Source organism: Plecotus auritus, assembly GCF_963455305.1.
Source record: "Plecotus auritus genome assembly, chromosome: 3".
NCBI classification, from domain to species: Eukaryota; Metazoa; Chordata; class Mammalia; order Chiroptera; family Vespertilionidae; genus Plecotus; species Plecotus auritus.
In genome coordinates, this window is record NC_137772.1 from 135,835,217 (window position 1) to 135,979,395 (window position 144,179).

The 144,179-nt window shown below is 41.6% G+C and overlaps 3 protein-coding genes across 15 annotated transcripts in view; 1 reads left to right on the forward strand and 2 right to left on the reverse strand.

Annotated features, from left to right (window-relative positions):
* Positions 1-10,727, reverse strand: part of MRPL42 (mitochondrial ribosomal protein L42) — an 85,582-nt gene extending 74,855 nt beyond the window's left edge. For 3 of the 11 annotated variants that reach the window (XM_080659750.1, XM_080659746.1, XM_080659744.1), the window contains exons 1-3: positions 10,647-10,727; positions 8,747-8,893; positions 3,515-3,578 (exon numbers count right to left, since the gene is read on the reverse strand). In XM_080659750.1, coding sequence (XP_080515876.1) covers positions 3,515-3,578; positions 8,747-8,816 — 134 coding nt within the window. In that variant the 5' untranslated portion in view covers positions 8,817-8,893; positions 10,647-10,727. Of the gene's footprint in view, positions 1-3,514; positions 3,579-4,792; positions 4,924-5,240; positions 5,321-6,518; positions 6,607-8,746; positions 8,894-10,646 lie in introns of all 11 variants that reach the window. The other 8 variants (XM_080659743.1, XM_080659740.1, XM_080659742.1 and 5 more) reach the window with 6 other exon arrangements.
* Positions 10,728-40,477: 29,750 nt separating this feature from the next.
* Positions 40,478-85,047, forward strand: UBE2N (ubiquitin conjugating enzyme E2 N). Of its 2 annotated transcripts, none has more exons than XM_080659756.1 (4): positions 40,478-40,860; positions 82,770-83,016; positions 83,204-83,344; positions 84,047-85,047. In XM_080659756.1, the coding sequence occupies exons 1-4, from the start codon at positions 40,831-40,833 to the stop codon at positions 84,085-84,087; spliced, it is 459 nt and encodes a 152-aa protein (XP_080515882.1). In that variant the 5' UTR covers positions 40,478-40,830; the 3' UTR covers positions 84,088-85,047. The 2 variants fall into 2 exon arrangements, 1 of the variants encoding a protein (XP_080515882.1); XR_013960107.1 differs by having other exon boundaries at positions 40,697-40,860; positions 83,204-83,657.
* A 7,297-nt stretch (positions 85,048-92,344) lies between these two features.
* NUDT4 (nudix hydrolase 4) lies at positions 92,345-111,331 on the reverse strand. Of its 2 annotated transcripts, none has more exons than XM_080659755.1 (5): positions 110,822-111,331; positions 99,938-100,048; positions 98,728-98,772; positions 95,892-95,976; positions 92,345-95,125 (listed from the first exon to the last, which is right to left on the reverse strand). In XM_080659755.1, exons 1-5 carry the CDS (start codon positions 110,918-110,920, stop codon positions 94,923-94,925), a joined length of 543 nt encoding a protein of 180 aa, XP_080515881.1. In that variant the 5' UTR covers positions 110,921-111,331; the 3' UTR covers positions 92,345-94,922. The 2 variants fall into 2 exon arrangements, with proteins under 2 accessions (XP_080515881.1, XP_080515880.1); XM_080659754.1 differs by having other exon boundaries at positions 95,892-95,979.
* Between the last annotated feature and the right edge of the window lie 32,848 nt (positions 111,332-144,179).

Below are 144,179 nucleotides of genomic sequence, written 5' to 3' on the forward strand. Positions count from 1 at the left end.
AATACCATGAACATTTAAGATTAAATACAATGAACATTTAATCTATCAAATGATTTTAATGAAGGATGCAGTTTTACATAATGCACCTATAAGATTCATTCTTTTCAGGCTCAAATTAGACCTTTTCTAATTTCATCACTATCTTAGACACTTACTAAATGTACAATTAAAACTACATAGTGTCACTCTGTGGGTGGCTCAGTGGTTGAGCATCGACCTATGAACCAGAAGGTTGATGTTCAGGAGGTTCAATTCCCGGTCAGGGCACAAGCCGAGACTGTGGGCTCAATCCCCAGTGGGGGCCATGCAGGAGGCAGCCAATCAATGTTTCCCTCTCATCGATGTTTCACTCTCTCTCCCTTCCTCTCTCTAAAATCAATAAAAACATATATTTTTGCCCTAGCTGGTTTGGCTCAGTGGATAGAGCATCAGGGTCCTGGGTTCAATTCCGGTCAAGGGCACATGCCCAGGTTGTAGGCTCAATCCCCAGTAGGGGGCATGCAGGAGGCAACCAATCAATGATCCTCTCTCATTGATGTTTCTATTTCTCTCTCCTTCTCCCTTCTTCTCTAAAATCAATAAAAATATATTTAAAACTGAAAAAAAAAAACATGTTTTTTTAAAACCAAAAGTGTCAACAGGGAAGAAAATATATTTTTACTAAAATTTGCAATAAAAAATGTAGCTTAAGAAAATATGTTGGTTTCTGCACATCAGACTCTGCTGTAGAGAAAAAAAGACAACATCTTATTCATGTTATTCCCAGTTCTTAGCATAATGACTATAATAAACTGTGGTTGAATTAAATATTTGTGATTTAGAATTATTCAATGTCGGAGAGGAACCAAGATGACGGCACAAGTAAACACCTAAACTGCTGCCTCGCACAACAATTTCAAAACTACAACTAAAAGACAAAACGCCTATCACCCAGAACCACGGGAAAGCTGGCTGAGTGGAAGTTCTACAACTAGAAGGAAAGAGAAAAGAGCATTGAGACGTGCACCAGCGCTGAAAAGCTGAGGTACGGAGGCGCGCGAATCAGGCTGCCGGCGGGCAACTGGGTACACTGCTTTTTTCAACCTGAAGGGAGACAAGCTCCCGATTACTCTGAACTCGTTTCTGGGGAGACGCTGGGGACCCAAAATCCTACAGGGAGAAGCTGGACTGTCTGCCAGCAGGTCGGAAAGTGAGGGTGGCTCTCTTGCAGAGGTGCGTGCAGCAATCATTGTTTACTGCGCTGGGACGCGGGACGCAGGGACATGGAAACGCGTAAACACGGAGACAGCTGACTGGCAGCCATCGCTGTTTGCCACGCCCTAGCCGAGTGACTCCCTGAGACCCCGCCCCGCACAATCTACAAACTCACCCAAGCTCCATGCAGCAGCTTTTGCATATAAATGGTCTGCCCTATCGCAGCTTAACCTAGCAAACTGCAGCTCTGGTCAGACAGCTCCAAAACCTCCAAACCCCAAGCAAAGAGGAGAAAACTGTAGTTCTCGCTGTAGCTCCTGCTGGGTGGCCTCAGACAGTAGCTGACCTGCACCCCATTGGAGATCCAGAAGCCAGTGTATCTAGTGGTCAGTGTGAGACGACACCAGATTTCAACTACTCACATCCATAAGTGACACATTCAAGAGGCAGACTCAGTGAGCACCAAAGCCCCACTGAAACAAGTCCTGCCCCATAAGCGTGTCTCCAGCACAGCAGTTCTTCCATTATAGACACAGTGGGTCCTCACAGCCAATTGGCCTGGAGGTCAATTCCTCCCAGTGTACCAACAGCAATCAAGGCTTAACTACACCAAGACTTTGCACTCAGCCCACAAAGGGGTGCACCAAGAGTGTCCACCTCAGATGATAGGCTGAACCACTGGTCACCTACCACAGAAAACCACTCCATCAACACAGGGAAGCAGCAAAATGCGGAGACAAAGAAACATGTCACGAATGAAAGAAATGGAGGAAAGCAAACTACTGGAAATAGAGTTCAAAACCACATTTAAAAGGTTACCCAAGAATCTTCTAAAAACCTCTGAGGAACTTAGTGAGACCTTTAAGGATCTTAATGAGAATGCCAAAAAAAATGGAAAAGGACCAGCCAGAAATTAAGCATACACTGTCTGAAATAAAGAATATACAGAAATTCAACAGTAGATCAAAGGACCCCAAGAATCAAACCAAAGATCTGAAATATGAGGAAACAAAAAACACCCAACCAGAAAAACAAAAAGAAAAAAGAATCCAAAAATATAAAGATATTATAAGGAGCCTCTGGGACAACTTTAAGCATACCAACATCCAAATTATTGGGGTACCAGAAGAGAGAGAGCAAAATATTGAAAACCTATTAGAAGAAATAATGACAGGAAACTTTCCCTACCTGGTGAAAGAAATAGACTTACAAGTTCAGGAAGCACACAGAACCCCATACAAGAGGAATCCAAAGAGGGCCACACCAAGACACATCATAATTAAAATACCAAGGGCAAAAGACAGAGAGAATCTTGAAAGCAGCAAGAGAAAAACGGTTAGTTACCTACAAGGGAGTACCCATACGACTGTCAGCTGATTTCTCAACAGAAACTATGCAGGCCAGACGGGAGTGGCAAGAAATATTCAAAGTGAGGAATAGCAAGAACCTACAACCAAGATTACTCTACCCACCAAAGCTATCATTCAGAGTTGAAGGTCAGATAAAGAGCTTCACAGATAAGAACAAGCTAAAGGAGTTCATCACCACCAAACCAGGATTATATGAAATGATGAAGGGTATTCTTTAAGAAGAGGAAGAAGAAAAAGGCAAAGACAAAAATTATGAATAACAAAATGACAACAAATACATACCTACCAACAAGTGAATCTAAAAATCAAGTGAATAAAAAATCTGATGAACAGAATGGACTGATGAATATAATAGAATCAGGGACATAGAAAGGGAGTGGACTGACAATTCTCAGGGGGAACGGGGTGTGAGGGGTGGGGGAAGAGATTGGACAAAAATCGTACACCTATGGATGAAGACAGTGGCGGGGGTAAGGGCGTGGGGTGGGGAATCAGGTGGAGGGGAGCTATGGGGGGAAAAAAAAGAGAAACACCTGTAATAATCTGAACAATAAAGATTTTTTTAAAAAATAAAAAAGAATTATTCAATGTCAAGCGAAAGATAAGATAAATAACTGCATAAGCTAATAGATATACATCCTAAGACAAAACTATAAAAACTAAGTTTTTTCAAGAAACTTCTAAAGAATGCTTCAGGGAGAAAAGATAGCATTTCTAACAGCATGTCTGTCTTAAAATAAAGTATTTACTGAAATACAATGATAATGATTTTTATTTAAAATAGTTATAAGCCCATAGACTGGGTAAACAAGATCACTGAAATCATTTTAAAAAAACAAAATTAAAGAAAGAATAATAAAAAAAGCAGAAAAACCCCAAATAAATAAATTTAAATCAATTCAGATACAGCTAACAGACTGTTATTTTTTCAACTGAATTTTAATACGTACCAATTATAATCATCTGGAAGAGAAGAGTATGTGGATTTATGACTAACACAGTATAAAGCTCCATCTGCAAAAACCCCAAAAAATAAAATGGATTTGTTAATTTGAGGATATGTTCTCACATAGATGTAAAGCTAGCTTCATTCATTCAAACAATAGTTACTGTTTACTATGAAATAGGGATGTACTAAGAGCCTTGGATTCAACAAGTAAGATCCAGTCCCTGCCCTCAGAAAGGGTACAAGTCTGGTGAGAGACAGACAAGTGAACAAACAATTTCCAATAAAAAAGATAAACCCTGTTAGGATGGGTTAATTATTTGGAAAGAGAAGGGAACACAGAAAAGTTACAAAACACAACTGTATAGCCCTGGCCAAGTGGCTTAGAGTGTCTTACTGTACACCAAAAGGCTGTGGGTTCGATTCCAGTCAGGGCACATACCTAGCTTGCAGGTTCCATCCCTCGTCAGGGAGCGTTTGGGAGGCAACCTATTGATGTTTCTCTCTCTCTTTCCTTCCCTCCCTCCCTCCCTCCCTTACTCCCTCCCTCTCTCTCTAAAAAAAAAATCAATAAAAACATATCCTCAGGTGAGGATTAAAAAACAAAACAAAACTGTACAGGTTCAAAAATGCCTTTTCAGTGGAGATGATGTCTAAGATACTCTGAAGGATGAGGGAATAAATAGGAGTTAGTAAGGGATGAGTAAAATGTTGCTTGCAGAGGGAGTAACAAGTGCCAAAGACCAGAGGTAAGAAAGAATATAAAGTATTTGGGTATTCTAAAAACGTTCATGTGAATGGAGTGCACAGTTCATAAAGGGGGCATGTTAAGTAATAAAATACAAAATAAATTGTTTGAAATTAATTTCCATTAATCGAAATGCTCATATTTCAAAGCACATTTTTCTTTTTTAGAATGTCTACAAATTCAAGAGCCATAATTACTTTTTAAACAGTTTATTTGAAAGGTTCTCCTGCGTTTAGAGAAAGGGTGTTCTTTTAAATATAAAGAAAAAATGTAAATGTAGCTCAGTATAGTTAAAAGCAAGCTCCAAATATATCTGGGCTATGTATCTCTCTCACTTCTTCCAACTAGGCCTCTTGCTCCTCAGTATGAAACACAATCCCCACTTTGTTCAAATATCACTCATCCTTCCAAGTCAAATGCTACTCTTGCATAAAAATCCTTTATCCCCTCCCAACGCAACAACCGCCATTACAGAAGGGAGACTTGTCTATTATATACATCCCACAACCAACATTTCATATGACATTGCTATACCTTCTTTGCAGTCTTTTCTGCATCTGTTATTGATGTGTATTAAGATATGTAAAAAAGATGTGTCTCTTCCTTCTTGTATACCTATCCTTTCTCCAAGGATTACATTGCATTTAGAGGTCAAAATATAAATTCTAACCCCAAAGAAAAAAAAAGTACCTTAACAAAATTCACTATTATCATACAAGAATGTTCAGCAAAATGTCAACCCCAAAATTCATTGATGTAATATAAAAAAATACAAAGAATTAGAAATTTAACCTCATCTCTCAAATGACTCATTAATTTTCAATTAACTGTGCTAATACGAAGAAGCAGTCAGTAAGACAAATCAGAGGATAAAGTAAAAAAACATGCACACAATTTATATTTTCTTGTTTTGCACTATGGAGGATCTTCCTAATTATGCCTGGATTAATTTTAAAAGAAGTTTTAGTCTTTGAATACAAACCAGCTAGGTGAGGTACATGCTCGCTGAAAGAAACAGGGTTGGGTGGCAGAGGCAGGCCATACATTATTAAGTGTTCTTAACTAGGCAGGAGGGAAAACACGAGACAACAGTGCTTCAGTTCAACAAGAAACTCTGTACAATTTCTATTCTGCACTTCTACAGACATTTATACCCTCATGGCATGCATCACATTCTACCTCATACTCCAGGTATTTCTAGTTTCTATAGAGGTGTTTCACCTACAAATTTAAGTAAGTTCCTTAAGGCCAGTAACCACACCATGTTCATTAATGTGTCCCTTTTAGTGGCTACTAAAAAAAGAGTGGCTGCCAAACTGCCTCAAAAGTGTTAATTTCTGCATAATGCTTGAAAAACTCATATGACATTGTATCAAGAGGAAAATTCTAGTTACGGTAAGTACCAGAGGTTCTAAATATATCAGTAGGACAAGTTAACATCAACCAACCCAAAGCAACTAAATGTGCCCAAAAGAATTCCAATGAGAGTCAGTTCTCTGTAACTTACGGGCTACTGTTTCATAAATATGTTTAATTGCATTTTAATAAGATATATAAAAGCTGAGCCTGGCTGGTGTGACTCAGTTGGTTGAGCATCATCCTGTGCATCAAAAGGTTACTGGTTCGATTCCTGGTCAGGACACATGCCCAAGTTGTGGGTTTGGTCCCCCAGTCAGGGTGCGTACAAGGAGGCAGCCGATCAATGTTTTGCTATTTTTAAAAAAAAAATAGGTGGTAACCCCACTTAATCTACAAATGTTCAATATTTTAAGTTACTACGGGAAAGGCGGTACAGCAGGAAGTGTATTGGACAAAGTAAGATGGGGAGACCTAGGTTTTGATCACAATTCTCATTTACCACGTATACAACCCTGAGAACATTTCTGAAGGCCAGAGAACTCAAGTTCCTTAATCTTCAAAGTTGTAAAGATCAAACGACTTAATATGCTAAAAAAGTGTAAAATGTTCACATTCTCATGTTGACTGTATATTTTGCAAGGTTTAAGAAGTTCCTTCTGAAATATAGGGAGATCTTTTTATTTTTGCTCATTGAACTTTCTTCCTTAGTCATGGTTTTGCTTTGCCTCTAATCTTAATATTCTTCCTTTTGGTATAAAATAGCAATAATAGTAATTCTATACTCCAATAATAGTAATAGAAATTATGTAGAATAAGGGGCTTCAGGATGCAAGAAGTCGGGTAGTCACTGAGTATCAGGATGACTAAGTTGATAATGGAACAATTTTCTGGGATAACTTACATTAATTTTTAGTTAAGTAGATATTTTGACAACTCCAATCCATTCAGATCAGTTCAATATTATTTATCCCCAACATGAATGAGAGGCACTGAGGAAACCAAAATAAATTAGACAGTGCACAAATTTACAATCCAGTGGGTAAAGTACACATAGACAAATTTCACTTATCCTAGGGCAGATTAACCTGAGTGAGGACTAACTGCTGCTTCAGGACATGGATTAGGTAAAAACTGATTAGGTCTGATTTTCCATCAGTCTTGGGGCTGGGTTTCTGTCAGGGCAAAGGGGAGGCTAAGCAGCAGGGGTCTCACTCACAATTCTCAACAAAAATGTTCCCAGGCAATCAAGGGCCGACTATTATTTTGTTTTGACTCTGATTTTTTATATCAAAAGTCTCTTAGCAATCTCCTCCTTTTACTTAGTTCATTATACTTTCACTTATACTTTTAATCCTACTCCTTAAACTCTTTCTCCCTTAACTCAATAAACATTTTATTGCAAATGAGAGTAAACAGGAAACATAAACAAAGAGATTCAAATGAGGCAGAAATGCATAAAATGTAGGCTGCCCAGGCCAGTGTGGCTCACGTGGCTGAGCCTCTGCCCATGCTTGGAAAGGCTGCCAGTTCAATTCCTGGGTCAGGGCACATACCCAGGTTGTGGGTTACCCGGGTCAGGGTATGTACGGGAGGCAACCAATTGATGTTTCTCTCCCCCTTCCCCGCTTTCCCTCTAAAATCAATAAAATAAAATAAAAAATTTGGCTGATGTAGCTAAACATGCAAAAGCAAACCATAGGGAACCCTCTCACTATGTCTACTTTAGAAATGGGAGAATAGTGTTCAGACAGTGGGGGAAAAAGGTGAAAGTAAGGTTGGCTGGGGAATAAGACTTTAATAATCTACTTATTTAAACGGGTTGCTATTTTGGCTTTCAAACATGTATTAATAGATTTTGAAAAAAAACACACCACGTTGCATTTCTTTAGAAATGGTAGGTAAAAATTACATTTTTTAAATGGCTAAATATATAGATAAAAAACACAAAGAGAATACACCAAAACGTTAACACTGATTATCTTTGTAAGATGGGATTGTAATTTTGCCCTTTATTTACTGACTAGTGGCCCAGTGCATGAAATTCATGCACATTAAAAGGGGATTAATTAGAGGAAATAATTTAATATTGCTATTTGCCCTTTCTCTATAATAGAAGTGTCAGAGATGAAAGAAAATTAGTAAAATGTATATGAAAACCTTCCTCCTGTCAGAGTCTGGGGCACACCACGGGACCCAGAGTCAAGTCCCTGCCCACCCACATGCACCTGAAAATCACGTGAGACCCAGACCTGGCCGGCACCCCTCCCCATTGGGCTAGATCCAGACCTGGCCAGTCCCACCCTTATCAAGCCCTGTCAGGCAGGGGACGTAGCCTCAGGTCCCCTGGCCCGGTGCCAGGATGGGGGGCGTGGCCTGAGGTCCCCCAGCCCAGACCGGGGCAGGGGGCGTGTCTTGAGGTCCCCCGTCAAGCCCCACCAGGTGGGAGACACGGCCTGAGATTCCCTGTCAAACCCCATGGGGGCGGGGGAGGGCGTAGCCTCAGGTCCCTGCTGATTGCTCGTTAAGGCTCCTTGTGGGAACTTGGCCTCAGCTGTGGGTGCAGCCATCTTTGTGATGGAGTGATGGTCAATTAGCATATTCCCTCTTTATTAGATTAGATAGGATGTTTACTACTACTAAAAAAAAAATGTAAAAAAATAATAAAAATATGTGAAAATATAGTAAATATGACTCAAATCAGAGAAAGTTTGTTTCTCTTTATCAATCTTTCACTTGCCCTCAGCTAAAATCCCACTTGTGGTCTACACAGATAACCCATTTGGTCCATACTTTTCACTCTGCATTTGTACATATATACACACACATATATGTGGTAGATTATCTTTTATATGTACAAATGGGATCATACAATAGATACTATTCTATGACATATTTTAAAAAATATTTTTTTATTGATTTTAAGAGAGAGGGAGAAAGAAACATCAATGTGAGAGAGAAACATTGAGTGCCAGCAGCTGCCTCCTGCACACCCCCTACCAGGGACAGAGTCCACTTAGTCCTCCTGCTAAGACATACAATAAGTAAATGCTTTAAACTTTCTATAATGGATACATGTTTCTATATTTAAAAAAGTTCAAAACTCTTTTTACACATTAAAAACTCACTTACTTTGGACTGGAAATAAATGTTTCAAAATAGTTCTGCTTGATATCGCCCATTTCACTGCTGATATGGCCATGGTGAATCAGGATGCTTATCAAGATTTGAAAAGAAAATGCTTTTAAAATTTGCTTCTAGGCATACCTATTTTCATCCCTGAGTGAGAGATAAAAAATAAATAAATAAATCACTGCTACCTATGGTAAATTAAAGTGACACAATATATTGACCATTACCAAGACAAGATAGAAATCACTACCTAGAACCACAATCACCTAAAGCAAAACTTTTAAACAACTTTCCATTTCCATGTTACATAACAGCAACATTATCAAAACACATGATCAGAAACCCCAGAACTATGTCCTTGACAATTTCTCTTAAATGCAAATTTCTCAGCACCTAGTATAGTTCTTTTCACTTAAAGAGTGCTCAGTAAATGTGGGATTACCCTTAGAAACAGGCACTCACACATGCTACACAGAGCATCCTCTTTCATAATGCCAATGTCTGTGTACAACGTCCCAGGTACCATACATAGATATTACAGCTCTGAGAGCAGTATTCAGTTTCCGACTAAAAGAAATATTAAACAAGGTCTATCCTTGGCCTATCACTGATTTTTTTAAAAAATACTGATTTAGACGAATACATATTAACAACCTGAAGTGCCAAAGATAATTTCACCATCTTATATACAGGGTGGGGCAAAAATAGGTCAACAGTTGTGAGTACATGAAACGGTTTATTCTTGTATTATTATTTATTAATTATTGTATTATTTTCCATATGAACAACTGTAAACCTACCTTTGCTCCACCCTGTATGTTTACGGTTCTTAATTTTCCATGGTACTTTCATTAGCATTTCACTTCACTCTCATATTAACCATGAGAGGTATCTTCATTTTGATTCATTAAGAAACTAAGTACAAAGTTTAAATGACTAACTTCCAAGAGTCAGTCGCAAACTGGGAAACATTGGGCAAGTTATTAACTAAATAACCCTCAGTTTCTTCCATGGTAAATGGGGAAAACAACCACAACCTCCATGGCTATTGTGAATAAAAGAATATAAGCATTGCTACATCCCTTGTTTTTAATTGGCCCTTATGGCTATTTCTTCCCTTCCTCCATACGACAAAATGGAAGTAGCACGCAGTTATGTCTGCTAGACTAAACTACGCAGGTTGATTCCTTACCCTGTCGGTACATTAGCACTGCTATCCTTGAGCTCATAGTGTGCTTTTTACAGTTTACAACCCACTTTTCTACACATTATGTGCTCTTCCACAAGTCAGTGAAGTAGGCATCTTCATTTCACAACATTCAGAGGTTCAAAGAGGTCAAATGATTCTGCCCACTATACCTCTGCTTTGTAGGTGGTCAGAGTGGTACGCAAACCCGTCTTCTAAGCACAAACCCAGAAACAAAACACTAGGGGGGGGGGGGGGGGGGAGGGCGAGGAGCGGTCTCCTCTGCCCGAGGCCCAGAGGCAGCTCACCCATAAGTGGGTCAGATTATTCACCCCAGGGAGAGTAATTCTGAGGGTAAATCACTTGGCCCGGAATTCAGCCCCGAAGCAAAAACTGCAGAGAACCTCGGAGGGCCCTAAGTTTAAGGAGCAGGCTACCAGGAGCACGGGGACCAACATCCCGGGGCAGATCCGAAAGACTTGGACCTGGAGGAGTCCCCGAGCACTGGGCACAGGCGCGCCGCTAGTACCCACAGGAAATGCGCGGCCACATGCCGGCCCTTCGGCAGGACGGACCGAGACTGGTGACGCCAGAGGCTTTATCCAGCCGCGAACGACAGGTAGGAGGCCGCGACAACCGCGGACAAACCTTCCGGACCTGCCCAACTTAGCTTTTAGGGACTCCTTGACCGGAGGAGGAAAAGGCACCGGTTACCTTGACGTCTGCTCACCGCTAGCCCGCCATCTTGCCTCCAGCCGGGTCCTAGGACACACCACTCCACGTGCCTTCCTGGCCTGCCGGGCACTCTGGGAAATGTAGTCTTGCGGGAAAGAGCTCTCAGGGGAAGGGGGGGGCGGGGCGCGTACTGGGAGCCGCCTAACATGCTCCATTTAGTTGCTAGCAGCTTGACTCATATCACTCAGAAAACAAACAAAAAATACAAGATCACTGCCCCACGCACACATCCTTTGAAAGTAACAAGGGTTTTCTTTTGTAAGTTTATATTAATAATTAGAGTCCCGCCGGTGTGTTCAGTGGTTGAGCATCGACCTATGAATCAGGAGTCATGGTTTGATTCCCAGTCAGGGCACATTGCGGAGGAAGGTGGAGGGGGGGTGCGGTTTTCTGGCTTGATCCCTAGTGTGGAGCGTGCAGGAGGGAGCCCATGGGTGATTGTCGGATTGGAGGCCTTCCTCACTTCCCCATTTTAAACTTCACATCCAACCCCACCCCTAAGGATTTAAAATGGGGAAGTGAGGAGGGCCTCCAATCCAAGAACCCAGCACTGTGTTCTGAGAACTGTGCTAGCTATTCATTAGGGGAGGAAGAAAATGTGCAAAATCCTGGATTTTGCCTTTTATCTTGCATGGAGAAAAGGCCCCTGGGCCTTTGCACTTTCTATTCTCATTGTCCTCAGTGCTCTTCTTTCAGCTCTTATGACCACTGCCTTACTTTATCCATATTGCTCAAATATCATCTCAGAGAAGACCACACCATTAAAATAGCCTCACTCACCCATATACTGTTGCCTTCCTTTAGTTTCCTTCATAACACTTACCATTATATATCATCATATTATTTGTCTCCTCATTTAATGTCTGTTTCATGCTAGAATGCAAGCTCCACAAAGGCAGGGGCAGATATCTATCTTGTTCTATATTGTATGCAAACCCAACATCTAGAACTGTGCTTGGCCTCATTGAAGGCCTCCAGTATTTGCTGAATGACTGAAACAAATAACACAGCAGGCATCAAAAATAGCAGATGATTGACTGCTAAAGCAGCAGTGTAACCTGGAAATTCCTTTCCTTCATGATATGCAAATTTTGTATTTGTGTACATTTTTCTGAAAAGGATTCATAGCTTTTATGATGTATTCAAGGGGGTCAAAAAACCCCTCAAAATGTTAACGACCATTGTCTTGAGTGATTAATATTAAAAATAAGTGAATGTAAATTCACAGTAAAGAAAAATAAATGTGGGCTGCTGTGGTTTCTCTCATTTACCACAGAATAAGGCTCCTTCTGCTGCTAATCATTGCTTCTGTGGAAGCCCACAATGAGGACCCATCTCTGTCTTTTTAATCTTGTCCATCCTTCAAAATCACTCCATAATGCCTTTCTGGACTATGCTGTAGGAAGAGACAGAAAGGAAAAACAGAATTGAATGAACAATCAACTGGATTTGTCAAACATTCATTATGCAAAGCAGAAGGGGATGGATTAAAGATGACTTCAGAGGACATGCCTTTTTTAAAAAATATATGTATTTTATTGATTTTTTTAAAAATATATTTTATTGATTTTTCACAGAGAGGAAGAGAGAGGGATAGAGAGTTAGAAACATCAGTGAGAGAGAAACATCGATCAGCTGCCTCCTGCACACCTCCCACTGGGGATGTGCCCGCAACCAAGGTACGTGCCCTTGACCGGAATCGAACCTGGGACCCCTCAGTCCGCAGGCGGACGCTCTATCCACTGAGCCAAACCAGTTTCGGCTTTATTGATTTTTTTACAGAGAGGAAGAAACATCAATGAGAGAGAAACATTGATCAGCTGCCTCCTGCACACCCCCCACTGGGGATGTGCCCGCAACCAAGGTACATGCCCTTGACCAGGATCGAACCCAGGACCCTTCAGTCCGCAGGCCAACACTCTATCCACTGAGCCCAACCAGTTAGGGCAGAGGACATGTCTTGATGGCTGTGACATAATAGGGACCACTGACCAACAGGGAGACTCAGCAGAAAGGTTTACGAAACTGAGACCAGAAAAGAGAGTAGAGCTAGCTTTAGGCTGAGGGAACAACGTAAAAGTCTAAAGGGGGTGGAAATAACTTACCATCTGCTGGAGTACAGAGTGGAGGAGAATGGCAGGAGATGAAGTAAGTAAGAACCATGTCATGTTGGGCTTTGTAGGCCTTGGTGGTGACATCATGGAATTGAGACATAGGCCTTATGTGTAGATTATTCTAAATGCAGTAGGGAGTCACTGGATGGGTTTAACACAAAAGAAGGGACATATGATTTATGATTTGAAAAGATTACTCTGGCTGCATTGTGAGGAGTGGCAAGACTGCAAGCAAGTCTAATGAGACTATTGCTATCCTGCAGTCAAGTTAAGAGATGAAGGTGATAACATGATGTAGGGTAGCATCAGTGGAGTTTAAGAGAAGAGATTGATGAACAATAGATCAATCTAGAGACAAATGGTAGGGAGTGGTTAGAGAGCAACTAAAGGACTTGTATGCGTGCATATTAGCATAACCAATGGACACAAACACTGGGGCATTGGGGGTTTGCCTGGGGTGGGAATGGCTGGAGGGGGTGGGGTCAATTGGGGAAAAAGGAGACATATGTAAAACTTTAGACAAAAAAAAAAAAAAGAAGAGAAAGAAGGGAAGAGAGTCCAGATATATTTTGAAAATGGAAATGATAACCAAACTTGCTGGTGGATTGATTGGATGTGGAAGCTGAGAGAGAGGAAAGACACTTCAGGTGATGCTTTGCTGATTAGTTTGAAGGTGGTATGGTTCATGTGATAGGGAAGAGTGAAAGAGGAGCAGGTTTGGGGGTCTGATGAGGATGGAAATTAATGACTCCACTTGGAAGTTGTTGAGTTTGAGATACCTCTGAAATATCCAAGTAGAGATTAAAGATGTAAAATGAGGTAGCTGATAGGAAAAAAATGTGTCTAGAGAATAGAGGTTAGGCTAGATATAGATTTAAAGCCATGGGAATGTTGAGTGCATGTAGGTAGAGAGTGTAGAAAAAAATAAAAGGTGAGAGAGTAGTTAAGAGAGGCATGTCATGTCATGAAGTATTTCATAACTTTAGCATCCAGAGCCAACAAGTTTAAAACTATTATTTCTAAAAATACAAACTTGAAATACCAATATATAACTTACATTAGCCTACATAAAAGCTGTTGTAATTCATGCTAATGAAATGACAAAACAGATAAAATCATAGAGGTTTGGAGTTGGCTTCAAATGGCTTCAGTTGAAAGGGGGGTCAGCTTTTTTCTTTTCAAACTTCACAGAATAAAGTAACTCTTTATATAAATCAGAGATCAAAGACTTCAGAGCAACCTAACTGCCAAACCATTAGGGATAATCTTTCTAAAAACATTTTTTTATTACATAAAATTGGCTACAATTTTGAGCATTTACTATGTGCCAGACATTCAAACACTATACAAGTATTGTGTTTTTTTTTTTTTTCTATTCCTACTGTTGGCCCTAGGAGATGGGTATAATTACTGTGACTGTCATTGGACAAATGAAGTAACAGAAGGGGAGTTGTTGAAAGCCGTGTCAAATACAAGTGGTAGAAATATGATTTGAATCCAAGAACTTCTGATACCTGCACCCATGACTTTAACCAATGTGTTATATGCTCATTTCCAAACAGAAAATGTAGATTTAAAAAATCCAAGTTAAAAACAATCCAAATTCATACAGATTTTAAAAACAACACCCCAGAGATAATATCTATTAACATTTTGGTGTGTAACTTTTCATTTTTATCACTTCTTATATCTATACTAGAGGGCCGGTGCATGGATTTGTGCACTGGTGGGGTCCCTTGGCCTGGCCTGTGGGGATTGAGCTGAAACTGGCTCTCCAACATCCCCCAAGGGGTCCCAGATTGCAAGAGGGAAGTTCTTAGGTGACGCACCCCAGAATCGGGCTCCCTCCTGTCTGGTTCCTGGTGCATCACCCGAGAACCACAGCTGCCAAGTCACTGCAGCTTGGCAGCTCCTGCATTGAGCGTCTGCCCCCTGGTGGTCAGTGTGCATCATAGCTACCGGTTGGATGGTCGGATGGTTGCTTAGGCTTTTATACATGTGGATTATGATACTAATTAACATTTATTGGACACATTGTATGTACTATTCTAAAGTCCTATGGTCAGGAAATAAGAGAAACCAAGATGGTGGCATAGGTAAACACCTAAACTGCTGCCTTGCACAACAATATCAAAACTAAAACTAAAAGACAAAATGGACACCATCCAGAACCACAGGAAAGCTGGCTAAGTGGAAATTCTACAACTAGAAGAAAAGAGGAAAGCACATTGAGACTCAGAAGAGCTGCAAAAGGCTGAGGTATGGAGACTCGCACGCGGAGAGGACAGGTGGCTGTGTGCACGGGCGGCTGAGAGCACGGCTGGCTTTCTAAAGAGGGAGGGAGAAGAAAGCTCCCGACTGCACTGAACTCCAGTCCCAGGCAAGACTCTGGGAAATCAGACTCATTCGGGGGGAATCTGGACTGTCAGGAAAAGAGAAAGCACACTGAGACTTGGGAGCTACAGAAGGCAGAGGTCTGGAGGCGCATGCGCGCAGAGAGGACTGACTGCTGAATGCACGGGAGGCTGAGTGCGCGGCTGGCTTTCTAAAGCGGGAGGGAGACAGAAGCTCCAAACTGCGCTGAACTCCAATTCCGGGCAAGTTTCTGGGAACCCCAACTCATTCGGGGAGAAACTGGACTGTCTAGCAGTGGGCGAAACTCGAGGGCGGCATTCTCTCAGAGGTGCTTGCAGCGATTACCAAGGGACACTGAGACCCAGGGGCCTCATAGGGCAGGGCTGATGGGAAACCAAGGCTGTCTGCTCCGCCCTGAGACTCCGCCCCATCCAAGCTGAGCACAGAGGCTTTTGCAGTTTTGCAAGTCTTGTCTCATAAGAGTGTCTCCAGCACAGAAGTTTTCCCAGCATAGACACAGCTGGTCCTCACAGCCAATTGGCCTGGAGGTCAATTTCTCCCAGTAATACCAAAAACAATCAAGACTTAACTACAACAAGGCTGAGCACACAGCCCACAAAGGGGTGCACCAAGAGTGTCCACCTCAGGTAACTGGGGAGGCTGAGCCACTGTGCCCTAGAGGACACCTACCACACAAAGCTACTCCACCAACTCAGGGAAGCAGTGAAAATGTGGAGACAAAGAAACAGATCACAAATGAAAGAAATGGAGGAAAGAAAACTACTGGAAATACAGTTCAAAACCACGGTTATAAGGTTTTTCAAGAATTTCCTAGAAAAAGCTAATAAATTTAGTGAGACCCTCGAGGATATGAAAAAGGACCAACTAGAAATTAAACATACACTGACTGAAATAAAAAATATACAGAGACCTAACAGCAGACTAGAGGACAGCAAGAATCAAGTCAAAGAGTTGAAATACAAAGAAGCAAAAAACACTCAGCCAGAAAAGCAAAAAGAAAAAAGAATCCAAAAATTTGAAGATAGTGTAAGGAGCCTCTGGGACAACCTCAAGTGTACCAACATCTGAATTATGGGGGTGCTAGAAGAAGAGAGAGAGCAAGATACTGAAAACATATTTGAAGAAATAATGACCGAAAACTTCCCCCACCTGGTGAAAGAAATAGACTTACAAGTCCAGGAAGCGCACAGAACCCCAAACAAAAGGAATCCAAAGAGGACCACAGCAGGACACATCATAATTAAATTGCCAAGAGCAAAAGACAAAGAGAGAATATTAAAAGCAGCAAGAGAAAAACAGTTAGTTACCCATAAGACTGTCAGCTGATTTCTCAACAGAAACTATGCAGGCCAGACGGGAGTGGCAAGAAATATTCAAGGTGATGAACAGCAAGAACCTACAACCAAGATTACTCTACCCAGCAAAGCTATCATTCAGAATTGAATGCCAGATAAAGAGCTTCATAGATAAGAAAAAGCTAAAGGAGTTCATCACCACCAAACCAGTGTTATATGCAATGCTGAAAGGTATTCTTTAAGAAGAGGAAGAAGAAGAAAAAGGTAAAGATAAAAATTATGAACAACAAATACATGTCTATCAACAAGTGAATCTAAAAATCAAGTGAATAAAAAATCTGATGAACAGCCCTAACTGGTTTGGCTCAGTGGATAGAGCGTCGGCCTGCGGACTGGAGGGTTCCAGGTTCGATTCCAGTCAAGGGCATGTACCTTGGTTGCGGGCACATCCCCACTGGGGAGTGTGCAGGAGGCAGCTGGTCGATGTTTCTCTCTCATCGATGTTTCTAACTCTCTATCCCTCTCCCTTCCTCTCTGTAAAAAATCAATAAAATATATATTAAAAAAAAATCTGATGAACAGAATAAACTGGTGAATATAATAGAATCAGGGGCATAGAAAGGAAGTGGACTGACAATCCTTGGGGGGAAAGGGTTGTGGGAAGTGCGGGAAGAGACTGGACAAAAATCGTATACCTATGGATGAGGACGGGGGGGGGGGGGAGCGTGGTGGTGGTAAGGGCAGAGGGTGGGGTGGGAACTGGGTGGAGGGGAGCTTTGGGGGGGGGAAGAGGAACAATTGTAGTAATCTGAACAATAAAGATTTATTAAATTTAAAAAATAAATAAAATAAAGTCCTATGGTCAGTAAATGGCAGAGGTGAGACATGAACCAGACAGCCTGGTTCTCCTTCAATCTCCTGCTCTTTCACGCAAACACATTATCTTTATTTCTATTAATATAGGTATATAAATAAAAACACATATACATATCCACATAGACTTCCTTTTTATAGAACTATATATATGTACTAATGGCCCGGTGCACAAAATTCATGCACATTAAAAGAGGATTAATTAGAGGAAATAATTTAATATTGCTACTTGCCCTTTCTCTATAATAGAAGTGTCAGAGATGAAAGAAAATTAGTAAAATGTATATGAAAACCTTCCTCCTGTCAGAGTCTGGGGCGCACCATGGGACCCAGAGTCAAGTCCCCACCCACCCACATGCACCTCAAAATCGTGTGAGACCCAGACCCGGCCGCCCCCCCAAATTGGGCTAGATCCAGACCCAGCCAGTCCTACCCTTGTCAAGTCCCACCAGGCAGGAGACGTAGCCTCAGGTCTCTTGGCCCGGTGCCAGGACGGGGGCCATGGTCTGAGGTCCCCCAGCCCAGACCGGGGCAGGGGGTGTGCCTTGAGGTCCCCTGTCAAGCCCCACCAGGTGGGGGGGCGCGGCCTGAGTTCCCCCAACCCAGCACTGGGGGTGCACCTTGAGGTCCCCTGTCAAGCCCTGCCAGGCAGGGGGGACGCAGCCTCAGGTCTCCTGGCCCAGTGCTGGGTGGTGGTGCAGCCTGAGGTCCCCTGGCCTGGTGCCGGGGTGGGGGTTGCAGCCTGAAGTCCCCTGTCAAACCCCACCTGGTGGGGGGCACGGCCTGAGGTCCCCCAGCCTGGCACTGGGGCGGGGGGAGCAGCCTGAGGTCCCCTAGCCCAGCACCAGGATGGGAAGCGCACCTTGAGGTCCCCCATCAAGCCCCGCTGGGCAGGGGGGCATGGTCTCAGGTCCCCTGGCCTGGCGCCGGGGCAGGGGGCAAGGCCTGAGGTCCCATCAAGCCCCACCTGGGCGGGGGTGCGGTCTGAGGTCCCCCGGCCTGGTGCCAGGGTGGGGGGGCGCAGCCTGAGATCCCCTGTCAAGCCCCATGGGGCGGGGGAGGGCATAGTCTCAGTTCCCTGCTGATTGCTCGTTAAGACTCCTTATGGGAACTTGGCCTCAGCCATCTTTGTGATGGAGTGATGGTCAATTAGCATATTCCCTCTTTATTAGATAGGATATCTTTTCCCCCCACTTAATGTATCATGAACATTTTTCCTATGAATAGCCTAAATATTATCAGTTTCAAACCATCAGTCTCTTACACATCATCAGGATTTCTTTATTATTATTTTTGTTAATCCTCACCCGAGGATATTTTTTCATTGATTTTTAGAGAGAGTGGAAGGGAGGTAGAGAAACATTGATGTGAGAGAGACACATCAATTGGTTGCCTCCCGCATGTACCCCAACCAGGGCTGGGGATTGAGCCTGCAACTGAGCCATGTGCCCTTGACTGGAATTGAACCTGGGACCCTTCAGTGCAAGGGCCAATGCTCTATTTGCTGAGCCAAACTGACTAGGACAGGACTTCTTTAGATTATTAAAGATCCTTACAATATAGTTTTCTTTCTCTCCCCTCCCCCCATAGTTTTCATTTTAAAGTTATTTCATTATTAGGTGCTTTTCTGCAACTCCTAAATTTTAAATTTATTCCATATTCATTCATTTCACAAATATTTATTGAGCACATACCCTGTTTCCCCGAAAATAAGACAGTGTCTTATATTAATTTTTGCCCCCAAAGACACGCTAGGTCTTATTTTCAGGGGATGTCTGATTTTTCCATGAAGAAGAATATGGTACACATTTATTGTTAAATGAAAATAAAGGAAATTTATTACCTGTATATGGTATGGTAGTATGGAAATTTATTACCTGCATATGGTATGGTAGTACGGAAATTTATTACCTGTATATGGTATGGTAGTATGGTAGTTGTCAACACAAACCAGACAAACTGTGAATCCTACAGTATCAAGAATTTACTCATTTATTCAATGACAATCATGTCATCATCTTCTGGAACATCATCATAACAATCCAATTCCTGAATTTCCTGGTGAATTTCTTGTGACTCCATTTCTTTCAGAATCAGTGGACCAAATCTCTCATGTTCAGCAATAGCACTGTCTTTAAATGAGTACTTCTTGTCAAGGTAGCCTGCTCGCAGTGCATTTGCAATGCAACTGTCAGTGACTTTCTCCCATGAATTCTTCACCCAAGTCACAACTTCTTGCAGTTTAGGTTTCACAAAGTTTCCACGCTGATTTCTCTCCATTCTATTTTCAATGTAGTCATTAATTTCCATGTGCAAATTGTCTTTGAATGGCTTGTTTATTGCAATATCAAGAGTCTGGAGATAGGCCGTCATTCCTGCGGGAATCATTATCTGATCTATTTTTCTTTCGTGAAGAAATGTCTTCATGTCTTTAGCGCGGTGAGTGCTGGCTGCATCCCAGACTAGCAGACCTCTTTGGCTCCCTCGCATAACAAGCGGCAGCATTAAATCGACCCACTTCCTTATAACTGCTTGTGTGGCCCAGGCTTTTTCAGTTTCAAGAATAAAAACGCCCAAAACACGTTCAATCTTTTCCTTCTTGCCCTTAGAAATGATTAAAGGTGGGATTTTAGTGCCATCCAGACGAATTGCCAAAATACAGGAAACACGTGCACTTTCGTAAGCAGTGGAGGGAATGTACGCTAAGGAGGCACCCCGCTGTTCAATTGTTGTTTGAGATGACTGGCCCATAAACACTGCAGTTTCATCCATAGCAATCATGTTGGAAAGATTGTATTTAGAGAAGTCAGCATCATCAATAAAGGACTTGAATGCAAGTGCTCGCTTAATAACTTGAGTATCTTCCAACCTAAACAATGTTGTAGATCTTCTTAAAGACAGTTCACTTCGCTGAAGGAAATTAGCCAGCCAGTGTTGTGATGCTTTGCAGTCTTCGGGGGCTATGTCAAACTGTGGTGCCATTGCAAGGGCAAATTCTTGAATCTGAGCCCTATTCACAACCAAAGCCTTTGCTCTCCTGTCAACAACCCATTCACAGATCAGGTCTTCCAGCTCGGAAAATAATGGTTGCTGACCTGATCCACACTTGCGCTTTTTAGCATTTCCCTTGTCCACTTGTTCAATGAGGTTACCATACTCTGCTCGCCATTTTTGGACCAATCGGATACTCAACATCTTCGCTTTGCAGAAAGCAGTAAGATTTTGGCCCCAAGAGTCTTCCACGATTCCTTTCTTGTACTCCACGGAGTAGCTTTTTCTTTTTGCGCTCATTTCTAGGGGTAAAAAAAAAAAAAAAAAGGAATTGGGGTATCAAGGTGTGGGGAGGGGGATCACTCAAAATGACACAGGGGGGATCAGAGGGGGTAATCAAAATGGCACAGGAGAATCAGAGGGGGGATTACCATTTTAGTAACCCCTTTTTATCATCCTGTGTCATTTTAAGTGATCCCCCTCCCCCCACCCGTGCCACTGAAAACCTTCACCAGACATCCCCCCTACCCCTTTATCAGACATTTACCCCCTGGGGCCTGCCTGGGGACTGTCACTGGGCTTGCTGGGGCCTGGATCTGGGCTGGAGCAGGGTCTGCCACTGACTGAGAACCTTCAGTCATCATGAAGGCGGCCGCGAGCATCAGGTAGTGTCACCAGAGACAGACCAGCACTCACCACCTTCGCCGCGTCCTGTCCGCTCTAATCCTCCTGTTCTTCTACACGCATCTGCGAAAGTCTCCTCCTCTCTCCCGCCCCGCGCTCACCGCTCACTCTGACCTCCGCTCCGCCTCCACACAGCAGTGACGTCAGGACTCCGCGTAACGTCACTGGTTGCTAGACGCCAATCGGGGCGGCCCTAGCAACCAGTTTACGGTAAATTAATTTTCATTCTGAGACAGAGCTTGGGGCCTTATTTTTGGGGGATGCCTTATATTTCACTCAGAAGGAAACCTGTAAGTAGGTCTTATTTTCGGAGTATGTTTTATTTTCGGGGAAACACGGTATTAGATGTACAAGACACCAGCACAGTTTCTCTCTTCATAGATTGTACATCAAATGGAGATGACAAATATTAAGTATATAATTATATAATTAATTATCTTATTATCATTGCACTAAGTGTCTCAGAGGAAAAGAATGCCATGGAGCATATAACTAGTCCACTGGCATTTGACTAGTCTGTTGGGGTTAGAAAAGGTTCCTCTGAGCATATGAATTTAAGCAAAAATCTGAAGGAAGGGTAGAAATTAGGAAGAGGAAGAGGGCAAGAGGGAACAGTCTGTGTGAGGGCCCTAAGACAGGAAACAGAATGATTCCTTCAAGAGTCAAAAATAAGGTTAATGTGCCATGGCTCAGTTGGTTGGGTGTCATTTCTGGCCCCAAAAGTCACCAGTTCCATTCTTGGTCAAGGCATATGCCTGGGTTGTGGGCTTGATCCCCAGTAGGGTGCATACAGGAATACAGGAGGTGGCTAATGCCGGTGGGTGTTTCTCGGTATCTAGAAGGGTTCAGGAATCTGGAGAAGGCGCTGTGGCATAAATTAATAGACTAAAAATATAATTTAAATTTGTAATCCATGGGGGAGCCAGAGGAGCTTAGCTGTAGGAACCAAGTTCTCAGAATCTCTGGATCCCTCGCTCTTTATTAACACAAATTGCCCTTAAGCAAAGTAGATATATATATATCAAAGGTTAAGGTTTAGTGTACAGTAGGCATTGTTAGAGTGGGAGAACTGCCTACAGCTGTTACTGTTTGGCCAGCAGGAGGCAATAACATGTAGATTAAAATGCCCTCAACTGTCTGATAACAGGCAATAATATATGCAGAGCTTTAGGTTTGGGGAAATGCCTTCGGCCATTCCAACAGGCAATAATATGTATCTTCAGCCCTGCTGAAGCCTCAAGATTCCATCAACATTTTGATGAAACTTCTTGCATTTATGACATGCTGGAATTAGCCTCCGGCAGGCGGCCAATCCAGTAGATGATCTCTCTCTCTCTCTCTCTCCCTCCCTCTCCTTTTTTCTCTCTCTAAAAATAAAAAAATATATATATTTTTAAAAATAGTAAGGTCAATGTAACTAGAATACAGAGGGCTAGAAAAAAACAGTGGGGTTGGTGATGAAAGCAGATCTATTGTATGTTTCTAAAAAATATTTCACATATGACAGGTGACACTGAAAATGTATTTTCTGTGTCTTTTTTGAAAAAAATGTCTATTCATATCCTTTGCCCATTCTTTAATCAGGTTATTTGTTTTTTGGTTGTTGAGACATACAAATGACCAACAGGTACATGAAAAATGTTCAATATCACTTAATTATTAGGGAAATCCAAATACAATGAGATATAAAATGGCTATTATAAAAAAGATAAGAAATAACAGGTATTGGAAAAGATGTGGAGAAAAGTGAAACCTTGCTCGCTGTTGGTAGGAATGTACTTTGGTACATGTGAGAAATGCTCACCTGTCTGAATTCTAATAACGGACTCTGAAACAGAAGTATGGTGAAAACGAGACTTTTAATACATTCTCGAGAGTGGGTGTCCACCTGGTTGTACAGGCACACCTGGGGCAATGAATACAGCCCATTTATTCAGTCCCTCCTCCAGTTCCTCATTGGCTGAATACTATGATGTCACCTGTTTCCTCATAGGTTGCCTAGGTATTGCTGTCTCCCATTGGGCCACTTTATTTTATTTTATTTTATTTTATTTTATTTTTAATTTAATAAATCTTTATTGTTCAGATTATTACAATTGTTTCTCCTTTTTCCCCCCATAGCTCCCCTCCACCCATTTCCCACCCCACCCTTTGCCCTTACCTCCCCCCCACTGTCCTCATCCATAGGTGTATGATTTTTGTCCAGTCTCTTCCTGCACCCCCATACCCCTTTCCCCCTGAGAATTATCAGTCCACTCCCTTTCTATGCCCCTGATTCTATTATATTCACCAGATTATTCTGTTCCTCAGGTTTTTAATTCACTTGATTATTAGGTTCGCTTGTTGATAGATATGTATTTGTTGTTCATAATTTTTCTCTTTACTTTTTTCTTCTTCCTCTTCTTCAAGAATACCTTTCAGCATTTCATATAATACTGGTTTGGTGGTGATGAACTCCTTCAGCTTTTTCTTATCTGTGAAGCTCTTTATCTGCCCTTCAATTCTGAATGATAGCTTTGCTGGGTAGAGTAATCTTGGTTGTAGGTTCTTGCTATTCATCACATTGAAAATTTCTTGCCACTCCCGTCTGGCCTGCATAGTTTCTGTTGAGAAGTCAGCTGACAGTCGTATGGGTGCTCCCTTGTAGGTAATTAATTGTTTTTCTCTTGCTGCTTTTAATATTCTCTCTTTGTCTTTTGCTCTTGGCATTTTAATTATGATGTGTCTTGGTGTGGTCCTCTTTGGATTCCTTTTGTTTGGGGTTCTGTGGGCTTCCTGGACTTGTAAGTCTATTTCTTTCACCAGGTGGGGGAAGTTTTCGGTCATTATTTCTTCAAATAGGTTTTCAGTATCTTGCTCTCTCTCTTCTTCTGGCACCCCCATAATTCTGATGTTGGTACGCTTGAAGTTGTCCCAGAGTCTTCTTACATTATCTTCAACTTTTTGGATTTTTTTTTTTGCTTTTTGCTTTTTCGGTTGAGTGTTTTTTGCTTCTTTGTATTTCAATTCTTTGACTTGATTCTTGTGTTCCTCTATTCTGTTTCTGGGTCTCTGTATAATATTTTTTATTTCAGTCAGTGTATGTTTAATTTCTAGTTGGTCCTTTTTCATATCTTCGAGGGTCTCGTTATATTTATCGGCCTTTTCTAGGATATTCTTAAAAAGTCTTATCACTGTGGTTTTGAATTCTATATCCAGTCGTTTGTTTTCCTCCATTTCTTTCGTTTGTGATCTGATTCTTTGACCCTGCATTTTCACTGATTCCCTGAGTTGGTAAGGTAGATATTTGTGCTAGGTTTCCAATATGGCCCAGTGGGTCTGCTTCCCCAGTTAACCTGAGGTGGACACTCTTGGTGCACCCCTTTGTGGACTGTGTGTACAGCCTTGTTGTAATTAAGTCTTTATTTTTGTTGGTATCACTGGGAAGAATTGACCTCCGGGCCAGTTGGCTGTAAGTATCAGCTGTGTCTATGCTGGGAGAAGTTCGGTGCTGGAGACAGCCTTATAGGATTAGACTTGCCAAATTGCAATAGCCTCTGTGCTCAGCTTGGATGGGGTGGAGTCTCAGTCTTGGCTTCCTGTCAGCCTTGCCCTTGCGCGTATGTGCGCTTTCAGTCCTCCGCCTTCCCCAGCTCGAGTCTCCGCCTGAGAGTCCAGACTCCCCCCACAAGAGCGTGGGTCCCCAGGGGCTCGCCTGGAACTGGGGTTCACTGCAGTCAGAACTGGGGCTCAGTGCCGTCAGGAGCCTCTGACTCCCTTCCACTAGGGAAAGCCTGTGGCAACCTCCGCAGCCTTTGTGCGCACTGGCACGTGCGCGCGTGCGCACTTTCAGTCCTCCGCCTTCCCCGGCTCCCGAGTCTCCACCCGAGAGTCCAGACTCCCCCCACAAGAGTGTGGGTCCCCAGGGGCTCGCCTGGAACTGGGGTTCACTGCAGTCAGAACTGGGGCTCAGTGCAGTCAGAATCCTCTGACTCCCTTCCACTAGGGAAAGCCTGTGGCAACTTCCGCAGCCTTTGTGCGCACTGGCACGCGCGCGCGTGCGCACTTTCAGTCCTCCGCCTTCCCCGGTTCCCGAGTCTCCGCCCGAGAGTCCAGACTCCCCCCACAAGAGCGTGGGTCCCCAGGGGCTCGCCTGGAACTGGGGTTCACTGCAGTCAGAACTGGGGCTCAGTGCCGTCAGGAGCCTCTGACTCCCTTCCACTAGGGAAAGCCTGTGGCAACCTCCGCAGCCTTTGTGCGCACTGGCCCGCGTGCGCCTTCAGACTTCTGCCTTTCCCAGCTCGAGTCTCCGCCCGAGAGTCCAGACTCCCCCCGTAAGAGCGTGGGTCCCCAGGGGTTCGCCCGGAACTGGGGTTCAGTGCAGTCAGAACTGGGGTTCAGTGCGGTCGGAGGCTTCCTTCCCCCTTCTGCCAGAGAAAGTCAGCCAGGCTCTCAGCCGCCCTTCCTCTCTGCGCGCACAAAGCCCCTTTGCCGTACCTGCAATTCTCTGTGAGCTTTTCTCTTTCCTTCTAGTTGTAGAATTTTCACTCAGCCAGCTTTCCTGTGGTTCTGGATGGTGTCCGTTCTGTCTTTTAGTTGTAGTTTTGAAATTGTTGTGCGAGGCAGCAGTTTAGGTGTTTACCTATGCCGCCATCTTGGTTTCTCTCCCCATTGGGCCACTTTAAAAAATTGGGCTGAGGCCTTTTCTAGTTGCCTCCACCTACCTCTGTCTAGCTGAGGCAGGCAACTGGGGATTTCCACTATGATGCTGGCCCACGTCCACAGTTCCTTGCTCTTACATCTTCCTCCCTCCGACCTACATTCTGTTTGCCCTGGGGAAATTCAGGAACCGTTTCCATCAAAAGTCAACCATGGTGGAGATGGATCACAGAGACCCATTTCCTAAAGTACAGCCACTATAGAAAACAGTATGGATATTCTTCAAAAAGTAAGACTAGAACTACCATATGATCCAGCTATTCCACTGCTGGGTATTTATCCAAGAAATATGAAAACAATAATTCAAAGAAATACATGCACTGCTAAGTTCATTGCAGCATTATTTGTAGTAACTAAGATATGGGGGGAAAACCTAAATGTCCACCAATGGGTGAATGGATAAAGAAGATTACATACACACATATCCTATATAATAAAAGGCTAATATGCAAATCAACCAAACAGCAGAATAACCAGTCACTATGACGCGCACTGACTACCAGGGGCAGACGTTCAATGCAGGAGCTGCCCCCTGGTGGTCAGTGTGCTCCCACAGGGGGAGCATCACTCAGCCGGGAGCCTCTCCTGCCTCCATGGCAGTGCTAAGGATGTCTGACTGACAGCTTAGTCCTGCTCCCCGCGAGCCATCCCCCTAGGGCTCCCAGACTGTGAGAGGGCACAGGTCCAGCTGAGGGACACCCCCCCTCGAGTGCAAGAATTTCATGCACTGGGCCTCTAGTACATACATATACATACATATCCTATATAATAAAAGGCTAATATGCAAATTGTCCCTTCAACCAGGAGTTCAATCGGGAGTTTGACCAGGGGTGGGGTCGGCTGGCCAACTGCCCATGGCCCCTCCCCACGGCTGGCCCGGCCTGATCGGCTCCAATCAGGGTGGGCTAGCCAGACCCCACCCGTGCACAAATTCATGCACCAGGCCTCTAGTTTGTGTGTGTATATATATATATATATATATATATATACATATATACATATATATATGTATATGTATATATATACACACACACATATACATACTAGTATACATATATATCTAAATAATAATAGAGAAATATGCTAATTAACCAGGATGCCGTAATGGGTCGACCGGACAGGAGGAGGTTGCGCGCGTAGCATTGGGGCAGGGCGGCAGGGGCCTCCGTGTGCCTGCACTGGGGGAGGGCCTGATCAGCAGCAGCCACAGCTGCTTTAAGGGCTGGAGAGGGAGGCCAGGACTGGGGAGCTAGGCAGGGCTGACTGGCAGTGGCTGTGGCCGCTGCGGGGCCTGGGGAGGGAGGCAGGGCCGTACTGGCAACTTGAGGGTGGGCAGCGCCGTGCAATTTTGGATCACGTGCTGGGCTCCTTATATATATATATAAATGTATGTATATGTATATGTATATACACACACACACACACACACACACACACACACACACACACACATATATCCTATATAATAAAAGCCTAATATGCAAATAGACCAAACGGCGGAATGACCAGTGGAACGACCAGTTGCTATGATGCACACTGACCACCTGGGGGCAGACACTCAATGCAGGAGCTGCCCCAGCCCGCAGGCCCCAGGCCAGCCAAGGCGGGTGCCAGCGGGGGCCCCCCCCGATCGCCCCGCTGGTCGCTCCGCAGAGGAAGGTGACCAGCACCGGTGGTGGGGGGCAGGGCTGGCCGGCAAGCAGGCAGCAGCAGGAGGCGGGGCCGGCCAGTGGGCGGCACCAGGCCAGCCAAGGCAGGTGCCAGTGGGGGCCCCCAGATCGCCCCACCAGTCGCCCCACAGATTGGCCCTGATCGCCGGCCAGGCCTAGGGACTCTACCCATGCACAAATTTTGTGCACCTCTGTGGCCAGATTATTATGATCTCTGAACGCATAATAATCTTGCCACTCAGTGTGTGTGTGTGTGTGTGTGTGTGTGTGTGTGTACAATATATATTATATATACATATACATATATATATTTAGAGGCCCGGTGCATGAATCCGTGCATGGGTGGGGTCCGGCCAGCCTGGCATGGGCGGTTGGCCGGCCTGCCTGCTGGTCGAACTCCTGGTCAAGGGGACAATTTGCATATTAGCCTTTTATTATATAGGATATACACTGAGTGGCCAGATTATTATGCATTCAGAGATCATAATAATCTGACCACTCAGGGTGTATGTGTGTGTGTGTGTGTGTGTGTGTGTGTATACACATACTAGAGGCCCGGTGCACCAAATTTGTGCACGGGGGTGTGTGTCCCTCAGCCCAGCCTGCACCCTCTCCAATCTGGGACCCCTCAAGGGATGTCTGACTGCCCGTTTAGGCCTGATCCAGGTAGGATTGGGCCTAAACGGGCAGACATCCCTCTCACATTCCAGACTGCTGGCTCCCAACCACTTGCCTGCCTGCCTGATCACCCCCTAACCACTCCCCTGCCAGCCTGATCGATGCCTAACTGCTCCCCTGGTGGCCCAATTGCCCCTAACTGCCTTCTCTGCTGTCCTGGTCACCCCTAACTGCCCTCCCCTGTCAGCCTGGTCACCCCTAACTTTCCTCCCCTGCAGGCCTGGTTGCCCCCTACTACCCTCCCCTGCAGGCCTGGTCCCCCCCGCAACTGCCCTCCCCTGCTGGCCTGGTCACCCCTAACTGCCCTCCCTTGCAGGCCTGATTGCCCCTAACTGCCTTCCCCTGCTGGCCTTGTTGCCCCTAACTGCTCTCTCCTGCTGGCCTGGTCTCTCCCAACTGCCCTCCCCTGCAAGCCTAGTTGCCCTCAACTGCCCTACCCTGCAGGCCTGGGTCCCCCCCAACTGTCCTCCCCTGCAGGTCTGGGTCCCCCCCAACTGTCCTCCCCTGCAGGCCTGGGTCCCCCCCAACTGTCCTCCCCTGCAGGTCTCAGTCCCCCCCCCCAACTCCCCCCCCCCCCCCGCGCAGGCCTGATCACCCCCAACTGCCCTCCCTTGCAGGCCTGGTCCCTCCCTACTGCCCTCCCCTGCTAGCCTGATCGCCCACAACTGCCCTCCCCTGCTTCCATCTTGTGGCGGCCATCTTGTGTCCACATGGGGGCAGCCACCTTTTGTGTGTTGGAGTGATGGTCAATTTGCATATTTCTCTTTTATTAGATAGGGTATTAAGCTAAGTGAAAAAAAGTCAGATGGATAAAGACAAATTTGTATAATTTCACTCATATGTGGAATCTAAAAAACAAACAAACAAAAACAAACATAGACACAGAGAACAGATTTGTGTGTTGATTACCAGAGAAGAAGGAGTTGGGAGGTGGGCAAAATAGGTTAAGGGGATCAATTGTATGGTAATGGATGTTAACTAGACTTTTGGTGAAGATCACTTTATAGTGTATACAGATGTTGAATTATAATGTTGTACACCTAAAACCTATATAATGTTATATATCAGTTTTACCTCAATTTAAAAAAAAAAAAAGAAAGCTTTCAAGAACATGTCTGTTTGAAATTTAACCCAAAAAACAAGACCCAGTTTTTTTAATAAGCATTGAGTATTCTCCTTAAGAATTGTTTGCTGCTGCCTGGCCAGTGTGGCTCAGAGGTTGAGCGTCAAACTATGAACCAGGAGGTCACGGTTCAATTCCTGGTCAAGGCTCATGCTCGGGTTTTGGGCTCGATCATTGATGTTTCTATCTCTCCCTCTCCATTCCTCTCTGAAATCAATAAAATTACATTTTTTAAAAAATAAAATGCTTAAATGTATTTAATTTACTTTCATGAAAGTTTCCCTTAATAGTTTTATTTTAGTTGCTAGTCTTATAAATAGAAAAATAATTGTAAATGGAGCTTGAAAGCATAAGGAAAATCTAAACTTTACTGTTATTTTAAAAATTTGAATGTTAATTAAAAACTATTCTGTGGCCCTAGCTGGTTTGGCTTTGTGGGTAGAGCGTCAGCTTGTAGACTGAAGGGTTCCAGGTTCGATTCTGGTCAAGGGCACATGCCCAGGTTGTGGGCTCGATCCTCAGTGGGGAGCGTGCAGGAGGCAGCCAATCAGTGATTCTCTCTCATCATTGATGTTTCTTCCGAGATCAGGCGCGTTCAGGGTAGTATGGCCGTGAACTCATCATTGATGTTTGTATCTCTCTCTCCCTCTTCCTTCCTCTTTGAAATTAATAATAATATATTTTTTTAAAAAAACCACACTAATCTGTGAATAATCTCCTTGTGCAGGAAAGCTGCCTCAAAGACACCAAAATACTCATATCAGCATAAAGATGTTATTGCCCTCTTCTCTCAAAAATCACATCTGAACAATGAGTGAGAACAAGGATGGTAGCCAGCAGATGTAGGTATGGCACCTGACTTAGTAGAACACAGGAAAGTTAAGCCTACAGATTCCACCAAAGCTCAAATATTTGGTGGCACCAAGTATTAAAGAAGAGGAAATGAGGAGGGTCTGAAATTTACGGAATGCTTGAAAGTCAGTGTAAGATACGATTAGACCTCAGACTCTCATACCCATGATGAGCCCACCCTGCTTTCCCTATTAGAAAATAAGCTCAAGATCAGAGATCTTACCTTGTTTATTTTTATTTATTTGTTTGTTTAAATTATATCTTTATTGTTGCAAGTATTACATATATCCCTCATTTCCCCCATTGACCCCTTCTAGCCTACCCTCATCCCCACCTTGTTTATTTTTAAAACCCAGTTCTTAGGGAGGGTCCAGTACATGCTAGGTAGAGAATAAAGGAGGCAGGAAGGACAAAATATGTGCCAGGCATTATGTTACTGCTGGACTCACAGCACGAAGAATATGATGGTCCCTGCCTTAGAAAGGTGGGCAGAGTCAATGAAAGAAAAATACCACATGATCTCACTCATTTGGGGATAATGAAAAACATTATAAACTGATGAACAAAAAGATAGATACAGAGGCAGTAAAGCATCAAACAGACTGTCAAATTACAGCGGGAAGGTTAGGGAGAGGTGCGGGAAATAAGAGATCAACTGAAGGACTTATATGCATGCATATAAGAGTAACCAACGGATGCAAAACATTGGGGGGTGAGGGCATGTATGGGAGTGGGGTGGGGGGGGCAATGGTAAGATATGTACACATATAATACCTTAATAAAAAAAATTTTTTAAAAAAAGAAAGGTGGGCAGTATGGTGAGGGAAGTAGGTAAACAGATTACTACAGTTAACATTTTTTTAGAACATAATGTGCAAGATGTTTTATAGAGGATAGAGAAGATTTCTCAGAGCAGGGTGAGAGACCAGCAGGCAGTTGGAGTGGGGAATTGCAGTTGAAAAGGCAAAATGAGGTGGGTGAAAAGACAAGATGTGAAAATTATGGTGTTAGAGTGTAGGTATGATTGATCACAGGATATCCAAAGCAACAAGATTGTCCAGACTGTGGTCTGAGGTGGCCTCTGAGATGGAAAGTAAGCAGTAGGTTAAGAAAATATCAAGTGCTTTTATGATTAGAAGGGAAGAGTAAGTTTTCTGTCTGATGAATTTAAAATAATGAGCTTGCTCGCTGGGTCTGCTCGGCCTTGCCTCTTGCCCTCTTCTCATTCTCTCTATCCCTTTTCCTCTAAGTGACTGGGTGGCTATGTCTAAAACTGGGGAGCTGATGGAGGAATATTAGTATGCCCAAATTACTGCTGACTTAGAGCTGTGTTCTCCAATCAATTTTATTGGTAATGAAGGCAATATTTTTGTCTCCATCTCTTTCAATTGGTTATAATTTGAGGAGGGGGGAGGGGGACTATTTAGTGATGAGGAACAAGTGAAAATAGGGAATATATAAAATGGGGCCACTTTAACCAAGCTGCTAAAATTATTAACATTATGAAAGTTGAGGCATGAGGAAATGATTCTGTTTTTGTTCTAACTAGCCTGGGAACTTAAACTTTTTGAACTGTCCAGTCCTGTGTCAATGCCTGGTTATACATCTGGATCTGGACGTGCACCAGAACTCCAGATAACCCTCTGAATACTCCCCTGAAGGACTCACGTATCTAAATCACCTGGCATCCATTATTCAGACCATAGGATGTGACCGGACCTCCTGGCACCCATCATCCAGACTGCCTGACATCTGACTGATAACTGTCCTGAACCAATCCTAGGGCTAAGAATGCAGGACTGGGTTCACAGGTGTCAATGTATTATTATGTTTCACAACTTACAGCTTACACATGTACATGTATATGTATGAAATTATTACGTAATAAAAACATTTTATGCACACAAAGAAGAATGCAGACTGATAATTGTCAAGAATGCACTTTTTACTATAAGAACTTTTAACTTTTCTTTCTTCTTTGGTACACTTCTGGGGTTCTTTTTGGAAACTCTAAAACCCTATTAAAAATCTTTACCATGCCCTTGCCGGTTTGGCTCAGTGGATAGAGCGTTGGCCTGCGGACGGAAGGGTCCCAGGTTCGATTCTGGTCAAGGGCACATGCCTGGGTTGCGGGCTCAGTCCAATGTGCAGGAGGCAGCCAATCAATGATTCCCTCTCATCATTGATGTTTCTTCCTCTCCTTTCCTCTCTGAAATCAATAAAAATATATAAAAAAATCTTTATAATTTATTTCTAGGCAAAACCTCCAAATTCTCTGGAGTTCATTTGACATTGGCCTTCTCAAAACCTGGAATACTGAATAATCTGGAATACTGAACACTTGGGCCAACTGAAGTCCCAACAATCTGAAATATCTAACACTTGGAGCAAGAGAATTAGACTAGGCAGGAGGAAATAGGGATCAAAAGGATAAAAAACAAACAAACAAAAAAACAGGAATAAGAACCCTGGCTGATGTGGCTCAGTTGCTTGGAGTGTTGTCCTGTACACCAAAAGGTGGTGGATTCAATTCCAGGTCAGGGCACATACCAGGTTTCCGATTAGATCCCCAGTCAGGATGTGTTCAAGAGGCAACCCGAAAGAAGTTACTCCCTCCTTCCCAACCTCCCTCCCTCCCTCATCCCCTCTCTATCCTCCTTCGCTCTCTATTCTCCTTCCCTTCCTCTCTTTCTCTAAGATCAATTAAAAAAACCAAAAAAAACAGGAACGAGAAAATATAAGTCAAGGTTGATGTTGCAACTGTTTTGTTTCCTTGAGCAGCTCAGACAATGTAGGACAGTGATTCTCAAGCTTCGGACACTTCAGTGGTACCTGGGAAGCTGTTAAAAACAGATGCATGGGGCCTATGACTACCACTCAGACGATCTTGGGTGGGGCAGCGTGCAATCTTTTCTTCCTCCCCCACCCACTTCCTCCCTGAGTCAGTGTTCATGAACCCTCTTCTCACAGATACTTCTGTCTTGATCACTCATAGTTTTCCTATGTTGCAGGAAATGATAAGGGTAGTTGCAAACAAATACTTGTGCCAGATGGCTATTGCTCATGAATGGAAACAGGGCCTCTATTAAAGGTGACTGATTTACTCCATGTTGTCTCTGAAAAGCATTAGGCAGTTTGTGAAAAAAACCTCTGTTGCTGTACAGGAAGTCAAGTTGAAAAGTTTAGGGATGAACATAAACATCCTATGCTTTCCGTAAGCATTTACTTATGGTTCATGAATCTACATCAACATTCTCAAACAGGTATTTATTTTCAGCCTGCAGTTATTGATACATTCTCTTGACAAATATTTATTTTTTTGGAGATCTCATGTTGCAGGCCCTACACTGAAGCCCCAGGGTACAGTGGTGACCATATTGGAAGAAATCCATGACTCTGAGGAGGTCAAATATAAATGCCCTAAGATATTACCTGCAGGGTTATGCATTCACTATTTTAGGACCAAAGTAAGGAACCTGGAATATTAGAGGGTAGAGGGTGGGGAAGTAGCAGGAGGCAGTGAAATAATGTTCTGGGGAGTAAAAGGTTTGCATAAAACAGGACTCCTCTAATTCCTCCAACACTGCATTCATATATATATATATATATATATGTTTTTTTGTTGTTGTTAATCTTCACCTGAGGATATTTTTCCATTGATTTTTTTTTTTTTAGAATTAGAGGGAGGGAAAAAGGGAGGGAGGGAGAGAGAGAACATGGATGTGAGGTAGACCCATCTATTGATTACTTCCTGCACACCCCTTCTGGGGATAGAGCCCAAAACCCAGGCATGTGCCCTGACAGAATGGAACTGGCGACCTCTCGGTGCATGGGACTATGCTCAACCAACTGAGCCACACCGGCCAGGGCTCCAACACAGCATTCTTGCTTTCTCTTTCCCTATATTATAATTAAAAGGCACTTGTAATCTGAGTCCGGGAAGGAACATGGAAAAAAAAACACATGGATGACAGTGAGGCCTGACAAATTGCTGAAGAAGGTTAATTAGCTAAGAGTTCTGCCTAGCACTGTTCAGCTCAGTGAAGCTCTCGATCATTGTAATTTACTCAAATGCCATGGACCAGCATCATTTTTATAAGTTTTGAGGATATAATACTTTTTGATCAGTGTTGAAAGAACTTTGAATACCTCTTAGACTGTTGAAATTAGTGAATTGGATTCTTATTTTAATGTTTTTGAATAGGTATCCACATGGTTCAAACTAAAAAGGGTACAGGAGTAAAGAGTGAAAATTCTTTCTTTTACCTCTGGTCTCCAGCTGTCCATCACCTCTCCTCTGAAAAAATCCATTCAATTCGTTTTGTGGATATCCTTATTTTAATCCATATTTTATGGATATTGTAAGTAGAACTCTAAAGCAGCTTTCCAATGTGAGAATAAACCTCATCTTGGCCCTGTGGCAATCTGTCCTGGAATATATCCTGTTTGACAAAACTTTCATGAATCAGAAGTTCAGACTTTATTATCCTGGTGAGTATAATATGAGCTGTTCTCAAGGAGGAAGAATGGGAAAAACACCTAGAAGAGACATGAACATATACAATGTTAATACCCTAACAGAATTTCTGCCATCAAACAATCTCTGCCAAACTAGGTTATACTGTCAAGTTTTAAAAATCTGGTTTCCTAAGGAAATTATACCTAGTTCTATCAATATTACAAAATAATAGCCATGCTAAGTGCTATGTCATCTTCTATACACATATAATTGAAACTTCACAACAATCACCATAAAGTACATTTTATAGATGAAGAAAACCAAGGACAGGCAAAATTTGAAATCTGGACAGGGGCTCCAAACCCCTCACTTTTTAAAAATTGATTAATTCAGCCCTGACCGGTTTGGCTCAGTGGATAGAGTGTCGGCCTGCGGACTGAAGGGTCCCGGGTTCGATTCCGGTCGGGGGCATGTGCCTTGGTTGCGGATGCATCCCCGGTGGGGAGTGTGCAGGAGGCAGCTGATCGATGTTTCTGACTCTCTGTCCCTCTCCCTTCCTCTCTGTAAAAAAATCAATAAAATATATTTAAAAAAATAAAAATAAATAAAAATAAAAATTGATTAATTCAGAGAAAGGAAGGGAGAGAGAGAGATAGAAATACTAATGATGAGTAAGAATCATCCATGGGCTGCTTCCTGCACATCCCCGATTGGGGATAGAGCCTGAAACCCAGGCATGTGCCTTGTCTGGGAATTGAACTGTGACAGGTTCACTGCTCAACCACTGAGACACACTGGCGAAGCAAACCCCTCATTCTTTTTGTTTTGTAGCTGTTTTTAATCCTTACCCGAGGATATTTTTCAATTGATTTTTATGGAGAGTGGGAGAGAGAAGGAAAGACAGAGAGAAACATCAATGCAAGAGAAACACATCGATTGCTTGCCTCCTGCACAAGCCTAGACCAGGGCCCAGGCCGGGGTGGAGCCTGCAACCAAGGTACGTGCCCTTGACCGGAATCGAACCTAGGACCCTTCGGTCCACAGACCAATGCTTTATCCACTGAGCCAAACCAACTAGGGCAGCAAATCTCTCATTATTAATCTGCATGATACTTACCATTCTAATAGAGAATAGCCAAAAGAAGGTGGGTGACAATATTTTTTGTTTATATAGTTGGTTCTTGTTTATTCAAAAATTTTCACTCAAATATTAGGATCCATTAAAATTACGCATGATGTTTATGCACACGAACAACAGTGTGGTGATTGTGAGGGATGAGGTGGGGTGAACACACAATACAGTGCACAGATAATGTGTTGTAGAATTGTGCACCTGAAACCTGTATAATTTGGTTTAACAGTGTCACTTCAATAAATTCAATTAAAAAAAAATTACCTATGATGTTTAAATGCACATACCCAGGTCTCAGCACTGACCTAAAGAATTAGACTCTCTGGTGGGGTGAGTGGGGGGGAGGGAGGGGAAAGTCAGCATCTGGGAGACTGAGGCCCAAAGGGAAACAGAGGCAGTGGTGGTCAGGGAAAATGGCAGCTGCTTTTCTGGCAGGGGCATGGGTGCCAGGTACAGCACAGAGAGCTGGGCCAAGCTTACTGAGAGCCTGGGAGACCAGACACTGCCTGGGATTATGTTTCTCTCTCTCTGTATATATATAAACTAGAGGCCTGGGCATGAAATTCATGCACAGGTAGGGTCTCTAGGCCTGGCTGGTGATCAGGACCAATTGGGGCCTTCCTTCATTCCATGCTGCCCCCTGGTGGTCAGTGCATGTCATAGCGAGTGGTCGAACTCCTGGTCTGTTGAACTCCCGAGGGGACAATTTGCATATTAGCTTTTTATTATATAGGATGAGTCCCTTGGTACATGTATTTAACCATGGGTACACATATGTGTCTGTGTGGTGTACATGTGGTCTTGCCACTCTACTTTCAAGAAGTGGAGTCTATGCCCTCTATTTTTTTTTTTAAGTTTTTCATTGCTTTTTTTTTGTTAATCCTTACCTGAGGGTATTTTTCCATTGATTTTTTTTTTTTTTTTAGAGAGAGTGGAAAGGAGGGGGAGAGACAGAGAAGAGAGAGAGAGAGAGAGAGAGAGAGAGAGAGAGAGAGATTGGTTGCCTCCTGTATGTGCCCTGAGGTACCTGTCCTTGACTAGAATTGAACCTGAGACCCTTCAGTCCTCAGCCGAGGCTCTATTCACTGAGCCACATTGGTAGAGCTATGCCCCCTACCTTTGAATTGGGTGAGCTTTTGTAACTTAGTTAACCAGTAGATTGTGGTGGGAATGATGCTATGTGACTTCCGAAGCTAAGCCAAAAAGATGATTCAGCTTCTGACTCTAGTTTTGCTAGCTAGAACAATCACTCTTGGAATTTAGCCACCATGCAGTGAGGAAGTTGCCCAAGCTGCCTCAGGGAGAGACTACTTGGAGAGAAATTAACAGCCAGAACCAACTTGCCAGCTATGTGAACCGTGGTGGAAATGGATCTATCCCCTGTTATGCTGCCCAGACTAACGTAGCATGGAGTAGAGATGTGCCTTCCTGCCAAGTCCTGCCCAAATTTGAAGATTCAAGAGCTAAATAAATGCTTGCTGTTATTTTAAGCACTAAGTGAGCTGGTTTTTTAGGCAATAATACACTTCTAACCCAATAGTCATTCTGCCTTTCTTCCTATATGGATGAATTCTCCTGGGCTCTCTTTAAATATTCTGATAGTGTTAGGGGCAGAAATAGAATAGTGGGGACTAGCAATCATTATAAGAAATATTAATCATGCTCTGTTAACCATGATTGCTCTGTTCTAATTAGAGAATGCACATTCTAGCCTGGCTGAGTTGTATGCCCCTGGACATGGGAGTTAAGGAATACAGTCCATTCTCCTTCTCTGAGAACTGCCCATTATCATGGAAAGATTAACAACCTTATTACCTAAACAATGGAGTCATGGAGATGCCCCAGCCCACATTGCCAGTAACCCATAACCATTATACCCATTCTTATTCCTTTTGCCTACTTTCCCATGCCTGTAATTCCATTTGCCAACTTCCCCATGTCATCAGCAGACAAAAAGGGGCCACATGCTAACCTGACTAGCTCAGGGAAGGCCTGTGTGGCAGCCTTGCAAACTCAGAGACCTAACGTAACCACAAAGGATGGTCTGAAATTAAAACGTTTTAAACTATCCCTTCCTCTCTGAAATCAATAAAAAAATATATTTTTTATTAAAACAAAACAAAAACAAAAAAAAACCTTTTAAACTAAAAAGCAGTTTATGGCTGGTATCTCCCCTGAAAAAGTTCAATCTTTATCTTAACTGAGCCTGTCTATTGTATTTTTGCATCTACAATAACATATCATTGGAATGTCAAAGTACTTTCCCTTTTCCAGACCCCTCAAAACACAGGCACCAGAGACCACAAATCCCCTCATTGTTATTGAGTTAATTGTTGGCTGTTAACTATCCTGCACCCACTTGTGAGAAATGCTCAGCTGTCTGAATTAAAATAACGTACTCGGGGACAGAAGTATGGGGAAAATGAGACCTTTAATACGTTCTCAAGAGGTGGTGTTTCTCAGGTTGTACAGGCACACATAGAGTAGCGGATCATAGGCTATTTAATCCCTAAGGTGCGAGAGTCCCTCCTCCGTTTCCTCATTGGCTGAGTTCTATAGGGTTAACAGTTTCCTCATAAGTTGTCTCAACAGTTTCCTCATAAGTTTTTGTCTCTTATTGGGATATTTTTTAAAAAAATGGGCTGATACCTTTTCTAGTTGTTTCCACCTCCCCCTGTCTAGTTGAGGCGGGTGCCTGGGAGGGGATGGGGGTGGGGGGTGTTCCACCATGCTGCTGGCTCACGTATACAGTTCTTTGTTCTTATATCCTCTTCCCTCCTCCCTACATTCTGTTTGCCCTGGGGAAATTCAGTAACCATTTCCATTAAAAGTTGACTGTGCTGAAGATGGATCACAGAGGCCCACTTTCTACACCACCTAAGTAAAAGAAATATGTCTATCATTTTACTTTTTATCTAATCCCAGAGGTTTTCCTGCTTTGCTTTCTCCTGCCTCCCTAGTCTATCACCAATGGATTTCATGTAACCCATTTATGTCTCTCTTTGGATTGTAATGTATAAAACAAAGTGCAAAACTGCCATTCTCCGGAGTATTATCTCAATCTGTTGAGATTCTGCTTCCGGGTAATTATCACCAGTTTGGCTCAAATAAACTCACAAAAATTCTTCACAGGTTTGAATGTTTCTTACGTTAACAAATCTTTGTCTTTCTACCCAATATAAGGAGCTGGCTTCTGGGAGGGGAAGGGGTGCAGAGCAGATTTCCCCACAATGCCGGCATTATTGGAATAAATGCTCATACATGATTCACCCCTGTCTCTGCTTAATTGGCTCAAGTAGTGACAGGCAGCCCGAACCAAATTGTTGTCTGGTTTCAAAAGTATCCTTGTCCAATTTAATTTACTTTCCCAGATTCTTCTAATCACAGAATCACACAGTTCAGACTTCTGGTTATTTGAAGTTCTCATTATTACCCCAAGGTTTGGTTTCTCATCTAAAAAGCACTGGTAAATAAGAAAGCCTATCATTTAGACTTTATAATTGAGATAATCCATGTAATCATTTAGCATTGTGCCCAGCACAAAATGTTTTCTTTTATTATTCTTACAGGTTTCTTGCATTTATATCCCTCATTTCTTTACTGCACTTTTTTTCCTTATAGCTTAACTAGAGGCCCCATGCACGAAATTCGTGCAAGCTGATTCCCCTCCCCCCCCACCACAGCTGCTGCCTCTGCCTCAGCCCCCACCACCGCAACTTCGTCCAGAAGGTCGTCTGGAAGGACATCTGGTCCAATTAGCATTTACACTTTTATTATTATAGATGCCATGTCACAGGCTGTTTTCTATGACTGGCTTGCCCTTCCCTACCAGATCAGTTAGACTCTTACCTCATCCTTTAGTACTCCCACTTCTCCTGTGGGAAGCCTTCTCTGACTTCTCTAGTAATTAATACCTCTCTGTGCTCAAATAGCACCTTGGAAGAACCTCTCTTATAGCCCTTAACACATTGGGTTGTAATTAACTTTTTACCGGTGTTTCTTCTCCACTGGACTTTAAGTTCCTGGAAGGCAGGGTCAGAGTCTTTATATTCTCATCTTCTAACCTAGTACCTGGCACATCTTCATTCACTATCTCTATCTGTACCACTATGCTAGGAAACACTGTTGGTAAGCAATTAAGGGGTCCAAGTTTTGGCAGGCTTCCCCGGGGACAAAACAGCTCCACTTTCTCCTGCAAAGTTTTGGAAAATGTTCGTTAACATTTCAGCCTAATTTGTGAGGTGGAGACTACACCTTCTTAAGACTGCTGTGAAGATGAAGTCAAATAATATCTGCAAAAAGCCCATCACATGGCATTCAATCATCAGGATGTCACAAAATGCTTACCCAACAACCCCAATTTTCGGGCACCGCCACTCTAATCCTCCTTTGTGGCCCCTGCACGCTATGGGTAATTCCTAAGCGATCACTCTGGGCTCTCTAGTCCTCTCCTTGGTCTTTCCTCTAGTCTAGCTAGTAACTCTGCCTTTCAACCACTAGGTCCAGGGGTTCAGAAGCCATTCTTCTTCCTTGCTTCCAACTCTCTCCAAACCCTTCTGTTTTAGCCTTCCCCAGGCTAAAGGATGTGTCAAAGACACCTGATTTTTGCGAACTTTAGATATCAAAACTCTCTGGCTAGGGTTTTCCTGGGTAACTTGCGAGCCATTAGAAGATTAGCTACCAAATTTTGGTCCTCCCACTCTATGAGAAAGAAGCCTGCGTTTCAACTACACCGAGGTGGTTCTCTGCAGCGCCAGCCACGGCCGCGCTCAGTGCAGGAACGTTAAAGGGACAAACGAACGAATGAATGGGCTAGGTCGGCGGCCGGGCCTCTGTTACGTCGCCACGGGCGCGGGCGTGGCCGCGGAGCGCACCGCCCACTCCTCCCATCGCACGGAAGGTTCAGCCTGGAGCACCGAAGCTCCCGCCGCCCAGCGCGCCTCCCCCGCCCCCCAAATCCCTGCCCCGTCGCGTTGCGTCACTTCCGCCACCTCAGGGCCGGGGCTAGGGCGGGGAGCGCGGGGGAGGGCCCAGGTCTGAGGGAACCCCACCCGCATCCGCGTTCGAGCAGGGACTACATTTCCCGAGGGGCCTCGGCGGCGGTGGCGGCGGCGGGCGCGGCAACGTCCCCCCGGAAGTGGAGCCTGGGACTTCCACTCGTGCGTGAGGCGAGCGGAGCCGGAGACTAGACCGGAGGCCGAACTTGGGATCTGACAAGATGGCCGGGCTGCCCCGCAGGATTATCAAGGTAACCGCCCAGACCGGCCTCCGGCTCCCTGCTTTTGCCTGCTCAGCAGCCCCGGCAGCGTGGTTGCTCGCTTCCGCCGGCCCGCGCTGGGAGGCCGGAGGCAGGCGGAGAGGGTCTGGCCAGGCGGCGAGCGAAGTCTGCGCTGGGGAGGGGGCGCGGGGAGACTTCCGGCCGCGGTGGGGCAGCCGGGCGGCGAACACCCGGGGCTTCCAGGCGGCCCCCTGAGAGCCGGGAAGGCCTGGCCTACGCCCGGTGGAGGGTGGGGTTGTGGGGTTCTGGTCTTGGGCGCCGGCCTCCGCGGTCTTTCAGACCACCCTCAGGCGGAGGCCGCGGGCGCGCGGGAATCGCGGCGGGGCCCGGACTCTGGGCGGGGGTTGTGGCCCGACACGGTTCCCCGATCCTGGATCCCCTTCTCAGCCGGGGCAGGAGCTCAGGGGCGCAGCAGCCGCAGGTTCAGAATGAATGAACCGGGAGGGTGAGGCCGAGCCGGGCCCTGCACCCAGGAGGGCCGCGCGTCCTGCCGCCGATGGCACATGCTCGTACCTGGCATCCTGGGTCCGGGGACTTGGGGGCTCCGCGTCCGACTGCCCTAGCTTCCACGATCTCTTCCTTAAATACGTTTCCGCTCGTTGTCTCCGCGAAGTGATTTTACTTTGGTTTGCAAACTCAGACCTGTTTTTGTTCAGAGGAAATAGTTTAATAAGGGACTGGGGGGCTCAGGTCTGGGGGCCTTATGAAATCTTTTGCCTTTCGATTTTGTACACTTTTAATTATTAGACGGTTCTTCTGCTCGTTGTTAATGGTATACTTTGAGAAGTACATATTGAATCCTGTAAAAATTCGGAATCTCGGTTTTGTAAATTCTTTACATAAGTCTTCAAATGTGAAATGTTACTTGAACTCACAAAAAACCTTGCATTTTTTGGTCAGTTTTAATGAAGGAAATAAGTTGAATCTGTCTTGTTTAATATTAGGTGGGGCAAAAGTAGGTTTACCATTGTGAGTACGAGAAGCACTTTATTCTTGTATTATTTTTATTAACTACTGTGTTTTCCTTTGGAATACCTACTTTTGCCCCCACCCTGTATGTAAGTTAACGTGATTAAATTGAAGCATCACTTTGCTTGATAAAACCAGGTGAATGTGTTTGTTTCAAAGTTTGGGGGAGAAAATTACTATGTGAAAGAAAGACCTGTTGAAGGATGATGTGTTGGGTAGTGCTTCGTGCAGTTTCAGTTAAATATATATGGGTGTCTCTGATCTAAAAGATGCTTGATTTAGTGAAACAGGACATTTTATGAGATAGAAATTATAATAATGTGGACCTTCATAGTGAGAAATTTGTTGTACTGTATTATAGATTTATCTAGGACTTTGTCCAAGGAAGTTTAATTGCTCTATGCATTGCGAGGGCCTTACAGTGTGGTTTTAGTTATAATGCAATCGCACGGCTCCAATGGTCATGTTTATTGAGGGCTCAGTTGAAAATGAGGGGTGGAGGGAGGATAGAGCTGTACACCAGATATTCTCGAATTATTATTTACTACTGAGGTTATTGATTAAGTGCATAATATAATTTGATATTCAAGATAATTCTTCAAAATACATAATGGATTAAAGTCTTAACATATTTTTCCATTTTTGCTTGATTCTTAAGATACTGTGCAGTAACATTGAAAGCCTTGGATGGAAAAATAAATTCTGTCTAACCTTGTTTAAAGTGATAATGACTTAAGGTGATAATGACTTAAGGTAATAATTTCAAGTTTTCATAATTCAATTCATTTGGCACACAATAATTTTGTTTACACTAGGCATTTATATTTTATTATTTAAACCAAGACAGCGATAACACAATTTTAATTTTACAGTATTTTGTTGGTATCATCTCTTTAATGAACGGTGATTTGATTTGGGTTTTATCTTGTAAAACTTAGGTGGTTCTTACTTTATGCCATTTGTAGCTTAAAAGAACTGCTTTCTCCAATCCGTAGGAAGGATTAAAAGATTATGCTATGTGTGTTTTTTAGTGCCCATGCTTACATGATGTAGGTTTTTCCATAATCAATTAAAATGTCTATTTTTAAATATCAGAATTTTTTTTTAAAAGTTTGCTGCTTCTCTCACACCCACAGTACAAATTTCTTTGTGGAATTTAATGGTGGTGGTGGTGGTGGTGGTATGGGTAACTCCACTGTCCTGAATGATAGGAACATACTATCCTTCATTGGACAACTGTAATATGATGCTATCTATCTCAAAATGGTCATCATTTACATTTGCAAAATTCTCTAACCATTTGATACCTGCAGGAATCTTGTGATGTAGACAATACAGTTTGTAGTCTAAGAACCCATTGAAATCACTTTTGGCAAGAAGAAGAATTTGAATATTGATTCAGTATGACCTTCCTCAGTGTCTTGTTATTATGAAATGAAATAATGTATTAGTATGTAAGAGTACCTTGAGATCTGTAACTATACAAATATAAGAATTACTATTCACCCAGTTGGATTTTCGTTTCCAATCCAGTAGCAAATCCTATAGGCTCCACTTTCAAAATATATCCTGAATCAGACTCATTTCATCATCTTTCTGAAACCATTGTTCAATTCCATCATTTGTTGCCTGGCCTACTATATCAGTCTCCTTTCGGCTTAAAAGGAGATTTTTAAAAATATAGATCATGTCACTCCCCTGCCCAGAACTTTACAAAGGTTCTCCATCCATCACACTTAGAATAAAATCTTGACTGCCTCCTTCGCCCCCGCCCTCCCCAATACCTACAAGGTCCTTCATGTCACTGGGATCTGCCTACCTCTGAGATTATCTCCTGCACTTCTCTCTTTGTGTTACTCCACTTCAACCACACTATTGATTTGCTGTATCCTATACACTGGAACCTTGTTTATTCCAGTCACAGGGCTTTCCTCCTGTTTATTGCATTGCTTATTGTTCAATTCTTGACTCACATGACATATCTAATGAAAGGTTTACCTTAAGATTCCTAAAACACAGTTTTCCTCTTCCCCTCCCCATATTTTCTCTTCATTTTCATATTTGCCTCCTCTTGGTTCTTGGGTCGACACTCAACCACCGAGCCACACCAGCCAGGCAGCACTGATATATTGATTGGATGAATGGATGTGCTTCAGTCTCTTTGGAAGAAAGTTTTAGGAAAGTTATTCTATATCATAATTTGACAGTGTTACTACTTAGTAGATTCTATCTGAACCAATCACTGAGCTAAAAATTAGTCTCTTTCCACCCATAATCATTAAAAAACAAAACAAGCCAATTTTTTATTTTGTTGCCTAGGAAATATTTGAATTGAAAAGTACATAAGAGGAAGATTTAAGGTTCTAAAGTATCGTAGAGGAAGATTTAAGACTCTCTCATCTGTCCTTCAGCATTCCAGTTATCCTCCCCAGACAACCACTATTTTCATTGTATATCCTTCCAGAAAGACCAGAGACTTAGTGCATGCATATATGTTAATCCCATTCCCTTCCTCATGCAAATACCTTGATTCCCTGCTCTCCCCCATTATATAGAGGTGAGTAATTTTTTTTAAAGGCGGTTTTGTGGAACCTTGTGGTTAGACCTTAACTTAACTAATTGTTGATAACTTTTAGATTGTTCCCAAAATTTTGCTGTACAAACAATGCTGTAATGAATAGTCTTATATAGTGGTATTTTGCACATGTGCGAGTTAATACCGAGTCTTAGCAGTTCCGTGTTCAGCAAGAAGTTAAATTTTTTTTTCCGCTTCCCTCCAGGGCCAAAGCTCCTTTAGTCCCTAAAAGGGACTGAGCAATTAAAGCTTAAACTCATATAGGTTAAAGGGTACCTAAAGTAAGATGTCTTTCCTAATCCCTCTGTCATAAAAAAGAACCAGTTATTTTGGGAACAAATAAATGAGATCAGTAGTTGTGGCCTTGGTCAAAAACAACTTTATTTCAGCTTTACATGTTGCACTGACAGTGACAGTCCTTTGTCTTCTCAAAGTTAATCATGAAAACAATAAAATATAACCTTAGGAAACTGGTTAACTTAATTTAAGGAGTTAACTTACTTGGTTAAAACTTAGCAAACTAATCGGAAATTAGAATTTCATCAGTCTTTCCTAAAATTTACTTTTCTGTTTGGTGAGGTTTAGTTTCAAATTATGAAAAACCTGATATGGGAGTCTCAGGCCCGGTGCCATCTTCCACACACTCATCTTGAGAGGCTCTGAGGGGCCTGTCCCCTCTCACCTTGCTTCTGGGCTTTTGGACTGTTTATTTCTGCTGTGATTTTTCCCACACCCAAATCCTCTCTTTCCTCACATCCCAGGTAGCTGAGACTCAGCACTGCCCTGACCAGGGTCTGAGGCTGCAGATAACCAGTACTCAAAAAACAATCAACCAACCAAAAGAAACCTGATATGATCTGACTTTGTATTGAGACGAGTTCTGTTTATTTTTTACTTCAATAATTTTGATTTAAAAAATACAGATAGCACTTTTTCCTATCACTACTTAAAAGCCACTCATTTAAAATATATAAGGCAGTTTTTAGTAAGAAAAGTGATTCAGAAAACTGCGCCTTTAAAAAAATATCTTCAGCGAGGATATATTTTTATTGATATGAGAGGGAGAGAAAGAGAAACATCGATGTAAGAGAGAAATATCAATTGGTTGCTTCCCCTTAGCACCCTGGTGGGGATTGAACCCAAAACCTAGGTATGTACCCTGACCAGGAATCGAACCCTTGACCTTTCCTGTATACTAGACAATGCTCTAACCATCTGAGCCATGCTGGAAAGGACAAACTGAGCCTTTTTTTAAGCCCAGAAAATCATTGGTGGATAAAGCATCATTGTCGTCATCCGTCGGCTTCCCTCCCCCAACCACTTAAAGAAAGATATGAAAAACTTACCATGATGATGATGTACTTGTTATAAATTGTAATTAAAACATCTTTTTTTTTTAATTGGTATTTTACAGAGAGGAAGGGAGAGAGATAGAGAGTCAGAAACATCCATGAGAGAGAAACCGATCAGCTGCCTCCTGCACACCCCCTACTGGGGATGTGCTCGCAACCAAGGTACATGCCCTTGACCGGAATCGAACCTGGGACCCTTGAGTCTGCAGGCTGACGCTCTATCCACTGAGCCAAACCAGTTAGGGCTAAAGCATCTTTAGGAAACAAAAGAAACTCATAGTAAAAATTTGACTAGAGACAGTATGGTTCTTAGCTCTTTTGGTTGTTCCAATTGAGTTTTCTGACCTTCTTAGGCAATAAACCATGGTTTTTGCATATGACTTCTAGGGATCCTGTCTCCATGGATTCCAGGTAAGAATCCCGAGACTACTTTTGGTAATGATTAAACTTCCAAGCTTATAAAGATACTGTTTAATATAATAAGAACTACCTAATGTTTTTATTATTAAATATGAGCATAATTGAAAAGAAGTTAAAATAGTAGTTGAGTGTTACTTTTTAAGTTTCTCTGTGTCAAGCACTTTCTTCAGTTTACACTGATCAACTCCCACACTATAGAAATTATCAAGCACTTTCTGAATGCCCACCATGCTAAATGATGAAAGCATCAGAAATGTTATGTGTTTACTTTGTGGAAGTTCTGAGTTATTTTCACACTTGTGACCATTTATAGCCATAGAGATTTAACACAGTAAAGAACACCATCCTTTTTCTTTTCCGATGAGTCTGTAGGCCAAAGGAGTTGGGTCACTAGGAGTCCCCACCAGCAAGTCAGTACCTTTGCTTTTTTCTTATACCTAGTAGTTTGGTTTACCTGTGGGTAAATGGTTTTAAGAAGAAAATAATTTACCCTATAGATTCATGCAATATGGATTCTGAACTTACATTTAAACCTGTTATTTATTGTGAGTTATGGGTGCATATGCCAGAAATGAGAAAATGAGGCTAGCATCCAGCAGGGGCTTTGAACATTACAGTTGTAGTCAACACAGTTGTGATGTAGGTGCCTAATCACTGTTATAATTTTACTTTCTAAACACAAAATAGATCTAAAAGGCATAGTATATGTAGTAATGTGATAATCAAGAAATAAACATTATGCCCTAACCGATTTGGCTCAGTGGATAGAGCGTCGGCCTGCGGACTCAAGGGTCCCAGGTTTGATTCTGGTCAAGGGCATGTTACCTTGGTTGCGGGCACACCCCCAGTAGGGAGTGTGAAAGAGGCAGCTGATTGATGTTTCTAACTCTCTATCCCTCTCCTTTCCTCTCTGTAAAAAAATCAATAAAATATATTTTAAAAAAAGAAACATTATTTTTTGTGTGTGAAAGATGAATCAGTGGTATTATACAGTTGAAATTTTCTTGGCAGATGTAGTGAATGAAGGACAGCATGGATATACAAATTAGGAGTTGTAATAATGGGGAGACAGTTAACTTCAGCTAAAATCTCAGCAGCCGTGTGTGTGTGTGTGTGTGTGTGTGTGTGTGTGTGTGTGTGTGTATATATATATTTTAGAGAGAGGGGGTGGGGGGAGAAAGAAACATCAGTGTGAGAGTGAAACATCGGTGGTTTCCTCCTGCACTCCCCAAACTGTGGATCTAGCCCGAAACCCGGGCATGTGCCCTGACCAGGAATTGAACTGGAAACCTCTGGGTGCATAGGATAACACCTAACCAACTGAGCCACACCCGTCAGGGCAATCTTAGCAGCTTTTAAAAATGCTTCTCAAATGAGATTTTGGGTGTGTGGGTTTTTTTTAATCCTCACCCCAGGATATTTTTTCCATTGATTTTTAGAGAGAAAGGAAGGGAGGGAGGAGTGGTAGAGAGAGGGAGAGGGAAAGAGAGACACAGACATCGATTGGTTGCCTCCCGCATGCACTCTGACCTTGGCAAGGGTTGAACCTGCAGCCAGTCGTAATCTAGCCGGAGACCCTTTGGTGGGAGGGCCAACACTCCTAACCACTGAGCCAAAGCAGCCAGGGCGAAGTTTTTTTTTAATGTTAAATATAGTCATCTTTAATTTGTAGATTAGATAGGACAGTGGTCGGCAAACTGAGGCTCCCGAGCCGCGGTTTGCCGCTCTGTTGACTAATAAGTTTTCCGACCACTGACCTAGACTCTCGATTCCAATAATTACAGGCTGTTGTTGTTCCTTGTGATTAAGCCCCTATCCCAGTGGTCGGCAAACTCATTAGTCAATAGAGCAGCAAACTGCGGCTCGCGAGCCGCAGTTTGCCGACCACTGAATAGGATGTAGGATTACCATCACCATAGTCTAAGAGTGAGAACCATGGCCCTAGCGTCTCTGGTGGCAGAAGCCATTAGTGTGTGGTTGGAAGAACTGGATAACTGGTTAAGAGCCCTCAGAGAATCAACAGAAAGATTTCATTAGTCATTCTTTTAAGAGCTACACCACGTCAATCCTGGACATAGCTATTCGAAAATCTTCTAAGGGTACTTTAATTTTGAATTGGCCTGTAATTCAGCTTTTCTAAATAATTTGGATTCAGCTATAATTTAAAGTATTTTAGATGTTGGTTTCAGAATCTAATGTTGACATATTTTACCTTTTAAATATTTCCTCTTCAGATTTTTAAACTCTTTTAGTTTTCAGTACCATCACAATATGTCACTATTAGAGATTTGGTTTATTTTGGGCAAATCAGTTTTTATTTTCAAAGTCTTTATAAACTAGTAATTGAAGGCATGATTACCAAGGGAATACTAGAAGAAATATAATAAGTGTTATTTGTGTCTTGAGATCATGGGTGCTTTTTATTTCTTTATAACTTTTTAAGATTTCTGTATAGTTCATACTAAAAAAAAATGTTGACTCTGTAAAGTTGCTATTTTTACTGACTCTAAAGGACTATTGGGATTACCATTCCCTACCCCCTTTTACCATGGGGTGGGGCAAAAGTGGCTTTAGTAAACTAGTAAGAGCCCAAAGCCAAATTTGGGTCTTTTGTAACATTGTGATTTGTATGCCTTTTTATTACCCATTCATGAGATGTGTTTCAGTTCAATTAAGTTAACATTTATTGAATACATAATATGTATTCAGCACGAAGCCAGGTGAACAAGATGGCTTCCTTACCTAGTAGAAAACACAGTTGTGAAATAATGAAACCAGAAGTTATAGTGAGGTGTGTTATGAAAGAAGATACACATGGGATTTAAGGATGTCTAAGGATGAAGGAAAGATTTGTTGAGCAAGTGTTTTAAATTTGAAGAGGAGGGAGAGTTTTGGGCAAAAGGAGAGAGAGAATGAATGAAGGAATAGGAATGAGAATATATATAAATGCATAGCATATTCCAGTAATCCAGTGTGTGTGGTGCCTACTGTTGAACTACTTTCAGAGAGTTCGCATTAAGCTTTCTTGGGCAAACAAAGCATTGTTGGGTTTTGAATTGTTAAATTAATACTTAGTCTTTGAATTATATTTATCAGTGTGTGGCAACTATTCTCTAAGTGGGATTGGTCTTACAGTTTTTATTATGTAAACATTAGAAATCTTTTATTGAGCACTTAACTGTGTACAAGGCATTGTTCTAAGCATGTTACATGCATTGATTTATTTTAACAGCAATCCTATGATGTGGCTACAGTTTTATCTCTAAATTAGAGGCCTAGTGCATGGATTCGTGCACTGGTGGGGTCCCTTGGCCTGGCCTGCGGGGATTGGGTTGAAACTAGGGATTGGGCCTAAACCAGCTCTCCAACATCCCCCAAGGGGTCCCAGATTGCCAGAGGGTGGTTCTCAGGTGATGCACCCCGGAATCGGGATCCCTCCTCTCTTGTTCCAGGTACGTCACCTGAGAACCACAGCTGCCAAGTCACTGAAGCTCAGCAGCTCCTGCGTCGAGCGTCTGCCCCCTGGTGGTCATTGTGCATCATAGCTACCAGTCAGATGGTCGGACGGTCACTTAGGCTTTTATATATATAGATTACTGATATGGACGGCTGCACAGAGGGATTAAATAATTGGTGGAGTTGCAATATGAACCCAGGCAATTTGATTCTGTTGACTGTGGGTGCTGTGGATGAAATGTGCCAGAACATATCTGCTCCTATGTGATAACTGAGTACATGTATTTTTATATTTTACTAGAGGCTCAGCGCGCAAAATCGCGCAAGACTCAGACCCACTGCGCCGGCAGGACCCAGACTGACTCCATGTCACGAGACCCATCAATGCACCTCCTGGTGACCGGTTGTTTGGGCGTTATGGCATTATGGCCACTGGCCTTTTATAATATAGATCATTTGGATACATGAAGTGAAAATATGTACATGTGCAGAGTCTATAGTGCTTATTTAGCTTTCTATTTTTTTTTTTTTTTAAATCAAAAGTCTCCTTATTGTAGTTTAATTGGAGTCCCTATTTAGCTTGCCTTAATATGGTATGCCTCTGCTCTCTAGGGGCATATTCCATACCTGCCCTCCTGGGTGTCTGGATTTGGGGAAGTGTGGGGTTCCAGTGAGAAGGAACTAAAGAGCAGCTATTTCTCTCTTGCTCCTTCCTTCCTTCCTTCCTTCCTTCCTTCCTTCCTTCCTTCCTTCCTTCCTTCCTTCCTTCCTTCGTCTTTCTTTCAACATACTTATATTTGATAGCTCACTTGCTATTTCTTACCAGCAAAATTCATTTTAGGTAACACCGTGTTAGACTATACCACTCTAATGTTAATTTTAAACAAGATTTTTTTTTTTTCATTTAGTAAGCCTAAAAATGAATTAGAATTAAATTTAATTTTGTGTTTTTCACTCAGGGATGATATATGTACCTACTTAATTTTTGCTTTGGCTTTTACAGTTGAGGCACAATGATTTACATAAAGTTTGAAATTTCTTTAGATGTGTAAGAGCTAGTACCCCTATTAATATGTATCTTTTCAAATACAACAATCTGTCTATCCTGTCTTTATTGTTGCAATTCAGATAAAGGGTTAAACTGAAAGTGCTGCAAACTCCATTCTGACTGTGATTAGAGATCAGTGAGTATTTGGCCAAACCTTGCATATTTCTTATCAGAATCTTCTAGTTAAATTTTGTGGGATGCCGATGTATTGAGTGGTAGGAACTAGAAGATATTTTCTGTGAATGCTGTTTTTGTTTTTCAAACTATAAGACAAAGTTTACTTAGAAAGTCACAGAAGTAGAAGTGAGTGGTAGAAGAAATGGGCTCTGGAAACAAAATTACAGAGGTAAAAAAGGGGGCAGCCCTTGCAGCTTAGGAGAGAGAAAGGTAAAGGTGTAAAGCATTTAGGATTAAGAGGAGGGGGATGTGAAGGGTGCTTGTGTGCTCCTGGGAGGGAGAGCGCCTGTGAACACTTGTTTTTAATCAGAGGACTTAGTTCGTGGTGTGTATCAGAATTATCTGGAACACTTATAAATTTAACAGTTGCTGGCCCAAGCATGGTATTTTTTATGTTTTGTTTTAAGATCTCTAGATGATTTTATTGTATGCCTTGCAGAAACAATGGCTTTGTGTGTACTTGGCTTTAGTGCAAAGATGGGTAGAATGTGGAAATACAAGTAAAATCATACAGCCAGTACTTTCTCATATATAGAAAACAAAGGCGATAATGGGAACACCAAAGATGTGACTATGTGGGTGGGGGAACCCTCAAGATTGGTTTAGGGGAAGATATTTTTAGAAGTCTGAGATTTGAGCTAAATTTTGAAAGATAAATAGAAAAGTTGGGTGGAGGAGTATAATGCCATTGCAGATTAACAGCAAACTCTAGGAAGATATTTGAGCAGTGCTAAAACTATAACATAAGTCAGCACATCTTTGCTTGGACCACAGACACTTCAAATGCAATCGTTGAGTTTGAAAAGTTTTTCTTCAGAAGTAGTTTATGAATTTATGAGTTCATTACTAAAAATTCAGTTAATGTAATAAATATGCTATTTACTGAAAATAACCAAGTAGTACAGATAATTATTTCCCCTTCACTTTCTTTTGCTATTCCAACCTGTAATTTATAGGTAAAATACTATTTTACTGAATATGAAAGGAAAATCTAAGTGCTTCATTTATTTTTTTGAGATATAATTCACATACCATAAAATTTACCCTTTTAAAATGTACAATTCACTTGTTTTAACATATTAACAAAATTGTGCACCCACCACCACGATCTAAACAGAACATTTTCATCACCCCAAAAAAGAAGCCCTATATCCTGTACTCTCCACTTCAACCCCTGGCAACCACTTATCTACTTTGTTTCTATGCATTGGCCTCTTCTGGATATTTCATATAAATGGAATCATATATGGCTTTTTGTGTCTAGCTTCTTTCACTTAGCATGTTTTCAAGATCATCCATATTGTAGCATGCATTTGAACTTCATTCTCTTTAAAATTTTTTAGCTGGAGTTTTCTAACACTTTTAGGAAATGACAATGCTGAATGAAGCAAAGCAGAAGTTTCAGCAGGTAAATAATCCATATTGGCTCTCTTAAACTAGTTACATTTGAAACCTCCATTGCTTAGAAAATGAACTTCAGTCTTGTAAGCCCCCTCCCTTTTCCCCCTGCCCCCCTCCCCCCAGGAGAAGACTATGTTTATTATATGCAAGTGGGGATTTTAAAGACTGGTTTAATAAAATGTGGTTCTGCCCTAACCGGTTTGGCTCAGTGGATAGAGCATCAGCCTGCAGACTCAAGGGTCCCAGGTTCGATTCCGGTCAAGGGCATGTACCTTGGTTGCGGGCACATCCCCAGTAGGGGGTGTGCAGGAGGCAGCTGATGGATGTTTCTAACTCTCTATCCCTCTCCCTTCCTCTCTGTAAAAAATCAATAAAATATATTTAAAAAAAAGAATGTGGTTCTAAGAAAGCAATTTGTTTTTTTAATTACTAATTTGAGAGAGAGAGGAAGGGAGAGGGAGAGAGTGAAACATCATCAGTGAGAGAAACATCAATCAGCTGCCTCCTGCATGTCCCCTACTGGGGATTGAGATAGTAACCCGGGCATGTGCCCTGACCTGGAATCGAACCAGGAACCTTTTGTTCCATGGGATGACGCTCATCCAACTGAGCTACACTGGCCAGGGCTAAGAAAGCATCTTATATAAGAAAGGTGTTCCATTTCATATGCTGCATTTGTCTACCCCCCCCCCCACACCACACACACAAACACATACACCTTTAAAAGATTTGTCAGCAGTAGTAAATCTTTATCTTTAAAGATTACATTTAATTGCTGCACACTGAGAAATTCAAGCCACTTCTGGTGAATAAAATTGACTTTTATCTCTAGGATTAAGAAACTTTGCTACCTTGGCTAAGTCACTTTTCCTGGGCCTCAATTTTTCTAATTTCTATTTTAACTTGATGGTTATATGATCCCTTTGGCCATAATTTAAAATAATTAGAAGCTATTATCATACAATCCTGGAACTGATTTTCCCCTTTGGCTTTTAAACTGGCTGTTAGGCAATTCAAAGAAAAAAAATTTACACAAATGCTGAGCAGTAGCAGTATAGCTTTCCAGTAGAAGGTCTGTGTCATATCTGCTGCAATAATTTTAAAGCCTTTAAATATTCATGTTCTCTTGGGGTTTAGACCTTGGAACTCATTATGTATTCGCCTGAACACATTTAGTTACTTGGCTTTAGTCCATATTGATCATTGATTCCAAAATCTAGCGCTGCATTTCAGGTTTCTCCAGTTGCCTACTTTTATCGCCACTTGCAGACATTTTAAATATCTTGCAGACATTTTAAAATCAACTTTTATTTTCAAGGAATGTATTCATTTTACTGTCTCCTTCATATGCCTCAGCACTTGTAGTGTTTCTTTATTATTATATCAACATTAATCTAGTTGCCCAAGATTTACTCCTCTTCACTATTCTCTCCTCCCTCTCGCCTCTCTTCCACATGCAGTTTGTTATTAAGTCCAGTTGATTCCAACCTCAGAAATGCCTCTGCTTCTCACCCAGTGGTCAGCAAACCGCGGCTCGCGAGCCACATGCGGCTCTTTGACCCCTTGAGTGTGGCTCTTCCACAAAATACCACATGCGGGCACGCACGTACAGTGCAATTGAAGGAGTACCCTAATTAAGTTAATAACAATGTACCTACCTATATAGTTTAAGTTTAAAAAATTTGGCTCTCAAAAGAAATTTCAATCGTTGTACTGTTGATATTTGGCTCTGTTGACTAATGAGTTTGCCGACCACTGTGATAGGGGCTTAATCACAAGGAACAACAGCCGCCTGTAATTATTGGAATCAAGAGTCTAGGTCAGTGGTCGGCAAACTCATTAGTCAACAGAGCGGCAAACCGTGGCTCGCGAGCCACATGTGGCTCACGAGCCGCAGTTTGCCAACCACTGTCATAACTGTCTTTCCTTCTCCCAGTTATTTTTGTATGTGGGCTCAGGATTTTTTTTGAAATAATTTCAGAACCTTCCCTCTCTTCTCTTCTTTTCTTTCCCACTCCCCTCCCTCCCTTCTTCCCTTTCCCATGCCCTCCTCCCAAATTTTCGACACTGCCACATTCTTCTGAAAATACAAATGCCATCATGTGGCTCTCCACTGTGTATAGGATTGTTCAAATTTATTAACTTGGTATATAAGGCTTTTCACAGCCTGGTCTTTTCACCTTAATTAATTTCATTGACGGCTCCTTCTTTGTCTCCCCTTTCATACAACCTTTGATACTGATATTGTGTACCAGTCAAAATGATGTGTTTTCTAACTCCTAAATTATGCTGTGATTGCAGAGGAACGCCTGTCGTATGAAATGTGACTGCCCAGATACTCTGTGTTGGTTGGGTTTGTTTCCTCTGCTCTTTGGGGGAACCTTGATTGTAGTCATCTTGTTTGTATTTATAATACTAAGTAAATTATAGTTTAAGATCTAGAAGTACTATATTTTATTATTTCTATAGGTGCCATGAAAAGAAAATCAGGGATAAAATTTAAGTCACTTGCTTTATTTTCTAGGATCCTGTTAAGGTACTCTGGGAAACAAATGTTGGTCCTGTTACTATAGTGAAAAAATATTAAAAATTTTTTTTTACTTATGACAAAAATTATACACAGTTAAGGTATACAAGGTGATATTTTGATGAATGTATACATTATGAACTAATTACTACAAACTAACATATCTATTTATTAACTTTTTGTTATTAGAACACTTGAGATTCTCATAGCAAACTTCAAGCATACAATACATAATTATTTTTTAGGGTCTTTTTAAACAACATATTTTTATTGATTTCAGAGAGGGAGAGAGAGAAACATCAATGATGAAAGAGAATCATTGATTGGCTGCCTCCTGCATGCCCTCCACTGGGGATCGAGCCTGCAACCCAGGCATGTGCCCTTGACTGGAATCAAACCTGGGACCCTTTGGTCTGCAGGCCGACGCTTTATCCACTGAGCCAAACTGGCTAGGGCCAATACGTAATTATTTATTAACTATTAGGAACCCAGCGCGGCGCTGCCCACCCTCGAGTCACCCTGCCTTCCTCTCCGGCCCTTGAAGCAGCCACAGCCGCTGCTGATCAGGCCCTCTCCCAGCGCAGGCGTGTGGAGGCCCCTGCCACCCCACCCCAGATGCTCCACGTGCAAACTCCTGTCTGGTCGACCTATAACGGCATCCTGGTTAATTAGCATATTCCTCCATTATCTGTATAGACTAGAAGCCCGGTGCACGAAATTTGTGCATGGGGGGTGTCCCTCAGCCCAGCCTGCACCCTCTCCAATCTGGGACCCCTCAAGGGATGTCCAACTGCCCGTTTAAGCCCGATCCCGGTAGGATTGGGCCTAAACGGGCAGTCGGACATCCCTCTCACAATCCAGGACTGCTGCCTCCCAACTGCTCGCCTGCCTGCCTTCCTGATTGCCCCTAACCGCTTCTGCCTGCCAGCCTGATCACCCCCTAACCACTCCCCTGCCAGCCTGATTGATGCCTAACCACTCCCCTGCCAGCCTGTTTTCTCCTAACTGCCCTCCCCTGCACCCCTGGTCCCCCCCAACTGCCCTCCCCTGCAGGCCTGGTCACCCCTAACTGCCATCCCCTGCAGGCCTGGTCCCCCCCAACTGCTCTCCCCTGAAGGCCTGGTTCCCCCCCCCCCCCAACTGCCCTCCCCTGCAGGCCTGGTCCCTCCCAACTGCTCTCCCCTGCAGGCCTGGGTCCCTCCCAACTGCCTTTCCCTGCAGGCCTGGTCGCCCCCAACTTCCCTCCTCTGCCGGCTTGGTCACCCCTAACTGCCCTCCCCTGCAGGCTTGATCGCCCCCAACTGCCCTCCCTTGCAGGCCTGGTCCCTCCCAACTGCCCTCCCCTGCTGGCCTGATCACCCACAACTGCCCTCCCTTGCTGGCCATCTTGTGGTGGCCATCTTGTGTCCACATGGGGGCAGGATCTTTGACCACATGGGGGCAGCCATGTTGTGTGTTGGAGTGATGGTCAATCTGCATGTTACTCTTTTATTAGATAGGATAGAGGCCTGGTGCACGGGTGGGGGCCAGCTGGTTTGCCTTGAAGGGTGTCCCGGATCAGGGTGGGGGTACCCTTGGGGTGTGAGGCTGCCTGGGCGAGGGGCCTGTGGTGGTTTGCAGTCCGGCCACGCCCCCCGGTGACCCAAGTGGAGGCCCTGGTATCTGGGGTTTATTTATCTCCTACAATTGAAACTTTGTAGCTTGGAGCAGAGCCACGCCTTCTGTTTGCTCCGTGGTGGCAGCCATTTTTTGGGGGGGGGATTTATGTATCTTCTATAATTGAAACTTTGTAGCCTTAAGCGGAGGCCTGGACCCGGGTGTGCGGGAAACTTGGCTTCCTCCATCACCGGGGGCAACCCTAGCCTCCTGCTCTTTCCAGCTCTGTGGCTGCCACCATTTGTGTTTGGGGATTTATGTATCTTCTATCATTGAAACTTTGTAGCCTTGAGTGGAGGCCTAGGCCGGCAAGGGCAGGCGGAAAGCTTGGCTTCCTCCATTGCCGGGGAAACCCAAGCCTCCCTCCTACTCTCTGTGGCCTTAGCCATCTTGGTTGGGTTTATTTGCATATTCGCTCCTGATTGGCTTGTGGGCATGGCTTTGTGGTGTAGCAGAGTGATGGTTAATTTGCATATTACTCTTTTATTATATAGGATAGTCATCATGCTGTACATTAAGTCTCCAGAACTTACTCATCTTATAACTGAAAGTTTGTACCCTTTGATCAGTCTCTTTTCCCCCACCTCCCAGCTCTGGTTACCACCATTCTCTCTGTTACAAAGAGTTTGACTTAGTTTTGTTTTGAAGATTCCACACATAAGTGAGATTATGCTTATTTGTCTCTCTGTGTCTAGTTTATTTCGCTTACCATAATTTTCTCCAGGTTCACTCAGGTTATGCAAATGTCAGGATTTCCTTTTTTAAAAGTTGATTTGAAAAATAATTCGTTCCTTTTGACCTTCAGAAAAATAAAATATTTGTCACTTCCTGAGTCAAGGTTTTGAGCATCATATAAATCTTACAAGAGCTGTAGTTGGTTTGACTCAATGGTTAGAGTATCGGCCTGCAGACTGAAGGGTCTCTGGTTCAATTCCAGTCAAGGGCATGTACCTCGGTTGCAGGCTCCATCCCTGGTCCCCGTTGGGGTGTGCGTGCGGAAGGCAACCAATCAATGTGTCTCGCTCACATTGGTATTCTTTCTCTCTGTCCCCCTCCCTTCCAACTCTCTGAAAATCAATGGGGAAAAAATATCCTTGGGTAAGGATTAACAATAAATCCTAGAAGAAAACATAGATAGTAAAATTTCAGACATCTCACATAGCAGAATTTTTGCCAATACATCTCATAGGGCATGAGAAACAAAGGAAAAAATAAACAATAGAGACTCTATCAAACTTGAAAAGCTTCTGCACAGCAAAAGAAACTGTCTTCAACATGAAAAGGGAACCCATTATATGGGAGAATATATTTGCCAATGATACATCTGATAAGGGGTTAATTTCCAATATATATAAAGAACTCATACAGCTCAACAAAAGGAAGACAAAGAACCCAATTAAAAAATGGTGAAAAGACCTGAATAGACACACTTCTCCAAAGAGGACATGGAATGAACAAGAGACATATGAAAAATGCCCAACCAATGTCACTAATCATCAGAGATGCAAATTAAAACTACAATGAGGTATCACCTCCCACTTGCCATAATAGTTACCAGTAAATCAACAACAAGTGCTGTTCGGAATGCAGACTGGTGCAGCCTCTGTGGCAAACAGTATGGAGATTCCTCAAAAAAATTAAAAGTTGAACTTTCCTTTTTTTTGTTTTAACATGTCTATTGATTTCAGAGAGAGGAATGGAGAGGGAGAGAGAGAGAGAGAAACATCAATGATGAGAGAGAATCATCAGTTGGCTCCCTCCTGCGTGCCTCCTATTGGGGATGGAACTGCAACCGGGGCCTGATCGAGTATTGGATGCCACCTGGTTCATGGATCAATGCTGAACCACTGAGCTACATCAGTCAGGCTGAAAATTCCTTTTGACCCAGTGACCCCACTTCTGGGAATATATCCTAAGATCCCAAAACACAAGTCAGAAAGAATTTATGCACCCCTATTTTAATAGCAGTGTTCCAATAGCTAAGATCTGGAAGCAGCAAGTGCCCATCAGTAGACAGGTGGATAAAAAAGCTGTGGTACATTGACACAATGGAATACTGTCTATATAAAAGCCCAGCGACCCTTACGGTGGAACAACCAGAACGACCGGTTGCTTTGATGTGCACTGACCACCAGGGGGCAGACACTCAATGCAGAATCTGCCTCCTAATGCTCAGTGTGCTCCCACAGTGGGAGCACCGCTCAGCCAGAAGCTGGTGAGCACAGTGGCAGTGGCAGGAGCCTCTCCTGCCTCTGCGACAGTGCTAAGGAGTGAGCAGGCGGGCAGTTAGGAGCGAGCAAGCAGGTGGTTAGGAGTGAGGCTTCCTGGATTGCGAGAGGATGTCCAACTGCTGGTTTAGGCCCAATCAGGTCTAAACCGGCAGTCGGACATCCCCCGAGGGGTCCCAGATTGCGAGAGGGTGCAGACCGGAGTGAGGGGACTCCCCCCCCCCACCCCCCCGCCCAATCCCCCGTGTATCAGGCCTCTAGTTTAGCTATAAGAAAGAAGGCTCTCTTAACCTTTGAGATAATGTGGAGGGACCTGGAGAGTATTATGCTAAGCCAGTCAGAGAGAGACAAATATCACATGATCTTACTTATATGTGGAATTTAATGAACAAAATAAACTGACTAGCAAATAGGTTCAGAGACATGGAAGCATGCAACAGACTGACAGATCTCTGAGGGAGGGGCATGGTCAGGAAGAGAATAACCAAAGAACTTATGTACGTGTGTGCATAGCCCATGGTCACAGACAATATTGTGGTGAAGGCCTGGGGTGGGGTGGGGACTGGGTGAAGGGGGGAAAAATAGGGGACATCTGTAATACCCTCAACAATAAAAATAAATTAAAAAGCCTATATAGACCCTTGCTCTCATGGTTCACACACATATACACTAGCACTTGGTTTTCAACTGTTTAATTGATAACTGGATTAATCATAACAGGGTCATATAGCAGGAGTGGTCATTGGAGAACTCCAATGTCATCCCCCTTCATTTTAAGGATTGCCCTAGCCTGTTTTCCTGTATTAGGATGCAACATGATCCTACCAGCAAAGAACACAGTCCTAGCCTGTGAACAGACTTTAGCTTCCTATGACCCAACAGGTGTGTGCTTTAAAAATGTAGATATCTAGGCTTACTATCTATGAAAAAAGAAAGTAAAACTAGCGTGTTTCCTCTTATGAGTTATTAGTTACAACATTTTTAATATTCTAGAGTGCCCACACACACTTCTTTACTTTATAATACTTTATTTCTTGAGTTGGATCATCAAGCCAATAATGGTTCTATATTTATGTGTATAAATTATGACCCGTGTATGTTAATCTTTTATTTTTTTTTATTTTTTTTTTTATTTTTTATTTTTTTTTACATGTTGCACCAAATTTTAAGACAAAGGACACTGGACATTAAGAAAGAGGTCCACCCCAGTCTCTATCATCTAGTGCAGTTACTTTTCTTCTTGTGTGTACTCTGCTAGCATTATTACAAAAACCAAGATGTAATCCTAGTTTCTGCAATTTTAGCACAGTGCTTAAAAATATGGAACGCTTCACGAATTTGCGTGTCATCCTTGCGCAGGGGCCATGCTAATCTTCTCTGTATCGTTCCAATTTTAGTATATGTGCTGCCGAAGCGAGCACCCGTGTATGTTAATCTTTTAAACATTATAAGTATTAGTAAGGGTGTTGAATATTTACTGTGTTCCTTATACTGGTTGTACACAGTTCCACCTATTGTTTATGGCAGATTGGGAAAAATACTGAAGTTATTTCTGCATGATATATATCAGCCACTTCATTTTAGCATTGGTTGGCATATGTAGTCAAAAAATGATTTAGTTTAGGTATTTGATTTTAGTAGATGAAAGCAAATGTAGATAGTTGGAGCAAGAAGGGAGGGATAATGTGGAAACACACCAATACTCATTTAAGAAAAAACAAGATTTTATTTTTTAAAGAATAATTTATTGATTTTTTTAAAAAAATATATTTTATTGATATTTTACAGAGAGGAAGGGAGAGGGATAGAGAGCTAGAAACATCGATGAGAGAGAAGCATCGATCAGCTGCCTCCTGCACACCTCCCACTGGGGATGTGCCCGCAACCAAGGTACATGCCCTTGACCGGAATCGAACCCAGGACACTTCAGTCCGCAGGCCGATGCTCTATCCACTGAGCCAAACAGGTTTCGGCTGATTTTTTTTTTTTTTTTAAGAGAGAGAAGAAGGGAGAGAGAGATGGAGAGGGAAACATCCATGGACCTGCCTCCTACAAGCCTGAAACCCAGGCATGTGTCCTTGACTGGGAATCGAATTGGCACCCTCCTGGTGCATGGGATGATATCTAACCAACTGAGCCATATTAGCCAGGTCCAACCAAGATTGTATATTTTTTAGAAGCCCCAAACAAATGTTGCATTCTAAGTCCAGAGGTTCACTTTATAATTATAAATTTGTAGCTGTTTTACATTATCATGCTGTTATTCTCTTTTATTATATCACTAGAGGCCCGGTGCACGAAATTCGTGCACTGAGGTGGGGGAGGGTGTCCGTCAGCCCAGCCTGTGCCCTCTCACAGTCTGGGACCCCTCGCTCACCACCCGCCTGCTTGCTGCTCCCTGCCGCTTGGCTTGCTGGTCCTTAGGTTCCTGCCATCTGCGCTGCACTTGCCAGCTGTGAGCCTGGCTTCTGGCTGAGCGGCGCTCCCCCCGTGGGAGCGCACTGACCACTAGGGGGCAGCTCCTACATTGAACATCTGCCCCCTGGTGGTCAGTTCATAGCGACCAGTCATTTCACCGTTCGGTTGATTTGCATATTAGGGTTTTATTACATAGGATAGGACAGTGGTCGGCAAACTGCAGCTCTGTTGACTAAAGAGTTTGCCGATCACTGGGATAGAATATTGAATGTGAACTGTAAATGAAAAATGAAATTTAAAAAAGAATCAAATAAAATTTTAGACCTGAAAAAATTTTAATATATATATACTAGAGGCCCGTTGCAGGAAGATTCCTGCAAGAATAGGGCTTCCTGCCCTAACTGGTTTGGCTCAGTGGATAGAGCGTCAGCCTGTGGACTGAAGGGTCTCAGGTTCGATTCCGGTCAAGGGCATGTACCTTGATTGTGGGCACATCCCCAGAAGGGGGTGTGCAGGAGGCAGCTGATCGATGTTTCTAACTATCCCTCTTCCTTTCTCTCTCTCAAAAAATCAATAAAATATATTAAAAAAAGAAGAAGAAGAAGAAGAATAGGGCTTCTTTGGGCCTATTCCTGCAAGAATAGGGCTTCCTGCGGCCGGAGCGAAGCAGAGAAGGCTTCTCTCCCTTCTCCGTTGCCTCGTTCCCTCCCGTCTCCACTGCTTCACTCCATTCTCCGCTGCCTCGCTCCCTCCCTTCTCCGCTGCCTTGTTCCCTTCTAGGCCGCTTCGCTCCCTTCTGCAGCGCTTGGCTTCCTTCTATGCTCTCTTCAGTCTTTGCTCCGCACCTGTGTATGCACATTAGCCTCCATCTTTGTTGGGTTAATTTGCATACTCGCTTCTGATTGGCTGATGGGCGTAGTGGAGGGATGGTCATTTTGCATGTTTCTCTTTTATTAGTGTAGATTTTTAATTCTCACCTGATGATGTTTTTAAAATTGATTTTTAGAGAGAAAAACATCCATGTGACAGAAATACCAGTAGGCTGCCTCTGCACCTGCTGACCCAGCGGGATCTAACCTAAACTTAAGTATGTGCCCTAACCTAGAATCCAACAGGAAATCCTTTTGTGTACAGGTTGAGACTCCAACCAATTGAGCCACCTGGCCAGGGCAGATCTGAAAAAAATTTTTTCAATGTACCTCCAGGTCCTGGTCAGTGTGGATCAGTAGTTAGAGTGTCCTCCCACGCACCAAAGGGTCATGGGTTCGATTCCAGGTGAGGGCACATACACAGGTTGTGGGTTCCATCCCTGTCAGATTGCTTGGGCAACTGATTGATGTTTCTCTTTCCCTCTCCCTCTCTCTCTAGAATCAGGGAAAAGAACATATCCTTAGAGGAGGACTTAAAAAGAAAAAAAATGCTGGTTTGGTTCAATGGATAGTGCTTTGCAGGCGGACTGAAGGGTACTGGGTTGGATTCCGATCAAGGGCACATATCTGGGTTGCAGGCTTAATCCAGGGGCCTGGTGGGGGATTCAGCAAGAGGTAACCAATTGATTTCTCTCACATTAGTTTGTCTTTCTCCCTCCCTTCCACTCTCTAAAAAAAAAAAAAAAAAAAAAAAAAAAAATTAACGCACAAATATCCTCAGGTAAGGATTAACCAAAACAAACATCCATTCCCAGTGTGATTATTGAAGGAGCATATGAAGTATTTGTTGAATGAATGGGAAGGGATGGGACTTTGCTTTCTGTTTTAGCAACTCTGCAAGCCAGAGGGTTTATTTTTATTTTTTTAAAATATATTTTATTGCTTTTTTACAGAGGAAGGGAGAGGGATAGAGAGTTAGATACATCGGGTGAGAGAAACATTGATCAGCTGCCTCCTGCACAGCCCCCACTGGGGATGTGCCTTCAACCAAGGTACATGCCCTTGACCGGAATCGAACCCGGGACCCCTCAGTCCACAGGCTGACTCTCTATCCACTGAGCCAAACCGGTTAGGGCCAGAGGGTTTATTTTTTATTTCAATTTTTATTGATTAATTATTTTAGAGGAAGGGAGCGAGAGAAACACTAGTGTGTTGTTACACTTATTATGCTCTCTTTGGTTGCTTCTTGTCTGTGCCCTGACTAGGGATCCAACCCGCAACCTTGCTGTATCAGGAGGAGGTTCTAACCCACTGCGCTGTGGGCTGCCTGTCAGGGCCCCTCAACAAAACCCCTCTGCGTGCCCTGGCTCCTGCTGTGGGCTGGGGCTCCTCTGCCACGGCAAATGTTTGGGTTCCATTCTGTCGGGTTACCTACTTAGGTTTCGGGTTTGATCCCCGGTCCGGGCTGACTGCTGCTCAGGAAGTGGCCGAGAACCGTTGAGGTCCATGTGCTCTAGTCATTCAGTGGGGAGTTGGGGTTCCATTGCTGACATGGCCGACTCTGATCCCCGCTACCCCCGCTCCTCCATCGAGGGTGACTTCAACTATGGCAACTGCGTGGCCTCCGGGTAGGTCCCCCTCTCCATGGTTTGCCAGGCCTGGCTGCTGCGCAGTCGCCCCGGGAGGTGATTTCCGGGTTCCCAGGGAGAGCACCCTTTGTGCCAGACTCCCAGGGAGAGTGGGGTCCCGGAGGGGAAGCACTTTGCTCCGCCTCCCTTTGGGGCTCCCGGAGTAGAGCGCCCGTCCTGCTCAGGGTTCGGAGGGGGGAGCCGCCCCAGGGAGTCCTCCTAGTTGGGTGTGAGAAAACAAAACTGGAACCCTTCTTCCTTGAACCCTGTCATTTTCGTCTTCGAGCCTGTGAACGCATTTTATTTTATTTGACGCAGCCTCACGTGCCCAGCCTCGTGCGGCACGCAGCCATGCCCACCCGCTCCTGCTGGACGTTATCCATGAGGGTGTCCTGGCTAATTAGCATATTCCTCATTATATAGGATAAAGTTAATCATACTTCTGTTGGAAAGTGAAAGAAGTGTCTTGAAAAAATGTGATTAATTGTGAACAACAGAAATGTTGCTCATTTTGCTCAGATAAGAGTCTTACTGCCCGGCCAGGTGGTTTGGTTGGAGCATCATCCCATACACCAAAAGGTTGCGGGTTTGATTTCGGGTCAGGGTACCTACCTAGGTTGTGGGTTCCATCCCAGGGAGGCAATTGATCGATGTTTCTCTCTCACATTGATGTTTCTCTCTCTCTCTCTCTCTCTCTCTCTCTTCCTTTCTCTCAGATTAATGGAAACATATCATCAGGTAAGGATTAGAAAAAAAGAGTCATACTGCTTGGCTGGCGTGGCTCAGTGGTTGAGCGTTGACCTATGAACCAGGTGGTTGTGGTTTGATTCCCAGTTCAGGGCATATGCCCAGGTGTTGTGGGCTTGATTTCCTGCGTGGGGTGTGGAGGAGGCAGCCGATCAATGATTCTTTCCCATTATTGATGCTTCTATCTCTCTCTCCCTCTCCCTTCCTCTCTGAAATAAATAAAAATATATTTTAAGAAAGAAAGTTATACAGTTATCATGTCTCAATTGAAAACGCTTTATAAGTGAAAAAGATCAAGAAAGAATATTTATATCCACTGGCAGGAAGATCCCAGAGTTTATTCCCCTTTTAATCCTGATTTTTGCAGCTTAGTTTTTTCTGTAGTGTCATATGACTCAAATATTTGAAGGTGTTACCTCAAAGGATTAGCTAAACTGTGTGTACAATTGCTGGGCCCTCAATGTTTTACCCTGGGCATGGCAGAAGTGTGGTTGTGGAGAAGTTGGTTGTGTGGTGGTTGGAAGTCTCAAAAATCTTCCTAGATTATGAAATTCTGTTTGGGTCATTCACACCTTGAGTGTGGCTTAGTTTGACCATATTATCAGATTCTCTGAAGAGCATCTAGCGAGGTATGCTGCTTTGAAAGATGAGGAAGGATGGATCTTAGTATAGGGTTGGTCTTGACTTCTGTGAAACTCACATATTCATACCAGTAAACAACCTTTTGAATACTGAATTTTATTATTTTCAAGTTGTTGCATCTGGGCATTGTGGCTTCTGCCCCTGTCAACTGGAAGGGCTCCCAGACATCTGGGGACCTGAGATGTTTGCATGGGCACCCTCTAGGGTTGGCATTTCTTTTACTGGAATAACTGCCCTTCTACTTCCCAGCTGTCCTTGTATTGTATCCTTTTAGGAGGGGTAGTACTAGGTGGTGTGCAGCCCACTGGGCTAATTCTTTTTAAAATTTTTTTAAAAAAATTTTATTGATTTCAGAGAGGAAGGGAGAGGAAGAGAAACATCAATGATGAAAGAGAATCATAGATTGGCTGCCTCCTGCACACCCCCTACTGGGGCTCGAGCCCGAAACCCAGTCATGTGCCCTTGATCGGAATCGAACCTGGGTCCCTTCAGTCCACAAGCTGATGCTCTGTCCACTGAGCCAAATCGGCTAGGGCTGGCTAATTCTTGCTCTGGCAATTCTGAGAACATGTGGGAACTGTCACATATATAAAGTTGTTACTTAGGTGACAGAATGGGAGAAAAGAACGTTATGGTATTTTGGAGTTAGTAACTATAGAAAGCAGCTATCAGGCCTGAGACAAAACAAAGGTTGAACTTATTAAAATTTAGAAACCTGGAGAAGTAGCCCCAGCTGGGATCCAGACCTGTAGGGAGTGTGGTGATGATTAATTTAATCTGTGTCTCTCAGTGTGCGATAAACTGCAATATGGGTGAATGTGCACAGGCATCTCATGGGCCCAAGAAGCCCTGAAGATGCAAGTCCCCTCTTGCAGCCTCCCTTTAGCAACCACCTTCCCCCCTTCACCCTCCCCCACACACATCTGCAGAGTTTACGGGAAGTCCATGGCAAAGCAGAAATGTGGTTTGTAGAGTACCACCCCCAGAGTCATAAGTGAGAGAAAATTACATTATTTTACATCTGGTACAGATACAAATTTCCCAGTGTGGAGGATTTTAAAAAGGTATATATTTTTATTGATTTCAGAGAGGAAGGAAGGGGAGGAGAGAGAGAGAGAGAGAGCGAGAGAAACATCAGTGAGAGAATCATTTATTGGCTGCCTCCTCCTGCACACCCCCAGTAGGGAGTCCCCCAACTCTGGGCATGTGCCCTAACTAGGAATCCAGCCATGACCTCCTGGTTCATAGGTTGACTTTCAATCACTGAGCCATACCGGCTGGGCCCAGTGTAGAAGTTTTAAAGATGGAAAGCTGTCTGATCACCTGACCCCACCTTTGAGATGTGGCAATACTTGACTTGCCTTCAATCCTGCAGAATTAGAAATTTTATAGGGTTTTTTAAAATGTTTGTTTTGATTAAGCTTAGGGGAAGGACCCTTCCCCCCACTCGGTTGCTTGACTGTCGGCTGTTTTTTGTTGTTGTTGTTGTTGTTGTTTTAAGTGAATTCTATTGTATATTATAAATCAGTGGTCGGCAAACTCATTAGTCAACAGAGCCAAATATCAACAGTACAATGATTGAAATTTCTTTTGAGAGCCAAATTTTTTAAACTTAAACTATATAGGTAGGTACATTGTTATTAACTTAATTAGGGTACTCCTTCAATTGCACTGTACTTGCATGCCCGCACGTTGTATTTTGTGGAAGAGCCACACTCAAGGGGCCAAAGAGCAGCATGTGGCTCGAGAGCCGTGGTTTGCCGACCACTGTTATAAATAAATGTCTTTGTTCTAAACCAGTTGAATCTTTCCCCTACTTGATTGGGCCAGCTCTCAAATCTCAAGACAGAAGTATGTGCCTTCAAGTTAGGATGTTAGAGAAGAAAGTAGGATTAGAGAGAGAAAAGGCCAAGGGACTTAGGCAAATGGTGCCCTAAGAGTTTACCCTTCCCCCTATCCTTGGTGACTCCCTCTGCATTAGCTCTAAGGACACTTACACTATCAGAACAAATTAAGAAACCTTTTCTGTTTTTAGCTCACATCTGCCTTTTTTAGTGATAATCCTTGGTCTTTCACCTAACATGAATACATAGGTATAAACACTGCTGGATGCTGAAGATTCCAAGTTCTAGCTGTGAAATGTGAAAAGAGCCCTTGACTGGAGTGGGCTTCTATTCTATGTTCTGCCACTTGATAAAATTTGGTGCACATTTCCAGATAATGTTTTCAGAAGTGGTTCTGAGGATTAAATGAAACATGTATGTGAACAATCAACTCAGTTTTAAGGATTAATACACGTGTCAGTCCTTAACCTTGGAGGTTTTTTTTTTTTTTTTATGTTTTATTGATTTTAGAGAGAGAGAAAGAGAAACATCATTTGGCTGCCTCCCACACACACCCCAACCAGAATTGAGCCCTTATGTGTCCTGGGAATAAATTCAACATAAAATAAATACTAATAAAAGTTTTAAAAAGTCCACCAATTGCAAGTGTTTTGCAAGTTTAGTGATTTTTATTAAGAGTTAGGGGTTTAGCAATAAATGGCCATAAGCCACCTTATTGGCTCTTGGTATTTATTCCTCTCTTTCTTCCCATTTCTTTCCTGCATTGCTCTATTGCTCAAAAATTCGAATTCCTCGTCAAACAGTAGAGCTCCTGCCCTCAAATCTCAACGAGTATTCAGGTGAATAAAGAGCCCTGTCTTCCCAAATGAAGACCCAGTGCCTGCCCTCAAGAAGCTCTAGATGCACATTACACATTTTTTTCCTTTTAAATTAACTTAATACTAAGGTGTAATTTACATACAATTAAGGGTATCCATTTAAGATTTAGAAATGTCATTTATTCCAGCACAACGCTAATTAAAAGATTATACTGTTGGAAGGATGTTTTCATTTTATATAGAAGGGATGTTTTTGTCTGGTGTTACACATTATATTTAAAGTCTCTTTTTCCCATCGGCTTTGATGTGATCATTATTTCTGGAGGTATACCTTTGAGCCCATACCCAGTTTTTCCTGTGAATAAATTCCAAGAGGTGGAATTGTCAAAGGTTAGGTCAGGCATGCATATATAGTCAGTTTTCTCCACAACACTAAATAGCATTTTTTTTTTTTAATCTTTGTTCTGAGTTTTAAGAATTGTCTTAATGATAATGAGACATTGTCACTTTCAAAATAGGATTACTCCAAATGCTTATTCAGTTTCTTTAGGTGATCTAAAAAAATATATATTTTTTATTGATTTCAGAGAGGAAGAGAGAGGGAGAGATAGACACATTAATGATGAGAATCACTGATTGGCTGCCTCCTGCATGCCCCCTACTGGGGATCAAGCCCACAACCCGGGCATGTGCCCATGACTCAAATTGAACCCGGGACCCTTCAGTCCACAGGCTGATGCTCCACTGAGCCATACTGATCTAGGGCTTCCTTAGATGATTTTATTTAAAAACACTTTTTGTTAATTTTTTGGTAAGTAGTATTTGCACATGTTACAGAATTCAACAAAAAGGGTACTCATTAAAAAATGTCTTCAGCCCTGGCCTGTGTGGCTTGGTTGCAGCGTCGTCCCGAACACTGAAAGGTCGCTGGTTCGAATCCCAGTTTGGGCATGTACCCAGCTTTGCAAGTTCAATACCTGGTCTAGGTGCATATGGGAGGTAGCCAGTTGAGGTTGCGCACACCAAACAAGTCAGTCCAAGACTAATGACGTGGCAATCGGCTGCTAAAATATTCGCTGTTAGTAGTAGTGGAGAGAAATGGTGCGCCTGTGTGTAAGGTGCGTAAGGGAAATGAATGCAACACGATTATAGTAATCAGTCATTAGTGAATGTTGTAGTTCGTTATTAATAATAAGGTGTAACAGGATATTGTAAAAATTAAGTTACGAAATTTTTATTAAAATGTTTCTTGCTTACGTTATATTGGCTGGGCCACAAAAATATTCGTTGTGGGCTGCAGGGCTGTGAGTTTGACTTGCTTGGTGTAGAGAGTAAATAGGTTCTAACATAACACTGAACCATATTTAATGTCTGATTTTGCAAGGATGCTGCTTCACTATAAATAGAAAAATAATTAATGTCTTTCCAGCTCACATTACTAGTGATGTGAAAACTGTATTCATTTATGTATTATTCCCACAAAATAGGTAACATTAAACATAACCCTCTGGCCCAGCTGGTGTGGCTCAGTGGTTGAGCGTCGACCCATGAACCAGTTCAATTCTCAGTCAGGACTCATGCCCAGATTGTGGGCTCAATCTCCAGTAGGGGGCGTTCAGGAGGCAGCCGATCAATGTTTCTCTCCTCACACTTCCTCTCTTTAAAATCAATAAAAATATATTTAATAAAACAAACAAAAAAACCCATAACCTTCAGAAGTGGAGCATAGATTTTTGTTGTTAATCCTCACCTGAGGATATTTTTCCATTGATTTTTTTTTTTTTTTTTTAGAACGAGTAGAAAGGAGGGGGCGAGACGAGAGAGAAACATTAATGTGTGAGGGATCAAGCTTGCAACTGAGGAACATGCCCTTGACTGAAATCGAACCCGGGACCTTTAAGTCTGTGGGCAGATGCTCTATCCACTGAGCCAAACTGGGTAGGGCATGGAGCGTAGATTTTTAAAGCACAGTGAATGCCCATTTATCTACAGTGGGTTGGAAAATGGGATATTTGGGGTAATATGTTTTCATTTTATTAGAATTATCATATGTAATCAATTTTCCATGAGTTAGACAATAATAAAGATGATTTTTATAGCTGCTAGACTGAAATTTAATCCCCACTTTTTTAGGATCTTGCACTGCACAACTTTAGGGGGCGTGATTTATGCAGACTATGGTGTGAATGGTCCTCTCTTGGAGCTCTCCAGTTTGGCAGACTTGTTCAAGGAAGCTTATGTTGGAGGAGACAGAAACCCTGATATCTGATTGCTTCCCAGTTTATCTCAGTATGCAGAGTGTGAAGAAAACGAATTCTTCCCTCTTGGTGGCTTGGATTTTGGACAAAATTATGTTATTGGCACAATTGGATTCCAAATATGGAACAACTGTAACTTGTTTTTATTTGCCTCTCCAAAAATTTCAACTGCTCTGCTTTCATCTGTCTTGTCCGTTAATATAAGCATATAGGTCTTTCCTATGGAGTCCTTAGGCATTAAGCACTTAAATTTGTTGTGATTACCCCATTTGGGAACCTGAAATAACTAGTGATCAAGGAAAAAGACTAAGATTACATGGTAACTGTAGCATTGTAGCCTCTAGCTTGTAGGCCAGGAAAAGTGCCTGTTCTTGCCATATGGTTTGCAAAGCATATTGATTCATTTACCTATAACGCAACCAGGAAAGTACAGTGCAGTGACAAGTAAACAAACAAACAAATGTACATATATTAAACTTTTTAAGGACTTTTGTTTTTATCAGAACAAAATAAAAACATACTAGAATGTTAACCAGATTTCGGTTACTAGAAGTATGGCTAATCCTAAATTGATCTTCTATTTTTCTGTAATCAGCAAGTGAAAAGAAAAATTTGGGGAGAAAGTGGGAACCATTAGCAAAAATTTCTTTTAAATATTGCACAAAGGAAAAAAAATTGCACATTAACATAGATGCTGGGGATACAGGTGTAAATTCCTCCCCTTGACCAGGAAGATGAAATATTCAACAGTTAATTATAAGATCAAAGAGTATTTACAAAAAAGGCACCTTCCAGTAGAAAGAAGCATATAGTAGTAAGGTTTAACTCATTCCAGTAATAAAATGCTCAGTCACTTTCAGTGCCAGACAGAACTTTTGAAATGCTCAAGGTACTAAATTTTAGAAGACTAGGGATGTAAATGAATTTGTGTGGTTGGGTAACAAATTGGTACAATTAGAATTGGGATTACATTCAGATGTCCTAGCTCTGACTTTTTTCCCTAGTAAGTACACCGGGCTGCCTAGTGCAGTGGTTGGCAAACTGCAGCTCGTGAGCCGCGGTTTGCTGCTCTGTTGACTAATGAGTTTGCCGACCACTGGCCTAGTGGAAGTTAGCCCTCTAATGTGAAATTAGCTCCCTCTGTAATGACTCTTAAACTAGGTAGAAGTTCTTTGATAAAGAGGTAAGCTGGCTTTAGTGCTCTCCTCCTCTGACCCCATTTAATCCCAAAGAGATAATTTAGCTTCTTAACCTTCTCTCTCTCTCTCTCTCTCTCTCTCTCTCTCTCTCTCTCTCTCTCTCTCTCTCTTTTTCTCTCTCTCTCTCTCACACACACACACACACACACACACACACTATTATCTCTTACTGTTTCTTCACTTTCATAACTAGTTTAGACTTTGTATTTTTAGAAAGAATTGTTGAGGACCTAGAACCTCTTCTTAGTGCTGTCTAAGGTAACTAACTACTGCTGTTCTCTCCAGAATGGAGCCTTCTTTTGTAGTTTAGCTTTTGATGCACAGGTTTTGACTGAGCCTAGGTCTCACATGTGTAGCTGCAAGAGAGTTAGGAAATACGACTAAAGCTTCTAGTGAAGGAGGTGAGAATCCATAAAGATTGGAAGGAGGGATATTATTTCCAAACAAGGGTGTTCTAGCTATAGGGTGGCCAAAGAAATGACAAATACTCACTTTGAACCTCATTTTGCCTTATGCTGCCAGACAGTCCTCTGATAAATTTTCTGTTTCCTAAAACAGTTACCATATTTTTCCATGTATAAGACGCTATTTTTTCTAAAATTGTTAGACTGAAAATCGAGGATTGTCTTATACACGAAGTCAGCCAAGGAGGGAGCCGCACAGGTGCGAAGCTGCCCACGCCTTGTCAAAGAGGCTTCCTCCAATCACCAGCCTGATGTCAGCTGATGCCATAATTGGAGGTGGAGGTGGAGAGTGCACAGATGCAACAGGGACTGGAGCGTTCTGAGTTCATAAAGATGTCAAAAAATAAAAAGATTATTACTGGTAAGCAATTGTATTATTCTGCAAAATTCAAACTGAATGTAATCAGCTATGCAAAAGAGCATGGAAATAGAGCTGCAGAGAGACAATTTGGACCTCCTCCCACTTAGTGTATGATCAGACAGTGTAGAAAACAGGAAGAACAACTCTTTAGGATGCCAACAAAGAAGAAGGCCTTAAGAGGAAAACCAGCAAAATGGGCAAACTTGGAGCAGAGGCTCAAGACTTGGATTATGGAGCAGCGCCAGAGTGGCTTGTGTGTCAACCAAGCTTATCCAATATCAGGCAAGAATGTTTGCAAGCAAAATGAACATTGTTGATTTTACAGGAAAGGCAAAATGGTGCTTCAACTTCATGAGGACAGAAGGACTGGCATAAGAACACGAACAAAGTTAGCTCAGAAAATGTCACCAGTTTATGAGGATGATCTCACATATATAGACAGTGACTCAGAAGACAGCAGTGATACAATAGAAGTTGAAGAGTTGATAGGTCTGGAACTAATAGTGATAAAGAAGAGAGCAGTGGTATGTAAACATCTGCAGTAATACTATCTAATAAAAGAGCAATATGCAAATTAACCACCACTCCGCTACACCACAAGCCATGCCCACAAGCCAATCAGGAGTGAGTATGCAAATTAACACCAACCAAATGGCTGCAGCCACGGAGAGAGCAGGAGGGAGGCTTGGGTTTCCCCGGCGATGGAGAAAGCCAAGCTTTCTGCACACCCTGACCGGCCCAGGCCTGCACTCCAGGCTACAAAGTTTCAATTATAGAAGATAAATAAATCCCAACAAAAATGACGCAGCCACGGAGCTGGAGAGAGCAGAAGGCTAGGGTTGCCCCTGGCGATGGAGGAAGCCAAGCTTTCCCTGGCCTGCCCACTCCAGGCTACAAAGTTTCAATTATAGAAGGTAAATAAATCCCAACAAAATGGTGGCAGCCACGGAGCTGGAGAGAGCAGGAGGCTAGGGTTGCCCCTGGTGATGGAGGAAGCCAAGTTTCCCACACACCCTGGCCGGCCCAGGCCTCCGCTTAAGGCTACAAAGTTTCAATTATAGAAGATACATAAATCCCAACAGAAATGGCTGCTGCCATGGAGCAAGCAGAAGGCTTGGCTCCGCTCCAGGCTACAAAGTTTCAATTGTAGAAGATAGATAAACCCCAGATACCAGGGCCTCCACTTGGGTCACCGGGGGGGCGTGGCCGACCTGCAAACCACCATAGGCCCCTCACCCAGGCCACCCCACGCCCCAAGGGAACCCCCACCCTGATCCGGGACACCCTTCAGGGCAAACCAGCTGGCCTCCACCCGTGCACCAGGCCTCTATCCTATCTAATAAAAGAGTAATATGCAGATTGACCATCACTCCAACACACAAGATGGCTGCCCCCATGTGGACACAAGATGGCCACCACAAGATGGCCAGCAGGGGAGGGCAGTTGGGAGGGACCAGGCCTGCAAGGGAGGGCAGTTGGGGGCGATCAAGCCTGCAGGGAAGGGCAGTTAGGGATGACCAAGCTGGCAGAGGAGGGAAGTTGTGGGCAATCAGGCCAGCAGGGGAGGGCAGTTGGGAGGAACCAGGCCTGCAAGGGAGGGCAGTTGTGGGCGATCAGGCCAGCAGGGGAGGGCAGTTGGGAGGGACCAGGCCTGCAATGGAGGGCAGTTGGGGGGGACCCAGGCCTGCAGGGGAGGGCAGTTAGGGGTGACCAGGCCAGCAGAGGAGGGAAGTTGGGGGCAAACATGCTGGCAGGAGAGCAATTAGACATCAATCAGGCTGGCAGGGGAGTGGTTAGGGGGTGATCAAGCTGGCAGGCAGAAGCGGTTAGGGGCAATCAGGAAGGCAGGCAGGCGAGCAGTTGGGAGGCAGCAGTCCTGGATTGTGAGAGGGATGTCCGACTGCCCGTTTAGCCCCGATCCCACCGGGCCTAAATAAAAATGTGTTCTGTTTAAGTTTAAAATACGGATTTCTTAATTTTGGGTTAGAAAAGTGTGTGTGTAGGGGGGTGCCTTATACACGGAAAAATACGGTACTTTAAATTTTCACATTCTTGCTCCGCATGTGGCTCAGTTGTTGAGCATTGACCTATGATTCCTGGTCAGGGCACATGCCTGGATTGTGGGCTTGATTCCCAGGAGGGGGCATGCAGAAGGCAGCTGATCTGATGGGTGATTCTCTCTCATCATTGTTGGTTTCTCTCTCTCTCTCCCTTCCTCTCTCTGAAATCAATAAAAACTTTTTTTTTTAAAAGCAGAATTTTTTATATTTCACTTGCCTTAATAAGACTGTATACTTCTTCAGTTGCAGTCCCAAAAGAAAAGGGGAAGGATGATATTGTGACTTAAATTAATTGACCTCTTTCATAAAGCACTTAATTGTGATTATGAAGGACTGAAAATAGCCCTTCCTTAACTTCTATGCTGTTACTGTCCTGCCAAACATTTGACATTTACTGTCCTTTTGTTAACTGTCTTTCTATATCCCATTGAGATTTGGAAAACAAGCTCTGAAGCCAGACTGAATAGAGCCCAATAGCCTGGATTTCCATCTTGGCTCTGCCATTTGCTAACTTTGATTATACTCTTAAGTGGCCACTCTTACTTCTTTTCCTCATTTGTAAAATGGGTATGAAGAATAAAAAGTTAATGATACATGTGAGCACTTAAGTCAGTGTTTGGCACTGTTAGTTTTTATTATTACTTGGACTTCTATTGATTTTCTTGCATATCTGGGAATAGTACTTGATAATTGCATAGAAACCCTGACTTAAAGGAATTTACAGACTAATGCTGGGAAGGGAAGGAAAAGAAAGACAGAGTACAATATAACATGATGTGTTCAGTAGGGCAGAATAATTGCGGGGGGGTGGGGGGCGCGGAGGAGGGTGAAGGGGGAGAGACAAAGAAATCAAGGAATTCAGCCTAACAGTTTTCCTTGTTAAAGGCACAGTTTATTAGTAGGATTTTCAGATATTTGTCCATTGTGGGTCATTGGAATAATCTTAAGTGCCATTCCTGGGTTGGAAGTTAACCAACTAACACAGCAGATATATAGTAATCCTTCTCATCAGCTCTGTGTGGTACCTAAGCATGCATGCATTTACTCATTGAACAAACATTTATAGCACTTAACACCACCATATGCTAGCTGGAGTTGCCATCTTCAAATAGTTTAGGGTCTGACAAGTAAACCAACAATTATTGTGATAGTTTTAGGAGTTGTGGTAATGCACAGTAAACTGGAAGTACAGGGGAGACAGTTCAGGTCTGAGAAACAATTTGGTTAGATACTTAGCCTTTTGGAAGTCCCTCTCTGACTTCCACGTCTCCTTTCTTTTCATGAACTTCACAGGAGCATTGATCTGATTTTGGGATGAGGGGGTAAATTAGAACATAGCAATTTCTAGCCCATGTTGTCCTATTCTGTCTCTTGGAATACAGGATACTTTCCTGTTCAAGTTAGTGAATTAGGGTAAAATAACTTTTATGAGTGTCAGTTTTTTCATTTGCAAAGGAAATGGGGTTGAAATAAGTAGATGTTGTCTAATGTCCACTAGGGGGTAGTGTGGACTGTAAAAATTAAAATTAGTCCTCAACCCTTACACCTTATTTTATCATGAGGTTGTTTTGTTTTAGTTAATTTTTGTCCAAGCATTTTTTGAATTGCTACAAATATTTTCAGATACCGTCTTGTGACTAACAAACAAAAGCAAATATACTCATCTCTGTTACAGTGATTCAGATGTGCTGACATATTTGTATAGAATTTTTTTGAGGGGGAAATAGTGATAATTTAAAGTTTTTCTAACAAATGTTTCTCACTATATAAGCTAAGTTCTTCTTAATGACCTCTAAGTAACTTCATTATAGCAGGATTGTTTTGTGGTTTAACTAGTAGCTACTAGCCCCACGTGGCTATTGAGCAGTTGAAATGTGGTTAGTTCGAGTTGAAGTGCTGTAAGTATAAATTACACATGGTATTTTGAATGCTTATATTGATTACATGTTGAAGTTATACTATTTTGAATTACCTATCTTTTTACTTTATAATGTGACAGTTAGAAAATGTAAAATATGTGGCTTGCATTATATTTTTGTTGGATAACACTGCTATAGAGTAAAGCATTCATCAATCATTTCTGTCATGGTGTACCTCTAGCTGGCCTTATGACTTATAAGTAAGTAGTATAGTTAGGAAATTGAGGACAACTTTGGTTCTCTTTCTAATCCCAACCAGAATACATACAGTCAATTCTATAATGAGATATATATGTTCCTAAAATTCATTGTGTTAAGCAAAGTTGTGTTATCAAAAAATGTTAGGGGTGTTCAGAAACGTCATTGGTAACATTTTAAAAATGCCCACTCACATATACAGGGTGAACTTCTAGATACTTTCAAATAGTTTACAGTTGTGTATATAATGAAAATTTGACTTTTGCTTTATTTGTAATGGAGCCCCTGATTGTTAATATTTTAGAATCATTTAAAAGATGTAGTCACAGAGGTTGGAGTAGACAGAGTAGGTATCATTGAGGCATCTCTCAATTTTGACTTATTTTTATGATAAAATTAATTATTGATTGAGTCAGCTCTTGGATGAGATGAACTAAAATATCTACATTTGGCATTATATTAGTCATATATTGCAGTTTCGTTTCAGAGAATATTTTTTATTTTACTTTTATTTTTGTTGACACTATTATAGATGTCACCATCTCTCCCCCTAACCCCTACCCCTTTGCCCACCTCCACCCAGCTCCTGCCCCCCTTTCCCTCTGCCCATCACCATACACTATTGTCTGTGTCTATGGATTATGCATATATGTTCTTTGGCTAATCCCTCCACCTTTTTTTCAGAATATTTTAAATGGAGAACAACCTAATTGCTATACAGATGATATGATGGGTATATATATTAGTTATAAACTGGACCAACTTTTCTTACATGAAATTACTATTCTTTCTAAAACTGGTAATTGTTTACCTAAAATGTCACTGTACTTAATTCAATCATTACCTTACAAAATGTATGAGAAATCTATTTCTCACAGGTCTGGAGGCTGGGAGTCCGAGATCATGGTGCTACCATGCTTGGAGGAGGGCCCTGCCCTTTTCTGCATTGCAGATTTTTCATTGTATCCTCATCTGGCAGCAAGGGCCACCAATTATTAATGAACTTAAAAATGGGAAAAGTACTAGTTAATGGGGTTTAGTTGACAAGTGTTGTAGTGTACTTTAGTATAATTCTGAGATTTGCTTTTCCAGTCACAATAAATCTGTTGATAATCAGATCAGTTTGATATTTCTTTTTTTTTTTTTAATATATTTTATTGATATTCTACAGAGAGGAAGGGAGAGGGATAGAGAGCTAGAAACATCGATGAGAGAGAAACATCGATCAGCTGCCTCCTGCACACCTCCCACTGGGGATGTGCCCGCAACCAAGGTACATGCCCTTGACCGGAATCGAACCCGGGACCCTTCAGTCCACAGGCCGACGCTCTATCCACTGAGCCAAACCGGTTTCGGCTGATATTTCTTTTTAAAGTATTTGCAACATGAACTGTTGTATACTTTCTGTGAGATGGGACAGTTTTCCTTGAGACAATCTTGTTGCCACTTAAATCCATACTCTGTGTACTTCCTTTTCTACTTTTTTAAAAATATATTTTTATTGATTTCAGAGAGGAAGGGAGAGGGAAAGAAACATCAATGATTAGAGAGAATCATTAATCAGCTGCCTCCTACAAAGCCCCCTAGTACAGTGGTCGGCAAACTCATTAGTCAACAGAGCGGCAAACCGCGGCTTGCCCTAGTACAATTGCGGTGTGCCTGGAGCAGGAATTGAACTGTGACCTCCTGATTCATAGGTTGACACTCAACCACTAAGCCACACTGGCTGGGCAGTTTTTCTACTTCTTGGTAATAAATTTTCTTAACATAGTCTACAGTGCTTTCTGCTGCATGACTTATGCTCGGTTCTACTGGGATTCAGTTTTAGGATTACAAAATGCAACTAAGGGTTATTCTGTTTTCATTAAAACAAATGCTGTTACTTAATAAATCTTGAAATTTGTTAAATTGTGTTTTGTTCTTAACCTACATTCCTTTTTAGTTGGTTATATAAGATTATGGCCTTCTTATATGATCCATTTGTCAAGTCCTTTACAATGTTGTTATTTCATTTGATCTTCATAGCAACTCTGCATGAGAAGTAATGTTAACTGTACAGATGAAGCTGAGACTCTGAGAAATGTAAATTACTTGCTCAAAAATATAGTTAAGTAAACAACGCAGTTAGGAATTTGAACTTGTTACTTCTAGACTTGAAGAAATCATACTGTATTTCACTGTCTTTCTACCAAAGAGAAATATAAAACTAGAAGGTGTTCTACAGTTAACCCTGTGTTGAATAGTAGCAGGAAGGATTTTATTCCTATCTAGTTTTTGCCTTTTTAGGGGAGGGAAATCAACACCAACTTCTGTGGGTGAGACTTGTCCATTTAGTTTGGATTTTATTCTTTTTCCCTCCTATAATTATGCTGTGGGTTATTTGACTACAGTGCCATGTAGTCAAGTAATTATGCACCTCTTTATTGTATCAAAGTCCATTAGAACTTGAGAGCATATCAAACTATTTCAAAAAGTCTTCCATACCTAAAAGCTTATTCTAGAATGTGTTCCAATTAAATCTTAACATTTGATCAAGCCACGTGAAATGTTTAATACATACATTTTTTTAGAAAGCCCATCTGATTTTGAGGGTGAACTGAAGATGAAATGATTGCTGTATCTATCTCGCTGACAGTGTATTGAGAGTGATGTTGAAGCTATTTTGGGGTATGATCTTGGAGGCCCTTCTGGCAGCTTTTTATAGCTTTGAACAGAGCTGCTACTATTTTGTGTAATCAGGGAGTGGTGTTTTGGGGCTCTTGGAACTCAGCTTTATCTTTATTTCCAGTTTTACTCTTTATGACGTTCTAAAAATATGAAGACCTGGGGCAAAACAAAAGGATAGAAGTGAGAGGTCAAAATAAAAGGAATTTTAGCATCCAGTTAAAAAGACCAGCCTCTTTTGTTCTGGCTGCATATTGGAGGACTTCCCAAGATGAGAGAGGCTTCATTATTGGCCTCTTGAGATTTTTAATGTTCTAAAAAATGTTTTACTTTAAACCTAAAGAACATTTTCCTGAATGTGGTTTACAGTATTTTAGCTTTCATTTACCCTTGCATTGCCACAATTAAAACAAAATCTAGTCTTGAATTAAAGTACTAAAGGCATTACTTTAAATGGCTATGGCTTTAACACATTCCGAGGAAAGAGTTGATTTTATATTGCATCTTGTGACTTTCAGTATATGACTGCTGACAGGTTTTTTGTGTTTTTTTTTTAGTGTATGAACTGTAGGCTGTAGAATGAAATGGTATAAGATGTATAATTTTTTTAAAAAACAAAAGCAGTGTAAATATAAGTGTTCGCATTCATTTTTTTATACCTAAAAGCATAGGTTTAGTAGTGTTCTAAATGTTTATTATTACATTTTGCCTATTCAAAATGTTGAAAATCTATTACTAATATATATAATACACATACTATTGTCAGTTTGTATATTGAATGTTAACACTTTTCTGGGTAGAAATAATTTATAAATAGACGTTAGATTATTTCTTCCCACACCTGAAATTATCCTTTTGTTTTCTGCCTATGAAGTGCACATCCTGCTGTGAATAACACTGCTTAAATGTTAAAGATGAAATTCTCGCCCTGCTGGCATGGCTCAGTGGTTGAGCATCGACTATGAATCAGAAGGTCATGGTTCGATTCCTGGTCAGGGCACATGCCTGGGTTGTGGGCCTGATCCACAGTGGGAGGTGTGCAGGAGGTAGCCAATCAGTGATTCTCTCTCATCATTGATGTTTCTATCTGTCCCTCTCCCTTTCTCTGAAATAAAAATATATTTTAAAAAGAAGATGACATTCTGAGTTTATTCCTTGTTCTTTATAATATCAAACAGATCCACAATTCAAGTATTTATTGTACATCTATGGTATAGGCACTCTTTCAAATGCTGAGGAATAAAGCAGTAAATAAACCATGCAAATCTCTCCTTTTATGGCACTTTTATTTCTATTTAAATGATATATATGTAATATGTTAGTAGTGCTGAGGAGATAAAGTAGGGGAGCAAGGATAGGGAGGATTTAGGATAAGGTAATATGGGGTTTTTGCGGCTTTAATCATGGAGATTTTACTGAGAAAACACATTAGAATGAAGATCTTAGGAGCTGAGGAAGTAAGCCATATAGAAATTTGGAAAGAAGAGCAAATGCAAAGCCCCTGAGGGAGGAGTGTGCCTAGCAGGATGAAGAACTACAAAGTAGCTAGTCTGGCTGGAACAAAGCGGGTGAGGTTGGGGGTAAGGTGTGGAAAGCATAGCTGAAGATGAGTGAAAGGATCATTTAAAGCCTCTTGGGGGGGTGTATTATAATGACTGGGTATATTTCAAAGTTCAAGCTAACAAAATTTGTTGATCAGGTTAAGTGTGTGGGGTATGAAGGAAAAGGTGGATCAGTTGGAATGATGGGTGTGTGGTTAACTGACATGAGGAAGGCTTTGCGAGTAAGGAACAGGTTGAAGGTGACAGTCATGCTAAGTTTGGGATGCTTATTAGACATTTGAAAGGAGCTGTCAAGCAGGCGGTTATGGATAGAAGAGGCAAGCTGGGTATAGATTTGTGCGGCATGTGATTTTGGAGAAACTTCAAGTACAGAGTGTATTTAGTATAAATTGATTGTGCTACATGAGATCACTACGGAAATGTATAGACAGGGAAGAAGCCCTAGGATAGAGCCCTGGCACACTTCAGCTTTAGGGTGTTGGGGCAGTTAGGGAGGAATCAGCTAGGAGGTTGCTGCCAGACAAATCTGAAAAGAGCGCCCAGAGAGTTGTGGCTACAGGAAGCTAGATAAAGCCTTGCGAGGAGGCCTAGACAGCTGGGTAAGATGTTATATTTAGGTCAAGAAAAATGAAGATTAAAACATTGGTCATTTGATTTAACCATGTGGGGAATCATTGGTGACTTTAATAAGCAGGTAAGTGCCTAAGCCTGATTGGAGAATTGTGTTCAAGATAGGAGGGGAACCCTAACCAGTTTGGCTCAGTGGATAGAGCGTCGGCCTGCGGACTGAAGGGTCCCAGGTTCGATTCCAGTCAAGGGCATGTACCTTGGTTGCAGGCGCATCCTCAGTGGGGGGTGTGCAGGAGGCAGCTGATCGATGTTTCTCTCTCATCGATGTTTCTGGCTCTCTATCCCTCTCCCTTCCTCTCTGTAAAAATCAATAATAAAAAAAAAGATAGGAGGGGAGAGATTGGAAACAAGGAGGTATAGATAACTTGGAAGAGGAGTGAAGTCATGAGGCAGTAGCTGGTAGGGAGTCAGGTCAAAGTCAGATTCTTCTCTTACTGGGAGAAACCACAGCAAGTTTGTACAGTTTAGGGAAAGACCCACTAAAAGGGGAAAGACATGATTTAGGAGAGGAAAGAGATGCTAGCAGCCGTGGGCAAACTACGGCCCGCAGGCCGGATCCGGCCCGTTCGGCTGTTCTATCTGGCCCGCGGAGCCGAAAGAGCGGAGGGTTCTCTTGCTCTCCCCTCCGCTCCTTTACTTTGAATTTATATTAGTTCACACAAACACTCCATCCATGCTTTTGTTCCGGCCCTCTGGTCCAATTTAAGAACTCATTGTGGCCCTCGAGTCAAAAAGTTTGCCCACCCCTGTGAGCAATGTCCTTGAGTAGATGAGGAGTTAAGATCTAGATTTTTTTTTTTTAAATATATTTTATTGATAATTTACAGAGAGGAAGGAAGAGGAATAGAGAGCTAGAAACATCGATGAGAGAGAAACATCTATCAGCTGCCTCCTGCACACCTCCCACTGGGGATGTGCCTGCAACTAAGGTACATGCCCTTGACGGGAATCGAACCCGGGACCCTTCAGTCCGCAGGCCGACGCTCTATCCACTGAGCCAAACCGGTTTTGGCAAGATCTAGTTCTTAAGAGGAGAGGTTGGCCTTAGCCCAGAGTGATAGTCATTTCATCCATAGTGACAGGAGAAAAGGCAGAGCACAAATTTAGGGAGGTGTACAAATGCTACAGAGGAAACTTCAGGAAGTTTTGGTTTTCTCATGAACTATTGAAAGCAGAGTCATCAGCCAAAAGTGAGGATGAAAATGGAGATGTCAGAGGTTTGGAGCGAGGAGGAAGAATGTTAGTTTTTTTCCGAGGGAGAAAGATGGAAAACTAATATGATAGTTGGGGACCAGTAAGGGTCCCTTTAAGTTTCATCAGTCTTAGAGACTTAATTCGCATGGTTGTATGTTATATTTCTCTAGACCTGATTAGGAGGGGAGATTTTCAGTGGCTTTAAAACTAATTTTACTTTTTAAACAACTTGGTTTTGGTAGAGTTTGAAAGGGCAAGTTGCCTTAGCTATGTGGTAATCCTAGTGTTATTTCTCTCTTCTCCCCTCTCCTTCTAAGTATAAAATCAGTTTCATTAGTCTAATTTATCATCAACATATTTGTAGACATTGTACCTGGAATGTATATGTCACCAGCATTTACTTGCAGTTGCATTAGCTGACTGATCATTTGGATGGCCTTTTCTGTGAACTTGGGGTTTTTTACATAAAAACCCCATCAGGAGATAGGAAAGGTTCAGTTGTGTTCAATTTTAAGAGATGAGCTTTCTAATTTTTATATAGGTGTTTAACTAAATGACATTTGTTTCACAAATGTGTTACGTTTTTCTGTTGTAGGAAACCCAGCGTTTGCTGGCAGAACCAGTTCCCGGCATTAAAGCAGAACCAGATGAGAGCAACGCCCGTTATTTTCATGTGGTCATTGCTGGCCCCCAGGATTCCCCCTTTGAGGGAGGGACTTTTAAACTTGAACTATTCCTTCCAGAAGAATACCCAATGGCAGCACCTAAAGTACGTTTCATGACCAAAATTTATCATCCTAATGTAGACAAGTTGGGAAGAATATGTTTAGATATTTTGAAAGGTAAGTGTTACCTTTATCATTATGCACCATTAAGATTTCTTCATTTTGTCTTAGGCATTCCATATTGAGAATCTGTACATTATAATCTTGCCTTATCCAAAGACCACGGAGGTCTGTGGGAGGGCAGTGCAGTAGTTCTGGGGCTTGGTTTTCCTGTTTGATCATTCTGGTCCTGTTGCCTTCATAGATAAGTGGTCCCCAGCACTGCAGATTCGCACAGTTCTGCTATCGATCCAGGCTTTGTTAAGTGCTCCCAATCCAGATGACCCATTAGCAAATGATGTAGCGGAGCAATGGAAGACCAACGAAGCCCAAGCCATAGAAACAGGTATTTAATATTCATTCTCTTTTACACCATCTCCACTTTTTAAACATACCTGTGCTACCTTTAAAAAAACTTCTTTTAGAGTCTTAACAAGAAAAAGGAAATATATATTAAAGGGAATAAATCAGATCCTGCTTATAATATGTAAATAAATACCTCTTAACAAAAGATCTTCACGCTCCATCTTATGACCTACTTACTACGTGACCCCCAAGTTTAAAGACAACATGTAATTGGGAGATCTTGGACTCTTGTGTAACCACGCCTAATTTAACAAATACTGAGTGTCTACCATTCATCTAGCAAATACACAAAGGTAATGGAAAACTTTTGAACTCTTTGAGTTGTTTTTGCAAGCCATTTGATTAAATTACATTGGTTTATGTAGCTAGGGACTTTGAAATCAATAAGCTTTTTCTACAGATTATAACAGAATTAGTGGGGGACATTATATATTTAGAAATGAAGGTGACAAAAGGAGATAATTCTTTTCATCCTGTTGAATTTTGTAGAACTTTTGGTAATTAAACATATACTAGTAGACAATCTTTCTGCCCTGGTCCAGATTATGAAAAATGGCATGAATTTAAGAGATAATAACATGATATTACCATAATTAATATCAGAGTGTTGCTTACTTTTTATAGAGCTTGGAAAGTAACATTGAACTAAGTAAAATAATTGCATGTTTGTTTTTGTCTACAGCTAGAGCATGGACTAGGCTATATGCCATGAATAATATTTAAATCGATCTGATCATCAAGTGTGCATCACTTCTCCTGTTCTGCCAAGACTTCTTCCTTTTTTGTTTGCATTTAATGGACACAGTCTTAGAAACATTACAGAATAAAAGCCCAGACATCTTCAGTCCTTTGGTGATTAAATGCACATTAGCAAATCTCTGTCTTGTCCTGATTCACTGTTATAAAGCATGAGCAGAGGCTAGAAGTACCATCTGGACAGTTGTGAAACGTTTAAAAGCAGTGACCCCTCTCTGCTTTTATTCATTTCTCCCCATCATGGTTTAAGTATAAAGCACTGTGAATGAAGGTAGTTGTCAGGGTTAGCTGCAGGGGTGTGGGTGTTTTTTTTGAGGGGGTAAGTAGTTTAATTTTAATTTTATGGGCTCCTTTCCCCCTTTTTATGGTGATCTAATTGCATTGGTTAAATGCAGCTAACCAGTTCTTTAGAATATGCTCTCTAGCCAAGTCTAACTTTATTTAGATGCTGTAGGTGGACAAGCTTGATTGTTTGAACCAAAATGGGAACATTAAACAAACACCATGGCCCTCACAAATAACATTGTGACTTTGCTGTCAAATGTAGAATCCCCCCTTCAAGAAAAGCTTGTGACCATTTTGTATGGCTTGTCTGGAAACTTCTGTAAATCTTATGTTTTAGTAAAATATTTTTTGTTATTCTACTTTGCCTTTGTACAGTTTATTTTACTGTGTTTATTTCATTTTCCCAATGTGACAATTGTATTTAAAATTAAAACTAGTGAAATATTGTTTTGGTGTTAACCATCTGACAAGTTGAATGGTAAGAGGTGGATTATGCCAGTTTCTTTCCACTGATGCAAATTTGTGTTATGATATCACTGAATGGAGTATTTTTAAATTGGCCCTAAGCATGCATAAAACATCCATATCTTAACATTTTTTTACCTCCTTGAAATTTGAAATAAATGTGTTTGTGTTGTCTGATTAGCTAGATGAGCATTGGTGTCTTGCCACAATGTTTGAAAATTACTGTACATGAGAGTCCCAGCAAATCAGCAGTGTGACTGACTTTGTGTAGGACTTTCCCATGTTGTGCCACATTTGTGACAGGCATTTGGGTTATGACCCTTTCCTTAGTTCTTGTCTTAAAACTTCATGTAATCACTGATGGGTGTTATTAGGAAACACCAATCTGATAAGCATTTGGGATTTGCTGAGACATTTGAGTCTTCCTTGTAGACCCAATGAGCAAATCTTAAGCTACCAGTTTGCAGAAGTATCATCAGAAAGGCTTCATTTGAGAGTGTCAAATTCTCAGTTACTTATTCTTATATTTATCCCTCTACTATTTGCTATGGGAGCTCTTTTTATTCTTTAACTTGATATTCAGTAATTATTTTCATCATTGACAAGAGTCCTGTGCCCCACAAAACTGTTCTTTCCCACACCTCTCCATATCTAATTCTGATTGTTGTTATTTTGAAGTCATCAATGTAGCCAGTCCTAAGTATGTATATGTTAACCTACGGGTTGGAACCCTTATCTCCTGCAGTTTCAAGGTAATGGATATTGTAGCCCATCTGAATTTCCCCCACTTTTAATCTCGTAACTTTTGGAGTTTCTTCAGAATGTGGTGTATTTTATTGTGCTCCTATGTAAGATGAAGAATTATCTATTAAAATTACATTTTCAACATACAAAAGTTTTTTATGACTGGTAACTGGTATCCTGCTGAGTAAATGCATTGCTTGGAAACAAATATAAGTTTAATTCAGAATAAAATTGTTCATAACCCGAATATTGTAAATTTAAAAACTATTCTTAGGCTATTTAGAGAGTGTTTTAGAACTAAGGAAATAATCTTATTCTGGGGCTAAAATGAATATTCAAGGTGGCACTGCTCATGATGATAGTTAGTCTCATATAGTGATTTATAATTCTAAAATTACACATTTAAATCTATTGCACTATAAAAATCTGTCTAAAATAGGACATGTCTACTAAGTTTGTAATAGAAGTACTGAAATGGAATAATTCAGTTTTCACTTCAAATATAAAAATTCCTAATGTCATGGCATCATGTTTTTTTTTTCCTTTGTAAATTTGATGAGTCCAGATTGTTTGGTAAAATCTGCTTTCTCAACCTTTGGATTGAAACAAGAGTCAGTGTGTTCACTGAGCTTTCAGAGGATTTCAGGGAGAGGCCTACGCAGGGTTTGCAGCTGTCTGGATTTTGGGCCTATTTTCCTTGGCCTCCACAGTGTGGTTGGTTAAACATTTTAAATTCAGTGCCAACATTTATAAAAATTGGGAGATTTTAATGAAAATCCAGAATTTTGGTAACTTGATCTTACTATCTGGCAACAAAGGACATGACCCACCTTTGCATGTCACTGGCTGGGAGGAAATGAGTGGCAGCCTTGTCCTCTTATCCAGTGGCTCTGCAGTTGGCTAAAGTCTCTCCTGCCTCCCAGCACACCTGCTTCTTTATACAGTCCTGTTTCCTTATAAGCCTTTGACTTTGTAACTCCTAAGCTTAAGGAAACAATTTATTGGACAAATAAAAGTCTTTAATGTGTGCTCAAGACCTGACTGCTTGTTGGGGATGATTAGAGCCTTTCTTTCCCTCATGGCCTTTTTAATCTAATGAGGGAGGACAATGGGTAAATAGTTGCAGCTGTCTTGGAGAAGGGAAATAAGTACTTGGGAAGGCTGTTGTTCTGGAGTCCAGCCAGTGAACACCTCCAGGCAGGGGGAACAGTATGTGCAAAGTCCTGGGAGCAAGAAGGAGAAGCTGCATATACCAGGTGTACCAGTTAATAATGTGGATTTTGTAATGAAAGGAAACACGATAATTTCACGAGAAACATCAACAGTGCTTTATACAAAGTAATGTCCATTGCTAGCTACACATTTCCCCCATCTTTCAGGTAATTTGTGGATACCATCCCAATAGAACTTTTCTTGTTTTGAGGCAAACCATTCAGAGACCCAATTTTCCACTTCTTCGTACGTTTTCAAGTGCTGCTCAGAAAGTGTGTGTGCCATCGATCAGAACAAGTGGCAATCTGAAGGAGCAAGGTCTGGTGAATACAGCGGGTGGGTTAATACTTCCCAGGCAAGATCTTTTAACCTTGTCTTTAACTGGTTTTGAAGTGTGTGATGGTGCATTATCATGAAGCAAAATTACTTTGCGGTGTCTTCTGGCACATTCTGGTCATTTCACGATCAAAGCGTGGTTCAAATTGATTGTTGTTGGTAGCGATCAGTATTAACGGTTTCACTTGGTTTTAGAAGCTCATAATACACCATACCTTCCTGATCCCACCAAACGCAGAGCATTGTGTTCTTTCTGAAGCGACTTGGCCTTGCAGTTGATGTTGATGGTTGACCTGGATCAACCCATGATTTTGTGCGTTTGGGATTCTCATAGCCACTTTTTATCGCCAGTCATAATTTGATGCAAAAAAGACTTTCTTTTGTGCCGTTGAAGCAACATTTTACTGATGACTTTTTGGTTTTCCATTTGTCTTTCATTCAGTTGATGTGGCATCCATTTTCTTTTCTTTAAAATCTTTCCCATTGCTTGTAAATGATAGGAAATTGCTGAACAACGTTTAATCTTTCTGCAAGTTGTTTTGAGTTTGACATGCATCTTCATCCAATAATGCTTATAATTGTTGGTCTTCAAACTTTTTTGGTTGACCCTGGACATACTTTGTCTTTCCTATCGAATGCATCACTTTTAAAGCATTTAAACCAGCGTTCACAAGTATCTTGAGATGGAACATGTTCACCATAAGCTTCCTGAAGTATACGATAACTTTCAGCAGCACTTTTCTTCAAAATAATGAATTAAAACTTCTCGCAAATGCCTTTTTTTGCATGAAATTCGACATTTTTAAGTGTAAAAATATGTTAACACCTTTAGAAAAGTTGACATACGAAGTTTTGAAGCTTGCTGTTAATACAAAATAGCATACATATCAAATTGTATATATATCAACATATGTGTAACTCCATCTATCGAAAAAAAATCTGCATTATTAACCAGTACACCTGGTATTGATAAGTGGCTTGAGTCAACTCTGCCCAAACTCTGAGGTGTTGATATAGGAGCTTTGTTACTTGATTTTAAATTTTGTTGTAATCTACTGTGATTTGTTTCCATAGTTTTCTGAGGCAGCCTAATAAGATCTTAGTCTGATACAGAACTTAAACCCTGCTCTAGACTGAGATTAAATACAAATCGATACAAAAAGCACAGGTGGTGCTATGGTTTAGCACTGTTTAATGAGAGTGTAGGGGGAAGGAAATCTGGCATTCTACAAGATACTATGAACACAATTTTTGCTAAATGGAACTAAATGATGTCATGGGAATGATAGGGATTTGGCTTTATATTTCTACTAGAGGCCTGATGCATGAAATTCGTGCAAGGGGGTTGGCCCTTGCAGCCCCGGCTTCGTCTGGAAGGTCGTCTGGACGGTCGTTCTGCTGTTCACTCTAATTAGCATATTAGCTCTTTATTATATAGGACTTGATAGCCCAGGAATCTTTTGGCTATTCTAGCCATTTTTGTTGCAGTAGCAAACAGTTTAAAAATAGTCTTTTCTAGAAAAGTTACCCCTTTCCCCCAAATACTATGATTTATAGAACAGCTAATTCATCAATCTAAGGAAATGTAATAATTCATTGTAATAATGTATTTTGGGGCCTGGGGCAACATTTCATTTAGCTATTTGGCATGTTGCTTAGTTTAAGGAATAAAATCAAGGATTTACTTTTTAAAAGACTTGATCACAAAAGCAAAACATTGAGTGTAATAACTTGAAATAGAAAGAATATAAATATAAAGACTGATGATACTTTGTTTTCGTAATTACACCCCCTGCATTAATTTCCATTTTATCATTGAGGTTTGAATTTGGGAGGATTGGTTCCAAGAGTTGGCTTTGCTGCAGCTGTTACAAATTGGGCAAGTTACCATTGGCTGCAAAACTAGGAGTTGGACTAAAGTTTTTTCTGTTAAGTGTAGAGTTCAACATGAAGAGTTTGAGTCCTCCCTCCTGCCCCCAATTTCACCTTTGTCACCCTTCAGCTGCTCTCATTTCATATAGGCCTGAGACACTTCAAGTGTGTAAATGTAGACTTGATACCAAGCGGAGTCTCTACTGACTTGATAGAATTCTTTCAGTTTCTGGTTGTAGAAGCATATAGTAATTGCCTAAATATTTAGACCTTGCTAATGGTTTCCAGTTGGCAGAGCGACTGAAATTCTATTATCTTGTAAAAGTACATTTTATGGTGCTTATTAAGGAGCTTTAACATTTTACCTCCTCTAATCATTGGGTCAGACCATGTTTTAGAAATTAGAAGATTGATAACCTCATGTTCTTACCAAGAATAAGTATTTACTTTTTATACACTCCTGAACCATTTTCACCTACCACATGATTCCTTTTGAAATAGTTCCATTATCTAAGTTAGTAAATTCCAATAGCTTAAATGTCATTATAACCTAACCTAGCAAGTTTACAAAGTAGACTTAAGACTTAGACCAGTCAAAAGCAGCTTAGACACGTTAGATTGGTTGCACTAAATTTATGAATTTGTGCTGTTTTCCTTCAGTTTTGGCAGGAAACAGGACTGGGTAACCAAGGGCCACATTCTTGCAATCTACTTTTCCCTTCTAAAGCTAAGTATTTTGGGCTTTGCAGGCCATGGATCTGTCTACAGTAAATTACTCAGCTCAGCTATTGTAGTGAGAAAATGTCCATAGACAATTTTAAACAGAGGCTTCTGCACTCTGATAAAACTTTAATGTTTACATGTCACAGTCTTTTTTTTTTTTTTTTTTTTTTAATCACTGAATGTTAACATTCTAAGTTTCTGGGCTGTTACAAACAGGTTGGGGCTAGGTTTGACCTATAGGTTCAGCTTACTTCCTCCTTGGCAGTGATTGGTAAGTCACTGCTATAGTGTTAGAAGCAAATGTGTCAATACTTCCCCTTTTAAAAAGTGATACATTACTGTTACTCCAATAACAATTAGCTGAAACATTTGTATAAGTTTCTTCTTTCACCTTTGATTTTTTGATAAATGTATAGATCAGGTCGTTAAGCCCATTTTTTCATGTAAGATTATTGAACATTGTCACATAGAAAATTTCAACATTTCATTTAAAAATAAAATCTGAAATATGTACAGTGTCCTTTTTAAAAAGTGAGCTTTAACAGGTAATGCTGTGTAGTGTTGATCTTTAAATAAAATCACTGTTACTAAAAGGACCTCCACCTGTAGCAGTGTAATTTGATCGTGATATCAACTAGAGGACCATAACCTAACACCCTCCATTTGCAATTCAAATTGAATTTAATAAATCCTGCAATATACATCTTTGATCACATTTTGATTGTGCAACTTGAGGTATCTCCCAAAGATGGAATTGTTGGGCAAAGGGGTTAGTTACATTTTATGTCTATAATAGTCCATTATATGGACATATTGCTAGCTAACCATTACCCCTTTAGGCAGGCCTGAGCATTTTATTTTCACGCCTTACCATTTTAGTTGCCTAGTACATAAATCTTTGTTAACGTTTTTGGAGATCTCGTGTAGTTGATTCATAAAAATGTGTAAGTTTCTTGGTACACATTGATAGCCACATTTTTTTCACTAATTTGAGTGAATTTGAGTAAAAGTTGAAAAAATAACATTCACAATACTTATATACATATGTGCCTGGCACTGGCATTTAATAACCAGGAAATGTGATGTCCAGAGGGTGGTAATCCACATATTGGGAAGAGTAACTTTTGGGGTCACAATTAAAATTACATCAAATACAGGAATTTGAGACTAGTTTCTGGCAAAAAGACATGGAGCCTTTGAGTAAATTTGGGCCTTTGCTCTAAGATAGGCGAGGGCCTTCCCATCTTACTCCTATAACTTAGCCAATGGCACTGGTCAGGAAGGTATTGAAAGTAGGAGGAAAAGCAAAGCAGCACCAAGGATAGAATCACTTTTCCACCAAATAGCAACATTTTATATGGAGCTGTGGAGCAAAGTATTTGGTGAGGGAAATCTTCTCTACTCCACTAAATATAAGTTCCTTGGGGGCAGAAACTTGTTCTGTGCTATAGCATCATCGCCAGACATAAAGCAGATCCTGAGTATTGTATGGGTTAAGAATTTATGGAAGTGTTGGTTGGAAACTTTGAGACAAAACCAACTATGGAAACATTCTAGCTATAACAAACTCATTAAAAAGTATAATAAGTCAACTGTTTAGCCCTGTCACTTTTGTCTACAGAATTCTGCTTAGAGATCTGTGGAGAATTCTTGTATTTCAGTGTGAAAATAATACTGGAAAATGCCAAACTTTCTCTTTGCCTACAATTTTTAAAAAAAATTTGAGAGGGAGGGAGGAGAAAAGGATAGAAACATCAATGATGAGAATCCTTGATCGGTTGGGGATCAAGCCTGCAACCTGGGCATGTGCCCTGACCAGGAATCTAACTGTAACCTTGACCTGGCTCACAGGTCAATGCTCAACCACTTAGCCACACCGGCTGGGCCCCTTTCCTACAATATAAACGAGATTTGAGTAGAACTTTTCTGTAAGGACTCTAAAGTTGGTCTTGGTTGGGGAAATATGGCTGGCAGGGCACCTGTAGCCAGCTACCCATTTAAACAGTAAAATAATTAAAACGATGGTATTGTGTAGAAAGCATCTGTAACACCTTACAGCAAAATAGAGTACATGAAGAGCTCTTGAAAATCATTGAAATAATTATAGCAGAACCCGATTAGGGCAGGGGAACAGTGCTATAAGACAGCCATAGCCGCCATGCACCATTAGGCTACTGTCTAAAACAGCCTTGGGCAAACTACGGCCTGCGGGCCGGATCCGGCTGTTCTGTCTGGTTTTCTTGCTCTCCCCTCCGCTCCTTTACTTTGAATTTATATTAGTTTACACAAACACTCCATCCATGCTTTTGTTCCGGCCCTCCGCTCCAGTTTAAGAACCCATTGTGGCCCTCGAGTCAAAAACTTTGCCCACCCCTGGTAAGAAGATGGGAAATATCCATTGGGAGAGTAATGGCAACATCTTATTGGTGACCAGTTCCTTTTATAACCCAGTTAATCATAAAGTGAAGTGTATAAATGTACTTTTACTGAGATAACATATATGACCATCAGTGGGAGAAGAGTAATAATACTGTGGAATGCAAGACAAGTTTTTTCTTGGATGGTCTTACATTAAAAAAACAAAAGATACTTTATTTCCATTTTTATTTGATGTTTCCAAATATAAAAAAAGTCAAGATTCTTACACCAATTATCTCAATGAGACCATGCAAAGCAATTCAAGTGTATACAACATTCACCCCCCTTCAGTTTTGCTTCTTTATACAACTGTGTGGTCAACACCAGAAAACTGAATAGCTGTCTGGTTGGAAAATTTCATCTGTAACAAAAACCAAAAACCCAACAACATGCAGGCTAGTTGCTACTTTGTGTCTGCAAGTCAATTTACAAACTTTAATTAGGAGGCACATGGGACTGAAAATTTTAGCTGTCCAATTTTATCCAAGTACCCCACAGAAAGCCAAATGACAATCCCAACACTCCCTTTTAGAGGGTTGAGATAAGTAGACACTTTTTATTATCCATAGTAGATTCAACTGTTGAGCCTGAAAACGTAGGCTTTTTCTCTGAACAGAAATAAACCCTTAGGGCCCATCCTTTAATTTTGCTAGACTGGGTTCTAGAAGAATAGCAAAGAAATTTAAAGCGTGACAACTGTAAATCTTCTGTTGCATCATTCAAATTTCTGCTAGTTGCATAGACTAAAGACAGCTGGTTTGCTAAATGGCACTGAAGAAATCCTGACTCGAGTGGCACTGCTTCGTCAAAATGTTTCTGACCAAAGAAAATTATACAACAATATTTATAGGCTCACTTTTAAGAGATGGCTGACATTAATACTGTACATATTTTACAGGTCAAATACATAGTCTAAGAGCTTATAAAATAATTTCATGCATTAACTCTCAGAATGTCATGTACAAGATAACCCACTTCCCCTCCCCACAAGCACTGTGACAGCATTTCAGGTGAACACAGTCCTATATACAAAAACAATCCAGTTTCTCTGCTGTGTTAAGTATGTAATTTAAAGAAACTTCAGAGATTACTGAGAACAAAAATCTTAGTCCATTGAAGATTGATAGAAAGTGTCCATCTGTGGAATTTAAACACCCAGAATACATAACCTCTGTACAAAGAAAAACAAAAATTCTGGATGATTGTGTTTGACCACACCACATAATTTAGAATGAAGTGTCAATGGTTAATTTACTCATTCCTTTGACAGCATTAATTTGTGAACTAATGTTTATATCTAGTTCATCTGCATTTATGGCACAAGATCTTTTTATAAAGTGGCACCAATATTCCTCAAGTGTAACAGCACTCTATTTTTAGCAGCAATTATATTTTTAAGGTTAATAATTTGTAGGACAAATGTATAACTATACTTATTTTCTACTTTATACTCACCAGTTACAATATTTACAAAAGGCTAATGTCTACATACAGAATGATCTTGCCTTCATCCCCCACCCCACATCTTATTCAAAGGTTTTCCCTCCCACCTTATTCCTGGCCTGTTTGGGAGAAATACAGGTGTTTCAGAAAAGGTACCTATATATTTTAGATAGGACTCTTGATTTTAATACATATAAAGACAAATATAAGACAAAATAATTCTTAGTTCTGGTATGTTCCAGTGCCCCAAAAGTATGTGATATGATAAATAGTACCTATTGACAACCTATAAAAGATTAGACATTCTAAAGGTACCCTAACAATCTAAGTCTGTAACAGCTGAACAGCAAGAAGGCCATTTTAATTGTGAAGCCGTCGTCACTGACTGGCATTTGAGGTTATAGATTCCAAACCTAGGTGGGTTATCGGTGACCAACAAGTTTGAAGAGGTGTCACTAAATTCAAAAACTGAAAATATATTTTTAAAAAGCAATTTACATTGAGGGAAATTTGGTTCTCAGATATTCGGTGTAAAGAGATTATGGATAAAGGGAATTGGCAATTGGATGTGCTAACTCAAATGCCATGAATCCAGATTTCATGATATGATGATGTATTTGCTACATGTGTTTTGCTTACAATAAATACCTCCCTAAAAATTGCCAACTATATAGAGTTAGAATTTTGTGTTAAAGGACTATTGAGCAATAGGGGAATTATGTTAGTGACATAATACCAGTTGTAAAAATTGAAACAAATGAGTTGGCAAATTCCTGAAAATAGCAAATTGGGTCCTTTGTCAAAATATTGGGCCATACAGAAATAGTCCAAATATGAAATTTATGAATTAAAATTGTGATACTCTGAAAAAGTTTTCCTTTAATATCAAGAATTATTTTTGTAAATTCCCACAACAGAAGGATTTGTTGAATATATTAATGCTGTGAATGAGAAAACAAATTGGAGGGGGTGGTAAAACATACCCACAAGTAAGGTGATCTGACAGAAACCACAGACTGACATCAAATGGATGAAAAACTGAAGAAAAAAAAAAAAAAAAAAAAGACAACCAAAATAAACATGGAGGGTGGGAGGGTCGGGGCACAGTTAAGGCATCTAAAAAAAAACTCCACATGGCTTTGGCTTATTAAAATATTTTACACTATTAAAAAAAAGATTCAAAGCATCTGAAAAACATGCAAATTGTTTGAAAACCTTGTATGGCAAATTCAGACAGTTTGCAAGCGTCATTCAGATGTTTGCCAAGGAAAATAGAGAAGCCTCTCCCCATGAGATTGCACATTCTATCTTATAGTAGATGGCAAGCCAGAGGTCTGTGCAGCAGTTACAAACAAGGTGTTATTATCTGGAAGAGAAGGGACTGTGGAATTTCCATTGGATGGAGAACAACCCAGCTTTAGTTTTTCCAGATACTCTGCATGTACAGGCTTATGACATTGGAGAACTTTGATAGCATCTTCTATTTTGAACCACTCTCTCTTCCTTCCTAGAAAACAGTAATGACATTGGTTACTATAAAATAAAGCCAAATTTAAAAAGTAAGCCATATCCTGTTAATAATGTTCCTCACTCTTCCTTCACAAATGACTTTTTTTGGAATGGCTTAGACAACAGTATGTTTAAGAATTTTAAAATAATTCAAACATTGATCTTCCCTTCTCTAAAAGAAAGGTAACCAAAAATAATTTAAGATGAAAATTGGATATAAGTATGCAGTATTTTTTTTAAAAAAATATATGTTTATTGATTTCAGGGAGGGAGGAAGGGGGGGAGGGAGGGAGGAAGTGGGGGGAGGGAGTGAGGAAGGGGGGGGAGGGAGGGAGATCAATGATGAGAATCATTGATTGGCTGCCTTCTGCATGCCCCTAATGGGGATAGAGCCCACAACACAGGCATATGCACTTGACTGGAATAGAACCTGGGACCTTTTAGTCCGCAGGCCCATGCTCTATCCACTGAGCCAAACCAGCTAGTGCAGTGGTTGGCAAACTGCAGCTCGCGAGCCACATGTGGCTCTTTGGCCCCTTGAGTGTGGCTCTTCCACAAAATACCACGGCCTGGGCAAGTCTATTTTGAAGAAGTGGCGTTAGAAGAAGGTTAACTAAAAAATTTGGCTCTCAAAAGAAATTTCAATCATTGTACTGTTGATATTTGGCTCTGTTGACTAATGAGTTTGCCGACCACTGAGCTAGGGCATGTATGCAGTATTTGAATTAAGCGAATTCCGATAGCAAAAGGAAAAGGAAACTTACCTATATTAACAGAATCTTCCCAATCTTCTAATATTTCAGTGACAGTAAGAACATAGACATATGTTCTGTGCTTTCGGTCTTGGTTCTGCTTGAATGTAAAAAGAAAAGCATTTTAATCTACAGGAACTAGTCATGTACATACTTTTAAGGGGAAAAAATCAGTTGTGGCACACTGCTGATTTAGCATAGCCTATTCACCAACATGGGCAAGTATACTCAGTTGTATAATCCAGCACAGAAGTGAGTTTATGTAAGACAAAATATTAAAGTGGTGAAATTAGCTCCCAGTACTAAACTTTTAGCACTCTGATTTCTGTCCATCAGGTAAGTAATTAGAAGAACTACATTCCTATCCTTTTTTAAGGTCCTATTCCATGGGGCTAATACTGATAGCCTTTCCACACCACCGAAAACTGTTTCCCTCACAACCTGTAGAGCAGTATGCCCAGTTAGTTCAGAGCATTCCTCTCAGAGGTTTACAAAACACACAAGAGCACAGCTCTACTAACTTAGACTAGGGCTTCTCAATCTTGGTCGCCCATTAGATCACCCAGGGCAAATGGTTTTTTGAGACACCAATTCATTTAGTTTGAGATGAGGCCTAGGTATTTAAAAGCTTCCAGATGAACTATGCACAGCCAAGGTTGAGAATACCTGGGTCAACCCAATCATGGAACATTATTTTCAGTCCTATATTCAACCTCAACTTTACCCATTATTAAAACTGCCACCTAGTCTTGTCTCTAGGTTCAAAATTAAACATAAGTTGGCCTTAAGACAAAGGGGCTCACATTCATCTCAACTAAAGTTAGCCTTGTTTGGTACAGTGTAGGACTAGAGATAATTGCCCTAATTTTTCCTACCACAAATAACCTGAGTAATCCATTCAAACAATGTATTTTGTCTTTGGAAAGGAGTAAGAACAGCAATAAAGTAGAGGCATCTCTCACAAACATTATTGTTCCTTATTCTTAAGAACTTGTTAATTCTGTGCCTGGCAAATCAATATCTTTATTATGCTATGATCACAAATGCATTGAAATCACCAGGATGAATGAGTAGGGCCATTCTAATTTTGTTATATTTCCTAAGGGGAAAGTATACTGATTACCATTTTCTGTTTAAATTCTATACAATTTAAATTGTACTCTATAAAACAGTAAAAGCATTTAATACCATTACCTTCCCATGTTATATAAACATTTGTTTATAATGTGAGAGTTTTCACCCTAGCCAGTTTGGCTCAGTGGATAGAGCATCAGCCTGCAGACTGAAGAGTCCTGGGATCAATTCAGGTCGGGCATGTACCTTGGTTGCAGGTTTCCCGGCCATGGTTGGGGTGCCTGCAGGAGGCAACCAAATCCATGTGTCTCTCTCACATCGATGTTTCTCTCTCTCTCTTCCTCTCCCTTCCACTCAATGGAAAAATATCCTCGGGTGAAGATTAACAAAAAAATGAAATAAAAATAAAATGAAACATAATGTGAGAAGTTTTAAAAATCTTGTCAGCATACTGACAAATGTGCTCTTTATACCATGGCTATTCAGAATTATAGAAAACTCAGTATGTTTTTTAGTTTAACCAGGAGAAAGTGCTACTTAACTGGGCAAAGCAAGTGCTGAATTCTGGGAAAGTTGGAACATTATCTTAAGAACTTTACTCCTTTTTTTTGTTATTAAATTGACTGGGGTGACATGATGGAACTTTACTCAATAATTACTATATTCTGGGAAGCAATTCTACCAAGTACTGTACAATCAGAATTTTTTCTAAATTCCTGTAAAAAGGCTCACAAATAGCCAGAACCGGTTTGGCTCAGTGGATAGAGCGTCAGCCTGCAGACTGAAGGGTCCCAGGTTCGATTCCGGTCAAGGGCATGTACCTTGGTTGCAGGCACATCCCCGGTGGGAGGTGTGCAGGAGGCAGCTGATCGATGTTTCTCTCTCATCGATGTTTCTGACTATCTATCCCTCTTCCTCCCTCTCTGTAAAAAATCAATAAAATATATTTAAAACAAAAATAAAAAGGCTCACAAATAAAAATTTTATGGTTCTATCAGAAGGACTAAGCTACCCTTAAGTAGTGTCTTGGGGGAAACAATCACACTGTATCTGGTATACCATGTATCTAGGCTTGAATCTTGGGTGAATATCTATTTGAGAATAGCTTGGGCCTCATGACTTGACCACATTTTCCCCTACTTTCCACAGACTACCACTTCCAAATTCCCTCCCCATAAATTCCATGCTGCATTCAGTAATAAAGGATTATACAGATGAGAATTCTATGCTTTTAGCACCTGTTCTATGTATCTGAGCTTTGTATTCTCACACAGCCCTTTAAGGATAGTCATTCTGTATATCATCTAATGTTATATGCTGATGGTAAGGGTACATTTCCAGACATTCTTCATAAGAGACTTCAGCCCTTAGGTGATACTGTACCTCCTGAAAAGTCTATACCTAAACAGTATCCAGTGAACCAAGGGACAAGTGTTTCTCCATCATGGTACAGGCAAGTTAAGTAGTTTTTACTTCCCTCCCTCCTAATGCTTATGACTTACTTGCCTACTGACAGTTTTAAAGGAAGAAATTATTCTCTTATCAGCAAACCAAGGATTACTTTTTTGAGAGAGAGAGAGCGAGAGAGAGATCTATGTGATAGAGAAACACTGATTGCTTCCCTCCAAACATGTGCCCCAACCAGGGATCAAACCCGCAATCTGGGTATGTCCCCTGACTGGGAATCAAACCCTCCACCTTCTGATGCACAAGAGGACACTCCAGCCAACTGAGCCACACCAGCCACGGCCCCAGGATTACTTTGGTAACTCACCTCAAATATGCCTAGGAGTCTGCCCAATTTTCCTTTGACTCCAGCCTATTGAAAAAAGATGCAATGTAAAAATTTTACCTTTTCATAACAAAATTGATATGAAAATTACTTTCTATTTCAACTTTTAAATCTAAACACATTAGTCCCTTCCACACTAAGCCTGCTTCTGTGACTTTTTTGATGTGCTGAGATTCACGACCTGTGGTTTGCTATAACACATTGACTTCATTTGCTCTACATGCAACTTCCTGTTGATCAGACTTATTGCCACTTATTAAATAAGAAATGGCAAGAGCTGACCAAAAACTAACTCCCTACAAATTTTGGACAAACTTCCTGAATGAAAACAGACTTTTCTCTGTGAACTGATAAATACTCCTCCCCCTTCTTAAATTTAGGCCAATCTTCCTTTTGTCACACACCTTAGGAGGTACAATTCCTTCTACAGGCAGAGTCCTTATTACGGTTACCAGGAGTGATTGGAAAGTCAGTGTGAACTAATAGACTGGTACATGCTTGTGTTCTCTATCTCAAATGTGTTCTTCCCTTAGGAAGCCACTAATCCTTCAAGACCCATCTCTATGAAACCTCCAACTACACACCAAGGCCCAATGAAAGCTTTAGCATTATTTTCCCATTTATACTCTTAACTGTTGTTCAATAACTTTTTGTGGCACTTACTATGCTGTTTTGCTTGTGAGTAAAAGCAAGTTGTATATCATCACGTGTAAGAAGACAAGCAGGCCACGTATGCTTTTGTGCGTGCCATTTTATTGAATTTTCAGACAAAACAAGTAAAATAAAAACAAATTTGTTTTTTATTTACTTGAAAAAGAATCATAGCACATGATTAACACCTCTTTATGTTTTTGCTCAGTGTAATACTAACTTTGCTCTGGGCAAGGCCATCATGTTATATATTGATCACTGATCAGACTTATTGCTATGCAATTCCATGTTCCACATTGATGTTAGCTCTATTTTACCAGGTAGAAAAAAATATATGCTTAGCAAAATGCTAGATATAGTCACATGCTTTAAAATGTTAAACTAGGCAACAACAACAAAAAATCACCTATGTGACCTGCCTTCTTGACTTCTCCTCAGTGTATGTAACAAAGTCCCTTGTTTGTGAACCAGAAGGTTGTCTGTAAAACCCCAAAATACAGTTTATGTGAAAGGAGAAAATACAAACTAATGTTCACCTCACCTCTTCATAAACTTCCCTCACGGCAGCACCGCCAGGCTCCTCCTCGGGCTCCATTCCTCCTCCTGGGACAATCCATTGGTCTGGGTACCGACTGCTGCTCACCAACAGCACCTGAAAAGAACATAACCATATATAAGCAACATTCTAAATCCTTTACAAGATTGTAAATCTCTTCTAGACTAACCTACTTTTAAATTTCATTAAAATTATTAGAACACATTATAGTACAAAAAAGCAGTTGACAGTCTTTGTAAACACCATGTCTAAATTCACAATTCAACAATAACACGATCTCACCACTAAATAATTCTTACCCAATTAAATCATGTAAGCTGTTAGATTCAGTTAGTAAAACTCTCCAATTTTTAGATAACAAAGGATAAAAGCAAGAGACTTAGTATTTTAGCACCAGAGCTGTACACCCTGAGGTTTGTGGTCAGATACATTATTCTTCAGTTACATTATCTTACTATTTTTCCAAATGTAAGGATATGTAACCATAGGCAGGTCACCCTGTTCTTTCACCTATAAAATGTAAGAATATTCATAAGATAACAGATGCTGTAAGAAAGGAATAGAGAAATTCATGTAAAGCCAATGCTGGGTACATAAAGAATTCTTATTACCTTTTATGCTTAAGATTAGACAGAGGCCTCCTTCATATTCTAAATCTATATAAGTTAGAAAAAGTTGCTCCATTTGATAACAGGCAGTTTTAATTTATGATCTAGCAAAGGGTTGTCAAGCTATGGCCTACTGCCTGTTTTTATACAGTCTGTGAACTTCAAATTATTTTTACATTTTTAAATTATATGAAATTCAAATTTCAAATGTTCATAAATAAAATCTTATGAGAATCCAGTCATTCATATTTTATATATTATATGTGAATGTTTTTGTCCTACAACTTGAATTGAGTAGTAGTGACAGAGATTATCTGGCCCTTTACAGGAAAAGTCTGTGGACTTCAGTCAAGAATATCATTAAGCTTGAGATGTGCAAACACTTAAAAAACACACAACAGCTTTTATCACAGAGTATCTTAGAGGCTCACTATTTTTTAAATTTTCAGATATGTAGTACCTGAAACAAGTATTACATATCAATCTTATAAATGAAAAATTTGTGAGCTAAGTTAGGTTGAAGTTCACCCAAGTAAAAAAAAAAAAAAAAAGTCTATGATAAATAACCAAATGACGTTTATTAAGATAACAGATGTCTTAACTGACCTGAAAATGTTACTTTAGTATATTGCCTTCAAGTAAATATAAACAGTTCTCACAAGATAAATCAATTTAGAGCAAAGTTTAATCCCCTGTGTGGGTCCTGATTTTTTGACATGCATGCCAGTTGTTCTCTCTGCCCAGCTCCCTCCCTCCGACCAGAGGAACTGATGGCCTGAAGAGTTCACAGACAGCACAATATTCACCTCCTACTTGAGTAAGCTGCCAGGAACTCAACCTGCCCCAACTGTAAAGTTCCAGGCTGACAGTAGTTCGGCAACTCCCAGCTTTCCCCTAAAACCTCTAAAATGTTGAAGTAGAAGATATGGTAATACCGATTCAGAGACATAACTTCAATTTGAAAAAAGCAGACAACTTTGCCAATGGACACACCATCACCATAGAACAGTGATCAATTAATGCTGAAGGGGTCTGAACATTGTTTCTCTCATTCTTGATCTGGATAGGACTCTATTGCTCCCACCAGCATCATTCCTTCAAGTAAATAACTGACACACAGTGGCAAATCCAGAGAGAGAGCACTGTAAATTGACACAATGGTTGACAAAGCCTTAGCTAAAACAGAAAATACTAATGGCTGACATTGAGGGTACCACCACGTCCAAATACAGCAATTTTGGTGAAATAAAATGAAATGTCTTAAATGTAAGCTTTCTTAAAAAAAACAAACAAAAAAAAAACATTTAAAAAATTTATTTCCTAGAGAAAGGGAGAGGGAGAGATAGAAACATCAATGATGAGAGCTAATCACTGGCTGCCTCCTGCACACCCCCCACTGGGGATCAAGCTGAAACCAGGCATGTACCCAGACCAGGAATCAAACTGTGACCTCCTGGTTCATAAGTCAACACTTAACCACTGAGCCACACTGGCCAGGCTAAGCTTTCTTAAGTATTAGCAAATAGGGCTTACATATCAAAATTGGAATTAAAGAGCCAGAATAAGCAAATCAAGCAAGAACCTATGGTAATCAAAGGCTCTGGCCCAGGCCCTAGCCGGTTTGGCTCAGTGGATAGCGCATTGGCCTGCAGACTGAAGGGTCCCAGGTTCGATTTTGGTCAAGGGCACATACTTTGGTTGCAGGCTCGATCCCTATGAGCGTGGGAGGCAACCAGTTGATGTTTCCCTCCCTCTCCTTTCCACTCTCTCTAAAAATCAATGGAAAAATATTCTCAGGTGAGGATTAACAACAACAAAAAAGGCTTTTGCCCTATTATCAAGACTGGCAAAGTTTTTAAGTTAAAACAAAAATGTTTAAGGCACACACAAGCATTATATCTTACAACAAAGGAAAAATAAATAGTAACTACTGGTCCTGACTGCAGAGTTGGAGGCCTCTTTTCCTTGTCTGGGTTAGGGATAATTTGGTTTCTATTGCCTGGATAAAATTCTTACTACACAATTCTATGCTGTCTAAGTAACTTCCTTGATTACCTTCATAATGGGACAGAATTGTACAGGTGGCTAGCCACCAGAAAAGTACATCTTCATTTAGTAAATAAATAGATGGTTTCAAAACCATAGCTATTCATGTTTGAGTCCTAAAGACATAAAATTCAGTGTCATGTATCTATGTCAATGAGCGTTATATTCCCACTAGAGGCCCGGTGTACACCAGTGGGGTCCCTCAGCCTGGCCTGCAGACATCCCCTGAGGGGTCCCAGATTGCGAGAGGGCGCAGGCCAGGCCAAAGGACCCCACCAGTGCATGATCGGGGCTGGGGAGGGCTCCAGGGCGTGTGCAGCCCCATCTTGCCCAGTCCTGTCAGTCAGACCCAAGCAGCAAGCTAACCTAAAGCTTGGAGCATTGGCCCCCTTGTGGTCAGTGCGCGTCATAGCAACTGGTCAAAAGGTCGAATGAATGGTTGGACACTTAGCATATTAGGCTTTTATTATATAGGATTTGTCCAAGATAAAAACTAAATTACATAAGATTAATAATGTAGAAAAACCCCATTAGTATAGTCTGCATCTGCTTTTCTGAAACTAACACTTAAGCTTCCAATTTAATACCAAATCTTTATCTACAGGACATCATTAACATGACTAAACTTCTCTTCCAAAGTCAGTGACATGGAACCCCTGTATGGTTCAACATCTCCCTTTATAAATTACTGTTTAGAAAGCCTCAAGAAAACAGGCCCATATATGTTTTGGACAAATGATTTAGCTGAAACCAAGAACTGACTGTGCACTGACATTCCAAAAATGATTAAATTGGATCAAACTATTAACTTAAAATGCATCTTTCAAAAAAAATGATCATGCCCTGGGGACTCTTCCCCCTCCCCACGTGGGAGTCAGTTCAGGGACCCTTCTCCCCCTCCCTATTTGGGAGTCCATTCTGTGGGACTCTTCCCTCTCCCCATGTGGGAGTCTGTACTTGTTCTTCAATAAATATCCATCTTTGCTATATATATAAAAAAAATGATCATGCCCTAACCCAGGGGTGGGCAAACTTTTTCTTTTTTTTATATATTTTATTGATTTTTTTACAGAGAGGAAGAGAGAGGGATAGAAAGTTAGAAACATCGATGAGAGAGAGACATCGATCAGCTGCCTCCTGCACGCCCCCTACTGGGGACGTGCCCGCAACCAAGGTACATGCCCTTGACCGGAATCGAACCTGGGACCCCTCTGTCTGCAGGCCGACGCTCTATCCACTGAGCCAAACCGGTTAGGGCGTGGGCAAACTTTTTGACTCGAGGGCCACAATGGGTTCTTAAACTGGACCGGAGGGCCGGAACAAAAGCATGGATGGAGTGTTTGTGTGAACTAATATAAATTCAAAGTAAAGGAGCAGAGGGGAGAGCAAGAGAACCCTCCGCTCTTTCGGCTCCGCGGGCCGGATAGAACAGCCGAACGGGCCGGATCTGGCCCGCGGGCCGTAGTTTGCCCACGGCTGCCCTAACAGATTTGGCTCAGTGGATAGAGCGTCGGCCTGTGGACTGAAAGGTCCAGGTTCGATCCTGGTCAAGGGCATGTACCTTGGTTGCGGGCACATCCCCAGTAGGGGGTGTGCAGGAGGCAGCTGATAGATGTTTCTCTCTCATCGATGTTTATAACTCTCTATCCCTCTCCCTCTCTGTAAAAAATCAATGAAATATATTTTAAAAAAGCGTTAATTTAAAAAATGATCAATTTAAATTAATAATTAATACCTATGTACAGAAATGATCAATGTCTGAATTACTAGCTTAAGAGATTTGCTGCCCTAACCGGTTTGGCTCAGTGGATAGAGCGTTGGCCTGCGGACTGAAGGGTCCCAGGTTCGATTCCAGTCAAGGGTATGTACCTTGGTTGCGGGCACATCCCCAGTAGGGGGCATGCAGGAGGCAGCTGATCGATGTTTCTCTCTCATCGATGTTTCTAACTCTCTATCCCTCTCCCTTCCTCTCTGTAAAAAATCAATAAAATATATTTAAAAAAAAAAGAACTGAATGTATAAAAAAAATAAAAGAGACATTTGCTAAAGAGTCTTTGGTGATGGTACAGATTTGAAAACCAGTATGTTTCATTAAGTACTTGCCTACTCATCTTCAGTACTGGGAGTTCAAATGAGGTCATGGCCACAACTGTTTTGTAGAGCAGAGGAGGGCAAGGGGAGGGTGGTAATGCAAGAGCAAGAACTGAGGGATAGCCGAAATCGGTTTGGCTCAGTGGATAGAGCGTCGGCCTGCGGACTGAAAGGTCCCAGGTTCGATTCCGGTCAAGGGCATGTACCTTGGTTGCGGGCACATCCCCAGTGGGAGATGTGCAGGAGGCAGCTGATCAATGTTTCTCTCTCATCGATGTTTCTAGCTCTCTATCCCTCTTCCTTCCTCTCTGTGAAATATCAATAAAATATATTTAAAAAAAAAAAAAAAAAGAACTGAGGGATATACTCCATAGACAAGAGTAGAGAGAACTATGGCATGGGTTTGCCAGGGCAGAAGAAATCAATCAATCTGAGCAGCATAAGCAAAGTCAAGGACAATTAAAACCCCTCTAACACACCTGGCCAGTGTGGCTCAGTGATTGAACGTTGACCTATGAACCAGGAGGTCACAGTTCTGTGTCAGGGCAAATGCCCAGGTTGTGGGCTTGATTCCCAGTGTGGGGCATGCAGGAGGCAGCCGATCAATGATTCTCTCTCATCACTGATGTTTCTAACCCTCCTTCCTTTTCCCTTCCTCTCTGAAATCAATAAAAATGTATTTAATGGCAAAAACAACAACCCTCCAATGCACTGGAAGAACCTAAACCTATAGAACTGCATCCCAAAGTATTATTATTCAATAGTCTCTCCCCCAAAGCCATCTAAACTCTTCTAGAATAGCCTCAATCTTCTGGGATCTATAATATAGCATTAGCATGCTAATTAATGCTCTGAAAATGGTATTAGTGAAGAAACAAAGGCTATAAAAGCTTATTCAGTAAGGATACATCAACAGCTAACAGAACCATACATGGTAATTCACAGGTTTTAAATTTCTTTTCAACTATCTTTCCAGGTATATTACACTTAGTATTAGCCAAAATAATGACAATTTGTCACTTTAGTGACAAGAAGACAGATGAAAGTAGGCATTCAATGTTCTGGATAAGCCAGAGCCAAGACCGGAGAAGTTTATAAAAAAGAGGCTTGTCAACCCACCAGAGTGCAGAATTAGACTTGAATCGCACTCAAACTCTAAAGCCAATGCTGGTAGAGTGGTGAAAAGTGAAGACATTCTTCCTCTTCAATCCAACCTAACCACCTCCATATAAGCATTCCTCCTACTACACTAATAGCCCTTACCCCTCTTTGCATGTATTGATGATTATTAGAATAAAACACCACTCACCTGGCACTGCTGAAAAGTCATTTCTCACATTTGTCTTTTTCTTAGATGCTAATGTTTAAAACATTTAGAATAGAAGTATTTTTCATTTTAAGTAGTGACAGTGGTCAACTTGGAAACAGCCCCGAGTCTGTGAATTAAAATGATCTATATTATTGAGTCTGTGCCTTACACTGCCCAACAAATCCTTCTCATTGGGGAGATGTAAGAAGAGCATGTAAACTCCCCTTTGGCTCAGTGGTTGGAGGGTTGGCCCAAGGACCAAAGGGTCAAGGGTTCAGATTCCCAGTTAAGGGCACATGCTTCAGTTACAGATTAGAACCCCAGCCCCCATCAGAACATGTGTGAGAGGCAACCAATCGATGTGTCTCTCTCACATAGATGTTTTTCTCCCCCCCGCCCCACCTCTCTCCCACTCTCTCTAAAAATCAATGGAAAAAAATATCCTCGGGTTTGGATTAAAAATAAGAGGGTATAAACTAAAAGTGCAGTTCAAATTCTATGCAATTCAGTTATGCCTCCAGAGGCTGGAGGTACATAGGATAACTAGTTCTCTCCAGCCAGTGACTCCAAATTGCCCTTTATGTTTCACCTGCTATCTGCAGGCATAGATGTAGAGGTTAGTGACATTCCCCTGAGTTTAGAAAATGCTACTTTTGGATCTTTATTTCATTTTGATGAAGTGGTCTCCATTTGAATCAGGTATCTTCAAAGACTTAAATCTCTGAGGAAGTATGAGTCCCAGAATATACCTCTGAAAAAGGTGGACCACCTGATGATTCTACACGTAAAAATGCTAGTAGAGACTTAACTGCACTGATATTTCTTATAACTGTTTTTATTTATTAGAGCTCTGGTTTTAGAGTTGTATAGTTTTTTTTTTAAATATTTTTTATTGATATTTTACAGAGAGGAAGGGAGAGGGATAGAGAGCTAGAAACATCGATGAGAGAGAAACATCAATCAGCTGCCTCCTGCACACCTCCCACTGGGGATGTGCCCGCAACCAAGATACATGCCCTTGACCGGAATCGAACCCTGGACCCTTCAGTCCGCAGGCCGACACTCTACCCACTGAGCCAAACCGGTTTCGGCAAGAGTTGTATAGTTTTTAGACTCTACTTTCCCCATAAGCCTTAGTTTCAGTGTATGATTTCATAGAACTCAAGACATTTTGGGATATATACATTCGGATTCTGGAAGACGTTGCCCCTGGTTTAGGGAGCTTAAAAGCTATTGAGAGCAGTAAATAAAAATGGAAGCCAACCCAGGAGGCAGGTTGAGTCTCCTCCCCACTCTGTGGAAGTACTGGTATAGTGTCTCTGGGGCATGGGGGAAGTAGCTGTGCATTCCCCCTCCCTCAGCTCTGCCCGCTCCCAACAATAAATTGCCCTTTCTTTAAAAAAAGCCAGTTCTTAAGACTATTTTCTCAATGTTTTCCACTCACAACTGTGCCTGGATCCCACCCAGAATCAAGTAATTTCTCCCTTTAGCACTTTATCCTATTTTGCTGCCAGATCATTCTCAACCTTGAATACATCTAAAAGCTCTATGTTACTTGTTTGAAACTAAAAGTTCTTTTCTTACCTAGATATTCTTCAGACTTACATTTAAGGTGCTGTTTTTCAACTACTTGTCCTATGCTGTCCTCAACTGTAGTCCAACCAGACCACAGCAACACCCAAGTCTTGCTCTGTGATGCTTGGTTCTTCCTTACCCACTAGCTGCAATACAACTCCAAATGACTCACACTTAATCCTGGAGTAGCTGCTGGCACTTTCACCCTACCACCCTCCCCTTTTATCAGTCATTTATCTAACCTCTATAGACTATGTTCCTTAGGAGCAGACACTTGATCTTTGCATCCCTGTTAAAACTATCAAACATGTAAATACAGTATGTTCAAAGGAATCCTTTTATTTATTTTTTACATTTTGTGAATGTATTCACAAAAGCACAGTATCCCAACTACACTATGGGACATGTACTTGTGGGCTTGTCCAGAACCCCAACTGCCAAAACTTAGGGTGATTCCACACAGAAGCAACTAGCTGAAGAGAAGATGATCAAATGAACACAGATTTAGAAGAACCTGGGATCAAAATGATCTGCCAGCTTCTGTGACCTTGATAAATTACTTCTGCTGCCTAATTTCTTCCCATAAAAATGTAATGTTTATAACTTAGTTCACAGAGCAGAAAAACATAAAATGAACAAATACATAAAAGCACCCTAAAGAAGACTGATTTGTTAGAACAACCTTCTTTCCTACAATAACCTGTTCAAAAGTAAGGGCTACTTGAGAACTCCTTCAGTATAGGGACAACCATATCACTGCACTGCATAGTTTTTTGGGGTCAAACAGCAATTACTATTTTAATTTACATTCTGTAAACATCTCATCATAAAATACAGCATACATTTAAATCACCCATTCAGGATCTAGGTGTTCTTAACCCAGTAGGGGGAAACGAAATCTCATCTATTAGCTAAAGAGAGGTGAGTTCAGGATGGCTTGTATTCTAGTCTTGGAAAGCTAGCAATGTAATTTCAACAGAATGGGAAAAATTCATAGCAAAGCACCAAGATGTCCAGGAAAGGTAACTAACAGGGTTCATTCTATAAATATCTTATTATAGAAGGATCCCCCAACTGTATACAACTACAGAAATGAAGATAATCCTGAAGTACTAAACCAAATATTAAAAGTGGCTGTGCATTTCAGAGAATTCAGAGCCTTCCCTTGAAGCATATTCTCTAACAAAGTGATTCATTTGGCTTCTCAACTCAGAAATGATCAAATTTACAAAGTTTTATGTAATGGATTTATCTAATAAATTCTCCAAATCTTACTCCTTACTTCATTTTATCTAATGACACCAATCTCTTGACTCAAATAGAGGCTAGTAATTTAGCATTTATTACAATAAAAACAATTCCCCATCACAAAAAGACCTTGTTTATTTACTAAGGCAACTTCTGAAGTTCTCAGACTTTGCTTTACCCATTCACACACTACAGACCATTTCAATTTCCTCCCATTTCCCATATTTTCCCTAGAGCTTGTGTTTTACAAAACCTGGATTCCAAGTTCAGGTTATGACAAGACTTCAAAGTCACTACTTTCAGGAAAACCTCCAAGCTCAGCCTCACAAAATCTCACTCATTCAGCAGATAGTGTGCACCCAATTGCTATGAGCTGGGACCTCTTCTTAGTCAGTACTTAAGCTTTGCAACAGTCTTCTCGCCTATAAACCAACACTAAGCAGGTTAAATATAACAAAGTTAAGTCTTTAGGCAATGCCTCCACATTATAATCACTCAACTAAGAATGTGACTACACAATAGTGAGCAGATCAGACAAGATCCTTAACCTATTTTGATTGCTTTGGGCTATGATGTTTTATCCTCATGTGGTCCTTCCCTCAAGGACCTTCTAATCTTTTATCTTTTTTAATAGAATACATTTCATGCTTGTTGATTTTACTTTGTAAATGTTAAAACACCTTTCCCCTTTTACTTTCGAGCTCTCCTTAAGTAGGCCCAGCTCAGACCAATTTCTTCTGAAAACGTAGGTTTAACACTTAAAGATCCCCCAACTGAGCACTGATATCACTAAAAAGCTTGCTTTATTTAAAAAAAAAAAAAAAAAAAAAAGACAAAACAAGACTTGGAAGAGAACCATTTTGAAGCACTTTGATTTTTGTTAACATGCTAAGAACTGGGTGTACACAATGTCATACTCCGCCTAACTACAGGGACTAGCAATAAGGAAGCCATTAGATTCCCATCTCCAGCTTTAGCCTGGTATTTTATTGTGCACATTCTGAGCAGAACTCAGAATGCTATTTCTCCCCTCTCTAATCATTTTAGAGTGGAAATGCTAAAAAATTCTTGCCCTAAGCAAAATAGTATTGCCCTTGGCAAATTTAAAGCAGTGAGCCATTTTTAAATTAAGTAGATGTAACTGAAATAAGTACGAACTGCCCAAGAGGGAAAACTCAAGGACCTCACTATCAACCCTACGCAGCTGGACAAATTATAGATTGACTGCTTACTCTTCGGACAAGAAAGACAGCTCCTCTCCAGATGTGAAACCAAACACAGCGAGTAAAAAAGCTTTGATGAATATGCCGAGAGCCAGAGACTGTCTGGAAAATGGCAACTTTGTCCACCTCTAATCCATCTCCCTTCTGGCGTTATTCCACATATTTCACTAACCAGTTTTCTGCAACCAGACAACTTTAAAAGGAGGCTTTAAAACAATTCAAGTATAATTATGACAAGTGCATATGAGTTCAACGAGCCACTTAAAAAGTGAGACTAACAGAACTAGACCGAATGGGCTTTTATTTGAAAGCTCGGGGTCTTAGGCTATTCCACAAACCAGCCTAGATTTCATACGAAACCGCAAACTGTTGTAATATAGAGGAAAATGTAAGGGGCAGAAAGGCTAGAGCGGCAACACTCACGCCATTTCCACTCCCTCAATTAGCACTCGAGATTCATCGGGCTTCACGCTCGGTTCGCACGTTAAGATGGTGACTGGCTAGGCGCGACCGGACGGCGGGGCTCCCCAGGGCCAGGGGCGGCTCGGCCTCCGGTGCGCACCACGTCCCAGCGGGAGGTTAGGCTGGGCGAGCCCCTTTGTCTCTTCAATCAACCCAGAGAAAGGAAGGAAGGAAGGAAGGAGGGAGGGCGGAAGGGGGGCTAATCCCTCCCAGCCCGGCAGCCAGACGGAGGGCCGGGCGGGGCGAGGGGAGAGCTGGGGCACCCCCTCCGGCCCGGCGCCCCGCGGGCGGTGCGCGCCGGCCTCACCTCGTCCTCCTGCTCGCTCCGGAAGCACAGGCACGCCGCCCGCTTCTTGAAGCCCTCGCGGTCGTAGGTCCGCGTCTGGTTGGGCTTGAACTTCATCATAGAGGCGGGCTCTGGCGGCCGCTGCTCCTCCAGACGCCGCGGCGGGGGTCCGGCCGCCGCCACCCCGCCGGGGAGTGAGGCCGAGGCGAGTCGGGCGCAGGGGTGTTGGGAGGCGAGGCGACGGCGCGGGGTGGGCAGCAAAGCCAGTCAGTCCCGGAGCCGGCGGCGACGCGGGGCAAGGCGCGAGCGCGGGTCACTGGAGCCCGGGTGCCGGGGAGGAAGCGCCGCCTCTGATCCGGCGTCCGCCGCTCTCCATGGAGCCCGCCGCCCGCTCGCTTCTGCTCTCTCCTGTCGCCGCCGCCGCCACGCGAAGAGCGAGGCTCGAGGGTCGCACCACGAGGAGACAGTTGCGGAGACTCGCTCAGACTGGACGATGGCAGCACCGCCCCCGCCCCTGTTTAAGCGTCCCGCGCATGCTCCGCCCCGCGCGCCAACGCGCCTGCGCGCCGCCCAGAGCGGCGGGGGAGGGGAGATGGAAGAGGGGCCCGCCTCGACGCTCGAGAATCGGCTTCGGCGATGGTGCTCCCGCCGAGCGCGGGAGGGTAGGGCCCGCTACAATGCCAGTGAATGGAAAGAAGTAAAGACCCCTTCCTCCCTGTTTATAAACCCTGCGGCTTTCCCCGGAAGGACCTTAAATACCGTACCCGTGAGAGGAACCCTAACAACGTACAGCCTCGGCAGAGCTGCGACCCGGGAGGAGGGCCAAGGGGCGCCGCGGTGAACGCCGGCTCCGCAGTGCCTGGGTAGACGCGTCCAGAATTCGCCCGAGAAGTGGGGAGAGAAGAGAATGAAGGCCTTAGAGAGGTGAAGACGTTGGTTAAGAGGTTTTATTGTTTTTGTTTGTTTTCCAGAAGAAAGGGAGAAGGAAAATCCCTCGCACCCCCTTTTTATTTTTATTTTTTTGTTTTTTAATATATTTTATTGATATTTTTACAGAGAGGAAGGGAGTGGGATAGAGAGCTAGAAACATTAATGAGAGAGAAACATTGATCAGCTGCCTCCTGCACACGCCCTACTGGGGATGTGCCCGCAAGGGAGGTACATGCCCTTGACCCGAATCGAACCTGGGACCCTTCAGTATGCAGGCCACACTCTATCCACTGAGCCAAACCGGTCAGGGCCCACCCCCCTTTTAAAAAAAAATCTGTGGTTGAGGAGTCGTTTGTATTCTGTGAAAAGTCAGCTCCAGCTTAAACATTTCTTCAAATAATCTGCCCCCTTCCAGAATGCATTCCTTAATGCTGGCAATGGCTAATATTTACTAAGTGGTTTTCTTGTGTGTCTTATGCTAAGTAACAGGTAAGCTAGATTCTGGGGCCACAACACTAAATATAGTGGGATGCCTGCTATTTGAGAGCGTAAAGTCTCCCAGGGCCTTGGGTCAAACAACATTTAAATTTCAGAGTGCCACACGAAGGCTAAGATAGGCGCCACAAAGCCTGTTGTTAATGAAGCTAATCCACTCCATCCTGCCCTTTCCGGCGGCCCAGGCAGCTTAGATCCAGGCGCATCTGAATGTTCGTTTCTCATTCCTGGAGGGCCTACTGTGTGCAAAGCACTGACAGCTAAAACCAGCCCCCACCCTTTCAGGATCGTAGGCACCTGAGAGCAGATAGTCAAATATTAAAACAATCATACTAGTACCTGTAAAATGACAAGTGTCCTAAGGGTCAAGGTAGTAGAAGGTGTCATAAGGATATATGACCAGATCTGCAAGTCCGAAAAGGCTTCCTGAGGCCGAGTGCTGAAGGAGGAAGAGGAGCTAAGTAGACCAAGAAGAGCCTGGTGAACTTTCAAGGCTGAGGGAACTGGGAATTGTGCAATGTCCAGTAGAGGAGGGAGTAGAAATGAAAGAAAAAGTCAGCAGACAGGGTGGGGAAAGCTGGGGTCCATCTCTGTCCCAGAGGGGTGTGAGGCCTGACCATTCAGAACCTGGAGGCTCTTGGAGAGCTTGGAGCAGTGCATTGGTCTGTCTTCCTGTTCTAGACTCCAACCTCCTTTTAGTTCAGGACTTCTGTGCTAACTCAATTTCTTACCCCCAGAGCCTAGCAGATGCAACTTTGTAAAATGAGTTAATGTTGAATTAAGTGATTTAAGAAATGAAGTTTTACCACAACACAATTAGAAATCTTATCAACTCTGTGCAGGCATTTTCTAAGCCTTAGCTTCCTTATAGAAGCCACTGAAGTTTATTTTCCACATTTACAAACAGGAACAGAACACGTCTACCTGTGGACTACAGTATGGCTAATATGCAAATATTCTTTTTAGATAATTGGCTGCAATTGATAAAAGTAATTAATTTCACTATAGTGACAGAGTGAAATAAGTGACAAAGAAGATTAAGTTTCTCCTTAAAACTCTTCAGCCCAGCGGGTGTGGCTCAGTGGTTGAGCATCGACCTATGAACCATGAGGTCACGGTTCGATTCCTGGTCAGGGCACATGCCTGGATTGTGGGCTCGATTCCCATTGGGGGGTATGCAGGAGGCAGCCAATCAATGATTCTCATCATTGATGTTTCTATCTCTCCCTCTCCCTTCCTCTCTGAAATCAATAAAAACATAAAAAAAAATTCTTCAAAGGTCTGGCTTCTAGTGGACATTTAATAAATACTAGTTGATTAAATGTTGGTTCACTCAAGTCTTTCCCATTTAGTAATTACTCGAGGTGAGGCACGAATCAGAATTAACTGAGGAGGAAAGAGGAAGATGCCTGGAACCAATTCCATGATGGAGGGAGAGGGGGGGAAGCAGTAGCACCCCAGTGAGCATGAGCATGGGGCCATTTGCTTCAGGTTCCAGACCATTGGATGTAGTTCAAAAGACATGTGTCAATTACTATATGTAGCTTTTCTCACCTCTCAAATAGGTGTACCATCTGGTATAAGAACACAGTGGGTCTGAAAGTGCTTTAAAAGGATCAAGCATTTGCCGAAACCGGTTTGGCTCAGTGGATAGAGCGTCGGCCTGCGGACTGAAGGGTCCCGGGTTCGATTCCGGTCAAGGGCATGTACCTTGGTTGCGGGCACATCTCCAGTGGGAGGTGTGCAGGAGGCAGCTGATCGATGTTTCTCTCTCATCGATGTTTCTAGCTCTCTACCCTCTCCCTTCCTCTCTGTGAAATATCAATAAAATATATTTAAAAAAAAAAAAAAAGGATCAAGCATTTAAAGCAGGGGTGGGGAACGTCCGGCCCCATATAAGCCCCGAGAAATCATTTGGTCTAGCCCAGTGGCCGGCAAACTGCGGCTCGCGAGCCACATGCGGCTCGCGAGCCGCTCTGTTGACTAATGAGTTTGCCGACCACTGGGATAGGGGCTTAATCACAAGGAACAGCAACAGCCTGTAATTATTGAAATCGAGAGTCTAGGTCAGTGGTCGGCAAACTCATTAGTCAACAGAGCGGCAAACCGCAGCTCATGAGCCGCATGTGGCTCACGAGCCGCAGTTTGCCGACCACTGGACTTTAGCCCTGCCAAGGCAACTGCAGGTGGGACTTGAAATTCAATAAATCTAGGAGCTTTTTTTCATAGCAACAAATTTTTATTAAGTGAATTATATTAAGTGAATGATGTTATAAATATCCTAATGGCCCTTGGCAGAAAAAGGTTCCCCACCCTTGATTTAAAGGAACATAAGATTTAAAAATATATATATATATATATTATTGATTTCAGAGAGGAAGGTAGGAGAGAGAAACATCAATGATGAGAGAGAGTCATTGATTGGCTGCCTCCTGCACACCCCCTACTGGGGACTGAGCCAGCAACCTGGGCATGTGCCCTGACTGGGAATCGAACCTTGACCTCCTGATTCATAGGTCGACACTCAACCACTGAGCCATGCTGGCCGGGCAACATGAGATGTTATTAACAGAGTATTTTCACTGGAGACCTCTCCCTCTCCTCCCTTTCCTCAAGGAGTAGAGAGAGGTGTAATGGAGAGGACCAGGTGCTTGGGGAGAGCTATGAATTTTCACGCTGTGAGGGAGGAGGTTTTAATTTAAAAGGAATTCTGCAACAAATGATTTAAACTATGAATAACCACTTTCCCCCCTTTTTTGTTGATTAACTAATTTATTAGATTTTTGCTATTATTTGAGAGGGACCCAACAGAAAAGGAAACTTGTCTGACCAATATGAGAAAATAGAGAAAGGCCGAATTATAAATGATAGGTCTTCATTTTCCTGTGTAAGTTCCCAGATTAGTATTGTCAAGCACATATTATGCATAAAAAATGCACTTAGGCACCGTCCAAAGCTTAGATCATATCCAGCCAGATCACAGTTGAGATCGACAGACGGAAGCTTGTTTTTTTCTTCGGGGCTGGTAAAGACTGGGTTACACCAGTCAGTTCCCTTGGGGATCAGAGTCCAATTTCAGGTTAATCTCCGTTTAGTTCATTTACCACAGTATTGTCTTACCTAGAACTTAATATACACAGTCATTTCTTGTACTTTTTTCAAATATTTGGAACCTCAGGAAGGGAAACTTGAACATTGCCCAGGCAAGGTACTGCTTTTCCCAGGTTCCTTTTAACAATGTAGCAGAGTATCTGGGAGAGAGATAGAAACATCAATGAGAAACATAAAAATGATGGGCTGCCTCCTTCACAGTCCCTCTCCCCTCCCAGGGATGAACCTGAAACACCCGGCATGTGCCCTGACTGGGAATCCAACTGGTGACCTCGGAGTGCATGGGTTGACTTGTAGTCACTGAGCCAAACTGGCCAGGTATAACCCACTTTCTTAACTCCTACACTGTTACTGTGAGCTCCTCCTGCTTCCTCTGCTACATAGCAATTTAATATGTCTGTGTATGTATTATTGTTTGCGTTGTGTCATATTCTAACACTGAGTTTTCAGTTTTGAAGTGGAAAAGATGTTTTGTTTAAGGTGTGATCCTTAAGAGATGTTCCTTATGGTGAAAGTCTGATTTCCTATCACCTAAAGTGATTTTCTTTTCTTTTACCAAAGGCATAGACTAGAATGGAATAAGCAAAGTTTGAAAAATGCAAAAGCCTTAAATTAAAGCCTTATGATTAAAAATCCTACACAGGATTCATCAATTCAACCAGCATTTGCAAAACTTTAAAAGCAGACTGATTTGGTCATTTATAAACTTTTCTTTCATTGAAATAAATATGTGATTTTCAGGTTTACAACTCATCTTCTATTTCCTCAATTCCTATTTACTGCAGAGCACTTTGTTTCACAAGCATCATGTCTGCATGCAGTTCTCTGGGGCTAATAAAAATGTTTACCAGGAAGCACAGTGCCTCCTTCCCTTCGTTATCATTCCGGGATAGGTGTGTGCTTAGTGGTTATCTCTTCGGTCAAGGCCATGACTCGACATTTCACCCACTTCTTCAAGACAGCATTTGGCTTCATCAGAGAGGGTTGCTTTTGCTATGTAACAATTCTGCATTTTTTTTGGTTTTGTTTGAGAATAAAGACTAAGAAAAAAAGAATGTTTGTCCATATGACATGTTAATCAATTGTAATGTGTAGACCTTATTTTGATCTAGATTCAAACAAATAGGATATTTATAAGACAATCATGGAATGTGAACACTGACTAAATGTTGTATATTAAGCAATTGTTACTTCCTTTGAGGGCTGAGATAATGTTTATAATAAAGGGGAGTCCTTACCTCTTAGAGATATCTACTAAAATATTAAGAGCTGAAGTAATATGATATCTGAGATTTCCTTCAAAATAATCTGGATTGTCAGAGCAGTGAAGATGGGTGGGAGTGTGGAGGACACTAGATAGCTATAAGTTGATTGTTATTGAAGTTGTAAGCAATTAGTAGAATTGAAGAGGAAAAGAAGCGAAAAAGGAAAAGAGAAATGTTCCACATTTTATAGGGGCATGGAAATGAATCTCCTCACTGTTAGAATATAAGTTGTACACACTTATGATACAAGCATTAGAGTCTAGAATGGTTGGAATAATAAATAATGCAGTTTTCGATTACACAATGTTTTTTTATAAAATATAAAAATACGACAAATTAGAAGACACTCACCCCTTCCTAAAATTTTAACCAATATTATTACATTTTCCAACAGTCATTTCTAAGTGAAAATTTAATGGTGATTGACTAGGTTATCAGCATTTACCCTTGCCTGGTGAAATAAAATTTCATTATAGACTACAAGCCCCAGGAGGGTAGAGAGCTGTGTGGTCCAGTGACACTATTGTGTTCCCAATGAGTTTTAGGCTGTGAGGCCATAGATAATTGTTGCTGATTTCTTCTCCTAACATAGTTACTATAGTATATAATGTATCACATTACTCCTCTACAGCAAGTGCAAAATACAGTTTTTCCCGCCCTAACAGGTTTGGCTCAGTGGATAGAGCATCGGCCTGCGGACTGAAGGGTCCCAGGTTCGATTCCGGTCAGGGGCATGTACCTGGGTTGCGGGCACATCCCCAGTAGGGGGCGTGCAGGAGGCAGCTGATAGATGTCTCTCATTGATGTTTCTAATTCTCTATCCCTCTCTCTTCCTCTCTGTAAAAAATCAATAAAATATATTTAAAAAAAATAAAAAATACAGTCTCTCCCCAGCCCCCCTCTCCTCTCTTTGTTTTTATACAATTTTAAAATCTCCTTGATTTTTGCTTCTTGTTTTGTTTTTGGTTTGTGGACTTCAGGTGCTAAGGATTGAGTTGATTATACTAGTATTTCTTAGGGTAAATATATACATTTTTTCTTATACACTGAGTGGCCAGATTATTATGATCTCTGAACACATAATAATCTGGCCACTCAGTGTATATTCTATATAATAAAAGACTAATATGCAAACTGTCCCCTCAACCAGGAGTTTGACCAGCAGGCAGGCTGGCCAACCGCCCATGTCCCCTCCCCCTGGCCAGGCTGGCCAGACCCCACCCATGCACGAATTCATGCACCGGGCCTCAAATATATATATATATATATATATACACACACACACACACACACACACACACACACACACACACATACACACACACACTGAGTGGCCAGATTATTATGTGTTCAGAGATCATAATAATCTGGCCACTCAGTGTATATTACTAGAGGCCCAGTGCATGAAAATTCATGCACTGGAGGGGGTTCCCTCAGCCCGGCCTGCCCCCCTCACAGTCTGGGAGCCCTCAGGGGCAGGAGGCGACCCAGCGATCAGGGGAAGTTGACGCCTCCATCACACCTCTGCTGCTGCCACTGCCAGCAGCGCAAGCTTCAGCTGGCCCTGGTTACCTGAGCCTTGGGCGGCCCTGGGCAGCTGGGCAGCTGCCATTTGAGGCTTGCCTGTGCCTCAGGCTGGCCCTGGGTGGCTGGGGGACTAAGGGCGGGTCCAGCCGCAACGGGTGCCTGCTGCGCGCCCCCCCCCCCCCCCCCCAAGCTGGGCTGAAAGGACAGTGGGACTCCAGCGGGGCTGAGGGGACTCGGTGCCGCCATCTTGTGGCTATGGGCACCGCCATCTTTGTGATGATGTGATGGTCAATTTGCATATTTCATCTTTATTAGATAGGATTGCAAACTATATATTGTTTTATGTTTGTTTTTTTAATCCTCACCTGAGAATATTTTTTCCATTTCTTTTCAGAGAGAGTGGAAGGGAGAGAAGGGGAGAGAGACACATCCACCAGCTGTCTCCCAAATGCACACTAACTGACCGGTATGTGCCCCTGACAGGGAATGGAACCTGTGACCCTTTGTTGCATAGGCCAACCCTCTAACCACTGAGCAACACCGGCCAGGGCTATGTGGATGTATTTTTAACTTATGCAAGTGATAATTACATTTCTTATTTTTATTACCCAATGAGTAAAATGAGTTTAGTTATTTCCTATAGATTCTGTTCCCTAGTTAATTAAATTAGCTTTCCCTTGCCTCAATAAATGATTCACAAGTAGAAGGAAAAAGCAATACATATTCAAACAGAGACAGAGTATTAACTGTTCCCAAGTGCTTAAGTTCCCATTAAAATATTACAAGAATCACATCTTTGCACCAGCAATAAAACATTACTCAAAGCACCACCTGTTAGAAAAAGAACTTGCATTAACCTTTTGTGTGTTTTTTCAGATGTAGCTTAGGAGGATTTTTGCTTCTATATTCAGAAGTGAAAAGGGCCTTTATACAGAGGTCAGAGATAGGTGCTCACTGCTAAGGTTAGACAACATTAGAAGCAACCAGTTAGAAGCACACAAAGTAACATGGATTTTTAAAAGAGCAACATGGAGCCCTGCTGGAGTGTCTCAGTGGTTGAGTATTGACCTATAAACCAGGAGGTCACGGTTTGATTCTCGGTCAGGACACATGCCTGGGTTGTGGGCTTGATCCTCAGTATGGGCAGTGCAGGAGGCAGCCAATTAATGATTCTCTCTCATCATTGATGTTTCTCTCTCTCTCCCTCTCCCTTTCTCTTTGAAATCAATAAAAATATATTTTTAAAAAATTGATCCTAGAGTCTTATAGATGTGCATTGTTTTTGTAGTTTTGTAAATTACACTCTATGTTACTACTAGCAGAAGACTCTCAAAAGGAGTCTCTAAAGGATCATTAGCTTCTTGAATTTGTATGCCAATATTTTGTTTTTGTGTGCCTATATACAATTTTGGAGGGAATCAGTTAATAGCTTTCATACATTTTCAAGGAACCCTTCAAAAGGATTAAGAACCACTACCTGAAATGGATTGACCTATAAATCCTCAACAAGGCCAATAGGAGTCTGCTCCGTTTTTAGGAAATTAGGACCAGGTGACACTGTCAACAATGCAGGTGCAAGTTTCAAGAATAAGATATAGTTATGGAGCAGATCATAAGCTTGTAAGTAAGAATCCAGATGCAGGGACAGGAACTATCTGGAACTGGGAAAGAACAGAAAAAAACAAGGGCAGTCTTAATAAATACCTGTTGCACAACCATCCTTAATGAAAGTAGCTTGATTTCGGAGTTGGGTAAGACAAGAAGTGTTCTAGTAATAATTATGTATTCTGGTATGAGTTAATGTGCCTGAGGTCCAAGATAACCAACTATATGACAACTCCAACTCTCCTTCCAAATGGATTTCTCCATACTCTGTAATTGATCTACAGGAGATTCGGGGATGATGGACTCCTTGCTTTCTATTACTTACTTGCCCCTGTTTACTACATTTATAAAATTATATCTGAGGCTTTAAAAATATTCAGGGAGCAAGCACAAATAAAACCTCACCACAATTATTTTTCACAATAATATTTGCAACTGTATCATATAAAGGCAGGTTATTGTAAGGTCAAGATATACCACAAAATAATATTAACATTCCGTTTGACACTTTAGAGAATGAGAACAATTTATTTCAAAGATTGGATGGTTAGTAGAACTGGTTTTCTTGGAACATTGGATGAATTAATTTATTTGAATTCAATATAAACATTGTGGAAAGCACTGTGGAGGATACAAAAGAAATATAAGACAGTTCTTAACCTCGATATTTATGGTCTTTTCAGGAAACAAAACAAGGCCAGACTGTATAACAATATAAAGTGTTAATTTCAGTGTGTGAAGTACCAAATTGTAACCACATTCAGAGGCTGGTTGAGGGCTCTTGGAAATTGCTCTTCAATGAGAGTAACACATGTGCACATGTGTGTACTCATGCATGTGCATGCACATACACATATACACACATTCCTAATGAAAGTAGTTGTCAATGTCACATTTCCTTTTAATTTTAAAAAGAATTAATACATTAAAGTATGATATATAGAAGATGTGTTCTCTTTCAATTGTATGTTCTCCAAGAGTCTTATACATCTTCTATATTACACAACAATCCTATATAATAAAAGCCTAATATGCTAAGTGTCTGGTCGTCCGGTCATTGGGTCAACCAATCAAAGCATAATATGTTAATGATATGCTAAACCGTTCAACCGCTCGCTATGACATGCACTGACCACGGGGGCAGACGCTCCAACCAGTAGGTTAGCTTGCTGCTGGGGTCAGGCCTATCGGGACTGAGCAAGATGGGCCAGACATGCCATGGTCCATCCCTGACTGTCCAACCTCCCACGTCCCTCTCCAGCCCTGATCGTACACTGGTGGGGTCCCTCAGCCTAGCCTGTGCCCTCTCACAATCCGGGAGTCCTTGGGGGATGTCAAAGAGCTGGTTTTGGCATAAAAGGCTAATATGTAAACCAACCAAATGGTGGAACAACTGGTTGCTATGATGTGCACTGACCACCAGGTGCAGATGCTCAATGCAGGAGCTGCTCCCTGGTGGTCAGTGCGCTCCCACAGGGGGAGCACCACTTAGCCAGAAGCCAGGCTCATGGCTGTGCTAAGGATGTCCGACAGCCATCAGTCGGACATCCCCCGAGGGCTCCTGGACTGTGAGAGGATGCAGGCCGGGCTGAGGCCCCCCCTAAGTGCACGAATTTCATGCACTGGGCCTCTAGACTATAATAATAAAAGCATAATATGCTTATTAGACCAGATGTCCTTCCAGACAACCTCTGGACAAAGCTGGGGCTGCGAGGGAAGCCTGGGTCCTGGGTGCCTGCCAGCGGCCGGAGGGAAGCCCAGGTCCAGGTTGCCAGAGGGAAGCCGGTACCAGCAGCTGGGGAAGGGAGGCCTACTCTTGCATGAATTTCGTGCATCGGGCCCCTAGTAATGATCATACAGTTTTATAGAGAAGTCACGTTATTTAAAAAGGCAAATGTCCATATACCAATGCATTTTCTACTGACTTTTTCAGTAGAAAATGAGCCCTTACATATATAGTTATCAAGAAAAGTATTTTTCTACTTTATTTGACAGAGCTTGGTAATCTATATATATAAAAGCCAAGCGACCAGAACGATAGAATGACCAGAATGACTGGTTGCTATGATGCACACTGTGGCAGCCAACTGGCCCGATTGGGGCCCTGATCGGCCCCACCCAACCGTCCGCGGCCCCTGACCCTGGCTGGCCTGGCCCTGATTGGCCCCAAAAGGGGCGGGCCAACCAGACCCCACCCGTACATGAATTCGTGCACTGGGCCTCTAGTATTAAGATAAATATGACCTTATTCAATTTAAACTACACATGAGTGTAGATTTTCTACATTGAAGAAACACTTGCATTTTTTAGTTTTGTCATTTAAATGTCAACTGTAATTTTTCAAATATGTTACAGTGTGTAAACATTCATCTTGATTCCTTCTAACTATTTGGAAAAATCGATGCTAAAATTATCTTTGATTTCTACCTCTATATGGGTCAATTAGATAATAAATGTTTAAAATTTATATTTGAAGAAACTTGGAGATGCTTTAAGACAATGTATATATGTGTGCTTCAGGAAAACACTCAGGATTTATATGCAAGATTTAAAACAAGTATAAGACTGTTTTGAGGTGTCTGAAGTATAGCCGTGTCTCTGTAGACTCTCTAACAATGTCATCTGCCAAAATCACCGTGACAGTCTGCGGGAGAAGGCATACAGGCCCTAAAGACAAGACATCTGGGTGCTGGTGGCAACACCTGAACTCTCCATCTGTTTTCTTGTCTCTGAAACAAAGATAATAATAGCTGCCCTACCCATCTCTCAGGGTTATGTGAGGACAAACTCTGATCATAAATATTTGGAAACACTTTGGGCAAAGCATGTAGAGTGAATTCAAAATTTTAAGGTAACTTTCTAAGAAAAAATTCACTTAAATGAGAATCAAATGGCATTGTGTTTTCCCCAGATTGCCATAAAAATCCAGGGAAATTGAATCTTAGTAAGACTCTAAACCAGCCGTGAGCAAACTACGGCCCGCAGGCCGGACCCGGCCCATTCGGCTGTTCTATCCGGCCCGCGGAGCCGAAAGAGCGGAGGGTTCTCTTGCTCTCCCCTCCGCTCCTTTACTTTGAATTTATATTAGTTCACACAAACACTCCATCCATGCTTTTGTTCCGGCCCTCCGGTCCAGTTTAAGAACCCATTGTGGCCCTCTAGTCAAAAAGTTTGCCCACCCCTGCTCTAAACTATCACTTAAAAAGCATTCCCGCCCTAGCTGGTTTGCTCAGTGGTTAGAGCAACAGCCCTCTGATTGAAGGGCCCCAGTTTTGATTCTGGTCAAGGGCACGTACTTCAGTTGCAGGCTCAATCCCTGGCCCTGGTCGGGGAGTGTGTGAGAGGCAACCAATCGAAATGTCTCTCTCACATTGATGTTTCTCTCTCTCTGTCTCTCCCAATCCCTTCCACTCTCTCTAAAAATCAATAAAATATTCTTGGGTGAGGATTAACAACAGCAAAAAATACCATTCCCACCGTGAGGATTCTAGCCGTGTGGATTTTGTGAAAGAACTCTGGCCACCTACTCTGTTGCTAGTAAAGTCTAAAGATGAATGAATTGGTGAAATGACACTTAGTAGATAGGAGATTACTGTTAACAACTGGTTGTTAAAATTCGTTGTTTAGGAAAGTGTTCTTCTGCCCTAGCTGGTTTGGCTCAGTGGATAGAGTGTCGGCCAGCGGACTGAAGGCCCTGGGTTCTACTCCAGTCAAGGGCACATGCCAGGGTTGCAGACTTGATCTCAGCAGGGAGTGTGCAGGAGGCAGCCAATCAATGATTCTCTCATCATTGATATTTCTGTCTCTCCTCCCTTCCTCTCCAAAATCAATAAAAATATATTAACAAAAAGAAAGAAAGTGTTCTGAGATTTAAGAACTTGTAGCAAGCTTATCAGACAGAGCCTAGTCACCAATAAAAGCTGCTGTGGGTGGGAGACTGTGCTAGGTGTCACATTAAGAACCCCAACCTCCCCAAAAACCCCACAAAGAATCCTAATCTTTTCTCAACTTTGGTTCGTTTTGTTTTTTGGGTTAATCCTCACCTGACGATATTTTTCCATTGATTTTTTTAGGGAGCGTAGAAGAGAGAGGGAAAGACAGAGAAACACCAATGTGAAACACCTAGGGCCCGGGCTTGATGACCGGAATTGAACCAGAATAGAACCTGGGACCTTTTGGTTCTCAGGCCAATGCTCTATCCACTGAGCCAAATCAGCCAGGGCCCAACTTTGGTTCTTTATACCACTTCACATATATTTGTGCTCCTTCACATATATTTAATACTCTCTTCCCCCCAAAGCTTTCCTAGAACTGGTCTCACCATCAAGTTAACAGAAGCTTAAGAAATACAATATTAGAAAACAAATTAAAAAAATAAAGAAACACATTATTCTTGAGGAAATTGCAGAGTATTTCCTGCTTTTGTCCATCCCTTGGTGATATTGTACCTGTTTTTCTTGGCTAAAGGAAACCAATGACTAAAATGCTTCCTAAACTTGTCTCCTACTGCTACCTACACCTTCTTTGGAGAGTTCTCATTCATTTCTTGCTGATATTGAGTAGAGATATGGTTACATAAGTTACAATATATCCAGATAAAGAGTACTTTGTAGCTGTAAAAACAGTGCATAAGCAGTTTCTAAAAACAAGGCAAGAGCTTGTTACAAAGTTAGTTTTTTAAGTGTAAAAAGTAAATACAATCACAAATAAAGGTCCTTGAGTATAGGTAGGTGTTTTTTGTTTTTGTTTTTTTAAATTTCTTTTTCCTTCTTTTGTGGGGTTTTTCTCTACATTTTCCTTTATTTTTCCAATTTTCTATTATGAGCATGTTCATTTTTAAATTAGAATAGAGTCTCTGTGAGCTTTTCCCAGTCAATATCAAGTAAATTGCTTTCATAATGGTTAATGAGAGTAAAGGCACCTATAATTCCAACAATAATGATACAATATATATTTAATATTCTAGGAGGAACTGGTGTATAACAAATGAGTTGACTCTGGACCACTCAACTTTAATTCAGACCTAGAGTTTGGCCCGTTAGTGTGCAAAGTAGGAAGTGGTAGGTTACTGTAACTTTGTGGTTGACTTAATTTAACCTCAGCCACTCCAGGCATAGATACCTTGATAGTCCCTTTTACTGCCCTCCCCTTTATCTTTTACTCTCTCTTCCCCTTCCAACTTCCCATTGTATTCCCATACCTCCCAAAGGCTTAAATCAATGGACAGGAAGGGAGGAAAAAATGAGGCAGGCCAGACTTAAAGGTATAAGAAAGATTCTTTTTTCCTTCCATCTCTGCAGGCAGGAAGGGTCCCTTTGGACAAGTTCTGAGAAAAAGGACTATTTCATGTGACTGAGCACTCAACTACCTCAGCCAATGTAGCTTGTGACCCAGTTGTGAGAGTGGAGTTGAGTTCCCTTTTATTTCTTAGAATGACTTTTTAAAAGGCACTGGAGCTTGTAACAGTTTCTTCCCACCCTCCCCCCTTTCTTCCTTTTGAATACTGAAAAGTCATGATAATGATTAATATTACCCCATTAGCAATTTTGTGAAATTGATCAAGGCCCAGAGTAACTTTTCTGGCATAAGATTGTTGCATTATCATATTCAATAAAAGTTTAGTGGGTAGAGACTGTCTAAGGACATAGAGTAGTAACATATTTGAAGGCCTCCCTAAATCTCCATTAGCTCTTAAAGGACACCCTCTGTGATGCAAACAATATTTTCTCAATCCCATTTAAAATGTTATGGAGGAGTCCAGCCGGTATAGCTCAGTGGTTGAGCGTCAACCTATGAACCAGGAGGTGATGGTTCAATTCCTGGTCAGGGCACATGGCCTATTTTTCCCAACAACATTTATTAAAGAGACTATCTTTATCCATTGTATACCTACTTTGTCAAATATTAATTGACCATAATGGTGTGGGTCAATATTTGGGGCTTCTTTTCTGTTCCATTGATCTACATGCCTGTTCTTGTGCCAGTACCAAGCTGTTTTGATTACAATAGCTTTGTAGTATAGTTTGATATCCAGTATTGTGATCCCTCTAACTTTGTTCTTCTTTCTCAAGATTTGAATACCTTTAAAAGGGACAGGTCTTTTTCAGGTCCATACTGCCTCTTACGTTGCTATAGTAAACCCTGTGACTTCACATATTTAAATACCTGGTAGTGAAGGCATTTGAGATTGTCTCAAGAAGCCTCTGGATAAACAATGGAGAATGGAAGGATTAGAATAGGCTCATGGCATGATCAGATTTGCAGTCTGGGAAGGTCATTCAGGCAATAAAGTGGAGAATAGGTTTTGTGACAGCTGGTGGCAGGAACTGGAGGGAAAGGCTGATCAGAAAGATATTTAGAAGGTTGAACCTAGAGGACCTGGTAACTGATCATATGTGGAAAATAAAGGAGGAGGTCGAAAAGGCTTCTAGGTCTTGCTCCAGTAAAGGGGTGGATTGGAGTGTCCCTCACTGAGATGGGGGCTTTCCTAAGTCCTGTGAGACATTTTTGGCAAGCTGCCCAATGGGCTGGAGCTAGGGATCCCATGGGCATTTGGCTTCACCCCTCGTCCAGATGCAAGCAAGGTTTTTGGGTTCAAGCTTCTCTTAGCACTGTTTATGTTCATCAGCTTCTTTGGCTGTATCCCAAGGAAAAGCTAAATTTCTGTTCGTACTTGTTCCTACCTACCTCAGTTCTCAATCTGTAACCATCCTGAGGGGTTTTAAGGAGGAGTGTAATTATGTGTCATCTTCTTGTAACTGCTCCCTTCCCCTCCCACCCATCAACTCACTGCCCTCTGGTTGTTTGTGTTGCTATTGTCAGCAGGTAATTGTGCCTGCATATCTAACCACCCAGCAGCCCCTGCTGAGATTTGTGGGCTGCATGTGAATATGAGCTACTGCTAGCAAGAGGTGGCAGACACCCAGCCTTGGCTGTGAGCACATCTGGCACAGCAGGCTTTCCTATCCCATGAAGACCAGCTGACTTATCTGTAATAGGTCTACTGAATGGGATGGGGCTCAGGCTATGCTGCTTATGGGGTTGGAACTAATGGCAAAACCATTCTTAGAAACTTGTCATGATACACCTAAACGAACAGCTAACTCTCAGGCCATAAGCATTTGCATTGCCTTCAGTAACTTGAAGCTTTCTCCTCTGGACCTGAGGTGGCTTTGGGTTCTATAAATAAAATCTACTTAAAACCATACCTGAAAATGACCAAATTCATGGTGTAACTTTGACATCTAGAAGATGAAACCAATGACCAACGTGTGCATACCATGGAGAGCCTCCACACCCCAGTTATATTCCTCTATGGAAACGTATGGCACTGAACCCTAGTGTGGTTCCATGAAGCTTGGGTAATCCACACCTTTGAGGAAGGGGGAGGGAATATCTGGATTAAGAGCAAGGGAGGCCTGGCTGGTGTGGCTGGCTCAACAGTTGAATGTTGACCCAGGAACCAAGAGGTTGCCGGATCGATTCCTGGTCAGGGCATATACTGAGGTTGTGGGCTTGATCCCCAGTAAGGTGTGTGAAGGAGGCATCTGATTGATGATGTTTCTCTCTCATCAATGTTTCTATCTCTCTATCCTTTCCCTTTCTCTCTCTCTCAAAATCAATAAAAACAGCCCAGCCTGAGCCCAGCCGGCATGGCTCAGTGGTTGAGGGTCAACCTATGAACCAGGAGGTCATGGTTTGATTCCTGATCAGGGCACATGCCCGGGTTGTGGGCTCAATCCCAGTTGGGGGGTCGGGTGCAGGAGGCAGCCCTGATCAATGATTCTCATCATTGATGTTTCTATCTCTTCCATCCTCTCTGGAATCAATAAAAAAATTTTTTTTTAAATTAATCCACTAAGGATACCTTTAAACCAGGACATACCTTTGATGTTAAGAATGATTACGGAAGAGACAAATAGCTAATGTCCAGGAAGCCATTTACTTTTTGTCATATTGCCTAACAACAAAGTTAGTAAGTGAGTTTTGTGTCAAATCCCAGGGTAGGCTGACACCATTTTCTTAGTACATCATCATTTTATTTTGAACTGTAATTATCACCATCAGCAACAAATCTATACAAAGAGGTCCACCTTTGCTCTAGCCAGTTTTGCTCTTGGATAGAGCATTGGCTTACAGACTGAAGGGTCCCTGGTTCGATTCCGATCAAGGGCACATACCTGGGTTGAGGGTTTGATCCCCAGTAGGGGGCATGCAGGAGGCAGCCAATCAATGATTCTTTCTCATCATTGATGTTTCTATCTTTCTCTCCCTCTCCCTTCCTCTCTGAAATCAATAAAAAAAAATATTTAAAAAAGAGGTCCAGCTTTGTTTAATATTTTTAAAAGGACCATTGGTGTTTTATTTGAAGCTCATTGAACTTGAAATACCTCAGTTCCTTATCTGTAGAACTGAGGGGCTTAATTAAGTTTAACTAAAGTTCTCTTTGGGATGTAAACCTTTAGATATAGAAAATTATCATTGTTATAGTAAATTTTGGTAATATTTTTGTGATAATAGAGATTAATAAATAAATAGCACTTTAATAAGATTGTGTTTTTGGAATGTATTTTTGTGATAATAGAGATTAATAAATAAATAGCACTTTAATAAGATTGTGTTTTTGGAATGTATTTTTGTGATAATAGAGATTAATAAATAAATAGCACTTTAATAAGATTGTGTTTTTGGAATGTCCACAGTGCTATTTAGAGATGCAATAAGCATGTAGGCAGTAGGAGAGAATGCAGGTTCTGGAGTTGTAGGCATATCTGGGTCTGAACCTCAGGTCTACCCTTACTCTCTGTTTGCCTTCAGCTAGTTACTTAACCTCCCAGTTTCTCAGTTTGCTCATTTGTGAAGTGGGGAAAATAATACTATTTTGTAAGTTGTTGTAAAACTTAAATGCTAAGCATTTAAATAATTGTCTGACACATAGGAAATACCCAGGATATGGTAGCTTCTATGATGTGATCATCATCATCACCATCACCACCACAATCAGGAATGTATAGAATCAAACAGAAGAAACCATGACATCAATCTACTCTAATTTATATTTGGAAGTTTTAGACTGGTTATTTGTATTATCTAATATACAATGAATCTGATTCCCTCTTCCCATTTGGAAGGATATATTAACAGGAAACTTCCTCTACTCCCTGGCAGGTAGTATAATGCCCTCTTGAGTTGGTGGCTTCTGATTGATGATGTGACAGTCCAGCTTTCTTCTGGAAGGAAGCCTGGAAACCCTTGTAACCTGAATGCACCCACTTCCCAGACCATTTTCCTTCTGAGTCCTGGCCATGAGGATGATGGTGATACCACAGCAGGTCTCCAGAGGGGGTGCAATTGCTCCCCACTACATATTCCTAGAGAGACTGGTATGAACCATTCCTATGTCCCTGAAACTCCCCTGCAATGTCCTACTAAATCCTGTGTCACCATATGTGACTCAACCTGAAATTACCCCTTTTGTTTTGGGGACCTTGCTAACTGTTATCTCCAACCCACTCTTAATTCTTTCATCAGAGCAATAGCACTGTACCTGATAGCTAAAGTTAATTACATATGAGTCTGTCTCCTTGCTGGCCTAGATAAGAAGCTCAGTAAACATGATAAATGAATGCCCAAACAAAACTTGCCCAAGAAAAAGTTTTCAAAGATTTCATAAATACTTCCTTTTACTTCAAACATTGGAATGTGCTCTACTTCCCCCACCAGGAGGATCCCCTATGCCTGCAGCTCTATATGTGTTATCTTATCTTCACTATTACCGTAAAGGCTGGTTTTATTTTTCCCTCAAGCTCAGAGAGCTATGAAGCAACTAGCCCAAGACTAAATATTAGCAAATGGATTGAATTCCAGGTTTGTCTGACTCCAAAGCCCAATGTTCTTTTCATCATACTACACTGTCTCCAGAAAGAGGGACTGACAAGTGGTGAGGTCTGTCCTCTAGTTGTCCTATCGCCTCAGGTGTATATAGGTGGAACTCCAAAGCTTTCACAAGTAGGCAGTACTGTTTTGAGCCCTGTGAGAAGTGGATGGTGGTGTGTTTTGAATGTGGCAGGAGAGCTTGAAATATCACTACCAGCTTGTCATTGATATTTAAGTGTCTTTTGGCTCCTGAGATTGTTCCCTATTAAAACAATTAAATTGACCTGGGAGAAGCAGGGCATCTGTAGTAAGTCATTTGTACCTTATCAGTTCAAGCCCAAATAAATAAATAAATGATGCAGTTTTGGGTAGTGACATATACATAATTCTCAACCCAAATAAAGAGGTAAACGGAGGCAAGCTCAAATTACCAGAAATTGAGTTTATTTGGTAATAGCAGAGGAATTACAAATCGAGAAATGCAAGCTACAGGCAAGTCCGCTGAGGGTTGGCTCAGCTGTCTTTGTGAGCAAAGAATGTAAAGAGGGAAAAGTCCAGCCAGAGTATAAGCGGTAAGTTCATTGGCTTGATGATGGGAGGGATTCTTGGCAGATGTTCATTAGTCAGCAGACAACTTTGGTCTTCTGTAAATCAGGCATTTAATGGAAATCAATCTCTTGTTTGTTTTTTTTTTAAATCTATATTGTTGAAAGTATTACATATGTCCCCTTTTTTCTCCCATTGATTCCTTATAGCCCGCCTGCACCCTCCGCCCCAGGCCTTCACCTCCCTATTGTCTGTGTCCATGGGTTATGCTTATATGCATACAAGTTCTTTGGTTGGTCACATCCCACCCACCCATCCTCCCAGGCCTTCCCTCTGAGATTCCACAATCTGTTCCATGCTCTATGTCTCTGGATCTATTTTGTTCAACAGTTTACTTTGTTCATTAGATTCCGCATATGAGTGAGATCATGTGATACTTGTCTTCCTCTGAATGGCTTATTTTGCTTAGTATGATACTCTCCAGGTCCCTCCATGCTTTCTCAAAGGGTAAGAGATCCTTCTTTTTTACTGCTGCATAGTATTCCATGGCATAAATGTACCACAGCTCTTTTATCCACTCATCTGCTGATGTGCACTTAGGCTGTTTCCAAATATTAGCTATTGTAAATTGTGCTGCTATGAACACAAGGGTGAATACATTCTTTCTGATTGGTGTTTCAGGTCTCTTAGGATATAGTCCTAGTTGTGGGATTACTGGATCAAATGGGAATTCCATATTTAATTTTTTGAGGAAACTCCATACTGTTTTTCATAATGGCTGCACCAGTCTGCATTCCCATCAGCAGTGCATTAGGATTTCCTTTTCTCCACATCCTTACCAGCACTTGTCATTTGTTGCTTCTTGATGGTAGCCATTCTGATCGGTGTGAGGTGATACCTCATTGTCATTTTAATTTGCATCTCCTTGATGATCAGTGACTTTGAGCATTTTTTCATATGTCTCTTGGCCATCTATATGTCCACTTTAAGAGAAGTATCTATTTAGGTCCTTTGCCTATTTTTTAGTTGGATTATTTGTCTTCCTTTTGTTATGTTGTATGAGTTCCTTATATATTTTGGATATTAACCCTTTATCAGATGTATCATTGCCAAATATGTTCTCTCATACAGTGGGCTCCATTTTCATTTTGTTAATGGTTTCTTTTGCTGCGCAGCTTTTTATTTTAATGTAGTCCCATTTGTTTCTCTTTCTATTTTTTCTCATTACAGCAGTCTTTTAGCATTTCTTGCAGTGCTGACTGGTATGGTGGTAACAAACACCTTTAGCCTTTTTTTTTTTTTTTGGTCTGGGAAACTCTTTGTTTCACTATCTATTTTAAAGGATAGCCTTGCTGGATATAGTAATCTTGGTTTCAGATCCTGGCTTTTCATTTCTTTGAATACTTCATGCCATTCTCTTCTGGTCTGTAGGTTTCTGATGATAAGTTAGCTGACAGCCTTATGGGAGCTCCTTTGTAGGTATCAAATTGCTTTTCTCTTGCTGCCTTTAAGATTCTCTCTTTGTCTTTAATTTTTGGCATTTTAATTATGATGTGTCTGGCCATGGGCCTGTTTGGGTTCTTCTTGCTTGTGACTCTCTGTGCCTCCTGAACTTGTGTGACTTTTTCCTTCACCAGGTTAGGGAAGTTTTCTGCCATTATTTCTTCAAACATGTCCTCTATCCCTTGTCACTTTCTTCTCCTTTTGGCACTCTTATTATGCAAATATTGTTATGTTTCATGTTGTCCCACAACGCCCTTAAGCTGTCCTGTTTTTTAATTGTTTTTTCTTTTTGGTTCTCTGATTGAGAGATTTTTTTTTCTACCCTGTTTTCATATATAGATATTGATTTCAGACAGAGGAAGAGAGAGAGATGGAAACATCAATGCTGAGAGAGAATCATCGATTGGTTGCCTCTAGCCCACAACCCAGGTATGTATCCTGACCAGGAATCGAACCGTGACCTCCTGGTTCATAGTTCAATGCTCAACCACTGAGCCATGCCAGCTGGGCTCTACCCTGTCTTCTAATTCATTGATCTGATTCTTGGCTTCCCCTAATCTGCTGTGTATTCCTTCCACTGTGTTCTTTATTAGTACTATGTCATTCTTTTTTATATATATATATTTTATTGATTTTTTTACAGAGAGGAAGAGGGAGGGATAGAGAGTTAGAAACATCGATGAGAGAGAGACATCCATCAGCTGCCTCTTGCATGCCCCCTACTGGGAATGTGCCCGCAACCTAGGTACATGCCCTTGACTGGAATCGAACCTGGGACCCTTCAGTCCGCAGGCCACGCTCTATCCACTGAGCCAAACCGGTTAGGGCTATGTCATTCTTCATAGTTACTATATCTTCTCTCACACTGTTGAGCATCTTTTCCATCATTATTTTGAACTCTATATCTGATAAATTTCTTATCTCTGCTTCATTTAGCTTTTCTTCTGGAGAATTCTCTTGTTCTTTCTTTTGGGGCTTTTTTTTTTTTTTTCCTTCCCATTTTGGCTGCCTGTTTGAGTTTGTGACTGTGTATTAGGTAGATCTGCTTTGCCTTCCAATCCCTAGTGCAAGACAGTGTCGGACTCTGTTTCTGACTGGCCCAGAATCCCCTATTTGGAATTATCAGCAATCTATAGCTTGTGGCTCCCTCTGCTTAGGCTGGGTGCCTTTGGAAAGGACCAAGATGTGCACCAAGGTCTGTTTTTCTTAGCCCCTGGCTCTGAATTGGATCTGGCCAAAACTCAAAATCTCCAGAGACCTGCCTCTGCCTGCAGTCTGATTAGCCTCAGGCTATCAATCACAGGGTGGGGCAAGAGGTTTTCCACCAGGATTGGGCAATTGCTTCTGCCTGTAGGCTGATTATTATTCTCAATCTCTTAATTAACCTCAGAAACTCTATAGGGTGGGACAAGGGGGTGGGGCAACTGCCTTCTTTGAGGTAAAAATTGCCTGGTTTGCAAAGATTCGCCAGACAAAGATGTCCTCCTCAGCGTGAGGGAATGACTCAGCACAAGAAACCAGGGTGTCTGCCTTCCTAGGTCTAATCTAAAATCCCCCTACTCTGGCTTCTGCTCACACAGCTCCAGTCCACTCTGCCCTCCCTCTGTCAGAGCCCAAGGTGAGTGGCTGCACATGAAATTTTGTGTGTGGCCCTTTAAGAGGGTACCTGAATTTCCAGCCATCTCTCCCTGGCAGACAGTAACTCTGATGCTTTTTACAGCCAGGTGATATGTGGGCACCTTTCTCAGTTCTGGTGCTCTCTGTTGGGGGGCATGCAGCTTGGGGATTAGACTCCAGAGTTCTCAGCGGCAACCCCTCCCTACCCCCCACCCCACAGCTGAGATATCTCTGGCCAGCCCTTTCGTGCCTCTGCCCTTCCTACCAGTCTCTATGCAGTCTCCACTTTCTATCCTTGCTTATCAGTGTTCTCTCCAGCTAGTCTTCAGTTGATTATTCAGGATGGTTTTCTATATTTTAATTGTAATTCCAGTTTGGTCCTGGAAGCGTGTCAGTGTAGCTTCCACTTACTCCACCACAATTTTTGTTTGTGTTTTTTTAAAAATATATTTTATTGATTTTTTTACAGAGAGGAAGGGAGAGGGAGAGAGAGTTAGAAACATCAATGAGAGAGAAACATCAATCGATTGCCTCCTGCACACCCCCTGCTGGGGATGTGCCCATAACCAAGGTACATACCCTTGACCAGAATTGAACCTGGGACCCTTCAGTCCGCAGGCCGACGCTCTATCCACTGAGCCAAATCGGTTAGGGCTCCACCACTATTTTTGAATCCAATTTCTTGGTTCTGAAGTTCTGTTCTTTTTCTTCATTTTTGCCTCCTGCACAAGTCCTGACCAGGGTCCCAGGCCAGGGAGGAGTCTGTAACCAAGGTATAAGCCCTTGACCAGAATCAAAGCGAGGACCCTTTGGTAAACAGGCCAACACTCTATCCACTAAGCCAAATGGCTAGGGTGAAGTTCTATTCTTCTAAGGGTGCATGTGTAAGATTCTTCATTTCATATCCTCTGATTCCACTTTAGTTTAAAATCCTTTCACTTACTACTATCTATCTATCTATCTATCTATCTATCTATCTATCTATCATCTATCTATCTATCAATTTAATCTTTTAAAGTAAGACAATCTCTCTTGGTGGCATTCTCCTGGACATGTGTTATTCGGAGATCTGTTAAATTAGGTGTTTGGTTTTTTGTTTCTTTGCTTTGTCATTTGTAGCAAAATTGTAATTGTTCATCAGTCATCTTTTAAATATGAGAAGAGATTGCTATTTACAGGAACCCAAAGAAGAATTTTAGTATTTTTATTTTCTAAAAGATTAATCTGGTAGCTATATGTTTTGGTAATTTTATGAAGGCTGCATGTGCATATTAGAGTAGCTTTTAAAAAATATTCTAAAACAGCTCGGATCCAAGATGGCAGCGTAGGCAAACACCTAAACTGCTGCCTCACACAACAATTTCAAAACTACAACTAAAAGACAAAACGTCTATCACCCAGAACCACGGGAAAGCTGGCTGAGTGGAAGTTCTACAACTAGAAGGAAAGAGCAAACAGCATTGAGGGGTGCACAAGTGCTGAAAAGCTGAGGTACGGAGACCCGCAAATTGGGCTGGCGACGGGTGACTGGGAGCACTGCTGTTTTCAACCCGAAGGGAGATAAGCGTCCGATTACTCTGAACTCATTTCTGGGGAGACGCGGGGGACCCAAACCCCTACGGGGAGAAGCTGGACTGTCTGCCATGGGGTCGGAAAGTGAGGGAGGCTTGCTTGCAGGGCTGCGCGCAGGAACAATTGTTCATTGTGCTGGGGCGCGGGACGCGGGGACACGGTCGGAGACACAGAGACACAGAGCCGCAGAGCCGGCTTACTGGCAGCCATCGCTGTTTGCCACGCCCTAGCCTAGTCACGCCCTGAGACCCCGCCCTGCACAATCTACGAACCCACCCAAGCTCCAAGCAGCGGCTTTAGCATATGAATGGCGTGCACTATCGCAGCTTAACCTAGCAAACTTGCAGCCCGGGTCAGACAGCTCCAAAACCTCCAAACCCCAAGCAAAGAGGAGAAAACTGTAGTTCTCGCTGTAGCTCCTGCTGGGTGGCCTCAGACAGTAGCTGACCTGCACCCCATTGAAGATCCAGAAGCCAGTGTATCTAGTGGTCAGTGTGAGACACCAGATTTCAACTCCTCACATCCATAAGTGACACATTCAAGAGGCAGACTCAGTGAGCACCAAAGCCCCACTGAAACAAGTCCTGCCCCATAAGCGTGTCTCCAGCACAGCAGTTCTTCCATTATAGACACAGCGGGTCCTCACAGCCAATTGGCCTGGAGGTCAATTCCTCCCACTGTACCAACAGCAATCAAGGCTTAACTACACCAAGACTTTGCACTCAGCCCACAAAGGGGTGTACCAAAGGCGTCCACCTCAGGTGATTGGGGAGGCTGAGCTACTGGCCCCTATAGGTCACCTACCACACAAAGCCACTCCATCAACACAAGGAAGCAGCAAAATGCGGAGACAAAGAAACATGTCATGAATGAGAGAAATGGAGGAAAGCAAACTAATGGATGACATAGAGTTCAGAACCACATTTATAAGGTTACTCAAGAATCTTCTAAAAACTGCCGAGAAACTTGATGAGACCTCCAAGGAGCTTAGTGAGACCTTCAAGGACCTTAATGAGAATGCCAAAAAAATGGAAAAGGACCAGTCAGAAATTAAGCATACACTGTCTGAAATAAAGAATATACAGAAACTCAACTGTAGATCAACGTACCCCAAGAATCAAACCAAAGATCTGAAATATGAGGAAACAAAAAACACCCAACCAGAAAAACAAAAAGAAAAAAATCCAAAAATATGAAGATAGTGTAAGGAGCCTCTGGGACAACTTAAAGCGTACCAACATCCGAATTTTTGGGGTGCCAGAAGAAGAGAAAGAGCAAAATATTGAAAGCCTATTAGAAGAAATAATGATAGAAAACTTTCCCTACCTGGTGAAAGAAATAGACTTACAAGTTCAGGAAGCACACAGAACCCCGTACAAGAGGAATCCAAAGAGGACCACACCAAGACACATCATAATTAAAATTCCAAGGGCAAAAGACAAAGAGAGAATCTTGAAAGCAGCAAGAGAAAAACGGTTAGTTACCTACAAAGGAGCACCCATACGACTGTCAGCTGATTTCTCGGCAGAAACTATGCAGGCCAGACAGGAGTGGCAAGAAATATTCAAAGTGATGAATAGCAAGAACCTACAACCAAGATTACTCTACCCAGCAAAGCTATCATTCAGAGTTGAAGGTCAGATAAAGAGCTTCACAGACAAGAAAAAGCTAAAGGAGTTCATCACCACCAAACCAGGATTACATGAAATGCTGAAGGGTGTTCTTTAAGAAGAGGAAGAAGAAGAAAAAGGTAAAGATAAAAATTATGAACAACAAAATGACATCAAATACATACCTACCAACAAGTGAATCTAAAATCAAGTGAATAAAAAATCTGAAGAACAGAATGGACTGGTGAATATAATAGAATCAGGGACATAGAAAGGGAGTGGACTGACAATTCTCAGGGGGGAGGGGGTGTGAAGGGTGCGGGAAGAGACTGGACAAAAAGCTTACACCTATGGATGAAGACAGTGGCGGGGGGGTAAGGGCATGGGGTGGGGTGGGGAATCAGGTGGAGGGGAGCTATGGGGGAAAAAAAGAGGAACACCTGTAATAATCTGAACAATAAAGATTTATTAAAAAAAATAAAACAATATATTAGTATTAAAGCAATGAGATGATATACACTTTCATTTTTCCTGCTTTACAATGCTTAGCAGGCTCAATGCAGTATTTCCAGAAATTTTAAATACCATATTGAGTCTTTCTTAGTATTGTCAAAATTTAAAAAAATAAAAAAAATAAAAATATCAAGAGCAAGATTATATAAAATAAAGTGGAAAAAAAGGAAAGATTATTATTAAATTTGCACTGATGGGGAGAGAGTTATAAAGGAGTTAATGACTGGGTTTAGTGGTGTGAGGTTCCAAGAGAAAGCATCTGCTATCAGAAATGCAGGATAACAATGCACATCATTAGATGCAATGGCTATGTAAATGGTCCTTTTGTTTTAGAGAGTACAGTTTATAGTAATTGGGGGAAAAAAGCCCTTGTGCCATTTTCATTGTTTGCTCCATTTGTTTGCTTTTATGTAATTGAATTTCACACAAAGGAGAGAATGAAAACTATTTTTAGGTGCATCATCGTATTTTCTACAGATTCTTAAATTTAGAGGTTAGTTCTTGTTAAGTATTCTCCATGGAGTGTGTTTTATGAGATTCAAAGAAGAATTACATTTCTTTTGAAACCAACCTCTAATTTGATTGAACGTTACATTTTTAAAAACAGAAAAAATTGGCTTTCAATCACATTTTGGGTTTAGTTTTAGCCATTTGCCACAGCAAGCCTTATTGAAATTAGAAGACATAATTATATTTCACATTTCCTAAGGCTGTGTTTCCAAAAAACACAGAAACACAGATATAAAGCACTTGGCCACACAAACGTTATAAGATGTAGTTCTCAATCATACTGCATTTTCTCATGTCTTTTTGTCAGTGTTTGGGTGTTTATGTCTGGGTGAAATGAATTTGGGGGAAATTCAGTATGCCCTCATTTTGAAGCAGCAACTCTTTACTACTACTTCCTTTTATGAATAGTGCATGGGATTGGCAAGTGGGAATAAGTGGGGAAACTATAAGACTTAGAGTAACATTCAAAGGATTTAGGGGAAAGACAATGAAAATGTTTTGTATGGAGTTTAGCTATAAACCCAAGGATAGGAGAACAGAACTATTTGCTCTGAGCTTAATTGGTTGTTTTAATTTTTGTATTAGGGACCTACTTCCTAGAACCACAACTAACAAAAGAAATAGTTAAAATATATTTTTGAACATAGATCTCTGGGTACCATTATATTAGATTTTAATTATCAAAAAGTGTTTCTGTGAGATTAGTGCGTTTTTATGAATGAGGACAATATTGATAGATTAGAGGGAAAGAAAAGAGTCTTTCTTGGGGAAAAATGGACTAAGCAAGATATAAATGACAGAGAAGTGTGTTCATTCATGCATACATTAATTCATTTTTTCATTTATTCATTTAGCAACTATTTTTTGTCTATTATATGCCAGACATTTGGCTGGGTTGCGATAAGTCTGGGAAAATATCAATGGGACTGATAAGCCTTAGTATATAACTACCGGTTATAGATTTTATTCCATTCCATCCATTTTAAAAATTGAGATATAATTGACATATAACAATTATTAGTTTTTTAAAATATATTTTTTATTGATTTTTTTACAGAGAGGAAGGGAGAGGGACAGAGAGCCAGAAACATCGATGAGAGAGAAACACCGATTAGCTGCTTCCTGCGCACCCCCCATCGGAATGTGCCTGCAACCAAGGCACATACCCCTGACCGGAACCGAACCTGGGATCCCCCAGTCCTCAGGCCAGCGCTCCATCCACTGAGCCAAACCGGTTTGGGCAAATTATTAGTTTTATATGTACAACATAATGATATGAGAGATCTATATCTGAAAATATTACCACAACAAGGTTAGTTAACATCCATCACCACACATAAATTACATTTTTTTTCTTGTGATGAGAACTTTTAAGATTATTCTCTTAGCTACTTTCAAATATACAATACAGTATTATTAGCTGTTGTCACCATAGTAGCGTATATTACATCATCAGGACTTATTCATCTTATGACTGGGACTTTGTACCTTTTGATACCCGCCTACCCCTGCAACCATCATTTTATTCCAATTTTAACATGAATGTGTTATGCACAAAATTTGGTTTGCTTTGAATACAATTAAGAATCATCATTATCTTATTCAATAGGACAAATGTATGATCTCATAATTTTGTTCTATGATAAAGGAATAATTTGCTTATAGTGTTTTTATTTCAAAAATACTGTGTGTAATGATTTTAAAATGCAAGTCTAATCAAAATTTTGAATTCCTATAAAAAATGGGTCCTAAAACTCCTTTTCCTTTCAATTTCTCTCACAAAAGAGCTAATGAGTAAATGGGAATTCATTATCATCTAATCTAGACTTTAGGATTCAGACCAAAAAAAAAAAAAGCCTTATAGCTGTTTATGAGATCATTTTGCTTTAGAATGTTGTATTCATGAGACTTATTAGTGTAAATACTTACATTTTATGTTTTGAGCATGCTACCTTTGGGATACTCTAGGGCAGTTTCCACACTGCATTTTATATGGACTAAGCATATTAACTTATGCCAAAACTGTCAAGAACACAGTCTCGTTATTAGTACCAAGGTAGGTGGGAAAAGTAAAACTTAAATCCATCAGCTAATGAAAGAAAAATTAAAATTGTCCCCAGAATTTTCCTAGAGCTCTTCCAAGTAGGTATAGAACTAGGGCCTAAAGAGAGTTCAGGAAATATTTATCACATCAGCCTTTGGGAAAACCCTGGTGCAAAGGATTTGTAAAAGAATCCCTCCAGGGTTCAAGCCAATTAAGGAGGGGCCTAAAAAAATGTACTGGATGTGATTAACCATGAGCCTTTAGTTTCCATCTTGTACATGGATCACAGTTTGCTTTTATCTTCCTAAATATGTGAATCTGGGCTCACAGAATCAAAGCCAATACTTGGTGTAATGCTTGCAATATGAGTCCCTGAACAAATAAATTAACTGTCATAAAAAAAAAAAAATGCACTGGGAATCCAGTAGCCTCCCAGATTCCTTGACCTGTAGTGTAGTAAGACCGCTGGAGTCAGCTGGACGGGGCTTCTGCTCTGGTTTCAGCTCTGTGGCCTTGGAGGAAATGTTTCCTCATCTTTAAAGTGGCCTTAGAGTAATGTCCACTCCCTGAACACAAAGAATGGCAGAGATGAAATGAGATAATGCTGTGCACTGTGCAAGGAACTTATCGAGCTCTGATCAAATGCTAGTTATCATTATTAGGTATTTGTTAAATATGTTCCTGACAACTAGTGAATGACTTAGAAAATTGGCCAACAAATAATGAAATAGCATTATTCATCCCAAACAAGTTGTTTCGAAGATGGAACAATTGCAGATTGATCAGTCAATATCTCTGCCCTTAAGTGCAGTTCACTAGGTCCCCTAAGCATTTGTATCTCCTTTCAGATCTCCCTTGGAGGTAATTTGAGTCCTGGCTCTTCCACAAGTGATTTGGTGTTTAGGTGCTCAGGAATTTTATTTCCACAAAGTGGAAATGGGATATGAAAATGGGGTATGTACAGTGATTGAAAGCAACCTCCCAGGGTGATCTGATCATAAATTCCTAACTGGGCAGGTCATGGTGGGTAGTCACGCCTATGAAATGTTTATCTTCACCTTAAGCAAGTCCTGACTGTTTTTTGTGCATTTAGGTTAACACATCTTTGAAATGCCTTTTTTTTAGATTTCTCAGAGGCATGACCACTCCCAATCTTGTTAACTATCCTGTACCTTGTTTTCTCCCATCTTCATGTAATCTTCCTTACATCCCCCCTTAATTCCAAAGGTATAGAGGAAACTGTAAAACTGTCATTCCGTGAAGCATCTGAGATCTTGCTCCCTGTCAAACTACCATCAATTTGGCTCAAATAAACTTATACAAATTCTCTATAAGGTTGGACATTTCTTATGCTGACAATTGCAACAGCTTTATAGGAACTCCTCTCTCAGAATAAAAGTAGGAATGTCAAGTGTCCTGGTGAAAAAATGGGTTTTAGCTTCACTTTTATGTTCTTTCAGAGCCATATAAAATAATGTTTCTCTTCCTTCTATAATTTGCATCTTGCAAAGCCAGTAAATTGACCTTATGATACTAATATTTCTTATTCACATAGTTCAAAAAAGGTGCTGTCCAAATTCTATAATTCTTTTAGAAAAAGTGAAAACGTTTACTAATTAGTAAAAAAAAGCAAAAGCAATGTAAGAGTTTCAGAAAATATGGCTGTTCAGTGGTTCTCAGACACAACGAACAAATAACATGTCCACTGCTTCACGTAAAAATGAGAACAATACATATAATGTAAAAAAGTTCTCTTAAAGCTAAATGCAATAAAAGTCATTCTGGCATTATGTTCTCTCTAAATTTTAGTGTTATTAAAATATATTTTCTTTCTATGAAATGGGTTTTTAAAAAATGTTATTACTTGGGAAAAGCAAATAAGAAAGGGAAACTCATATTGATTTTCTAAATTATTTTTTAAAATAAATTTTTGAAGTCCAAAGTCCCAGAACTAGGGATGATTATAATAATGTGGACGAAAAAGGGGTTCTATGGAAAGTAACCTCACAGGGTGATCTGGTCATAAATTCCTAATGGGGCAGGTCATGGTTGGTAGTTACTTCCCAGGCTTATAACTTCTTTAGTGAAATGTTTAAAGCCAGCCCTGTTCATTGTTTTTGTACATCTAGGTTAACACACCTTTGAAATGCTAGAAGTAATACCCCAGAAAAGGGGTATGAACCCTCAAGAGTGCACATAATCCTGTTAACTATCATGTAATCTAATCCACACCTTGCTTTCTCCCACCTCCGTGTATGTTCCCCCCTTATTTTCAAATGTATAAAAGAAGCTGCACGCCGAAACCGGTTTGGCTCAGTGGATAGAGTGTCGGCCTGCGGACTGAAAGGTCCCGGGTTCAATTCCAGTCAAGGGCATGTACCTTGGTTGCGGTCACATCCCCAGTGGGAGGTGTGCAGGAGGCAGCTGATCAATGATTCTCTCTCACCATTGATGTTTCTATTTCTCTCTCCCTCTCCCTATCTGAAATCAATAAAAATGTATTAAAAAATAAAAGAAGCTGCAAAATTGTTATTCTCAGGTCTGGCTGGAGCAGCTCAGTTGGTTGGAGCATCATCCTGTGCACCAAAAAGTTAAACCTGGGTTGTGGGTTCGATCCCCAGTCGGGGTGCCTACGAAAGGCAACCATCTTCTCTTTAAGCATATTCTCAGGTAAAGATTAAAAAAAAACACCCCAAATTGTTATTTCTGGGAACATTTGAGATCTTGCTTCCCAGCATTATGTCATCAATATGGCTCAAATAAATTCTTTTTTTAAAAAAAATATATTTTATTGATTTTTTACAGAGAGGAATGGAGAGAGATAGAGAGTTAGAAACATCAATGAGAGAGAAACATTGATCAGCTGCCTCCTGCACACCTCCCACTGGGGATGTGCCCGCAACCAAGGTACATGCCCTTGACTAGAATCGAACCTGGGACCTTTCAGTTCGCAGGCTGACGCTCTATCCACTGAGCCAAACCGGTTAGGGCTCAAATAAATTCTTATAAAAATTCTCTATAGGCTTGTACTTTACTTATATCAACAATAGTAAACACTTATATAAGTCTTACTATGAGCCAGGCCCTGTTCTAAAAGCCTTACAAACATTAATTAATTTGATTCTTGCAGCAACTCTATGAGGTGAGTACTGGTATTTATAGATAAGGAAACTGAATTTATAAGTAAGGAAACAGAAAATAAAAGGAGGGTTAAATACAACTTTCCCAAGACCACACAGCCAACAAATGATAAAGCTAGGTCTCAAACCTAGGATTTTGGACCTAACCTCTTCCTTAGTTACACTCTGAGAAGAGTCCTAGAAACTTTCATTGAGCTAGAAATATTACCCTGGTATTTGAATATCTGAAGGGTATTTTGGCAATACATACAAAAAAAAAAAAAAAAGCTTCACTAATGTGTCCGTTTCGACCTAGCATTTCTAGGAATTTATTCTAAGGAAACAAAGAAATATGCCAAAATGTGTGTACAAGGGTATTAATTATAGCATTATTTACACTGAAGAAAAATAGAAGCCAACCAAATGCCCCCATAGAGGGGATTGTTTAAATACTGGAAACGCCAGCTATGCAATGGAGTGCTGATGTGAATGAAAAAAAAGCTACAGAGCGGAACTGACAAGCTCAGGGTCTACATGGCAGGCCTGTAAAGCTCCCTGACTGAAAGTAATCACACAGATGGTCTGATCATAAATTCCTAACAGGGCAGGTCCTGGTGGGTAGTCACACCCCAGGCCTATAGCGTTCTTAGCAAAAGGTTAATCTTTACCTAAAGCGAGCCCCATCCATTGTTCTCCAGCCTCGAGTAACATACCTCAAAATGCCAGCATCATCTTTTCCAGACCCTTGGGAGTCGTGACCACCCTCCCGGAGCACACGCACCACAGCTCCTCCTTGTCACCTTGTTGCCGCACACCACCTCTACTTGCTGTAGTTGTTAGATGTTACCAACCCTGTGCCAGCCAATGTAAAAGGAGGTGTCTCTCCATTTTCCTCTATTTCAATCCTAGTGATTTCCTCGCTTTGCTTTCTCCCGCTTCCTAATCAACCACAGTGAATTTCTTTTTTTTTTTTTAAATATATATATTTATTAATTTCAGAAAGGAAGGGAGAGGGAGAGCAAGATAGAAATATCAGTGATGAGAGAGAATAATTGATTGGCTGCCTCCTGCATACCCCACACTGGGGATCGGGCCTGCAACTCAGGCACATGCCCTTGACCAGAATCAAACCTGGGACCCTTCAGTCTGCAGGCTGATGCTCTATCCACTGAGCCAAACCAGCCAGGGCTTTTAAAATTTTAATTTATTATTTTTTGAATTTCTTAAAAAATATTTTTATTGATTTCAGAGAGAAAGGGAGAGGAAGAGAGATATAAATATCAATGATGAGAGAATCATTGATTGGCTGCCTCCTGCCCCACAGTGGGGCCAGCAACTGGGGCATGTGTCCTGACCAAGAATTGAACCGTGACCTCTTGGTTCATAGGTTGACACTCAACCACTGAGCCACACCAGCAGGTAACAGTGAATTCTATGAACTTTGCTTACATTTTCTCCTATTCTAAATGTATAAAATGAACTGCAAAACTGCCATTCTCTGGATCATTTTCTCAATCTGTTGAGATCTTGCTTTAG

Excerpts from the sequence above, each read along its gene's own strand:
- UBE2N (XM_080659756.1), top strand. The coding sequence starts at position 40,831 with ATGGCCGGGCTGCCCCGCAGGATTATCAAG. Across the intron at positions 40,861-82,769 it reads TGCCCCGCAGGATTATCAAG|GAAACCCAGCGTTTGCTGGC; the intron begins GTAACCGCCCAG and ends TTTCTGTTGTAG. Across the intron at positions 83,345-84,046 it reads AGCCCAAGCCATAGAAACAG|CTAGAGCATGGACTAGGCTA; the intron begins GTATTTAATATT and ends TTTTGTCTACAG.
- NUDT4 (XM_080659754.1), bottom strand. The coding sequence starts at position 110,920 with ATGATGAAGTTCAAGCCCAACCAGACGCGGACCTACGACCGCGAGGGC. Across the intron at positions 100,049-110,821 it reads GGAGCGAGCAGGAGGACGAG|GTGCTGTTGGTGAGCAGCAG; the intron begins GTGAGGCCGGCG and ends TGTTCTTTTCAG. Across the intron at positions 95,126-95,891 it reads GGAAGATTCTGTTAATATAG|GAAGGAAGAGAGAGTGGTTC; the intron begins GTAAGTTTCCTT and ends ACTGTTTTCTAG.